The sequence below is a fragment of the Parasteatoda tepidariorum genome, chromosome 6, assembly GCF_982258835.1.
Source record: "Parasteatoda tepidariorum strain Cologne lab strain chromosome 6, Ptep-v5.0, whole genome shotgun sequence".
NCBI lineage: Eukaryota > Metazoa > Arthropoda > Arachnida > Araneae > Theridiidae > Parasteatoda > Parasteatoda tepidariorum.
Genome location: NC_141760.1, coordinates 24,894,889 through 25,000,638, shown reverse-complemented (window position 1 = coordinate 25,000,638; position 105,750 = coordinate 24,894,889). Strand labels below are relative to the sequence as shown.

General features: G+C 28.7%; 7 protein-coding genes across 9 annotated transcripts; 1 reads left to right on the top strand and 6 right to left on the bottom strand.

Annotated features, from left to right (window-relative positions):
* Window positions 1-4,567: 4,567 nt before the first annotated feature.
* LOC147807697 (uncharacterized) lies at window positions 4,568-15,355 on the bottom strand. The gene is made up of 4 exons (XM_087166610.1): window positions 15,242-15,355; window positions 12,966-13,261; window positions 6,256-6,354; window positions 4,568-4,792 (listed from the first exon to the last, which is right to left on the bottom strand). The coding sequence occupies exons 1-3, from the start codon at window positions 15,306-15,308 to the stop codon at window positions 6,259-6,261; spliced, it is 459 nt and encodes a 152-aa protein (XP_087022736.1). The 5' UTR covers window positions 15,309-15,355; the 3' UTR covers window positions 4,568-4,792; window positions 6,256-6,258.
* A 2,095-nt stretch (window positions 15,356-17,450) lies between these two features.
* LOC107449826 (uncharacterized) lies at window positions 17,451-24,558 on the bottom strand. The gene is made up of 4 exons (XM_021148772.4): window positions 24,423-24,558; window positions 20,956-21,257; window positions 19,148-19,232; window positions 17,451-17,665 (listed from the first exon to the last, which is right to left on the bottom strand). Exons 1-4 carry the CDS (start codon window positions 24,487-24,489, stop codon window positions 17,658-17,660), a joined length of 462 nt encoding a protein of 153 aa, XP_021004431.3. The 5' UTR covers window positions 24,490-24,558; the 3' UTR covers window positions 17,451-17,657.
* Window positions 24,559-30,269: 5,711 nt separating this feature from the next.
* Window positions 30,270-37,359, bottom strand: LOC107449828 (uncharacterized). Its single transcript, XM_087165567.1, has 3 exons — window positions 37,143-37,359; window positions 32,415-32,986; window positions 30,270-30,541 (listed from the first exon to the last, which is right to left on the bottom strand). Exons 1-3 carry the CDS (start codon window positions 37,342-37,344, stop codon window positions 30,392-30,394), a joined length of 924 nt encoding a protein of 307 aa, XP_087021693.1. The 5' UTR covers window positions 37,345-37,359; the 3' UTR covers window positions 30,270-30,391.
* A 6,018-nt stretch (window positions 37,360-43,377) lies between these two features.
* Window positions 43,378-60,429, bottom strand: LOC107449829 (protein-L-histidine N-pros-methyltransferase CARNMT1). 2 transcript variants are annotated; one of them, XM_016065488.5, is made up of 7 exons: window positions 60,233-60,429; window positions 54,815-55,013; window positions 51,856-52,019; window positions 50,085-50,225; window positions 48,367-48,545; window positions 46,547-46,764; window positions 43,378-43,600 (listed from the first exon to the last, which is right to left on the bottom strand). In XM_016065488.5, exons 1-7 carry the CDS (start codon window positions 60,409-60,411, stop codon window positions 43,472-43,474), a joined length of 1,209 nt encoding a protein of 402 aa, XP_015920974.1. In that variant the 5' UTR covers window positions 60,412-60,429; the 3' UTR covers window positions 43,378-43,471. The 2 variants fall into 2 exon arrangements, with proteins under 2 accessions (XP_015920974.1, XP_042897926.1); XM_043041992.3 differs by lacking the exon at window positions 50,085-50,225.
* A 207-nt stretch (window positions 60,430-60,636) lies between these two features.
* Window positions 60,637-80,509, top strand: LOC107449830 (mitochondrial glutathione transporter SLC25A40). The gene is made up of 10 exons (XM_016065489.5): window positions 60,637-60,969; window positions 72,917-73,080; window positions 73,781-73,848; window positions 74,026-74,156; window positions 75,535-75,609; window positions 75,693-75,791; window positions 75,865-75,962; window positions 78,818-78,899; window positions 79,870-79,944; window positions 80,045-80,509. The coding sequence occupies exons 1-10, from the start codon at window positions 60,879-60,881 to the stop codon at window positions 80,182-80,184; spliced, it is 1,023 nt and encodes a 340-aa protein (XP_015920975.2). The 5' UTR covers window positions 60,637-60,878; the 3' UTR covers window positions 80,185-80,509.
* Window positions 80,510-90,180: 9,671 nt separating this feature from the next.
* On the bottom strand, window positions 90,181-99,610 carry LOC107452097 (fas apoptotic inhibitory molecule 1). 2 transcript variants are annotated; one of them, XM_016068404.5, is made up of 5 exons: window positions 99,500-99,610; window positions 97,853-97,979; window positions 96,576-96,798; window positions 94,401-94,450; window positions 90,181-90,561 (listed from the first exon to the last, which is right to left on the bottom strand). In XM_016068404.5, exons 2-5 carry the CDS (start codon window positions 97,961-97,963, stop codon window positions 90,412-90,414), a joined length of 534 nt encoding a protein of 177 aa, XP_015923890.1. In that variant the 5' UTR covers window positions 97,964-97,979; window positions 99,500-99,610; the 3' UTR covers window positions 90,181-90,411. The 2 variants fall into 2 exon arrangements, with proteins under 2 accessions (XP_015923890.1, XP_042897927.1); XM_043041993.3 differs by having other exon boundaries at window positions 99,490-99,594.
* A 1,818-nt stretch (window positions 99,611-101,428) lies between these two features.
* On the bottom strand, window positions 101,429-105,042 carry LOC147807696 (E3 SUMO-protein ligase ZBED1-like). The gene is made up of 2 exons (XM_087166756.1): window positions 104,881-105,042; window positions 101,429-102,787 (listed from the first exon to the last, which is right to left on the bottom strand). The coding sequence occupies exons 1-2, from the start codon at window positions 105,040-105,042 to the stop codon at window positions 101,429-101,431; spliced, it is 1,521 nt and encodes a 506-aa protein (XP_087022882.1).
* Between the last annotated feature and the right edge of the window lie 708 nt (window positions 105,043-105,750).

Here is a 105,750-nt window from a genome sequence, read left to right as displayed (position 1 = left end):
AAAAAGACATGATTTCTTTGCCCCATTAAAGTGAAGCTCATTCCATGTCGAATAAAACAAAACAAAAATAATAATTAAAAAAAATTTGACCATACCATTGAAATCAAATCGGCAAGTAAAGAAATTCTTTCCAACTTGGATTCAATTTCAACAGGATGAAAAAAGCTTGGTTTGTAAGCTCTAACTAGGCCCACGACTGAAAATTATTTCTTTCTCATCTAAATTCAGAATCACATCAACTTTAACCATGCAGCAGTAACTGATGCATTTGCTTGGTAATCAGGCAGTTGACAAATAACGAAAAAAATGGCATCGAGCCGTAGAGTATACTGGTGAAGCAAAATGGCCAAATATTGAGAGTCTATACGAGATAACTACTCGAATATTTAATAAAAACACACAGTTGTGTTATTTTAATTTTAAGCAACACCTCGGTCTGAACTTGAGACGTTTAAGTTCAACCATGCAACTTTGTTTCTGCTAGTCATGAGGAGACACAAAAGATAAAGAATTTTAAGAAAACTCAAGAATTCTCAAGAAAACTACATTAAGCTGAAATCACAAAATAAATAAGCCGAAGAAGGTGCAGCTTGCACATAATTAAATAAAGCAGCTGACCAGCTGATGAAGCACAAAGGTAGTGTGCTAATAACCAGAAAAGTGCACCAACTAATATCGATGTCCCTTAAATATTTTTGAAAATAATTAGCATGATTGTCTAACTTAAACTGACATCCAGAGAACTTGAACGGCTTAAGAACTTCGGAAAACGGATGTCTCCAAGCAAGTGCGGGTTGTCTCTACGAGCAATTCTGGAGACAATTCGATAGTGATGCAACTATTGTGTCACGGCTTTTCGGATAACTGCTAAGTTCAGAATCTGGTGCCTATACGAGCTTGGTCCACCACAATACTGGAATATTGGAACGTTAGTCTGACGTTTTTCTAAAAATGACACAGTTTATAAGTGCGTAATGTTTAGGATAGAATCAGTGAATGAGAGAAGCAATGAACGAGATAGTTAATGAATGTGAGAGTTTAAAAAAAAAGGAAAGAATCAATAAATCTGCCAATTTCAGAATGATCGAATGGGTGAACAAATACTTTTACAAATCTTATCAAAAGCGAACTATTAAAGGAGAAAATAATTAAATTAACAAGCCAGTGAAGGAATGAGCCTATGAATAATCATGGCAATAAATCAATGAGCTATTAAAACAAAGAATCAACAGATCAGGGTATCACTAAATCAGAGAATCGATAAATCAAGGAATAAACTGATTAAGTTATCAATAAATCAATGAATTATCTCTAGTATTAGATTTCTTTGAATTTATGTTAATTATCTTTATTAGATTTGTTTCATTTGTAAAGGCATCTATCTGCTGCTGTCGTTTTAACTCTCATCTTCATCTTATCGGGTGAAAAGACCATGTGTGGGCGACTTCTTTCTCAAGTTGTCACACACACAACATTAAAACCCATAAGACTCAACCCTTAAAAATTTGAAAGCTGCTAAAAAAAACAGTAGCGAAATTGGTGCAACCGTTCTCGAGTTATTAGCGAACATACATCCAGACAGAGAGAGATATTCGTTTTCATATTTATACTGATCCGCCTTTACTTACAACTCGTGTAGTTTAAGTAAGAATGGGTTTAATTTTTGCCTCTCACCAGCTCATATGATATCATGGTGAATTTGTTATTAAAATGTTTAATACAACATATTCTAACTTTTAAAAAAATCAATTATGCTATTTATCTGACAGGCACTTTTGATAGATAATAAATAAGACTAGCAACTTCGTCGAAATCAAATTGCCCACTTATTTACTATTATAAATTAAGCGAGCCAATGAACTTCAAATGTAATTTTTTCCAAAACGCAAGGAATTTTAATTGCCGTAAACTTTAACAGGAATACACTAATTTTGTTACGTAACTTCATTACGTAACAAGAATACACTACAGTAAACAATACATTTTGAAGGGGAAAAAATGAAGTTTAAAAAATTACTTAGATTTAATGGCACTGTTGTAGAACTAAAAGACAGCATAAGTAAATAGATGAGTAGTTACGTTAAGATGTTAAAATCAGTTTTTACATTTATTTGTCACGTTTAATTGTTAATTAAAATAGACTTTAGTTTGCCAACCAGCTTTATTTAACTATTTTAAGCCTAAACAAATTCCATTATTGTGCATGTATGTGTATATATATATATATATATATATATATAAATTTCAATGCTCTTTCTCCCTCAATTCCCTTCTTTTATTATTAATCTATGATTATTGTAAAATTCTAATTTATTTGTATTTTAAAATACTTTAATTACCATTGTACTTTTAATTAAATATTTCAGCTATTGGGGAAATATTTATTGGCATTAAAAACTATTCCATTTTTTAATGTTAAGGCCCAGGAGTTGAAACTTGTTGATCTAAGTCTTAAATGTGAGATAATTTATGCACATTTCGCAATAAGAAACGGGCTGCTCTGAATAACTTGTGATCTAATAATCGGATCTTCATGTTCTCGATCTCACTGGTTCGAGGGGGTGACTTCAAATATGCTAATTAATTAATGCAGACGATATTTTAAGTTTCGAAATCAGACACAAAAACGTACTTTCTCTGAATAAACTTTTTTCATCGGATTCGGATTTCTGACCCCTAAAAATATATGGGTTAGCCACAATCTTGGAAATATGGCCCCAGTAGTTTGGTCAGGAGAGCACTCCACAGTTAATGTTAATCTTACTTTTTGCGCATTTTGCTATATCTCGAAAACTTTTCAAGCTAATTGAAAATTATTTTGTACAAAATACTAGATTTTGGTTATCCAATAATTCCATGGAAAAAAAAAACTTTTAGTAAGTATTTATTACTTTGCATTATTTTATTTAAGAATGACAAAAAAAAATTATTTGTAAGGTGTACAATTTTTTGAATCATCTTAAAGATTGTAATATTACATGGCAAAATAAAAAGTTTGAGCAAAATCGGTCAAATAGCTCCTAAGAAATCACATTTTAAGCATCTGACTTTTTTTGAAGTTCAATTTCTCACAAACTATATGACCGATTTTGCTCAAATTTCATATTTTCTCTCGTGAAATTACTTACTTTAAAATGATATAAAAAATTGTATACCGCACTATTCAGAATTTTGTCGACTATAATCAAATAAGCTAATTAAAAATAATAAATATTTATTAAAAGTTATTGTTTGTATGAAATTATCTTTGGAAAAACGAATTTTATTATTGTGTTCAAAAAGTTTCAATTTACTTAAAAAGTTCTTGAGATATGGAAAAACGGGCAAAAATTAAAATTATCATTAAGGGGTCCAAAGTTTGGAAAGCTCTCCTAACCAAACTATTGTAACCATACTTTTGATTTTGCCGCTACCCCCTATATTTTGGAGTCAGAAATCTAAATCCGTCTAAAAAAAAGTCTGTTTGTTCAGAGAAAGTGCGTTTTTTGTCTGATTTCGTAACTTAAAATATACTTATTAATTATTATATTTGAGGTTACCCCCATGAGCCATTATCGTCCTAGAATATAAAAATCTGATCATTAGATCAAAGGTCATTCAAGGAAAATCCGGGTTTTTTTCTGGCGTATTGTATATTTCTATCTGCTGTTTTCGCCCAAATTCTCATTTTCAACTTGTCCATGTGTTAACGAATGCTTTTTTCCAATTATCATCCACAGAAGCATTGACCCCCATGAATAATACGTTCAAATTTTAATATCGCGATGCATTGTAAATAATATATCACGATATTTTCTTAATCTGATGTTTGTATTGGTATCAATATTTTTGTCACCCCAATAAAATGTAGCAACACTCACAATAATGTTGCTTTCAATAACTATAGCCTTGTATATTATTTACAATTTTATGATTTTCGGTGCACCCATGTATATTATCAGTAGCCGGTGACCTTTGCAAATCATTAAAGTTTTATGATATTTTGATTTAAAAGATAATTATATAAAGTTTGAGACTCTAATTTTCTCTAAAGTTTGAGACTAAATTTCGTGATCAAGAAAGATGTGAACAATTAACTATTATTAATAATAGTTGGTGCTAAGATGCTTTAGTATTAGAATTTAATAAATTTAAATCAATGAAATTGAAATGCCATTAAGATGAATTAAGCGAAGCATATTTATGTTTAATATTACCGATGACGGTTCTATTTATTTCGATAGCTTTATACATGTTTTTCTCGCGTAAATATCTACTGATTAGCACATTAAATTCCTCGTTTACATTTATATTTTCACTTCCTTTTTCACAAGGATTCTTTAAATCTATATTAAGAGTGTTATTTTAGGACATCCCACATAAGCTCAAACCTATTCTTTAAAGATGGTTTTTCCAAATCATCTTTCGAATTATTTCAAAGTTTTCATATATCCCTAAAATGTTGCAAATAAATTTCGTGTTTAGCTCATTTTGTTCTTCTGTAATTGAATAGAAAATTTCTAAAAACTTGTTTCCAGCAAAAGTTACTTATATAATAATAATAATAATAATAATAATACGCTTTCCAAGACATAGCAAGTTTATTATAAATCAAAAATTATACAATAAATATTTCTAACATCTCTGATTTCATAATCATTAGAATTCACATTTAAAATATATGGCCTCGAGGAAAACAAATTCATGAGGATGATTATGATCTGCCGTGTTGCTGATATTCAAAAGCAAGTGCACTTCTGGTACATCATATTGCCATTCATTTTCTCATTCATATTTTTCCTCATTTATACTTCTAGTTAAATAAAATAAATTTATATGAATAAAATATAATAAATAGTAAAATAAAGAGATGAAAAGTGCTACACCAAATTATAAATTTAAAGTGAAATAGGAATAGCGCCAAAGCAGCTGTATGATGCGTAATTTATAATTATCGGAAATAAAATAAGAAAAATAGAAAATAAAAGTAAACACCATTACAAATACTGCTAGTTTTCGAAATTAAAATTACCACCAATGAGACGATTCTATTTGGAGAATGGGTTGATTGGTTGATACGCTGTGATGTATATTTTCTGCAATGTCAAGCGTGTACAGCAAAATAAAGAACTTACGATCATTTTTTTCTGAAATATCCAGTGACCTACAAATACGAGTAAATGGTCGGGACAAAACTCTTGATCGAGCTACGGTGACCTCTGGGGTGACCTAGGTACGAATCCCAGGGGTGGTTGGTTGATACAAACTCTGCACCAGGCTCACACTGACCACAGTAAAATATCCTCAATGGTAAACAGATCTTGGATTAGAATACCCTTGCCGTCGGGCTAACCGTGGGAGATTATCTAATTTTCCATTCAATACAACGCAAATGTGGGTTGGTTCAATCAAAAAGCTAGTTTGTTTCAATGTGTGATCCAGAGCCGTATCGCACATCGAATTAGTTAAAATATAATTCTTTCTCCTCTACTTCTTTTATTTAACTAAGATTTATTATTTGTTTACGTATTTTATCGTAATCGTGATATTTATTTTGATTTGTGTACCTGGCAACTTTGATGCATAGTTAGTTTGTTTATGTTCCACATGAATTTGTGCCTATCTTTGTGTTAAGTCTCTGTGTAGTGAAAAAAAATTTAATCTTCGAGAAAGAATCTTCGCGTAAGAATATAGAATGTGTCACTTAAGAGAGTTGTTACTTGACGGAATTGGCTTACTCAAAATGGAATAGAAGTAACAGTCAAATGTCAGGTTTCAACAATCAATCAGGATCGAGATACCCACATTACGTCACTTGCAGGTACCCCATTCTTAAATCAAACTTTTTGAAGCTAACATTAAACTGAATAACTTTGTTAATCAGACTTGGAAATATTTGATATGTTAAGTTAAGCTCATGGAACAAAACTTACCCGTATTAATTCTTAATTAAGATTTTTCTTGAATTAACATGAAAATTAATAATTATGTTAATTAAACTCAGAAACAATTTTGATACGTAGAATAAAGCCAGTTGGACAGACCATTCAAATATTTATTTACATTCTTTTAGCATTAAACTCAATAACTATGTTAAATGAACTCGGAAATATTTTATACGTTTCATGAACATAAAACATATAAAATATTTACAAAACAAAACTTGAAAACGTGAGTTCTTGTAAAGCATAGTGAACTACTACATACAAAATCAACAAACATTTAATTTGCTTACAAAATTTTAAAAAAAAAAATTTTTTTTTTTGAACTACTTACGCATTAGATATTAAATGGTGAGGGATCCCCATGGGGATCATGGGAATCATGGGTATGATGATGTTTGCAGTTACATACACATTTACATTTTTTGCATTTCTAAACAAGAAAATAAAAAAATCTATTAATGTTTTTAAAAAATGATATTTAAAGCTAATGAGAAATGTACTTGAAGTGACACTTGCAAGTCACGCTGATTTTTTGTACCGTTAGTTTTCTTTTTATTTTTTTATTTTTTTGGTGTTTTTTTTTTTTTTTAAATTTATTTATTTATTTTTTTTTTGGTTTAATAAACAATGTTGTCAGCTTCTTATTGGTTTTGAAGATACATATTATTGGTAAAGTAAGTTCGAGGTTAAACAAACCGTAGAGATTCACAGAAATTTTTCTAAAAGCGCGATAAATAATACAATTAGTAAAATCACATTTAAGATACTTACACAAAATTAATTTCAAACAATTTTCTGTTAGATTTCGAATTTAAGTAATACATTACTTATGCACAGGAGCACTTCTAAGATGCAGAATTAAGAGATATATCCGTATTGTGATTTGTTGCGCCAACTACTACCGCCGAAGCTCCAAACGAAATAAAAGCGTGTAATTTTTTTTAAATAAATAAAACATGTAGAGGTTTTATCCGGGTATGCCTACGAGTTATGCTTTTTATGTTAGTCTTCTGTGATGTTTTTTTTAATAGTTTTTTGCTAGCTATTCCCCAGAAGTTGCCAAGGCTTGGCGACTATTCTGCCGCGGAACATAATACAGAAATCTTCCCAAAACTTATCCAGGAATCGTATATATTACTCAAATCAAACGAATTTTTGATATACATTTGTTATTTCATCCATTAAATTTAGTCTTTTGAAATGCAATTATTAAAATTTCTGATAAAGGAAAAAAGTTTTCTATTAAAGTAACCTGATTAACAGACAATTATCATCGTCTTTTAAATTAAGTAAAATTGAAGAAATATTCAAGGTAAAACTAGAGTTTTTGATTATTCATAACTTAAAAACTGCTTCTAAGTAGACAAAATAAATCAATATGTGATTTCAATATGTGATTACAAAACTTAAAAACTATCTATGAATAAAAAATTAAGCCTGATTGGCCAGTAACGCTACGGATATTTTCTATGTAAATTAAATTATTCTATTAACATGTACAGTCGGCAAAAAAAAAAAGATATCACCCTGAATAACTTTTGTTCTAATGATCGGATTTTCACGATCTAAGCGTCGATCTTAATGGTTCCTGGGGGTGACCTCAAATATGCTAATTAATTAGTGCTAACTATTAATTAAGTTACGAAATCAGACACAAAAACGTACTTTCTCTGAATAAACATGCATTTTTTTTTACATATTTGGAATCCTGACCCTTAAAATAGGGGGGGTAGACAAAATTTCGAAAAAAATGGGTTGTAAATTAGGTCGCAATAAGGATTTATATATCTGGCGATGGTTTAAAAATATGCCAAATTACCTCGCCATAGAAGGGGAAATAATTTATAACAACCATAAAGAAACTGAATGAATGACAAGATGGGAAAAGATAGTGCTTCTCGTTGCTAAGCAACCAAAAGAATTTTTCGCGTTGCTTTCTGGGCTTTTTTTTTTTTTTTTAAATCTCCTTTAAAAAGGAAATTTAAATAAATTAATAAATTATTTTTGATTCTCCAAGATTATAGAATCTTTGACTTTTTATCTGACATTATTTATTTTTTTAAAGCTATTTTAATGTAATTTGTAGGACAGTTTTGAATTAAAACCAATTTTCATAAGTTATCATAAATTTATGAAGAGTTGTAGGGCTAAATGCTTTTGCCCCTCACTTCAAGTTTCTTAGGAAAGGAAAAAAAAGTGATCAAGCAAAGGTGGACCTGAAAAAAGATAGCTATTCTGATGCATAATCGCAAAATTTTATAGAAATCACGGTATTTATTTTCGATAAAATTGTAAAACTTAATAAAGTTTATATGGCATTTTAAAAGCATTTTGATATATATATATATATATATATATATATATATATATCAATATTATAATAAATAAAAACAAAAAAAAACACGAAGAAAATTACGAGTTGATGTTATTCACACACTCCTTTCGTTAGTTCTTTAAAAAACATGATTAAAAGAAAATTAGATTTATAATACCCTTAATTAAACAAGAGTAACAATTGTTACAGTTTTTACAATACTTTTTCAACTCTGACACTCTTTTCATGATATAACTTCTTTTGCCAACGATTTTGTCCCTTTTCTTTTGTTAATTGAAACCAGCTTACGCATTCTTGTAATTTTTACATTTTATCTTTGAAATTTCAATCTCGAAAGACATGCATGAAGTGACGCCTAGTCCAAAGAATCTAAGTTAAATAGTTGTAAGGCCGATTATTACGAAAACAATTAACTACTCTGGTTCAATGAAACAATTACAGTAAAACTTGTGTAAGTTGATCACTTCATGTGCATTGTTTTAGTGGCCAACGTAGACAAGTGGTCAACTTATAGAAGGGGTGGGACATTGTTTACTTTTTCGTTTCCTACATGTTGCTATACATTTAAATTTTTTTTTTACTTGACTTAAAAATTTGATTTAGCAAATGGCCAAATGAATATCTCAAGAAATGTGTTTAAACCTAAACGAACTTCAATTTGTTACACAGAAATAATTTTAATATTTAACTAACTTTTTAAAAAAAATTATTTTGTTAGTTATGCATGTGAAGTGTTTAATAAAAATAATTTCTTAAAATATCAGAACACGAAAACATTGAAAACTTTAACAAAACAAAATTATTTTAACACTTCAAAATTTATTCTGTTATTACTACACATATAAGCCTATTTGCTCACTATTGCAACTGGAAGAGCAACTTTTCAACTAACACACCTGTTTTCAATGAATGGTCAAAAGCTGAGTCCCTACAGTTTCCCCAGATGGTCAACTCACAAAAGGGTTTAGATTAGCTTTTTACACTATTTCACCAAACAAGTGAAATATTAACATACATTGCAAAATGACAGAAACTTTTCTGAATTTTTTTTTCTGGTCAACTTATGAGGGTTTTAGAATAGAATTTCATAATACTCCTAGACAAAATTAACTTATTTCAGTGGTCAACATACAAGATAGACAGGTGGTCAAGTTACAAAGGTTTTGCTTCTTTATTATGTAGGAAAATTTCCGTTCTTGATAATTGAGGTCAACTTATTCAGATGTAAAACTTACAAGTGTGGTCAACTTGGCAGGTTTCACTGTATAAATAAATCATTAATATTCTTGTTTTTTTATTACGAAATATTAGGAATTTGTTTACATAATTTCTTCAAAACGTGTGTTAAAACTATGATTATAAGTTATTTAAGAAGAAGAAAGTCAAATGGAGTAAAAGAACAATTTTTGAGATGATGATTCTAAAAATAGCACGTTTTTCTAATCTTTTTACAATTTTTTATTTTAGTAGTTGTTTAACAAAACAAGCCATATCAAACATTTTCCTGATATAGCAATATTTTTTTGAACTGTGCAAAAGTTGAGAAATCATACAAACAACTTTTAAAGCAAATATTTTCAACTTTTTAAGACAAAAGGGTTAGCGCACAAGATTTTCTTTGAATGTTGAATTAAAATTGCATGCCCATAGTTTTTTTGTTCATTTAAAAAACAAAACAATCTGTTAAATTTTTCCCCTGTGCGCACATACGCATTTACTTTTCATTACTCGAATAAATAAGAAGCAATAAAAAAAATAAAATTAATAATTTATCTTCATTTTTCGTAAACAATAGTATTTTTAGTAAATAGTCAGCTGTTCTGCTTCGAATGATATTGTGTGTGATCAGTAGAATATTTTTAATTTCTTAACAAGATTTAATTCTCAGATAGCTGGCAATAATTCTAAGTTTTCTTTCAATAAGAACTTAGCAATAATTTAAAAAGTAATTTTATTTTAAAGAAAAACATAAATTAAAGTACTTAAATGATTGATTATTATATTATTGGACAAAAATATACATAATAGAATTTAAAAAAAATTGCATTAAAATTCAATAAAAAAGTTAGAAAAATAATTCTGCGAAACACGCACAGATTTTACAAATTTACAAATTTATTTTAAGATTAAGGCGATATATAAGATGTAAAGAAGTTTTAAAAAACTCTACTCTAAACTCAGCTGCACGACAGCCCATGGAGGGCCAAGGCCTACTGTGCCCATCTCAGTTTTCTGGACCTAGGGCTCTGGGGTGCAGGAGCAGATGTTCCGTTCAGGTGGTCAGCCGAACGCGGAACCCCCAGTGTTTAGTTCCCAATCATGCTTGGTACTTATTTATCGACCCACTGAAGGGATGAAAGGCTGAGTCAGCCTTGCCCGGCCCGAGGAACGACAGCGCGAAGCGCTACCGCTCAGCCACCAGGCGAAGTTTTAAGATGATTAAAAATGTTGACTACGCATTCGTATTAATAATTATAAAATATATATTCAAGAAATTGATAAATATATTATTCCAAATCTATGCATACGTATGTATATTATTGAAATTGTATCAGTTATTGAAAAAGAAAATCAAAAATTGAAAAATAATCACATTAAGTAAGCACAATCTGGTGCATAATCATATTCTATCAGAAGCACGCCTTTATAAAACTAGACATTCGTTGAATAAAGTGTTTTTTATTCAAAATGCTTTATTTATAATTTCTTTACTAAATTACAAATAAATTATTAAATGACTAAAAAGAAACATCGTATTTTATAGTTTGAAAGAAATAAAAATAAAAGGATTAGCAAACGATTATTAGCGAAAAAAATATGAATGAAATTTTACACTACGCGCGAGAAGTCAAGTTCCTCGCAAGTTTATCACATTTTAATATTAATCGCCCCATTTAATCATTTTTTTATTGTCGCCAAATTATTTTTTCAAAAATAATTAATTTTAATTTTTTTCAGCTTCTAATAAATAAAAACAGTTGAAACTTTAGATTTTTGTATTGAAAAATATGTAGATTATTATGGTATAAAAAAATTCATACCTTATAATTCAAAATTTTTTCATCCTCAATTTAATTAAATAATAAAAAATAATTAATAATTACTAAAAATTATTTTTTTCATGAAATTATCTTTGGGTAAATGAGTTTTATGAGTGGGCGCAATTTTCTTCAAATTGCTTCATTAGTTTTGAAAATATGACTAAAAACGTAAAAAGTGAAATTAACATTAACGGGTACGAACTTTGGATCGCTCTCCTGACCAAACTATGGGGACCATATTTCCCAGATTGCGGCTACCCCCTATATTTTGAAGCTTAGAAATCCAAATATGTAAAGAAAAATACATGTTTATTCAGAGAAAGTACGTTTTTGTGTCTGATTTCGTAACTTAATTAATAGTTAGCACTAATTAATTAGCATATTTGAGGTCACCCCCGGGAACCATTAAGATCGACGCTTAGATCGTGAAAATCCGATCATTAGAACAAAAGTTATTCAGGGTGATATCTTTTTTTTTTTGCGGACTGTACATCCCAATAAATATTTATTTAAATAAAAAAAATGTAGAGGTTTGCCCTCTGGGGTGGCTACAAGCTTTACTTGCAGTTTTAAAATTTTTTATCGTTACTTACAGTTTATCTGTTAAAATAGTCTTTTTCTCGGTTATTTCATAATTATTTTACACTTACAATGATCCAAAATTCACACTACCCCTAATACCGAGATCACATGATGAATTTTAAACAGTATTTTATTACTTACATATGATTGTTACTTACAGATTTAGAGTTTTTATAGTTACTTACAATTTATTATACACTTAACTAAGTCTTTTTCTCTGTTATTTCTTAATTATTTTACAATTACAATGATCTAAAATTCCCACTATTCCTAATACCGAAATTGCATGATAAATATATAAAGCAGTATTTTATTCTTACACATGATAGTTACTTACAGATTTTATACTTATTTATATACTTATTTAAGTCTTTTTCTCTGTTATTTCTTAATTATTTTACAATTACAATGATCTAAAATTCCCACTATTCCTAATACCGAAATTGCATGATAAATATATAAAGCAGTATTTTATTCTTACACATGATAGTTACTTACAGATTTTATACTTATTTATATACTTATTTAAGTCTTTTTCTCTGTTATTTCTTAATTTTTATCACTATAGCATCATCAATGATTTACGCTTACAATGATGTTAAAATCACACTACCCCAAATATCGAGATCGCATGATAAATATAAAACAATATTTTACTGCTTACACGTGATAGTTACTTAAAGTTTTACAGGTTTTTATCATTACTTACACTTTTTTATGAACTTAACCAACTCTTTTTCTCTGTTTTTCCTGATTGTTTGCATAATAGCATAGCAATGGTTTAAACTTACAGTGATCTAACAGTAACTCTATCCTTATTACCGAGATCACATGATAAATACAAAACAGTATTTTATAACTTACACATAATCGTTACTTACAGTCTCACAGTTTTTATCGTTACTTACACTCTTTTTTTTTTTCTTGTCTTTTTCTCTGTTATTTATTAATTGTTGGCATTATGGCATTAGCACAATACTTTATACTTACTACAATGATCTATCAGTCACTCTGTACTTAATACCGAAATCTCATGATAAATATAAACCAGTATTTTATTACCTACTCATGATCGTTACTTACAGTTTTTCTGGGACATTTCTTGCATTTCTTGCATTCTTTGACCGGGGGGCAGGAAGGACACTTTGTAGGATAATAAGTAGGTTTCCATATTGGAAAAAACGTTCTTCTATCCCTTGGAACTCTTACATTTTCAAATGCAACAGTGTGATTTTCAGGATTCTTAAAAGGAATTATGTTTTCACTTCTTGGCAGGCAATTATCACATGATTGAGAAGATGGCACAAGGCATGAACTGCATGGTGTACAAGTTGGACACGAAGAACATTGTTTCTCTTCTCCAAGTAAAGAGCTTTCGGCTAAAAATTATACATTTTATGCTTTTAAAAGGCAAAAAAGGCAACAACTCTGAACTTTTTCAAAAAGATAGAAATTTCTTTTTCATATAAATAGACAGTACTCACTTTGATAAAAAATTTTTGAAAAGTATGAACTGATGCACAAGAAGTAATAACAAACATGCGACTTGAATAGATAAAATTCGGGAGATATCTTGCGATTTGAGACTCTAGAACTACTTAAATAGCTTTTAATTATCATATATTACATTCACTTTTAATATATATTTATTTTTTAAAGCACTTTCAGTAACTAATTTAGCAATTTAAATTTAAAACGTTGTTTTTATCAGAAAAGCGAAATTTCTGAAATACTGTTTAAACTGCAGCTGGTAAAAGAATGCATTAACTAGAAAAATTTCTTCATCACGTAATGTTTTGCTTTTATAAAGTCACTCTTTACCTAGTCATTGAAATAAATAACTCATTATACCATAAATTATCTAAAACCAGTCATATAAAGTTAAGTTTTAAAAATGCAACTGACTTATGGAACAAACCAGTGGCTCTTAAATTTTTCTACCGCAAGCATTTCCTTTTGAAAAATTTTCCTTGATCCTAAAATTTATAATATAAACAAATAATTTTTAAATTTTATTCATGCAAAATTTTTAATCAAAATTAAATTATAAAAACTAAATTATAAATCGATTTTCAAGCATTTATTTTAAATTTCTGTTTGTGTAGATGCAATTATTTTAGCATATTTTCATTCTGTAACGAGTTAAATCCCCAAACATCTGCTATAAATCCTTTTTATGTAATAAATTTCCAAATAAAGCATTTTTGAAAAAAAAATTCTTCAAATTTATCTTCCGTAAGAAAAAATTTTTAAATTCAACAAGATTGAAATGAAATATACACGGAGAAAAAAATTCTGCACAGTTTGGTAATGGCATTTTTGATTAAGAAAAAAATTCTTGCAATAAACCTAAAATATACGGCATTTAAACCATTCATTTAATAGTTTCACCACCCATATGGTAACAGTATACCGCAAACTGGTTTTCAAAATTATAATTCTCATTTCAGCACATTTAGCAAAAAATACAAAACTTGAGAATAAATTTAACCAAATAAATGGTTTTCAAACCTAAGGTTGTCACATAATAAAATTACCAAATTTTACAATATTTACATTTTATCAAATATTATAAAACCATATTTATTGTTAATTTTGTCAAAATCAATGCCAAAGTATGTCATTATCATTACCAAAGTTTCGTTAAAATCATTACAAAATCATTATCATTTAGTGTTCCCATAAAGCCACAAACACGGTGAATTTTACCATATTCTGGGAGTTTTAACCATATTTTTTTCTCAGTGTATAAATAGCGTAACGCAATCATTTGTTATGATATAAAATACTAAAAAAAACATCTTATTTTCTTGTTTTTCGGGTTTGTCAACTTGTGTTCTCTAACTGAAACTACTTTTTTTTCGTAAATTTTAAATAAGTTACTACGCTTTTCAATTGAGAAGAAAAAGTAAGTAGCATTTTTTTATTTCTTTTTTGTATATTGCTTATTAGTAAAAATATTTAAACACTATCCGAAAATAGTGTTTCCTTTATAAGGTAATACGAACCGCTGTTTGTTTGTTTTTTGTTTTTTCTGTCGAAGTACATTTAATAAGTTTGGAAAATATACTTTTAAACCTACTAAATATGAATAGATGAAAAAAAAATCAATTAATTTTAAAAAACAAATTTCTTAAACTAAAACAAGACCTGTTAAAAGTTAGAACTATCGATCTCTTTTCTTCAGAATAACCACATAACATTCCACATAACTTCCACATAAACATTTTGCTTTTCAGAATGCAATTTTTCAGAACAAATTTATACTTTCAAAATTTCAATTATATAGAAATAGAATAAAATAGACCAATCAAATTATATAGAATAAAATAGATCAAACCCATATTTAACTAGATTACCTTTATCTATGAATTCCAGAGAAGAAGCGCAGAAAATGAGGACCAAAATTCTGATTATAGCGGACATCTATGCTAGTGAAATTTCAGCAATTTTTTTGTTACAATACAAGAAAGTGGTAAAAGAAAAAAGCTCAAAAAAAGTACACCTTATTAAATAAAAACAAAATAAATGAAATTATTCCTAATATGAAGAGTATTTGAGAGATTTCCAAGAAAACCATGTTGAATCTCAAAAACTCCATTGTTTGAGTTACCATATATGAAACGCAAGTAACAAATTCTTAGAATGCTCAATTGTAGTATTGTTAAAAGTATAATTAAGTCAAAGTATTTCGAAGAATACTTTCATTCGGATTATTTAAGACACTTTTCAATTAAAAACATCTACTGAATTTAAGAGAATTTATTTTATCGATTAACAATTACAAAACTTCAGTCCATATTTATACTCGATGTTTACAGGTACGATAATATTCTACTACGTGTATGTTTTAAACTGAAATAATTCAGCCTGGTAATTTAAATTTCCTTTTCAGATAGCGTAATTAAAACCATCTGTTAAAATTCAATTTCTGACTTGTGTTAGCGGGTGATGGAGTGTCAAAAGATTTAAATAAAAAAACTTATACTGCGCAAAACATTTATTAGTGATAGTAATATCAAAAGATAAAAATTATTTCTTATGTCCTTTATAGGTTTTCAGTCATGATTGTTATTAAAAAGCTCGAGATAATCAATTATACAATTGAACTTCAGTTAAAAAGTGCAAATAAGAAATTATATCATCTTAGTTTGATTGTAAATATGCTGCACAGCGATGAAAATCCTCGTAAAAACTTATGTAGTAAACTACAGTATTCTCCGGATGCCCCCTAACGGTGGCCGTACGGAGTTAAGTTTTGATACCTACTATATTTTGGGGGTCCGAAATCCGAATCTGTTGAAAACATTGTATGTCTGTTCAAAGAAAGTACGTATTTGGTAACTTAAAATGTTATCTGCACTAATTAATTAGTATATTTGAAGTCACCCCCTCGAAACATTAAGGATGAGTCCTAGAATATGAAGATCTGATTATTAGACCAAAAGTTATTTGGTGTCACCCCCCTTGAACTATTAAGATTGAGTCCTAGAACGCGAAAATCTGATCATTAGATCAAAAGTTACGAGGGAAAGTCCTTTTTTTTACTTATTTCTTTATTATTATTATTATTATTGCGCTTTGTACGTCTCTACTCGCTGTTGCCGCCCGAACTCCCATCTTCAACTTGTTGGCGTTGCTTGTTGACGTGTTGGCGAAAGCTTTTTCGAGTTATCACCTTCGCAAGCATTGTCATCCATGATTAATGAGTACAATTTTTAATATCGTGATGCATTGTCGAATATCACGATATTTTTTTTATTGCATTGAATCAATACTGCATTGGTATCAATACTTTTGCTACCTAAATAAAATGTAGCAACACTATAATAATATTGTGTTCAATAATTATCGCGTTTTATAGCACTTACGATTTCCAATGCACCGATATATATTATCAGTAGCCGGTGACCGTAGCAAATCATTTGTTGACGAGCTTGCCTTCTTAGTACCAATAACCGATAAATTCTGATTTTTTTTTATTAACTTTTATGATATTTATATTTAATAAAAAATAATTATGTAAAGTTTGAGACTTTAAATTTTGTGATCTGGAAAGATATGAGCACTTAATTATTATAAATGTGTGTTAAAATGTTTTAGTATTAGAATTTTATAAAATTTGAAGTTGAAATGTCATTTGGACGAATAAAAAGAAGCATATTTATGTTTAATATTACTACTGACGGTGATATTTACATCGATAACTTATATTTCGATAACTTATATTTCGATAGCTATGTGTTTTCCTCGCATATATATCTACTAATTTGCCCATTAAATTCCTCGTTTACATTTATATTTTTACTTCATTTTTCACGAGCATTCTTTAAAACATTATTAAGACCGTAATATTTGGGCACCCTGAATAAGTTTAAATCTAATCCATAAAGATGGTTTTTCCGAATCATCTATCGAATTATTTCAAAGTTTTTATATATCCCTAAAATGTTGCAAATAAAGTTTGTGTTTAACTCATTTTGTTCTTCGGTAGATTAATAGAAAATTTCTAAAAACTTATAACTAGCAAAAATCACTTACATAATAATAATAATAATAATACGCTTTCCAAGAAAAAGCAAGTTTATTATAAATCAAAAATTATACAATAAACAACTCTGATTTCAAAATCATTCACATTTAAAATATATGGGCTCGAAGGAAAACAAATATTCATGAGATGATTATAATCTACCTTGTTGCTGATATTCAGAAGCAAGTGCACTTCAGATACATCAGATTGCCATGCATTTTCTCATTTAGATTTTTCCCTATTTATACTCCTAATAAAATAAAATAAATTTATATGAATAAGATAAAATAAATAGCAAAATAAAATGATGAAAAGTGCTACACAAATTTAAATTTAAAGTAAAATAATAATAGCGCCAAAGCAGCTACATGATGTGTAATTTAAAATTATCGGAAATAAAATTTTAAAAAAGGAGAAAATAAAAGTAAACACCTTCACAAGTACTGCTAGTTTTCAAAAGTAAAATCTACCATTATTGAGACGATTCTATTTCGAGAATGGGTTGATTGGCTGATACGCTGTGATGTATATTTTCTGCAATGTCAAGCGTGTACAGCAAAATAAAGAACTTACGATCTTTTTTTTTTCTGATATATCCAGTGACCTACAAATACGTGTGAATGATCGGGACGAAATTCTCGATTGAACTACGATGGCCTCTGGAGTGACCTAGGTACGAATCCCAGGGGTGACTGGTTCATACAAACTCTGCACCAGACTCACACTGACCACAATATTAAAGTTAAATATCCTCAATGGTAAACAGATCTTGGATTAGAATACACTTGCCATCGAGTTAATCGTGGTAGGTTATCTAATTTTCCTTTCAATACAACGCAAATGCGGGTTAGTTCAATCAAAAAGCTAGTTTGATCCAATGTGCGATCCAGAGCCGTATCGCACATCGAATTAGTTAAAATATAATTCTTTCTCCTCTACTTCTTTTATTTAACTAAGATTTATTATCTGTTTATGTATTTTATTGTAACCGTGATATTTATTTTGTTTTGTGTATCTGGCAATTTTGATGCATAATTAGTTTGTTTATGTTCCACGTGACTTTGTGCCTATCTCTGTGTTAAGTCTATGTGTAAATATATAAAGTGAGAAAATTTAAAACTTTGTAAAAGAATCTTTGTTTAAGAATATAGAATGTGTCACTTAAGAGGATTGATACTTGACGGGTTAGGCTTACTTGAAATAGAATGGAAGTGAAAGTTGCGAACGCAAACAAATGTCAGGTCTCAATAACCAATCAGGATCGAGATACCCACACTACGTCACTTGCAGTTATCCCATTCTAACATCAAAAATTTTAAAAACTAACATTAAACTGAATACCTTTGTTAATTTAACTTGGAAATATTTGTTATGTTAAGTCAAGCTCAAGCTCATGGAACAAAACTTTACAATATTAATTCTTACTTAAGTTTTTTTTTAAATTAACATCAAAATTAATAATTATGTTAGTTAAACTCAGAAACAATTTTGATACGTAGAATAAAGCCAGTTGGACAAAGCAATTCTAATATTTTTTAAAATTCTTTTAACATCAATCTGAATAACTATGTTAAGTAAACTGGGAAATATTTTATATGTTTCATGAACATAAAACATATAAAATATTTACGAAGCAAAACTTAAAAACATGAGTTCTTTAAAAACATGATGAACTACTACATACAAAATCATTTGCTTACAAAATTTTAAAAACAAAAAATTAACAACTTACGCATTAGATATGGTGAGGGATCCCCATGGATATGATGGTGATAACGGTGTTTGCATCTACATTTACATTTACATTTTTTGCATTTCTAAGCAAGAAAATAAAAAATACTATTAATGTTTTTATAAAAAAGCTCACAAGAAATATACCTGAAGTGCTACTTGCAAATCAAGCTGATTTTTTATACAGTTAGTTTTTTTTTTTTTTTTTTTTGGTGTTCGATAAATAATACAATTAGTAAAATCACATTTTAGATACTTATACAAAATTTATTTCAAACAATTTTCTGTTAGATTTCGAATTTAAGTAATACATTACTCATGCACAAGAGCACTTCTGAGATGCAGAATTAAGGGATATATGCGTATTGTGATCTGTTGCGCCAACTACAACCGCTAAAGCTCCTAAGGGAATTAAAACTTTTAGTTTTTTTTTAAGTAAATAAAACATGTGGAAATTTGCACAGGTATGGTTACGAGTTATTTTTTTTTTTTTAGTTAATCCTATTCTGTGATATTTTTTTTTCTTCTTCTTTAATAGTTTTTTGTGAGCTATTCCCCAGAAGTTACCAAGACTTGGCGATTATTCTGCCACAGAACGTAATACGGAAGTCTTCCCAATAATTATGCAGGAACTTTCGTGTTCATTACTCAAAAAAAAGAATTTTTGATATACATTTGTTATTTCATCCATTAAATTTAGTCTTTTAAAATGCAATTATTAAAATTTCTGATAAAGGAAAAAAGTTTTCTATTAAAGTAACCTTATTAACCGACAATTCTCTTCGTCTTTTAAATGAAGTAAAACTGAAGAAATATTCAAGGGAAAAATAGAGTTTTTGATTATTCAGAACTTAAAAACTGCTTCTAAATAGACAAAATAAATAAATATTCAATTTCAAAACTTAAAAACTATCTATGGATAAAAAATTAAGCCTGATTGGCCTACGAATATTTTCTATGTAAATTAAATTATTCAATTAACATGTACATCCCAATAAATATTTATTTAAATAAAAAAAATGTAGAGGTTTTTGCCCTCTATGGTGACTACAAGCTATACTCGCAGTTTTACAATTTTTTATTGTTACTTACAGCTTTTTATCTGTTAAAATAGTCTTTTTCTTGGTTATTTCTTAATTATTTTGCTCTTACAATGATCTAAAATTCACTCTACCCCTAATACCAAGATCACGTGATAAATTTTAAAAAGTATTTTATTACTTACATATGGTTGTTACTTACAGATTTACAGTTTTTATAGTTACTTACATTTTCTTATGTTCTTAAGTACGTCTTTTTCTCTGTTATTTCTTAATTATTTCACACTTACAATAATCTAAAATTCTCTCTATTCCTAATACCGAGATTGCACGATAAATATAAAGCAGTATTCTATTCTTACACATGATCGTTACTTGCAGATTCGCAATTTTTATAGCTACTTACAATTTTTTATGTACTTAACTAAGTCTTTTTTTCTGTTATTTCGTAATTTTTATCATCAATGATTTACATTTGCAATGATCTAAAAGTCGCTCTACCCTCTAATATCGAAATCGTATGATAAATATAAAACAGTATTTTATTCCTTACACATGATCGTTTACTTACAGTTTTACAGGTTTTCATCGTTACTTGCTCTTTTTTATGAACTTAACCAACTCTTTTTCTCTGTTATTTATTAAATGTTGGCATTATGGCATAAGCAAATCTTACTACAGCAATCTAATAATCACTCTATCCCTAATACCGAAATCTCATGATAAATATAAACCAGTGTTTTATTACTTACTCATGATCGTTACTTACTGTTTTTCTGGGACATTTCTTGCATTTCTTACATTCTTTGACCGGACAGGGAGAACATTTTTTAGGATAATTTGAATGAGAAGGTTTCCAAATTGGAAAAAGGAACCTTTTTCCTCTCCTTCGATCTCCTTCATTTTCAAATGCAACAGTGTGATGTTCAGGATTCATAAAAGGAATTATGTTTTCACTTCTTGGCTGGCAATTATCACATGATTGAGAAGATGGCACAGGGCATGAACTGCATGGTGTACAAGTTGGACACGAAGAACATTGTTTCTCTTCTCCAAGTAAAGAGCTTTCGGCTAAAAATTATACATTTTATACTTTTTAAAAGCAAGAACTCAGAACTTTTTTAAAATCATAGAAATTTCTTTTTCACATAAATAGACAGTGTTCACTCTGATAACTTTTTCCGATGTGTATAAACTGAAGCACAAGAAGTAATAACAAGCATGCGACTTGAATAGATAAAATTCGGGAGATATCTTGCAATTTGAGACTCTAGAACTACTTAAATAGCTTTTAATTATCATATATTACATTCACTTTTAATATATCATTTATTTTTTTAAAACGCTTTGAGCAACTAATTTAACAATTTAAATTTAAAACATTGTTTTTATCAGAAAAACGAAATTTCTGAAATACTGTTTAAACTGTAGCAGGTAAAAGAATGCATACACTAGAAAAATCTGTTTATCACTTAATGTTTTGTTTTTATGAAATCGATCTTTACCTAGTCGTTGGAATAAATTACTCTTTATACCATAAATTATCTAAAACCAGGCATATAAAGTTAAGTTTAAAACATGTAACTGACTTATGGAACAAACCAGTGGCTCTTAAATTTTTTTTACCGCAAGCGTTTTCTTTTGAAAACTATTCCACGATTCTAAAACTTAAAATATAAAAAAATAATTTTCAAAATTCATAGAACTTTTTAAAAAAAAATTAAATCGCAAAAACTAAATCATAAATCAATTTTTCGAGCAATTATTTTCAATTTCTGTTTGTGCAGATGCAATTATTTTAACATATTATTATTCCGTAACAAGTTAAATCCCCAAACGTCAGATATAAATCCATTTTCATGCAATAAATTTCCTAATAAAGCATTTTTGAAAAATACTCGTAAATCCTTCAAATTTAACTTCCGTAAATTTTTTTTAACTCAGCCAGATAAAAATGAAATATACATGGAGAAAATTCTGTAAAATATGGTAATGACATTTTTGATTAAGAAAGCAATTCTTGCAATAAACCTAAAATATACGGTATTTAAAACATTCATTTCATAGTTTTTCCGTTCATATGGTAACAGTATACGCAAACTAGTTTTCAAAATTATAATTCTCCTTACAGCACATTTAGCAAAAATTAGAAAACTTGAAAACAAATTTAACCAAATAAATAGTTTTCATACCATGCTCTAAGGTTATCGCTTAATTATCAAATTTTACAATATTTGCATTTTATCAAATATTATAAAACCATATTTGATGCTAATTTTGTCAAAATCATTACCAAAGTTCTCTTAGAGCTCCCATTTAGTGTTCCCAAAAAGCCACAAACACGGTGAATGTTACCATATCCTGGTAGTTTTAACCATACTTTTTTTCTCACAGTATAAATAGCGTAACGTAATCATTTGCTATGATATAAAATAGAGAAAATAAAACTTTTTTTTTCATGTCTTTCAGATTTGTCAACTGCAACTTGTATTAGTGTTCTCTAACTGAAACCATCTCTTTTTTTCATAAATTTTCAATAAGTTTTATTGTTTACTTCGCTTTTCAAATAAAATAAAGTAAGTAGCATTTTTTTATTTCGTTTTTGTGCATTGCTTATCAGTAAAAGTATTTAAATGCTATCCGAAAGCAGTGTTTCTTTTATAAGTTATTACGAATCGCTGTTTTTTTTATTTATAATAAGCTTTATAAATTTAAAAAGTATACTTAGAATACATTTAATAAGTTTAAAAAGTATACTTTTAGACCTACTAAATCTGATTGGACGAAAAAAATCAACTAATACTTTTAACGAACTTTTTAAACTAAAACAAGTACAACAGTTTTTAACAGTTTGTACAATCGATGTCCTTTTTTAACTTCCACGTAAACATTTTGCTTTTTAGAGTGCAATTTTTCCGAACAAATTTAAACTTTTAAAATTTCAGTTATGTTTGGAAATGAATTAAAAAGTTAGTCCATTCACAGTATTACTCTTATTTTTAAAATGTCAGTTATGTTTGGAATTGAATCAAAAAGTTAGTCCATTCACAGTATTATTTTAATTTTTAAAATATTAGTTATGTTTAGAAATGAATTAAAAAGTTATTCCATTCGCAGTATTACAAACTGAACGTAACTTAACATGCTTAGCTAACATGATAAGTTGAGTTATATGATACTTAACATGCTTGGTTTTAATAAAAGTTTCTAAATTTGATGATTTCTAAATTAGATTCTTATTGTAGTTTACCATGTAATGTTGTTTTCAGAAATTTAAGTAAATACTTAAAAACAAAATTAAATGTACTAAAAATTATAATTATGTCAAAAAAATATTAAAGAATGTAAAAATAAGTTAGTATAGTAGTAATTTCTTAATAATAAATCAATAAATCCTAAACTTTAGATAATTTGTAATTTTTCTTTCAGTTTTTTTTTTAAAAAATCTCTAGATTAAACCTTTATAAACGCGCCCATATTTCAAATCTTAGGGATTTTTTTTCAATTAAGTATCATTTTGAAAGTCATGCTTACATACATGTTGCTTACAAACGTAGCATATTTGTTGTGGAGAAGCATTAACAACAATTTTAAAATAAAAAAACATGAAAGAGAAAAAATATAAAACATGTAATATGCCGCTAATCTCCATTTTAAATTAATGTAACTAGTTACTTATTAAAGAAAAAGTATTAGACACACTGAGGAAAAAAAGTATGGTCAAAACTATTAGAATATGATTAAATTTACCTTGTTTTTAGCTCAATGGGAAAATCACAAAGCCTTGTAATTTTTACCGAAGTGCGTTGGTAATGATTTTGGTAAAATGGACAATGAAGTTTCATAATATGTGTTAAATTTTGGTAATTTTATCATGATACATGACATAAAAATCATTTATACGGTTACATTTACTTTTAAGTTTTGTGTTTTTTTATTAAATAACTTTGGAATTCATTTTGGAATTTAATATTAAGAACAATAATTTTGGAAACCCGAATTTCTGGTAAACTCTTACTATATGAATAAATCTTAGTACCGCCTATTTAAGTTTCAATACCAGAATTCTGATTCTTTTACCAAATGTGTCTTTACATTACGGTACAATAATTTTCTCAGATTTTTTTTTCTCCGATTTATGTTATGTTTAAAGCCTCAAAATCTAACTAGTTTTCAATTCAACACAATTGTGTTGAAATTTCTAACATAGATCAAATCCATATTTAACTGCATTACCTTTATCTATGAATTCCAGAGAAGAAACGCAGAAAATGAGGACCAAAACACAGATTATTGCGGACATCTATGCTAGTGAAATCTCCCCAATTTTTGTTTCAATACAAGAAAGTATTAAAAGAACAAAGTTCAAAAAAGTACACCTTATTAAATAAAAAAAAACAAAATAAATAAAATTATTCCTAATTTTAAATGTATTTGGGAGATTTCTAAGAAAACCATTCTGAATCTCAAAAACCCTATTGTTTGCGATGCCATAAATAATATAAAGTGTATTTAATAAATTCTTAGAATACTCAATTGTAGTATTGTTAAAATTATGATTAAGTCAAGGTATTTAGAAGAATATTTTGATTCGGATTATTTAAGACACTTTTCAATTTAAAACATCTACTAAATTTAAGGGAATTTATTTTATCGATTAACAATTACAAAACTTCAGTCCATCATTATACTCGATGTTTACAGGTACGATAATATTCTACTACGTGCATGTTTTAAACTGAAAAAATTAAGCCTGGTAATTTAAATTACCTCTTAAGATAGCGTAATTAAAACCATCTGTTAAAATTCAATTTCTGACTTGTGTTAGCGGGTGATGGAGAGTCAAAAGATTTAAATAAAAATACATATACTGCTCAAAACATTTATTAGTGATAGTAATATCAAAAGATAAAATGTATCTCTTATATTTTTTATAGGGTTTCAGCCATGTTTTTTATTGAAAAGCTCGAGATATTTAGTTAGAGTCAGTGAAAAAGTGTAAATAAAAAATTGTATCATCTTTATTTGATTGTAAATAAGCTGCACATTGATAAAAATCCTAGTAAAAGCTTAAGTAGTAAAAGCCCACAACCTCAAAAAGTGATTACTATCATGCAATGAAAATATCATGCACTTTGCTTTGTTATGAAGATAAAACCTGATAAATTTCTTATATATTTCTTGTTTAATAAGCAGATGTCAAAATAAGAAACTGAAAAAGCGATGATATCAAGGAATGTCAACCCCGGATAAAAATTCTTGATCTCTTGCTTTAAATGTACAAGGCGCATCCAGAAAGTAAGTTTCCCTATTTTTTTAAAAATAAGAACTCCCACTTTCAGGAACATATTTATTGGCAACAAGTACAGCAATGTTTCAGCTATTTTTCAACATATCCACCACCTGAATTGAGACACTTGTCGTATCGTGGGATCAACTTTTTTATCCCTCTGTCGTAGAACTCTGCCGCCTGTGAATGGAACCAGCGTGTTACAAACGTCTTCAGCTCTTCGTCCTTGCCAAAACGCTCACCGGAGGACAGGAATCTCTTGAGGTGTAAGAAAACGGGAAAATCGCTGGGAGCAGGATCATTGTCATGGAGGAGCACAACACCTGCAGTAAGCATTCCACGCCTCTTATTCGGAATGGCACGTCGCAATTTCCGTAGTGTTTCACAGTAACGGTCAGTGTTTACTGTTTCACCACGTGGATGGAAGTCAATGAGCAGAATGCCCTTACTGTCCCAGAACACCGTGCACATCACTTTCCGTACCGACAGCGTCCTAAGCGTTGAATTTTGTGTTCGGATGTCAGGTTTTTCGGCACGCGCTGGTTCCATTCACAGGCGGCAGAGTTCTACGACAGACGGATACAAAATTTGATCCCACGATACGGCAAGTGTCTCAATTCTGGTGATGGCTATGTTGAAAAATAGCTGAAACATTGCTGTACTTGTTGTCAATAAATATGTTCCTGAAAGTGTGAGTTCTTTTCTTAAAAAAAATAGGGAAACTTACTTTCTGGATGCCCCTTGTATGATATCTTGATTTGCTTTGTGTTTTTTTTAATTTAAGTTCCACTCTCAAAGCAAATGTCTTTCATGAAAGGATTTACATTCCATTCCTGAAATTCGACCATTCTATTCCACTAAATAATAAAATGAAAAGCTTTTCTTTGTGTGTGCCTCTCTCATACGAGTTTAGAACCATTTGTGCTATCTCTTAAAATTTGAACATGGAGCAATTTTAGCCTACATTATTAAAACTAAGCAGCAGTGGAGTTTTAATCATTACCAAATATTAATTAATAGTGTTAAAAAAGCAGTCTCAATTTCGATACTGAGGTAATAAGTATGTTACTGACTCTTGAAAGGGATATGTACAGGAGAAAATTACTTGATGTTGATAAATTTTGACTATCATTGAGTTAGCCGGGAGCAATATCATCACGGCAAGTAATGCTAAGTTCAGTTAATCTCTATTTTGATGGGATTAACTACAAAAAAACATGTTTTTCTTATTATGATAGCTTAAAGCCATTGAGAAGGCAACAAAAAATAATTGATTGATTAATTAATTAAATTGTTCTAGATTAATTGAGCTAAGAGAAAAACCAGATTAGTGATATTTTCAGAGAGGGTATAATCAGAGTAAGCAGGGGAAAAAATGATCTCCTAACAATTTTATTACCAATCTGTTAGAAGGTGGGAATAATAATTTTATCTACGACTGCTTAATTTGAAAAATAAAAATAATTCAACCACACTAAACACTAGTTTGAATTAGTTATGCTAAGATTAAACTGAAAGCAAAAACAATTCTGTTATGTTTAACGCACCCATATTGAGTCAACCACTTTCCTATTTTCACTGGGAGATTCATAAATATTCCTAAAAATGTAACTTACCTGGTTCTTCTACTAAGCTCTCTATTAATATCGGTATACGTATTTCAGATATGTTCATGATTTCGAAGTACCGATTAATCGATTTTTTGTAATTCACCCAGTACGAAAATCTGGTATTTAGCTAGTATAAAATAAGTATATCATTCTAAGTAGGCTTGGTATTAATGTCCGAAGGGAATTTTAATTCTAGACTATGACAACCTTCATCTATCAAAAGGTACCTCAAGATAGAATCAAGTTAACATATCTTATATACTAGTGAATTGGTATTCAATATTTATAGTGGTAGTTGCGCCGCGTGTTTTTTAAGTATCATCTTATTACTATCTTTGTAAATAAATTGCACATAGTTTTTATTTATTCCATTATTTCATCATTCCATTATTTCATCACCAGTGTAGCAAACTGGTTACCCCAGATGTTTTGAAAAGGTATTTCTTCGCTTTAAATGATGGTTATAGAAGGTGAAAATAAAAAAATTTCCTCTCCTATAGCCTGATTTTTCGAAGCTCTTTCTCCAAGGAAAATAAAAAAACGACAGTTTAACTGCCTTACACTTGAAGCAAAACAAGAATTTTAAACTATATATATCATTTTGCTGTGAAGAATTATTTAGGCTTTAAAGTCAAACGAATAACTTAAATACTTTAAAAATTATTAGACTCTTACAAAAATCGGGAATTCGGTGATATTTTTCTACTTAGAAAAAAATTACAGAAATCACTGCCTTATTCTCCGTTTTCACCTATTTTTATGAGCCCCAGATAATGCAGCATTGGTATACGCTTTTAAATATTAAAAAATTAGACCACAAACGCTTTTCATTTCCACAAGACTGTCGCTTTTCCTCAGATTGACGTTTGCGCCATTTTCAGAATAAGCCTAAACAGCGTTAACTTCAGATAGGTTAGGCATCTTATGCATACTCTTAATAGATTATTTTCGCGAAAACGATAAAATGTAATGAACCGTTCAACAAATGATAAAACTAAGTTTTGGTAGTATCATTAAAAATTTAGCCATAAATTTACAAAACGCATCAAATATAAATCTTTACAGGGAAACTCTTCGACCAAGCGTGTGCGGCAAAGAGCGCTGAAGGCCGTAATAACTGTCGCCTTGTTATTTATGAAAAGTCCTTAGGATTGAAATTACTTGTTTACTCAGGCACAGATTTAAATGTTATACCTCCTACTTTTTCGACACGCAAGAAACCTACAACATTTTTTTCGAATTTATTAGCTGTTAAAGGCTCAAAACTTCACGTATTTGGAAAACGACTATTGAATATAGGCTTACACCGTATTTTTCCATGGACGTTTACAATTGTTGATGTTTCTCGACCAATTTTGGATGCAAATTTTCTACATCATTACTATAAAGTGCATTATTAGAAAGCAAAGAGACTAGTAGACTGTTTAGCTAACGCAATGTTGCCATAGGCGACTAAAAATGAAAAAGTGGTTATTTTATTGAAAGATAATAAAATTAGCAATTTTTTCTATCATATTTCTTTTAGTTTACTATTGAAAGTGAATAATATACAGTTGAATACTATACAAAGAATGTTTTTCCTTTAAATATGAATAACTTGAAATTTAAATCATCATAATGGTAGCTACGATTGAATAATTAACGAGATAATAAATAAACAAAAATGAATTGAATTTCTACCACTTTTTGCATTTATAGTCGCCTGTCGCATCCCTGCTGCTATTGGTAAAATTTTTCAAAAATCATTGCCAAAAATTACTGGTCTCCCCCCATATTGGAATTTAACGAATTAGTTATGGATTAAAAATCTTTATTCGAAGATGTTCTTAAATTTTACAATTAAAAATGATGATTCTCCTACCGTTGCACACGTAATAGAAACTAATCTCCTGTTGCTGACGAAGCCAAACGATGATCTCCAGATTAAGGAATCTCCATTGCGCATGGTTAAGAAATCATATGGTTCATGGCGATTAAGCGACGACTATCGCGCCCTTAATGCCAAGTCGGTTCTTGATAATAACTCTATAACACATATACAAGACTTTTCAGCTTAATTAATTACAAATCGTTTCTACCTTAAATTTTAATTATGCTTTCCATCTATGCCTATCAATAAAGAAAGCATCTCTAAAACTGCAATTATAACGCCATTTGGTTTATCCAAATTCAGTTACATGTTACACGACTTTTTGTTTAAGGAATGCTGCGCAAACTATGCTAATTCTAGACAGAGTTTTGGAAAGTTTAGATTACTGCTTTATATATGTAGATAATATTTTGATCGTTTCCTCATCTATCGAAAAACATCTAATGCACCTTAGAGAAGTTAAGAGCACCTTAGGATTTTTAATTTTTTATTTAATTTTTAATATTTTTCATAATTTTTATCTTTCTTCTTCCCTCTACAGTATTTGTTTTCCGTTTTCTTTTCTTTCCTTATGATGTTTCGTTTAAAGAACTGCATTAGCTGTTTTATTAATTAAATTTTTAAATTATACTTTTATGGTGCTAAGTCGAAAGACAGTTTTTGTCAATTAATAAGTTGAAAACTATACAGTAAAAAACTAAGTACAAAAGAAACAGCATTAGGCTACATTTAAAGTGTCAAATATTTGAGCAAAGGGATAAAACTTAAAATGCACTCTGTTTTTTTTTCTTTTGCTATGCTCTTGAAAACGTGTCTCTTTTTTGAAAATTGCCATTTAAATTCAGTGTACTTGCCCCCTGTGAAAAGGTCTGCATCTTTTTTACTAACAGAAAGTGTGCCAAAATCGAACCCTTTATGCATTTTTGGAATGTTAGAATCCTTGCCAAAAAATGAAATACAATAAATATTTTAAGATATTTAAGCGAAAAAGACGCAAAAACGGTATCAAGATTTATTGAATTACTTGTGCTGTATTTATCAGATGTGCTTCAATGCAAAAAACACACTAAATTTTTCTCATTGATCTAATGCGTTTCGTATTAAAAGCCCTTAATACGTATTTTTGCAACGATTTTCTCAAATATGTATCAAATTATTTCAAAAATTAACAAATATGCTTTTGTTTAAATATTACTTGTAAATTTATATTCAACTTGTTACACTCTTTAGTTGATGATTAGAGAATTTTCAGAATTTTAAAAAAAAAATTTAAAAACTCGCCCTATTTGTATAACAACAATAGCCCAAATTCAAGAAAAAATCATCTTTATTATTAATCAAAAAGTATACAATGAATATCTTTTGTTATTTAATCACTCGAATTTCTATTGGAAATTCGAATTTCTATTGGCTTTGTAGAACAAAAAAAAAACGGTTATCCATGGTGATGATGCGGAGGATAAGGATGCGGATAATGCGGAGGATAAGGATGATGCTGAGCATAATGTCTTGGAGCAGGCGCACCAGGATGATGAGGTTTACATTTTTTGCTGCCAGGTTTGCATACACACTTACATTTACACTTCTAAAAGAAAAAACAAAGTAATAAATTAAACATGACTATATGTCTTACTACATGCATAGTAACTGATTATTATCAAAGATTAGTTGGGATAATTTAGACCCTTACATTATTTTAAACGAACTTATTATTATATAACTCATCAAAATCCAGCAAAATGTCTTGACCGTCTAGCAGGAAAGCTTAGGAAGATCACTGCTGTAAGCAAGCAGCGATCAATGCTGCTAGGATGGTGGATATATCGACTGTGTTGATAATGACCTAATAATTCCTGTGGTTGAAAACTGCAGAGAAGTCACCAAATGTAGAGTAGCCTGCAAAAAAACTTCTGAAGAAATCCAGGGCCCACCCAGGACTATCGAGACACTGAAGAAGAAAGGAAATTCCACCTTCTACTTTCAGCTCTCCCCAGCTCGCAGAACTCTTTAATAGTAATTGTTTTTATTTCGTTAAGTATAATTTTTTTCTGTCAGTTTTTTCTATTGCTTGTCATTTACTTTAATTTATAAAATTTTATCTTAATAACTTATTATTGACGAAAACTTTTAATTTTTTTGAAGAGGAATTAGATTTAAAGATGCTAAAAATTGATTTAAATTCTTAAGATTTTAAGACAGAACATATTCCAAAATTTGAGTTTGTTTAGCGAACAAACTAAGCACTGTTTGCAAAGTAAACCATGTAAGTTTGCATATCAATCTTTAGAGATTGAGGAGCTTCAGCAAGGGGTGGAGCCCACTAACAGGGGTGGAGCCCACTAATTTTTATTTAAACATCAAATTGAATGGTTGCAGTCGTGGATGGAAGAGCACATTTGTCAATGTCTCTCTTATCTAATGTGGCAAATGAGCTTTCGTGCGTCGCACAATTAGTAGTATCAGTGTATATACGAAGCTAAACCAAAATATATAAATATCCAATGAGTCGGCGAAGCGAATTCGAATTGCAATGCAATGAGGAAGTAACTGCGAAAACAACTCTCGTGGTTAGAGAGAGCTGCAAGCTGTAAGCTGTAGGTGTGAAAATAATTGGTTGAATTTATGTGAACTAGTTTCGATGAACCTTTTTAATTTGATGGTTATGGTTAAGTGGTTTCAAGTGTAATATCACATTTGGTTGAAGAACTCCTTGTAACCATCCAATACGAAAAAGAACGGAGTCTATAAATATAAATACTTATTTATATACATAAATACCAACTTTATGTGTAAATAATTATTTATAGTAGTGCGCCGATTATCTGAAAACCGATTTACCGGATTGCTCAATAATCCGGATTGTTGAAGGACCATGTCTTTTTTCCCACCTTCTAAAAATTGTTTTTTGCTGAAAAGCTTCTTTATTTCCAAAATAACTAAAATGGGTCGAAAAATGACTTGTTCTATCCTTTAGGGACCTTGAAAAGAGCATCACGTTCGCTCCGCCTAGTTCAATGTGGGTTTTAAATAGTTTCGAATAAGGGAACAAGTTTGAAATACAATTAGAAAGAAAAAATTAAAACTCTTCATTACGCCATTTGTAATATGCTACACTACTACAATTGCCAATCCTTACCCTAGAAAAAGTGTAAAGGGTAGTAACTTAAAAACTTTCATAGAACCTTTTTTGAAGATTTGTCAAAATATCCGTATTTTTTGTTATCCGGATCATTTTTGGTCCCAATCGATCCGGATTATCGGCGCTCTACTTTATATGTATAAATACATATACTGTATACGTATAAGTATACGTATAAATACATATACATTTTTTATTGATTTCTTAACTCAAATTTCCAATTCAATTAGAATCTTGAAAAGTACAGTCAACTTGTATAGCACTGGTTTTCAAATTTTAAAAAATAAATTTTTTTTAAATTGTAGTATATTTTACATACCTTTGGCTTGCATTTCTTTTTAGGGCATTTAGGGCAATGGTTCGGATCTGGATGTGTTTTGCATATGCACGGCTTACACTTTGGGCACTTATAATTGTCGAAACAATGGGAGCAATGGACTAACTTTGGTGGTGGACATATGGTACCAGGAGCTGGCTTTTCGGGAGTACAATCTCCAGAAGTCTCACATTCCCTTGAGTGAGAAGCGGAAGCTTCAGAATCGGAAACCTCAGAAGCGGAAGCTTCAGAATCGGAAACCTCAGAAGCGGAAGCTTCAGAATCGGATACCTCAGAAGCGGAAGCTTCAGAATCGGATACCTCAGAAGCGGAAGCTTCAGAATCGGAAACCTCAGAAGCAGATTGTTCAGAATCAGAAGTCTCAGAATCAGATTGTTCAGACTGTGCAGAAGATGCATCTGGGGGAGGTATTCTTTTCTGTCTATAGCAGTGAGATTCGCAAAAATTTACTTCAAGTGATCCATTTAAAAGGTCTTGTTGTTGAGTTGAACAAGCAGGACAAGATTGACAAGGAGTACATGTCTCACACGTGTCATTACCGGCGTCATTTTCAGCTGAAATATATATATTATGCATGCAAATTTAGAAATGAAACTAAAATGCACATTAGATACCTAAAAAATAAGTGAATCAGAAAATTCATTCACTTTACTTTTGATTTAACTATTTTGATTAAAGATTTTAATTATTTTTTCATGTATTACTAAGGTAGGTAACCCGATTCTCAATTTTTGTGAAGAGACATTATTTTTATGATGAATTAAGAATTGTCCTTCACTTGATAGATTTCGCACATTGCATACTTCTCCATTAGAAAAATAAGAGTATGTTTTTATACAAACATCCAGAAAAAAAATTCAACCCTACCAGGCCAGCGCCAACTGCTTTAGTGCCCTTCTTCTAGTAAGTAACAAATAGTTGCTCGGCCTAACGAGTCGAGATATGCCATGGAAAAGAGAAGCTTAAACATTGATATCTAGGCAAATGATGTGGTGTTTCCAATATAATTTTTCCTTAATTGGATTAATCCAATTACAAATAGATTAAAACGGATGGCTTAGATGCTGTAAAGATTTAAAATGCACAAAGTTTAATTTTTAAATTATGCATTTTTAAATGTCTGATATCGTTACCTAGTTGATATCTTGGGAAGGGAAACATTGTTTCCTGCACATTTTTTACGCATAATCGAAAAATATTGAAATCAAGTCGATAAGACTGAAATTATTATTATTAGAATTGTTTATATAAAAAGCTCAGTTTTTTACTTTTACCTATTGACTATTCTATATTTACTATTCTTCTATATTTACTATTCTCCTTTATTTACTGCTGACAGTGCTATCTGGGCAAGAGAGATATCATTACATACATATTTTTTTATTCTAAATCCGGGAGACCAAATCCAAGTTGCTAATCCAAGAAGACGAAATTAATACATTTGCCCATACTTTCATAACATTTGAACTAGTTTTATTTTTTAACACTATTTGGTTCAGCGTGATAAAAATATATTGGAAACAATACCTCGAGTGTCTAAATAATAATGTTTAAGTTTCTTCCCCTTTCAATCTCCTGCCTGTATCTTACACACGAGATCGTGCCATTTTTTATCCTACCCTTTTAACTTCTTCGTTACTGCAGTCAGGTTTGCTGAAATGACGCCAATGAACTGTGCACCATGCCACGAAATGTACAAATTGCTTGTTAAGATTTCTTGTTACATTTTTCTTAACTCCTAAATATTGGACACAGATGAAACTTGTTTCGATTTACAAAACATGTTAGGCGAATTTAAAATATACTTTTAGTGGTATCAATCTAAAATAGGAAAATGGAATATATTAGCCAGAGACAGTTTGATGCAGATTGAAGCGGTTAACAAGCTATATCACGCTGGCGCCGGATATACGTAGGCACTCATACATAACGAAAAAGTTAAACGCGTTTACTTTAAGGCCGGATACGCGTACAAGTTAGGCTGCAGATTAGGGCCCCGAGTACTGCAGGGGCTCTTTAAAATTAAATAATCTTCCTTTTTTTCATTTTTTAAAACTTTGATTGAAGCTGTTAAAAACTTGCAAGAGCCCTTGAAACTTCGAATACATTTTTTTTTTCGCATTACTTTGCGCTGGTCAAAATCTACAAATTAACAAAAAGGATTCCTATTCAATTTCCAGTAAATTATTTCTCTAATTGTTAAAAAAATATATTTTATTAGTATTAACCGGGTTCAAATTATCTGAACCTTAAAAAAAATGGCAATCAAGAATTCGCTTCGAATTGCTTTTTGGATCATGATTCAAATTGGATTTATGACTTAAAAATGAAATAAACTGGAAGATAATGACTGCCAGCCAGGTGCCTTCTTATTGGACAGATACATCATGGATCCTTCAAAACAAGCACAACGTAACAAAATCTTGGAAATTGTCTATATGGAGCAGCAAACACCAAAATGATGAGCTATTATTTTTTAACCACTTCAAATTGAAATTCTTCATATTTTTACGCCACAAAGATAAATAGATTTAAGTAAAAAATGTACTAATACACACAAAAAAGAAAAATTATATAGAAATATGCAAACCGATGTTTTAATTTGTTAAAAGATAAAATGCTTAAATCCCATGAGAGCTTAAAAAAATTTATATATAATACTTATAAATACGATAGTATTACATTGGTTATTAAATTTCAAACTTAATGTATTTACCTACAGTAAGAAATCGAAAACAAGTGCTGCCATAAAAACAGCTTGAATCAAGAGTGCTTGTTTGTGCAAAATAAAAACTTCATAACATTCTCAAAAAAAATCATTCTGTTGAATAAAATTCTTATATAAGAGATAGAGATGAATTTACGGAAAAAAGATCTGTAAAAAATTACAGAGGTCTTTTATTGTTGTTCTGTCTGGAGATTTTCCTTTTTAATTTAAGTTATAATCATCTTGAAGTTTCCGTCTGTTCAGTTTTTCTCTTCACTTTTTGTTTTAAAGGTTTGTGATAAAAAGGTTTTAATGATCAATATTTCCTCCTTTAAACATAAAAGACCGAGTAACGAGACTGCAAATTTTGACCTTTCGAATTCTAAGTAATTCTATGTATCTCACGCTTGGAATAAAATTCTTCGAATTCGGGCGAGTTCAGACCTCCGAAAGTGAGATTGAATCTTTAATGAAATAAAAAAAAATTATTATTCATGACACGAAAAAATTATCTATTTTTTTAATTGTAAGTTTAATTACACAAATATTGATTGAAAAATTGCAATCTTAGACGAGGCTGAGTCTCTACATTTATAAAATATAAGGGGAAAGAAGCTCCATCTGTCCAACACCGGTTCCACGATTCTTATTTACTGGTTAATTGTCACACAGTTTGAGCGAATTTCGAAACTACAGTAATATTACTTTGCACTAGTTAGGGGACAAAAGTGAGTAAAAATTATATTATACTATTAAAATATTTAAAATTATACTATTACAGCGTCCATTACAGAAATCCTAACGCTCCCTAGTCGGACGTGTACACTCTTTGCTATATGATTAGAGCATCCGAATGAAGACCCAAAAAATAACGAAACGAACATAACGAAACCTAACCTAACGAAAGTACTACGAATTTAACGAAAATCTGTCTCACACATTCCCCCACGTTGATAGCCACGGACCAAAATTCTTCGGCTGATTGCAGAACTACACTACTTCGGCCCGTTCCTTAGTGGAACAATCAAATCATCTTGGTCTCAAACGTCAAACCCTTACGGTACTGGAGTGGCAGCTCCCTAGGTCACGCAGCCACACATGATCACAATCACGTGAAACGCTTACAGCTGACGAGTCAAAATTTCTCGTTCACTGGAGGGTGGGTGAATGTGCAGCGTTCACCCACCCTCCAGTGAACGAGCTTCTTTATTTACCCTTGCATTACCCTCCATTTCCATGGAGGTTTGAGCATCCGGCTGCACAGCCAAAGGTCCCTGATTCAGTCCCAGCTAGTGTCAACGAACATTCCTCCCTCGCTTCTCCACACTATGAATACTCAATTCGCAAAATCGAGAAAAATGAGAAGTCTTTCTTAAATTTCTAAATCCCTCCCCACTTAATGGTACTTTAGCTGAACAGATCTTAACCTAGTGAAAGAATAAGTGTGGCCCATAGGCTACACTAACTGCGCCATGGTACTCCCTCAGACTCAGTGGCGCAGGTTTGGGAAGGGTTTAAGGGATAAAAAACCCTCCGAAATTATACATTACTAAATTAAAGAGATATTGTACGGTAAGGAGGATGTAGATACAAAAAGGTCTTCATTATTCGTTTTTAGTAACTTAAGTAGTTAGAATATATATATCAAAAGGAGATAACCGCCCTCGAACATTCATTAAAACTACGCCAGTGCACAGACTACTGCTATTCTAACAATTTTCTTAGTGTATAATTATTTCAACCATAACTCAAATGTAACTTATTTTTATGTAAACCATTTTTTAATATGGTTAATTTTAGAAGTACGCTTAAGATTATATAAGCTTAAAAGAGGCACTCATATAAATCATCACGTTGAGTTTAACATAAGGCGACGATATGGTTAATATGGTTAATTTTAGAAGTACGCTTAAGATTATATAAACTTAAAAGAGGTACTTATATAAATCATCACGTTGAATTTAACATAAAGAGACGACAGACTTAAAGAAAAGATAATTTACCTTCTGATGTAACGAGATAAAAAGAAACTAAGCAAAAGATGACAGCAACAATTCTTAATTGAGTTGACATAACTGAGCTGAAATGGACACTAAACCTCAAATGCGTCTCTGCACTCACCTCAAATGGTAAGAGCACTTGCAAGAGACAACTCCTGATGTATAAACTCCGTTCCTCACAACTAATCTCTCGATTCCAGAGCATATTTCATAACTCTACAAATATTACAACAAACTTTTTGTTTACACACCAAAGAACAATGCAAAATACTATCAATTCCAAGAATATGTTTTTCTAAATATTCTAAAATACAACAGCCAATAAGTGAATTCGAACAATTCGAAGTGAGCTTAGCGCTAAATATTCCTGGTTCAAAATTAAAGGAACAGAATAATAGTATTGATGAACAAACAAAAAACAATTTCTGACAATTCTGAAATAAAAAATATATATTTTGTCAAATTTTGCATTTTATAGAGGAGTTTCGAAATTTCCTCCTAAATCAAACTGTTTATTTTTTAAATGTTTTAAAAACAATATATATATATACAAAACTCGTTTTTAATATTTCTACTTTAAAATTTTACTTACTTTAATAATTACTTTAAAACTTTAGAAGTGTTTAAGTCATGCGATTTTTTTATACATATCAATAACGTTTAAAGTTTTTGGAGTTTTGAGAAACCAGCAATGAATTACGAAAGAAAAAGAATGTTTCTGAACAAAAAATACAGCAAGAAGCTTTTAACTCGTGTCAATTACGTTGATTATCATATCAAATAACAGCACATAATTTCATAAACCTAGCTTCAATATTCAGAGATATGGACAATTTATTAAAAGAGAACTCTTTTTTTTTTTCTTTTTTTTACTTACGTTTTTATACTATAACTGCAGAAATAGTCAATGAAATTACACAATATATTTAGAGTAATTCTTTATTAATAAAAAAAATATTTTAAAATTTCAAAAAAATCTTAAAAATTGCATAAGATATTAGTATATAAAGTAATCTTTTCATACTAGATATGAGCAGGAAAAAAAATTTTAAAAAAATCATTATCTTGTTTGGAATCGTAATTGGTAACTTATGAAAAAAGTTCGAATTGAATATCTTGAAAATTTAAAAAGTTTCAAAAAAATGTTTGAGTAGCTTTTGTACTTTTTTATTGTATGTTCAAAGTCATAAGGGGTTTAACACAAAATTAATTTTGTACTGTTAAACGAGATTTATTAAAAATGACTTCTTCATTATATAGGACCCTATTAAATTTTGTTACTCCTTATTGAATAATTCCTTATTAAATTATATTTGCTTTTTTCCTAATATCATCGCATTTTGTTGTCCGGACTACCATTTTAGGGTATTATCATTTGTTATGAAATTTTGTTGATGATACAAAATAAAATTTATCGAAAGTCCCTTATCATTTAGAGCTTTGTCCAAAGTTACCAAATACTAAACAAAATAAAGAAGAAAAAAAATTTTAAATTTTTTCCGCACATGCGCAGTATGAACGGGTTACTTTAAATACTCATATTGTGATCTATTTTTAAAAAAATTTTTTTCAACGTTTGGAATACGATTTTTATTATTAATTAAAATTTACTCCAAAAATTTTGGTTAACTTCATTGAATGTCTCTACAGTTATAGTGAGAAAACGTTAATTCAAAAAAAATTTGTTTTTTATAAAAATGTCCATATCTAAATGAATATTTAAGCTAGGTTTATCAAATTTTGTACAGTTATTTCATATAATCAACGTAGTTGACATGAGTTACAAGCTTATCACTGTATTTTTTTGTACATATAAGGTGTTCAAAAACATTCTTTGTTCGTAATTTATTGCCGGTCCCTCAAATCGCATGATTTAAACGCTTCTAAAGTTTTAAAACAATTCTTAATTCTCTGAGTATTTCTCGAGAAACGTGAAAAAATTAGTTATAGGTCAGAATAGAAGAGTTTCTATTATTTTGTCCAAGCTCTGTATGCATGTATATATTATATATACACACACAGTGAGAGGGAGAAAGAGAGAATATAGAATGTCTCATACTAGTCTTTCTACATTAAATCATATGCAATTAAAAGATTTTTTTCGGAAGTTAATGGGTCTTAGAAAAATACTTATTAAAAAAATCCCAAAAATTCCCTATCGTCTGAACAGCGTCATGTTTTGGAACATATCAAAATCGCCAAATTTTCCGATTTGTATGACGTTTTATTAAGTTAAGGATATTCTTGCAACCAATTCCCTGGTTAAATAGCAGGAGTCATCGAAAATGCGTGGCTTTTTCATATTTTATGAATCTGTGTGAAATCCCAACATTCCTGATATGAGTAACCATCATTATCTTCCATGGAAAAATCCAACGTAAGCTGTTATATATATACATAATATTTTCAAAGATTATAAAAATATATAAAGACCCTGTATATAACATAGAATAAACGGGCGAAACCAAAATAAATTATACCCAGCTGACTTTTATAATACATCATTAATCTTAAACATAAAATTAAAATCTAATTTTGTGTTGAAATTTTTTTTTAAAAAAATTACATTTGCATAAAAATTCGCCAGTTGTTATCAACGATGCGGTAGCTCCGTTTGCATTCTGACGTGGCATCACGAAGTTTAAACCCATTACAGAGTTCATCGTTCATAATAATTTCGGTTTTGTTATTTTGGAACGTAGCTGAATTAGAAAGTAACTTTAGGTGTTCTAAAAACACTAGTGGCAAAAGCATATCAAACAGTTATCGTTTATACATTTTTAAACTGTTACTTGATTTTACAAGAACGAATTGGACTGATTAGTTTTAAAGAATTGATTTTCATAGTATACTTTTTACGACATTTTCTGATAACAGATTTTATATAATTTCGTTACCGAAATTTTACTCAAACTGATCATATTTCCTTAATTAAAAAAATTTTTTTTTAATAGTCTAAAATTCTATAGGAAATAAATTAGTATAACAGTAAGAAGATAAAAGTAAAATCCAAGACCACTTGTATCAAATATTTCAAAATTAAACTAGAAAAACGGTAACTGTGGCTTAAAATTATATTTAATAAAAATTACAAGTGTTTTACAAAAAACTTCAGAAAATATAATGAGTTTAAAAAGATTTTTTTTAAAAGAAAAAGTGCCACAAATTTAAATCAAATGACTAAAAACTGATTTATTTTTTTTAATTTATAACAATAGTAATAGCTATTTATTAGAAACTAAATATTGTCATGAATAAATTCTAAAGAATATATACAACAGTGTCGTACATTATTTACCATAGCAGCAGTCATGGTAAACACTGTTTTTAAACAAATCAAAAAGTTTTAAAAAATGTGAAAATTTTAAAAATGTAACAATTAAAAAACTTTGTAAGTAATAATTTTTTGTGCTAATAAATGCTTTACGTGAGAAGTAGGCGCTACCATTGTTCAAATGTTATTATTTAAATAATACTAGAATATACCATTTTCTAGAATATATTTCAGACTCATTATTAACATTTAAATGGGATTTCTAATTTTACTGTTCGTTCTAATAGAATGACTCATTTTATGTTGTACGTTTTTCAATATCTTGTCCTTGTAACTTTTTTTTGTATTATTAAAGCATAAAACAATATTTTTCCAGATAACCAAAGTAGCACCTTCTCATTCAGTATTATGTCAATAATATCACAAAATCAGTAAATTAATATTATTTGTTAACAATCATTATTATTTAAATAATTTTATGCAGAGAGCATGGAAAAATATGTATCTTTGAAATTATATTTATTTGCAACAAAGTGTATTTCAATTTCTGGTGCATTGTGATGCTAATTAATGTCGCTTTTAATTCTTTTTATTTTTTTTAAGCTGTATACAGCTTAACACTATAGTGTATGTAATATCTGTGTCACTCAGAATTGAATGCAATGAATTTGAGGAATACAATAAGCAGAGATAACTGCAAAGTTAGAAGAGAGCAAAACTTTTTCCTTCGATTAAGCACAAATATTTCCAGCCATAGAAATTGGTTATGAAGAATTCTTAAGATCAGCTGCAGAGTAACAATAAGAAAAAAGTGTCCATACTGTTTTAATTTAAAAATTATACATTTGTATTAATTCAAAAATTATAATTTAACTCCCAATATCTTTTAAAACAAAATAAAACAATAATTTTATATAGCAATGGTTGCTTTTATATAGAAATAGATGATTTTGGTGAAATCTTTTTTCTCCTCTGATTGCTTAAATATTTTTACATTAATTTATTGCCTAAAACATAGCACCGAAAATTCTATGTAACTAACAATAAAGGCGCCCTAAGTACAGTTAACAAACTTTAGATGAAATAATATTTCAGAAGAAAGAATAATTCATAAACATATCTATATCAACTAGTTAACTTCATATAGTTGCTATCAATTACTATAATTTTGAAGAAAAAAAAGGTTTGATAAATCGATTAATGTAAAAGCAGTAAAAAAGTTTATAAAACGCCTGAAATATTAAATAAAATATTAAAAAATAAGAATAAATCAAAATATGAAGAAAGATCGTCTGAAAATGTAAATAGGAACATGTTTATAAATAGTATACAGCTAACCGTTTCAGATTGTTAGCCGTCGATAAACGTTTTGAAATGTCGTTCAATCCATTAAACTCAAAAGTTTAATTTTTTAACCCTTAACAGCTCAGGAACATAAATGAACTAAGTATGATAATACTAACCAAAAAGATCAGTATCAGGAAAATTAATATCTCTACATTTTTATGGTAATTCTAGTACATATTTGTATAAAAAATTAAGATATGCAATCAAAAAAATGTTCGCCATTCTTTAATTTTGCGCCTGACGCAAGGCAAAATCAACATTTTAAATTTATTGAGGGTTGAGAGCATTCACACTGAACAGGAGTGCCCTAGACACGAATGTAAATGTTCAAAACTACATGTAAGATGAGCAACTCGTGCATGCGTGAATCAAATGCCGTGAAAATGCTCCAAGTAAAACAATAAAAAAATTTGAAATAATATTACTTAAAAATGTTTGATAAGTTTATAAATGAAAAAAGTAATACATTAAAAACATTGAAACATTGAAATATAATTTGCCAGAAAGTGACTAAACTTTGATATAGTGGATGTCAAAAATAAGAACAACAATTTGAAAAATCATTAATGAAAGTAGATGTACAGTTTGCTGTGTTTATTTTAGAAAATCAAGTAATTATTTCTTCCAAATTTAAAAAACTACAAAGTTTATTAGCAGGTGGCATTGTTGCCTCGAAAACTATAAAATAATGTTTTCTGTTGCATGCTAAACAGTTTCAATAAAAATATTTCTATGAACGTCTGTTAGTTTTATTCTCAGACTGAAAAGTTGTTGAACCAAATGGTAGTTTTGAAAACTATGTTTTATAGTTCGTCTCAGTTAGCAACGTCACCCGTTGACTAAATTTATAACTAATTATGAAACTTGAGAAAAATAAACTTAGTAGCCAGAACTCAGTTTAGAATCGGTCAACTTGCTTTGCAGTCCGATTTCCTGTTTACTAAGTCAGTTGATAAACTGTCTGTTTTCTCACATGGTATTTACACATGTGAAAAAGAACATGTCTCACATTTTATTACAAGTTTATTTTCTCACATTAATTATTATTTACATATCACACTATATTGTGATTTGCTGGAGAGGTTTTGTACTAATTTTCCAAAGTAGCAATGCAATTAAAGAGTGGTGAAAATCAGTAATTGGGTGAAAATTGGAATATTGTGGTGATGGAATTAAATGTTAAAGCATATATTTTGCTTACACTTTAAATAACAAAAATTTCAACTAAAATTTGTAGAAGTCAACAGGTCTGCACCCAAAAAGCTCTGAAACCTTTTGCATCATTGGGTCTATAGGGCAATTTTTCATATAACTGGTTTTCACGCATCTTAAATGATTTTTCAAAAAATTTCATTCTTTGCAAAATTTTTTCTAACTCTGTATTTGATTCATCAATTATTCAGTAAAAAAAGCATTTAAAACAATTAAAAATTTTAATGTTCAAATGTTTTTAAGATATTGATATTTAAGAAATAATGTTTTGATTGGAACATAGCCCCTCCTAAACTGCATTTTTTTTTTCTTTCCAAAAACTATAATTTTAATTAAAACAATAAAAAAAAGATAACCAAGTCTAAAATTCTATTAAATATCTGTTTAATTAATTCACCAAATTAATTAAAATTATAAAAATGTTTTAATGAATAAAATTACAACATTTGACGATGAGGAATTTTGTATATTTTTTTCAAACTATTTACATATAAGGTAATCAAGAACATTCTTGCTTTCTACAAGCAGATTCAGGTTTCTGGCATACAAAGAAAACACTTTTATACTCATAGGACATCATTGATCGAGGGTTTTGAGAGTACGGGGTCACCAAATTCAGTTCTTCTTTCTGAAAAAGAAAAATTTTAAATAATAAGAAATAAAAAAAGATAGCAGTATGTTTATCAGACATAAAAAGACTTACATTAAGCTAATACCATGTTTGATCAATTAATTACTTTAACTAATATAAAAATCATAACTTAATGCTGTTGTAATCGTAATGCTAGGGTACAAGCAAACTATGCATTTATATTTTCTCAAAAATATAACAAAATTAACTTCAAGATTTTATTTCATCTATAAATTATTGCTACAGAACCTAAATACTTAAAACCTCATAGCAATACATTTTAAAAGTTTTTCTTTCTTGTCCCACGTCACAATAGAGTCCTCATTTAACTTTAATAGAAATTTTTCTGTTGATACAGTAAATTTTAAAAATAAACACTCTACAATTTAGTGACTCAGCCATTTTTCCTGGATAAATGTCTTATAAACTTAATTATGCTATATGATGGCAAAAAATATGAAGAGATAGAAGAAAAATCAGCATTAAAAGTTTACGGAAAAACGTTCATGTAAAGACTATAAGTAGTAACTTATCCATATTTATTCTTCGAATAGTTAAAAAAGTCAACCCCTTATATATGCATCATATTAAACATGAAAATTAATTCAATAAAAGTAGAAAGAAGTTAAAATAATTAAATCACAGGTTTTAAGCAACAAAAAAATTCTTTTTGTCTTCTTTAACACATATCTATTAAAGAAACATTCAATATAAACATAATAAAGTCTGGACCTATCTACTTGAAGTTAGGAGCATGCTATTTACAAATGAGAAATTTTCAAAAAATCAAAGGATCACTGCTGACATAAAATAACAGCAGTGGTAGATTTATTATGAGTTAGAATCCTTTTGCTATGGTGCTAACCAGGAGAGATTTTAATGATTTTCCTCTCCATGTAACACAAACACTGTTTAGTTCCATCAAAAAGTCCTCCTCAGAGGCTAATTTTTTATATTGCTTGATCCAGGAATTCCCCTGATTTCTGGAGTAAGTTAAAAATTTTAAGACTATGGAGGTGAATATTCATAGTCGTAAACTCAAAATTGGATCAGCTATTCAACACTGAATGTTATCCAATAAAATAATAAAAATATTTATACATTGAATTTAATAAATTTAACTAAAAATATTAAAAAAGCAAAATCCTTGGCCATATAGAATTTCAGTTTACTATCACAAAAAAGTGTTATATACATTAAAGCAGGAAGAGTTGAAATCTTCACATGGTAAGGAAAAAAGCTTGATGCTTTTTCAGATGTGTTAGTATTAGAGTAGCACTTTGTTGTATATAGAATCATGGTTTTTATCTAAGGGATAGCTTGGTATCAGTATATCTGATAGTTTGGACTCATTACTTAAATGGATTGGATCTAGTACTTCAAATGAGAAATAAATTTGAAGAAATATGTGAGTAGATTCAGTGTCAACAACAACAAATGAAATCCTTGCCTCTAAAGTACTCGGATACAAAGCTAATCTTTAAGCATTATGTACAAAGACGACAACAGCCTGTTTCATAATTTTTCATAAGTTTACCAAAGAACACTTTATATCACTGAACTTGGCAACTTTTTAAAGCTAAAAATGATTCATGTTGAAAATATTTAATTAAAATAACAAATTAACAAAATATTTAATAAAAATAGCACTTTCACTAAATAATTGTCAAATATTAATCAATATTCAATACTAACATTTATTCTGATTCATTAGAAGATGCACTTTTTATAGATTATCAAAATAAATTAAAAAGTCAGTAAGTAGAGTGAAAATTTAAATTACCATTACTATCCATGCAATATCCATCTTTTTCAAAAATAATAGAAATATAGAAACAAGATTCAATAATTCTAAGTTCAAAAAAGTACTAAAACTTAGATGGAAAAAAAATAGCTTATGATACTTTTGAAGAAAGAAAAGTTTCTTTCAAGAATCCATTTTCTATCCAATTACAACACCCACATATACAATGGTTTAATCAATAATAAAAATCATAATTCATGTATCATATGCAACAAGGCCTTTGTAGAAGAAAAGTTTTTATCAAATATTTACAAGTAAGGTCCTAAACTGTGATGAGACTTTCTGTAGTTTTAGAATATATAAATATTTTCAGTCTTTTTTAATGGAAAAATATATACATAAATGTAACTGAGAAAATAAAAAAATCAGAAATATAAAAAATGGTTACAACAAAAATAAATAGAATTATTCCTTGGAACTAAGAGTATCAAATTAGTTTTTTTTTCTATCTTATTTTTTAAACTGTAATTCAAATTTCAAGGATTATTATGTATTTTCCGATTAAATTCTCATTATTCTTATGCATAAAATCTGCATTTGTTGCTTCTTCTTTCAACAAAATTCTAAACATTATTAATGTGAACTATTCTATAAACAGGAAGTGTTAATCTAAAGAAGATATTTTTAAACCATTATTTATAATTACTTAAACTATATACACTCATCATATTGCAGTACTAGAAACAGCAGGAATAGCTGAGGAATAAGAGAAGTATTTTTGAAATCAGCGGATATTTTATCGGCAAAAAATATTTTGTTTTAATTTCTTCAACAAATATGAGGAAATATGAAAATATGCAGGTAAACAGGAGTAATATAAAAATAAAGGAGTTTTTGTTAAAAAACAGGAGACTTGGCAGGTATAAGATTGTTCTTTATTAGATCGTAGAGATATTTTTTATGAAGAAAAATTTAAGTTTAAAAAATATTTCTTCTAGAATAACAAAAAAGTCCTTAAATGTGGCAAAAACAGCAGTAAACAAATCAAGATGATTTATGAAAAAACTTTAACAAACGCTACAATTTAAAATTGCAATAATGAATACTTTACAGATTTCTGAAAAATGTTTAAAACAATTGGAGAAATAGAAAAGCTTTCAACTTTAAAAGAAATTATCAAATAGCAAAAAATTTCTTACCAATAAAACAAAACCAAATTTTAAAATTATATATCTTATTTCTTCATAACTTGGTTCAATCGAATCTTCATCTGGCATATCAGCATGATGATATAGAAGAGGTCCTAAATTTATCCAATAACCACCGGGTTTTAAAATGTTCCACGTTGTTTCAATATAGTCAATAATATTATTTGCTGTGTCAAGGAAAAAACATGTAGCTATGCAATCCCAGGCATCTAAAACATTAAAAAAAAATTATGAAACATAAAATGTTTTTTAAAGAAATCTGTATAACATTAAAATTTATAAATTTAGCAAATATGTAATGGCAATCAAGTAAATTATTTGTAAAGAGTGCCAAACAATAACTTGAAACTGGTTTCATAGTTGGCCAAAGAAAAAAGCAGGACAAAATTTTTCAAAAATTTCGGTACTTTTAAGCTACTTTTATAAAAGACAACTTTTAAAAAAATCTAATTTGTTCAATGCTAATGCGCAATAAAAGTGAATTTTATCACAAAAGAAAATAATATATACAATTTTCATTTCAGAGTTACTTTGCTAATTGAGTTTCTTTTCCATATAATAACTCAATTCCCAAAAAGGTTTAAGCGATAATTTCTGTGGATACCTGTAAAATGCATATAACTTGTAGAAAGATCCTAAATTTGAATTATTGAATTTTTGGAATTTCTATTAGCATTATTAATTATAATAAAAAGATGTTTCCACAAAATCCCAATTTTATGATTCCTTTTAATTCCAAAATCCAAAATTTCATCTTAGAAAAAGCCATATTCTGAACACACAAAAATCAGGACAACTAACTACAAAATATTTTTCATCAATAAAGGAAAATCAGGACAACTACGAACTCTGCTTGATACTAATATTTTAATGCTTATAAAACATAGCCAAATTTCCAATTAAAAATGAAAACATTACTACCAGTATATTTATGAAAAATTCCAAAGTGATCAACTTTGGAATAAATTTACAGCTGTAAACCCCTAAAAAAAATGATCTGTTATGGGCTCAAACTAACCTACTGGTATTTGATTCCATTCCTTGTATGAGGAATTTTTTAGGAATGCCAAAACATAGTAATATTTAGTACAAACGAATGTCTTTAAGAAGATCCAAATCATTGGATTCAAGTCTGGTGAATAAGATGGTCATTTTAAAAATGAAAGAAATATTTGCTTTAATCCATTTTTGAGTGTCTTGAACTATGGTTTCTAGAGCAAAATAATGGATATCACAACAAATTTTATACACATACTTGGATATTTACTTGAATCAATACTTAACATCAAAAATTTTAAACTCTGGTTGTAATTAAAAATATTTGGTTTTAAACTTTATTCAAGTTATTTGCCACATACAATTCACATTTACCTCAAAATGGTAGACAATTGTGAATGCCTAATAACTCAGTTATCAAAAGCTGGAATAAAATATTGAATCTGATATCCAGCTTGAAATAAGTAGAATTTTATACCATTCATTCAATTTTTAGTATCTCTTTGTTTAGTAATAAATTACGATTAACTGCCAAATACCTCAAATGTATTCACAATTACCCACATTGAGTATAGACAAATATGATTATTAAAATTCTAATGATATGTCCTTTGATTCAGTCACTTAAAGGTGCCCCATTAAGTTCTAAAATTTTGAATTCAAATACATACAACTTTAGAAGTATAAATTAACATCGCATACAATATTGTGTATATAGTATATGTACGGTATTTTTGTCACAATCATAATAATAAACTTTTTTTTATTTAAAGATTCTTTTTTCAGAAAATCAAAATTATAGTAAATTCAATTACCTGATTCTTTATAAATTTCTATGAAGCTACCAGCGGCCATTGAAAAATCTAACTTAGAAGGTATATCACATGGATTAACATCCGGAAAGCGTACCATTTGAACCTGATCATCAGATTTCAAATTGTTGAAATATTGATGTACCCAAGGATATATCTTATATAGATCTGTACCTTGACATCTAAATTTAATATTAAATATATTTAGAAAGCTGACAAAATATAGTTAACAAGAAAACAACATGAATCTCATTGATAACTAAAGTTTCTACAGTTGAGAAAAACTTAAAGTAATTATAACTTTAACCCTTTGTCGCAAAAGCTTTTTAAAATGCTATAGCACGGATATTTGATGCCTGCTCTAAAACTATCTTTTAGTTTTCTATTATTTAATTAGCCAATGGAATATCTCTCTTCCGCCTCATTCCTCTCTCATAAATCAATGAGTTAGTCATGCTTTTGCACCCAATAATAATAGACGCTATTCTTTTTTTCTTTATATTTATATTATTTCTTATGTTTTAATAAAGATAGTTAAATTTCTTTAAATGGATTATTATTCATGATCTTTCAAATAACCTCACAGCAGCATCTAACACCTTCTAAAGTGCTATTTAAACTAATGTAAGAACTAAATAATTTGAAACGCATAAAACAATATTCTTACATAATAACTAACTATCATAAAATAATGAAGTTATTAAATATTAAGATATAAAAATTTTAAATTTCAGAGTGGTGATTTATGATGTCCAGTCAGAATGAATAATGAACTGCAGCGGATTAAAATAGAACCTGTCGAACAATTTTTAACTCTAACAAAACTAAAATTTAATTGTTATTATAATAATTAATAATTTCAAAAACTATAAATTAATTTGAGTACTTACTGAAGAAAACAGTAACATAATTACTAAAATTATCTGATTTCCGATCTTTTGGATTTATGTAAATAAAAAATATTTATATTCCTGAAATACACTAACTTTAGATAACTAAAGTTTATTCAGACTTGCTTTCTGGCTAAGGCTTTAACTCATAAACTATAAATTAAAAACATGCTTAGTTTTAGATTTTTTATATTTTCTTCATTTATATCCTTGTTAGTAGCTAATGTTGTTTAAAGAAAATACTCTTAAATTTTTATTAAAATACATATAAATGATAAAATTAAATTATTGCAATGTTGAAAGATGTTAAAGTGTTATGGTAACATTACAATTGGTACAGTCTGCTTAACAAATATTCAGTTAACTAGAGTTAACATTCATCAAATTGCCTCATGTCATCAAATTGGAATTATTTTGGTATACCAAATATGAAAATAAATATCATGACCATTAAGGAAAAAATGTTTGAAGTTTTGGAGATATCTAAGAAAAAGTCTGTCTTCAAGACAAATATTTAATAATCCTAAATTTTATTTTAGTACAATGAATTATTTTTTATGAGAGATTGTGTGTTACAATACAAACGAAAATATTTATATTTTTTAAACTCATTATATATATATCAAAATGCAAAAATTGCTCTCAAAAAATAACAATTATTGAAATTATCACCTATAAATAAGTGAAAAACCAAATCAATGTTTTTTTTTAAATTCACAACTAGTAACAAAATATTGTTAAAATTAAAAATCATAATGTAACTAAAATTCATTTCTTTAAAATAATGATAAAAACGTAATGAAAAATAACTTTGTTTAAAATTTTACATACTTATTCAAAATGAAATTTGAGGCAAACAGCATAAAAAGACTAAATTCATTTCCTTGACAGGAATATCCTTTTCTGGCTATTTCATAAGGAAGTCTACCCAATCCAGCCCCAGGAACAAGAATTTGAAATTTGGATGCATCACTGTAAATTAAAAATTTAATCTTTTAAGCATAAAGTGTAGATTGATCCAGAATAGTTACCAATTAATAAGTAGTCAAATTAAGCAATAATTTATATCCCATAAATACTATAGTTTAATTTTCCAGTTCAAATGGAAATGTAATAATTTACATTTTAAAACAAATTAAACGTTAGAGATGCTAACAGATATTGTTTAGTTTTACATACATTCATATTAGAAATAGCATTTTACTAAATAAATATGCATTGAGCTACCTTAGTGACCTGGGAATCACTAGCATTGATGCATTGAGCTACCTTATATACGAGCTACCTTATATACGAGCTACCTTATATTGAGCTACCTTATACTACTTGAAATATGTATTGAGCTACCTTAGTGATTTAATGATTAACATTCAAGTGGACTATAATGGGGAAATACTGCTGAGTCCTATGTGAGCTACTTTTCCTTTTACTGCAAGAGCTTATGGAAAATTTTATAAGTTGCATTGTTGAAACATTTTTATTGTACCTTTTTAGAAATGACATTTTTATTAAATGCAAAATTATTATTTAACAAAATGAATGAAAAAACATAAAAGTTTTATACTTTCAATAACAGAAATTTTGATGCAGTTAATTTCCACCATAATTCACGGCATTAATTTTAGTCAACATAAACTTTACATTGGAAAAGATGACAACATTTCTAAAAGCTTCAAACCTGATCTTCAATGAAATATTTCAAAAATTAAAAGTTATGCAAAACCTTTGCAGTTAGAAGAAACAATGTTTGTATACATTCAACTGTTTCCAAATAGCTGACCATCCCCAGTAAAGTAAACCTTGACTTATTAAAAACAAGTAATTTTTAATTTTTTACTTTACAGTGACATTAAAAAGGAATTTTCTTAGCATTTTGTGGATAATAGTTCTTAAAAAATCAAAGTTTTAGTCAATTTGAAAAACAACAAAAAAATGATACAATTTATCAAGGTAATTTTGAAGAAAAAAGTAGATAGTGGAGATAATGAGACAGAAGGTGATATCAAAAAATAATAAAGATTGAAAGAACAAATTATACAGCATGAGCATTAGAAGTGCGTTTTCATATATGTTAATTTAGTGAATATATTGAAGAAAGAATTAAAATAAAACAAATTTTTGAATCAAATAATCAAAAATTGCTCAATTTTTTGCTTAATTGCTTAATTATTCCATGAATGATTACTTTAATCAAGTACTCAATTGTTTTAATTGTTTAATGTTCTCTTAGGATAAAATTAGCTTAGAAACTTTGTTATCGTGAAGAGCTTGCAGCAATATTATAATAAGCCATATTTTTAAATTATTCAAGAATTCACTTTCAAATTATTCAAAAGCCTTTATGGTGTAAAACACCTATATTTCCATGCAAACAATGTAATCATATTTATTATACTTCCATCTAGTTTGAATAATAAAAACTTATAAAGCACCTATTGGGAAACAAAACTAAGGAAAAATGATAATTTTAACCTTGGATGAAAAGTATCTTACCACTATATTGCACAAAGACCTTGCTAATAAACCAGTTTCATAAATTTTATAGCAAAAAAAGTGCTATAGCAAGTTATAAAATTCAATAGAAAATTTAGTGCAAACTTACACTAGGTTTTCACAAGGAAAAAGAGCGATTACTTCATCTATAATGGGTTTGAAAGATGCATCTCTTTCCTCTTTGGCTTCTACACTCCATTCTCTGTACAATTGCTTTAATATTGATTGAATTTTTTCCATGTCAAATGCTGTTACTTCAGAACTCACAACCTTCTAAAAATAATAAGCAAAGTAAAACAAGCATATTCCAGAAATAAGTGATAATTTTAATAATGATAGAATAACATTCCTAATCAACTTAAACATGTTAGGATAAACTAAAGCATAATTTATTTTTAAGTAATAGTTTTAATTTAGAAACATACATATATTTTTATCAAAATTGTTTTGTAATCTTTTGATGATCTTGAATGTAGAAAAATCAGATTTTAACTTACAAATAACTCTGCAAATAAAGCTGATTTATAACTAGGGTGATTTATAACAGTATGGCGACAAGTGTCACCAAGTGTTTCACAAGTATTTCTAAAATCAGACACAAAGGCAATAAATTTTTAGTTTTTAAATATGTTTAGAATTTACAAAATAATGAAAAAAAATTTTATTGTACCTATTTTTATGTTTAACGTGTGGTATGAAATTCAAATGTGTGGTATTCAAAAGGAATATTAGAGAGTGCCAGTACAAGAATTTTTAATTTAAACGGTGAAATCTCAAATTTACATGCTGTGTTGTATTTTGGATTCATCCTTGTGCTTTGGATTCATGTACTGACATTATAATTGTTCATCAATAAAATAATATTTTTTGCTCTTTTAGAATTGACTTTAAATTTTTATAATTTTAAGATAATTAATTTTTAATGTAATATTTTGTCTGTTCTTACTCTCTGTCTTCTTTATTTATTTGGTCTCAGCATTCTAATCTCTAAGTTGAATCTATTTATTAACATTATTTTAGCTTTTTAACACTAAATTTTAATAAATACTAATCTTCCAATTTTTATGGGTTAATAAACCTAATTAGCTTTAGAGTGTTATATATGATGATTAATAACTTTGTATACCATAACATAAATTACAAAAATTGTAAAGTTTTTTTTTCTTGCAAATTTGTCTAACACAAGTTTTTGGACCACTTGAATACATGAGTATTCATTAAGTGAATACCTGATGGCATAATGAATACCTAAGTAGTCCTAATGAACCACTAAATTTTCATTGCTAGTGTGAACCATATTTATATCTTCATATTCCATATTTATAGCATTCATTCAATTTTACCCATTGGCCAAGTAGCGAAAAACGCTTCTAACCAATTTTCAGGGGGGAAAAATATATAAATCCTCTTATTTTTTATGCTATTTTTAAATATGAGGAACTGAAATGGAACATAATTATTTCAACCCTTTTTAATGATGTTTATCCTACCAGGGACTACTAGTTTTAAAACTATTACAAACTACTAGAAATGTCAAAGTAATTGCTTCTAAACACTTTTTTTTCTTCAGAAACCAATATTCCTTGAGAAACATAAAGATATAAATATTGTTTTACTTAAAATGTACTATCTGCATTTGTAAACAGCTGCAATACTACCATTACAAAAACTTTTTACAGAGTTCACTAGAAATTGTTCACTCTTCTTATTAGGTAAAAGCACAACATAATGGAATTTCTTAGCATTGCAATTACTGAATCACTATTGTTAATTAAGATCAAACAAATGCTTGTCATGAACAATATCATGTTTCCATAAATCAACATTTCATCAACAACAACAAAAAAAAACTTTCTCTTGGCTTGGGTAATAGTTTACCTAATTCAGATCTAACAATTCATACCAATTAATTTAAAGAAATATAGATAATAATTTTAAATAGGAGATATTTCCTATTGAAAAATTAAATTACATTTCTGGTTAAAAAAAAAAGGAAAAAAACATTTTCTGAAAAGAAAATGGATTTTGATAAGGTGTACCGTAATACCAGAATGACAGCAGCCTACCTATTTTTATACATAATGAAATTATTTAATCATAAGACTTGGAGGTTTAACATCAAGTTTAGTAAAAACTATTATACTTACAGGGGTCTGTCTAGGTTTTTCTGAGAGGTACCTATTTTGTGAAAATTTAGATATAATTTGTGAAAAATTAAAAATTATATTTAAAAACCCAACACAAAAATATGGCAAGAATATGGATTTACCATGTCTTAAGGAATACAAAAATAAAATTTTAAGAAAAAGTATTTTGTGAAACTACCGTTTTTCCTAAAATTAAATTTGTGAAACTGCCGTTTTTACTAAAGTTGAATTTGTGAAGGTACCGCTAAACGGTAGTAAATTCGGTCTGGACAGACCCCTAAATTATAATATAAACTCCAAGAAATCTGGAACAAGTTTTAAGTGATAAAATAAAAATCTTATGTACAAATTTATAAAAACAACAAATACAATGTTAAAAATGCTTTACAACTGCAAGTCAAACTTTATAATAAACTTTTCAAGAAGATTTTAATAAAAACATACCATAAAAAATTTTACAAATTTAAATTAAGAAATTTTTACAGACATGATAACGAAACACATAAACTTCGCTACAAAACAATTATAATAATTTTAAAGTATAATACAAACAGCTGTAAATATTCTAATTTATTGAATGTAGAATTTAATGTCACAAGAGCCAGATTAAGCTATTACTGCAATGCAAACTAAAATAAAAACATATGACAATACATTAAAGATAATTATATCAAAAATATTAAAAAGTGCTAGAAATGTCTGATGACTAACCAACACTTAGGTCAAAAATCAAGAAAGGTCATTAGAGCACCTTTAAGGTCTGGGCACCTATAATAGGCTGAAAAGAAATTTATTTTCAGTTTATCTTAAACTTAAATTTATACAACACATTAATTGTTAATAAATTATATGTGTTTTAAAAATAAACTAAAAAAATAATTACATTCACACTATACTAACAATTGTGGAATATTTACTTACAATATCATCTGTATGGTCAGCATTTTGAAACAAATGTGCAACGTCCTTAATAATAACTTTTATAATTTCACTATTATGCTCAATAGCTAGTCGAACTTTATCAAGATGTGAGCGATAACCTTTTAATAAGTCTTGATGATGAGTTGACAGAGAACTTATATATTTTGTAGATCTATAAAGCCTTTTCATACTATGTATCCTAAGGTAAAAATAAATAATTAACTTAGTTATTCTAAACAAATAAATGTAGATAATATACAAGATGTCCCAGGATTATGAGGATAAACTTTAAGGGGACATCACAACAATTCAGATTTGCATAACAACCTATGGTCAGAAACTTGCTAAAAAATCAAAATATTCTTTTTCTTAATTTATTATTAAATATTTTTTTAAAAAAATTTATAATTGTAATATATTTGCACTTTCGTCCTTGTTTGTGTTGTAAAAAAATCCACACAGAAATTATAAAAAATTTTAAAATATTACATTATAGACTTATGAAAATGCTTCAATTCATTTCCCACTAAGTTACAAACGAAATTTGGATTATTAAAATTTATTAACACAACAATACATTTCAAACTTATGAAAATCAATAAAAAAATTTAAACAATCTTACATTAAAATGCTTTGAAAATTTTTAAATCTATGACTTCTTTTATATATATATATATATATATATATATATATATATATATATATATATATATATATATATATATATATATATATATATATATATATATATATATATATATATATATCAGGGTTGGGTTTTTGACGTCAAAAAGTGGTTTTTGACATGACAAGGGTATAATACTGGTTTAAACTGTCAAAAATGTCAAAAACTTAAGTTTGCCAAGAAAATATATAAACTTCAAAACTACCAACAGTTGCCATGCATTATTGTATTGAAATTTAATTATACTATAGGTAATCAGCAGGTTTTAAAATATTTTTTAATTAAAATTAAAGTAAAATAACAGATTTAAAATCTCAGAAATTTATGTTCAAATGCAAGTGCAGAAAAATTTTGCACAAAAATTGTTTAAATATTTATATTTTGAAAAAAAAAATTTTTTTTTTGATACTTAAGAAAATTGAAAGTTTATTACTATGCATTTTTGACATATAAGGAACATATAACTAATATTTATAAGGAACTTACAAGTTATGTTGTATAAATACAAACTTGATACAAGTATATAAAAAAAAAATTTTAATGTTATACCGAATATCTTTATTATCCAGTATGTTAATTTGAATTTAAAAGTAGTTATATTTGTGAATAATGATAAATATAATTATTATTGTTTATTATATTTATTTATAATTATTACACTTATCATTTTAAAACAATTTTTACCTCTTAATTTTTTTTTTCTCCACTTGTATTAAGAATACAAATAATGCATATCTTGAAAGCAAGAAGTAATTATTCAATAGCTGAATATTTAGATATTCAACAAAACTATATAGTATTCAGCAAAATGAAATTCACAAGTATTTGGATAAACTAAATTTTCAGCATAGTAAATGAATAGGCTGAATATACTGTAAATCGACACTAACTACTCTGTGTATTTAACAGAAAGCACTTAAATTTGTATTGTCTTATGTTAAAAAGATTATTAAGAAGATTTAAAAGAATATTAAAATGATTTTTCTTTAAAAGATGTCTAATGTACGAAACTGCTAATGTTTATCTTTAAAAATGTCTAATTTTTAGTATAATCTATACTATACACTAAATTTGGTTATAATATCACTGCAGATTTTCAATAACACATGAAAATGAATACATAATATTACAAAAGATGTGAGCTTTCAAAAGTACAAGATTTTGGTTACTATTCAAAACATAAGTGTTTTTTCAAAATTTTAAATTTATTTTTTCTAGAACATATTTAGAAACACTATCCTTTATAAAAAATATATAAATTTTATGTATTAATTAAATTTTACATATGAATATAGGTTTTTGACATTTTCGACATTTTTGACAGTGAGGTTTTTGACGTGACGGTTTAAACCATGGTTTAAACCGTCAAAAACTGTCACATGTCAAAAACCTGCCAACCCTGATATATATATATATATATATATATATATATATATATATATATATATATATATATATATATATACGTCACTGAACAGCCCACCCAATATTTGGGTTTACGACTACTAATGTTAAACTCCGTAGCCTCATAATTTCGAACCAGAACACAAGGAAACTCCTGGGTAGTATCCTCAGAGGCATTCATTTGTAATGGGAACATGGAGGACTGTGAAACTTGACAGATTTAATGAGCATCAGTCACCATTTACTACGTGCGGAGTCTTCGGCCAGACCACACGAACTCTTGGACATGGGCCCAGCACCCTACCGACCAGGCTATCCCGGTCTTAGTATAGTATGTCTTTCTTTTTAAAAAAAATCTATTGATTTACTTTAAACCACAATTTAATTATGGTTTAAATCAAGCTTATTTAAATTACTGAACCCCAACTTAAGGCCCAATTGACACTCTGCAAAAAAAAAAAGCTTCATGTTTTTGAATTAAATGATTTATTAAAAAAAATAGGTAAAGAATTTTTTTTTTCATTATATTTCAGGGGTCTGTCCATGCCAAACTTACTACCGTTTAGCGGTACCTTCACAAATTCAACTTCAGGAAAAACTGTAGTTTCACAAAATACTTTTTCTTAAAATTTTATTTTTGTATACCGTAAGAAACGTTAAATCCATATTTTTGTGTTGATTTTTTAATATAATTTCTAATCTTCAGAAATTATGTCTAAATTTTCACAAAATAGGTATCTCTCAGAAAAACCTAGACAGACCCCTGTATTCAAAACCTCACATTACCTTATTTTTTTTCATTATATTCAAAATATTTTAAAATTTTTCTCATAATTAAGCTTATCACAACTGAAATAATTAATAACATAAGCCAATAAACATCAAGCACTAAGAAAATATGCACTAATAAAACAATTGAAAATTATGAATTCAATACGTTTATAAAAATGGATATTTTAAAAATCAAGTAGTGAATTTCCATTTAAAATAAGCTTTTTCATATAGTTTACAAATTATGAAAATTATATTTTTTTGTGTGTGTGTGTGCGTTTTAGAGATCCTGTGACGAATTTTAAGATCTTGTGATGAATTTTGACCCAAGACCTGTGTTCAGCCATTAGGGTGACCTGGGGTAATTCCTGATCAAAAAATGCAAACATCTATTTTGTAAGAAAACTATTCAAGATAGAATTATAATATTTACTGGAAGTTTGAGCCTATATAAGATGAGTCCTAGGCTACTTTGTTTTGTTTGAAAATCTAATTAGAATTTAAAATATTTTAAATTTTTAGTGATCAGGAATTACCCCTTCTCCTGATCCTTTCTGGGGTAATTCTTGATCCTTTCTGAAGTAATTACTGATCACCAGTTTGAATCATAAAAGGGCTGTTTAAAAATAATTATACAGTGGTAATTAACAAATAAGACATCAAGATCAAACAAATAAACCAAAAATATATGTTTAAGCAGCTAATAAAATGATTTATTTAAAAAGCAAAAATAAAGGTGAACACTTTAAATTTTCCAAAAATCTTTGTATCGTGCCATACATTTTAGGCAAGCAGCCAACTCAATCTCATGTTCTGCTGGAATATAAGAAAGAGTTCCCACATGGGTTACTTTTGAAACTCAAAAATTATTCTAACAATGTACACACATAAAATTAAGATAGATGCAAGGTAAGACAAATCGGAACACATTTGTCTAGCATACGGTTAAAAACAAATTTTGTGATTAAATTGAGTTAAAATATATTTTATAGTCGTTCCACTTGATAAATATGAACTGTTACTTAAGAAAAGACAATTAACTATTTATTTGCTTATTTTCATACTATTTATGAAAAGAAATGACAATGATCAGGAATTACCCCAGTGATCAACAATTACCCCATCTGCAGGGGGCAACACTTGATATATAATGCTATAAACAATTATAATGTTTACAGTAGATGTGAAACAATTAAACAAGAGCTTACACTATTTTCATATCAAAGAAAAAGAAAGTAACTCAAAATATTTATTATTAAGAGAAGGAGGGAGATCTTTGAAAGAAAGGTGCACATTTTGAAATCCATCTTTGAAATGGAAAATACAGAAAGCAGTTAAAAAGATACTTATTTTGTTAGATTAAACAAAAAAATATTATTAAATAAATGTAGTTATACCTTAGTAAAGTGTACAAGCATTCTTGTCCATGTCTCAAATTTAGAAAAAAATTATTTTTTAAAATAAAACTTAGGTGATCATCATTTACTCCAAAAACAGAGTGATCATGAATTACCCTGGGTCACCCTATAATATTGAAATATGCCTTTTAGTAACCGAAGAAAAATACAAATGATTTGGCCTAATGTTATGTTCACAAAAATTTCCAAAATAATTCAGATTTTCAGCTTAGGTTTTCAAAAGTTTTAAGTGACAGGCTAAAAAATCCTTAGTCACCATAGCTCCTATGATTTTTAGATTACTATACATTAAATTTTTACATTACTATATAATACTAATTCCTCAATGCTAGCATAAATAAGTTTTATTTAAAACAATTTAATATATATATAAAAAAAATATTTATAGATTCTTATTATAAATATTGTTCTTTAAACATTATAAATATTTTTTGGTATTCCTACCTATTAAATGTATTTTATTGTACTTCATAAAAATATCAGTAAAAAACATAAGAAAAAAATTTTAAGAAACAAATAGTTTTGAATTATTTTTATTTCAAAGATGAATTTAGAACTTTCAATTCATCTTAGGTATCTCATTACTTGGATCTCAATACAAAAAAATTTTCTAGGTGTTTTTTAGTTAGTTGAAGGTGGTTTGTCTGAAATTATGCAAATTTAGAACTCTTAACTAAACTCATAATATACTGCTGTTTATAAGGTTTCGTGGAAATGAACTGCTGCAAGCTGTGAAGAAAATATAAACAGATCCATTTTATCATTAAAACCAACCCTGAATATCAACTGCTTTCTAAATATTAACTTCAACAAAACTCTTAATTTTAAACTGTGCTTTATCACTTTTACTAGGGAACAATTTTTACGTTCGGAAGCTGATTCAAAACAATCAGAAAGGAAAGTAATATCTCTGAGCCATAGTACAGGAAAAAAACACTTATAAATTATGCATATTAGAATGTTATTTCATAATTAACTTCATAATTAAAATGTCTATTTTTATATGTTCTTCAATTTTTCAATTCCCAATCATACTAGTGAAGTTCTTTTTAAATGAACTTTAATAGAAAAATTAACTATCAGTTTCTATATCTACTACTATACAGAGGTAAACAATAAAAAAAAAATCTATTTGCTAACTTATAGCTTCTAAATGCATTAACCACACGTTGAAAATGTTTACGTTCCAATTCATCATCATCATATTGGGATTCTTGTCTTTCAGAATCGTTTTGTTGGACGTCCATTATCTCATTTCCATCACAAGGCAAAGAATTGGTTATCATATTGACAGGAAAAGTTTTTCTACTGAGGTCCATTTGAATACATGACGTAATCTTCCAGATTATAATGTTTTGATTCCCACGCTTGTAGCTTTTTTAGTTCAACTAAGGAAATTGGAAGAGTTTCTTAATATCTTAAATTTTTTAGAGATTTCATGTGTTTTTAACTTAGATAAAAACTTTATTTCAAGAAAAATTCAAAATAATTGTTTTAACATTTTCAATGCCTAGTACTATTAGTTTTGGCAACACAAATCGGTTGCAACCAAAACAAAAAGGCTATAAATAGAAGTGAAATGAAGTTACATAAAACTCATGTATTACCTGCAAAAGCTACATGAAGGATGTGTGAGATGTTTATACCTTTTTTTAGCATGATGTTTTATATATCCTTCCGACCACCTTTATTACTTATTGTAAAAAGTAGTAATTATCATTAGGAATGACTCTAAATTTATTAAATTATTTGTTAAATAAACGTTAAAGTAAAATTTTTCCACACGATGGCAAACTCAAATCTTCTCCAAACTAATATTACTCCTCTTCAACAAATGATCTCATCATGCTCCGGTGCATTACTAACTTCAGTATTTGGTAAGTTATTCATAGCTTTAATGAGTATTATTTTAAGTTTTTATGATTGGAATCATTGATATAGTAACAAAGAGTAATAATGATTGAGCATGTGATCACTAATTTTATTGACATTTGATATTGTTAACAAATTGATTGCACGTGTAAATATTACTTAGAAAATGCTTTGTAATTGATTAACACGCACAAGTGGTATTTATTTTCTGACCACTAATTTCTAGAAAGTGAACAAAGTAATGGTGGGGCTAAAAGTGCAGTGTTGATATAATTTTACTATTTGAGATACTTTCCATGCTCTTGAAATTGAAGAGGGGTTCGTATCATGTTCTGCTGCATAAATTGCAGAGTCTTTGTAATTTTCCGGCAGCACCCTGCGAAAAGCTAAAGAAAAATATCAGGGAAGGGACCGAAGTTTCCAAATTAAAAATTCATTTGGTGCCTTTATGATTATAATTGGTGGAATCATGATAGGGAAATATCTCCAAACTAAGTGAAGATAGTTGTGACAGGGTACATTTCTGCCTCTTAGTATAATTTCAAATAGAAGTCAACAAATTCAATTGCAAAGTAAATAGCTTCAAATAATACTTTAGAGAGAGGTTTACTCTTGGTTAGCAAGTTTATGAAGTGTAAAATTTTTATTTTAATGTTATATTGAAAACACAAATCTTCAGTGACATTGTATATTCATTTTATTTTAATCATATAAAATTTATATAACAAAGTTATTTGCGGGTAAGCATGTACAACATTTTTGAGTGGGCCCGCTTGTGCAGCAGGGTTGTCTAAGTAAGGGCCGCATCAAGTCTTTAGTCATGTTGACTTCAGTGTTTTAGACATTAACTGTCTTTTATCATTCAACTGTGTAATAGATTTGCATGATAAAATTAAATTTGCAGTATTAAAACTCGTTCAAATCTTAAGATTCCTCATTTTATTAAGGTTTCATAAAATTATGGGGAAAGTTAAAGCATGAACCACTGAGAATACGATTAAAAAATCCTGCTGATTTACGATGGAATCTGCACATTTTGACCATGTTTATCAATGCGTAATTCAAAATTTCCAATTTTTAAAAAAAGAAGAAATAATTATGTTTTTCTTGGTTTGTTCAGGTGTTGCCATGCGCCGCCTCACTTCAACATTGAATTTTTAAAAAAAGGTTATAAAAAATTGACGGAAAATGAATAGTGATTATTGATAAAGTATAATGTCTTTTTAGGACTAAATAATGAGGACAGGGTTCCCACGGTCCTTGAGAGTCCTTGAAAGTCCTTGAATTTTTTTTGCTAAATTTAGGTCCTTGAAAGTGCTTGAAAAACGTCTTAGGTCCTTGAAAAACTTGATAGGTCCTTGAATTTGTCCAATACTGCCGGCGGCCCTTTTTATAAAACACCCGCTGATCTTTCTCGTTCTTTCTGTTTTGTTCCCGAGCTCTCTCACATGGTTTTTAACGCCACCGTTTCTAACCGGGCCTAGCGTCTTGGTGTCTGCCAAGCGCGCGGAGCACAGCAGACAATCAATGCATTTGGGGAGAGACTCCACTTCATCTTCTGTCGCATATGCTTAGAACTTCTTTTTTCTTATCAAAACTGGAATACTCTCGAATTTCGTAGCAATATGTACCTTCTAGTTTTCAATAAATTTGCCGTTTTACCATCCGCACTTGTCCTTACGTTTGCGTCATTTCAAAACTTTATTGTAAAGCGTATTCGCAAAGGCACGGCTTCGTATTTGTGTTATGTAGTTTAGACTAGTTATGCCTGGGAAGTGCTATTTTAATCCCTAATGGATGGATAATCAAGCTTATAAAGAATGGATTTTATCGATGCCCGAAAAGAAGTTCAGAGCCAAGTGCCGATTATGCATGAAGGAGATCGATATCGCAAAAATGTAAGAATCTGCTCTGATATCACACATGAAAGAAAGGTAAAACAAAAAAGCAGTCTCATGCCCTGAGTTCTCTTTTTCCAAAGACATCAACATCTAATTCATCTGGTGTAAATACTCCTTCAACATCGTGTGCCCCAAGTGAAACAGAAACTTTAGTGGCCGAGGTAACATTGTCTTCTAATCTGGTCAAAAGGAATGTGCTTGATGCTGAAATTCTCTGGAGTCTGAAGTGCATCACTAGTAATTATTCATGTAACTCCTGTGAAGGGATTAGTAAATTGTTCTCCAAAATGTTTGCTGATAGCTGTATAGCGAGACAATTTTTTGTAGTGCCACAAAGTGAGCCTCTTTGGGCTCCTTTGGATTGGCACTATACTTCAAAGGGATTCTTATAAATGAGCTGAAGAATGTTGATTGCTGCACTGTACTCTTTGATGAGACGTTAAATCAGTCTCTACAATCTAAGCAGATGGACATTATGGTAAGGAATTGATAAAGTTTGCACTAAGTATCTTACCTCCCAATTTATGGGTCATGGAACTGCAGAAAATATTTTGTCCTCTTTTTACAAATGCATGGATGATGGTTAAAAGCTCTCTAAAATACTTCAATTATCCATGGATGGACCCTATGTCAATTGGAAATTCTATTAGAAGCTTCAGTGTGAATTAAAAGAGAAATATTCCCACCAGGTCATATTCATTGGCTGTTATCGATTACATACAACGAATAATGCTTTTAAACATGGTGAAAATGGGATATGTTCCTTCTAATTTTTATCTTCAGAAAGAATTCTTGCTGCATAACATTTAGATAAGGTTGTGTAAATTATGGATAAATAATTTCAGAAACGATGTTTAATAGAGGAGAGGAGGGGGTTATGGAATAGTCATGGAATATGGAATACCTAAGATTTAGCTCTGCCTTTCATGCAGCCTTCACATGGAAATACACAGGATTAAAGGATTTCAGCATTAACACCTCATTACCATTAGTTATACATTGTGCTGAAAATGATTTCGTGAATTAATATGTAAAACCAGTAGGGTTGTTTTTAAAAAAATATAAATTTTAGTCCATAATACATATACTCTCTTCTCTCTATATAGGCAAAGCATTTAGGTATTATATTTGAAATTAATTATTGCCACAACAAGCATTGTTGCTTCTAGTAAAATAGAAAAGAATAATTTTTAAAATTGGTCTTAGATTAAGGTCCTTGAAAATTTTGTTGAGGTCCTTGAAAAGTCCTGGAAAGTCCTTGAATTTCAATCTCATTATAGAGTGGGAACTCTGGAGGAGAGTTTTATTAATGAGAGTTTCCGCTAATTGCCGATTTTTTTGTGATTATTACCCTCCTTTTTTTCTTTTTTTTTTAATCGAATCTCTATGTTTTTAAAAAATTTAATATTACAGAAACAAAATCCATCATTTTTCTACATCACTGAAAAATCGTGTTGTGTTTTCTCACGTCTTACGTGAAAAGTTTATAACCGCCAGGAACCCTGCACTCAGTGCAAAAATTTCACAAAAATTGGAGATTTGGGTGGATGTAGTCACGCCTGAAACTGGTCATTCAGTGATTATTCAAAAGCTCAATTCAGAATTCATAGATCGTTATAATTTCTAAATGAACGATCAGCAATTCCATGTGGATTCACTGTGGTATTGTCGCTAATTAAGTTGATCGGAAAATGATTACTACCTGAAATGCGTGTTTCGGAATTTGTAGTATGTTTTAATGACACAAGTTTAAGTATAGGGATTTTAAAAACCATGTGAGAATCCAACAAAAGCTGCAAAAATAGCACTCTCCATGCAGGTTTATTCACTGTTGATTGAGTGTGTTGTTCATTAAGGTCTATTTTTTATTGAATAAGAATATTTTGATGTTTGTTTACCTTAAAGACCTATTTTCTTGACTTGTCAAAGTCCTGATGGTTTCGGATATGGGACTTTCCACTGTATTTTAAAAGTTAAATTTTGATTTTCGGTTTCGATACATATCTAAATTTAGTATATGTCACATTTTTAATATTTTCATGTATAGTTTAATAGTACACTGTAACCTCAGATTGGGATACCATCTTTTTTTGGCTCGCAACAGGAAGGATTATTTAAATTAATTTTATATTAGAAGTAAGATGCAGTAATTTAAGTTTCTTAATAACATCGCATTATGAAATTGATTTTACAGATCTGAAAGTCCATAACAATAACTGCTGAATAAGTAACCAACTTACAATAAAATAAAATATATGACAACTCAATTTGATTGTTGTAATGCTATTGTACTTTTAAAGCACCAAGATTTTGAGAGGTCCACAGCAATTACTGTTGGAAAACTGAAACGAGGAATGTAAGGTGAAATCATAAATATTGTTCCTCAGAAATTCCTATAAATTCATTGTTTAAAATTCACATGTACTTGTACAATATACAGTACAAGTATGTACTTTATGTATAATGAATATTGGGATTTTAAAAAAAAAAAAAAAAAATGGAGATCCATAACAATTACTTTAAGATAAACGACGCAAATTTATGATGAAACTAAGCATGTCAATTAATGATTACTTGGATGTGTGGTTCAAAATTTGTGCAGATGTAGAGACGTGTCATAATAACTACAGAAAAAGTTGCTATTTCACTGCGGGTATGTAGTAAAATAGTGCCTTTTTCTTTTCACTTCTCTATTAACTTAAGTTTGCTTAAATTTCTAAAATCCAGACTTCACAAACCTTGGAGATGTTAGAGTTTTCGGAGGTTATAATATTAAAATAATCGTATAAATGTATATGAAATTATATAAATGATTAAAACTAATTGTTAGAAAATGTTGTTGGCAAGTTCTTATTTGCCATTACATTTAACAACTCCTAATATAAGATCCATTTATTTATTTTTTTGGTCTGATATTTTTTAATAGAAAAAATTATATATTCTGCATTTTTGAGCTATAAATTTTAGGTTTATTTTATTAACAAATTTTTTACTTGCAGAAAAAAGTAGATAAAATTTCATATACAGTAGAGCGCCGATTATCCGAACGTCCAATTATCCGAATTATGTCTGAATTTGTTTATTTTTATTTATTAATTTTTTTTAGAATACTTTTTAACTTATCAACAATTTTTCCAAATTTCTGAACCAGTAGATCTTTCGAATGAAAAGATGCCAGGTTATGTAGCAGAAGAAATAGAAAACAGGTGTCGAAGCACTGAAAATTTCAAATTTTGACCCAGGATTTCAAATTTTAAATGCTGAAAATTTGAATGAAAATCGGAACTCCGCTGACGAAGAGGAAGAAGCGGGTGATCAAGTTCAAGATAGTGGACATTCTCATATAGAAGCATGCAATTCATTAGATATTGCAATGAATTGGCTAGAAAGTCAAAAGGATGCTGATCCAGTTCAGTTGATTTATTTAAAAAGAATAAGGGATGTGGATGCTCAAAAAAAAAAGGATCTTCTTTGAAACAAATGGCTGGATTTCTTTTGCAATGGAAAATAGTAGTTGTTTTGCAGTGGTAAAATCAGTAATTGACAAAAAAAAAATTATAAAGAGCTGAAATATGATTTAAAAAAATTCAAAATGAAAAAAAAAGTGTAGAAAAAAAATTTTTAAAAATTGAGAGAAAAAACTTCAGAGTTATTTTAGATAGTACTGCTAGTCCTAAACCTGGAAAAAGTGTGAAGGGAAGTTAGAGCATAAATAATAATCATTTAAACTAGATTTTAAACAACTTTCCAACTATCCGAACTTTTCATTATCCGAACCACGTTCGGTCCCGAGCAGTTCGGATAATCGGCGCTCTACTGTACCAATTTTTTGCTGCTTTCCGTTATTTTGAAAATCCACATAATCAAGCTGTGAACACCAGTTTCTTATCGTGCATGTAAATAATTTCATCGTAATTCCAAATTATTTTTCAGTGTTTAATTCAGCACTATTCATTTCCAGGCATTGTTTAATATCCTTATACATTAATGAATTAATGCAGTATTATTGCAAATCTCGAAATTTGAGAAGGGGGGAAAGATGTGAATTTTTAATTGCTCACTGTTTTTAACTTTGTTTCTAATTTTTTTGTTACTTAAATTTTTTTATTAAAAAGAAAACATTTGCTATTTAGCATGCATGGAACCTCTAAAAGTTTGCTAAATATAAATAATTTAGAGTTGAAGTATATTTCTAATTGGATATTGAATCTTATTTTTAGGGCTCTTAAGTTGTTTTTAATTTCCTTTTTTAAAATAAGGAAAGAAAAAGGCCTTAATTATTGAAAAATCCATAAATTTCCTGAAATTTTTACAGAGGTTAGGAAAAATAAATATAATAGTACTGAAAACGGTGTAAAGAAATTTCAAGTTTAGAAATTTCGTTATATGCCGTGCAGCTAAGTATGTAACACCACGAATGCCTAAATCTTTATAGTACGTGGAGTATGTTATTAATTTACTTCCATTTTTGGCAGCAATCGACCTTGATTTGATGGTGACGTACCATATGGGAGCTTTGTTGTAAATACGAAAAACTTCTATCACTAAATCATATTTTTAATAGGAGAATCTCCGTATTTTTACTACTACTACTAAAAAAATTTCTGTCTTTAGACTCTGTACCCCCCCCCCCTTTTTTTTTTTTTTCTTTTTTTTTTCTTTTGTTCAAGTGCAGGTGCTACTAAAACTATAATCGCTCTCATTTGCGTTAGTATCCTTAAATTTAGAGGCATTTTAGTCCTTATTTTTATATTTTGGACTTCCAGTCCTTTTGATTTATGATGGCTTTGCTTTAATTTAAATCATTTTAAATGATAAACATTTTCTCTCATTTAAATTATTATTATTTAACTAATTTACTCATTATATTTTTTAATTTTGATATTTGCGCATTGGAGTTTTTAATATCAGAATTTATCTTAAAATGAATTTTTCTAATATGTGATGGAGGAAAAATTCATTATTTTTCCCCAATGTTTATATTTATTTTGAAAAATCTGTTTTTAATAAAGATATCTTTTTTTTTTAAAAAAAAAAAAAAAGAAAATAGAAAGGTTTTCTTTTTTAATTCAGTGTTAGAACGTTTATGAAAAATTTCATATTTGCCGTTAGCATATTTAAATACGTTTGTGGCACTTCCAGTGTAAACCTGTTGTGCAAATGGCCCTTCACTCAAAAAAATTGTGCACTCCTATTTTAATACTAATAAGACCTTAAACTTACAAGAAATAGAAGGGATTGTTTTAACGAACAATTTGAGAAGAAATGTGTACTTATAGAAAAGATTTAAACTTCTTTATAATTTTTTCAGTATTATTAATATTAAAAAGAACTATTTCACTTAATTCTTTCTGGTTTAAATTTTAAGCGTTAAATTTCAAAGTAGATTAAATAGTTCTTGTAAGTAAATAAAAAGTTCTTGAAATTTAAAAACAATTTAGGTTTTGTCATTTGACATAATTAGCATGATATAAAAAGTCTGTCAAATTTGCATCGTCGGATGTAATTTTTTTGTTCTTGATTTACTAACTAAGAGCCACCTGCTTTATTGCGTTTCTAATTCCCACTTCCATTGGAAAATTTTATCATATTACACGTTTAACGTAGTGTATCACACATACTCTGTTAATTTCAATGGATAAAATTGTGCTCGGCAGGTGTATCGTTATTGAATTTCCGTCCTCACATTATGGGGATCTTTTTCTTTAAGCATTTATATTATTTGTATCATTTTAATGCGTAATCTGTGTAGTACGATCAATTTTCTTTATAGAATCTGGTTAATTCCAGTTCCATCCGGTATTATTCAAGGTCTACCTTTGTTTGCATTTAAAAATTCTCGATTATACGTGTGAAGTCAAAGAGTGAAACCGAAACTGTTTTTCATTTTTCCTGGCACTTTGCCGAAAGGTAATACGATTAGTGCGAGTCGATTTTCTGTTAGAGAAACCTTTTTAGTGCTCTTTAAACGATTTTTCTTTGTTTGAAAAGTTTCGTTTTGTGTTACATATTCTTTTTGCTCAACTCGAATTTCATATGTAAATAATATATCTAGAGGTTATTCATTCTATTATAACTCTCTCTTTATTAATTTTCTTAATATTTAATTTATTAATTTTTATTCTTAATATTAAAATTGTAAATAGTTGTCAGTTATTTTTTGTAAAATTCTATTTTTTTCTACAAAAAAGTTTCCAGGGTGGGGAGGCACTTTTTTTCTTAAAAGAGGGCACGAACCTCAGCATTAAGTTTGCTGTCATTAAATTATCTTTTTGTGATAAGTATCATTCCAATAAGTGTGATAAATATTCGCTGTGTATGTAAATTTTTGTCCCTAATATTAAAATAAAATAGTCTAAACCCTTTTTTTTTAATATTGTTGTGAACTCATAATTTTTGCACGCTATACTATTTTAGATAATTTGTAAAAAAAAAAAAAAAAAAAAAAATGCATGCTTTATTGATGGCATGTTCTTTTTTAAAGACTAAAGATAAGATGAAAAACTTTCTTCGAGCAATTGATCCACTCTTCCAACTGATTTTATTTCGCCGATCTAATTTTAACAGAATTTGTTCGAAGAAGTTTTTTAATTTTTTTATATTGATATTAGCATATTAAATATTTAAGTCACTCGGAAACATTTAATTAATATTTAACCGCTGCCCATTAAATTTTCGATGTTTAAAAGTCAAACTTCGGTTTTTTTTTTTTTTATATTAATATACATAGAGTAATATAAAAAAATTTCCGTGATGATGCCGGATTTTCCTCGAACGGCGCTCATGCATATATATGCTTATCTGATTATTAAATGATATTGTAACAGTACCTTGTTTTATTTAATTTAAAATGAGAAAACGATTCAAGAACTTTTCTGATCGCTTTTTAAAATAGTTCGGGCTCTAAGTTGGTTTGAGCTGAAAGATGTATTTCTTTATTTAAAGCTATTTTTTCTTAATGAAATTTGTCACTATCAATTTTCTTTTCATTAGCTGATTTTAACATGTTTCTTTTTCTTGCCTATAATTTTAACAAATTTTTATATTCGGCAAGTGCATTTGCGTTTTGTTTAACATTCATTTGAAGATTAATTCAATTAAAATTAAGCTCGAACACAAATCTTTGCGTCCTTCATATGTCTTCTAAAACCTTATCTACGTCCCTATTTAATTTTCGTGTTACGTCAACATTGTTGCCAAAGTGATAAAACATGAAATCAGAATTCAACAAGATACTTTCTTCATCTGCTCTTGAAATGATAGGGATCGCTTCCGCATTTTGTGTATCTTTTATTTGACGTCATATCTAAGATTTGTTTTGTGTGTTAGAGCGTTTCGGAGGCTCATATGCGCGTCACTTATTATTCAATATCGCAATAATCCTCAGCTGTTCATATTGTTTTCGTTTTAACAGTGAAATTAATAAACAGTTGTGTTTATTATTTTCGCAAAACTGGGTTAATTTGGGTGTTTCTAGTAAATAATTTATAACTTATCCTCGAAACATGTACTGTGTGGGATCGTGCATGAATGATGCAACTCTTGGAGGGTGAAAAGTGTAACAATATTTGTTTAGATTTTTTTTTTAATTAAATCGCAGATGAAAATTTTTATATTATTTGTTTTTATATACCTTTAAAAAAACCATATTATTATGCTTTTGTCGTAATTGCTATATTTTCATACCATTACCAAGGGCAATATCGTTGCGCGGCAAAGTTTTTTTTTTAACCCCCACATTTGTTTTCTTTTCTCGCATTTAAAAAGTTGTTGTCATGATAGTTTCGTGCGCTCTTTAAATGTGTTTTTAGGTGTGCGAAATTCTCGTATCTGAGAATTTTTAAGTATGCAATCTCCTCCCGGAAATGCATCACGGTATATTGGAAAGTAAAAATAATAAAAACGGATTTTTTTCTCTCTCTCCACGTGGCTCTTTAAATCCCGATATTGATATAACTACGTTATTAGGACATGAGAATTTCGAATTTGAGTTATCACTTTTTAACTTGCTTGTTTCGCGTGTCTAAGATTATTATGCAGGTGCCTAAGGATTGTTGTTTGTTTTATCTAGCTCAATTTTATCTCCTTTCGAAGTTAAGAAATTTTAAGCTATTGCTGTCAAAAATTGTTTGAAGAGCAAGGCTTGGTGGAGAAGTTTACTGACTTTCGAAATTCAAGAAAATGTTCTTGTGAGGAAGAAAAAAAAATTTTTTTTTATCCTTATGCATAAACATTGAAGTAACATTACCGCGATCCAATTTTCTCACCTCGTATAAGGAATCTCCATCTTACAAAAAGAAAAGAAGATTTTATTTTTAGTTGTACGCATAAAGTATTCCCCTCTTCAAACATTCCTATAATCTTTTGGATTTTCTGAACGTTGCGAGATATTGATCAGATCATCTAATCTTTAGATCATGCCAGATTATTGTTTATTTATTTTCTAAGTGTTATGTGTGATAAAAGTTCGATTACCTCGAACTTTTAAATACTTAAATCGAAAGGTATCCTAGTTTTCTACGAATGTCTATTTACTGTTATTGCATATAATGGAAATATTGTACTCCATTAACAAATTAGAAAGTGCAAAATTTTAAAACAATATTTTAGCCTGAATATTTCATAACAGCGTAAACAAAAAGGAAAACAGTCACTTATTTTTACAATTAATATAATAAATAAAATAAAAAAAATTTAATTATAAAATAAATTTTTAAAAAATTTTAAATAAACTGCTTAATTACTAGAGAGAAAAAAAAATTTCCCTATACTGGTTATCTTTTTTAATACTTTTTCATAAGTTTTACAACTTTTTTAAAAGCTTCAATATTGAAAAATGTTAAAAAAAATATTTAAAACATTTTTTGTAAAAGATTGGAACTTTCTAATCATGGCATAATCATCTATATCAGGGGTTTCCAACTGGCGACCCGGGGGCCGCATCCGGCCCGCGAAGCCTTTTTTTGTGGCCCGCGAACTAAAATATATTAGTTGTCATTTTTTTGCAGACAATTTTCGTAAAATTTCGATATGGGTTAAAAATACTTTTCTCGTTAATAAAAGCCTAATTTCTTCGTTTCTGTGAAACTTAACATTCCAATGGTGCAAAGAAATTTCTTTTTCAGGTTTTGCACCCAAGAAAATAATAGAAAAATAATCATGTATTTTGCTCTTTTTTTTTTTTTTTTTTTTTTTTTTTTTTGGTGAATATAATTTAGCATGTGCATATCAAAAATTTTCTCGAAGAAATTCTATTTAACTTTTTGAAACCACTCATTTTGGACGAAAATATTTACACACACATTTGTAAATTTTAAATGTAAATATCGATTCTCTGGTGGTTGCAGCAGACAAACCTCAATTTTCTCATTGAATATTTTGTGTGCTTTTATGTAAGTTTTAATACCTTAACAATTAGATATCTGTTGCACATTAATTGTTTAATACATAGGTGCACATTAAAGTTATTGTAGCCCGAATTTTTATTATTTATTCATGTCTTTAAAATTATTATTAATAACAATTAAATATTTTTAAAAATCTACTTCTTATTTTAATTTGTAATTCAATACTTTTGTTTTGTACAACTTGGTAAAACTCTGACAGTAATATTTAATGTTTCTTCAAACAAAAAAAAGAGTCCTACAAAAAATTTTGATAAAGTTGCGGCCGACCATTTGATTTGTGTTTTTAATTGTGGCCCCCGGCCTTATGTAAGTTAGAAACCCCTGATCTATATTATACTACTATAAAATCTGGCTTTAAGCTACATGAAATTTTGAGGGAGTAAGCTCTTTCATAAGAAATAATAGTTTTGATGAATTATATAAAAATAGTATTTTAAGACATTGATGATTTTTCCTGGTGTCCCTTTCACGTGAATTCGACGTAAATACATGCGATTTTTATCGTCAACTTTTTCTCAGTTATATATTTAAAAAATTAATTCTGACAATTCCTTCTTCCAGTCTGTCTGAAGGCCTTTATGCAAAAAAAAAAAAATTTTAATGTGTTTCTATCAAATTGAATATATTTTGTTTTCATTTGACAGTTACTCCTTTGGATGTTGTAAAAACTCGTCTTCAAGCTCAACAAAAAACAAGCAAGAGATGTTTCCTGTATTGCAATGGCTTTGTAGAAGAATTCTGCTGTGGTGTTCATGCTGTTGGCCCATCATCATATTGGCAACGATCTGGTCAACTAACTGGAACTTTGGTGTGTAGTTTTTGCTTTCTTTGTTATCTAATTACATTGGAAATGCACATCCTTTTTTGAACAAAAATCATCAAGAGTTATATAAAATTATATTAACACCTTGTAGCAGCTTCTCTGTGTGATTTTTATTTCCTTTGAAAAAAAAATTTTTTTTAATAGTGGCAAATCTACATTTTCATAAAGTGATAGTGAATCTTTGTTATTAACTGCTTTGTTGTGGTATAATTCATGCAAACTAATTCTTAGAAAGAAAAAAAAAACTCTTATAATTATTAAGAAAACGCAATGTGCTGTTTATTTACGCTTTTTTCTTTTCTTTTTTAATTTAGTCTTGTTTTTTTATGGTATGGTATTAAATAAATGCATTTAAAGTTACATATAAAGTAATTTTTTTAAACTATTTTAGTTTAATGTCATAATCATTCTCTAGGGTTTTTTTTTTTTTTTCTCATTTGTCTATTTATTTCAAATATCACATTATGCATTATTTTTCTGCTAGTTTAATATGCTCCAGATAGTTTTTTTTTTTTTTTTTTTTTTTTTTTTTTTAATTATTTATTATCATGGATATTTTTTTTTATGAAAATAGATATGCATTTCTAAAATTGTGCTTGTGTCTAATTGAAATTTTCTTTAGAAAATGTGACTTTGAAATTAATATTCTTTCAAATTAATATCACATGTCAATTAATGTTCACAGGATGCCTTTGCTAAAATAACTAGAACTGAGGGCGTAAGATCCTTATGGAGTGGACTCCCACCAACACTGTAAGTAATGATTTTTATAATAGCATATATTGTATAATTTTCTTCAGTGTCTGTTTCCTTCATTGTCTGTTTGTACTCTATGATGCATTTATATAAACATTTTCTTCTAATTTCATTTTTAACTGCAATTGATGCATTTTTCCCAATAATTCATTGATTGATGTTTTTCTTTTATAGTGTAATGGCTGTGCCTGGTACTGTTGCTTATTATACAATGTATGATCAAATTCTTTACTCTATGAAGGCTCAATGTCAATGGTCTAAACAGCCTTTGTGGTTACCAGCTGTTGCTGGTGGATTTGCCAGAGGTAATGTTTCTTTCTCCTCTTTAATTCTGTTTTATGCATTATTAAGGTGTGCTGATTTTCCTGGGTGTAAGCAAAGCCCAAGTAGTGCTTTAAAATTTATTACTTTTCCTAAAGCTTTGTTTTTAACTGCTTTTCATTTATTGAGTGTTTGGTGCCTGTGTTTTTCAGATTTTATACTTTTTTTTTCCTATTGTCTAATAGAAAGTTGTTTGACTTGTTTATGAAACACTCAGGAGTCAAATATCCCCAGGCACCTAAAGAATCACTACTATTAATCGAAATTTTAGTATATTTTAAACTGATTTTAGTTCGAAATATTAGTTTATTTTTAAAATTTAGAATTAGATGATTTTTTTTAAATTTTTCTTTCATCATAGCCCATTCCTTATAACATTGGTTGTTTGTTTTAATTTATTTTTCATATAACTGGTTTCACTAAAAATAGAATATTCAAAAGTTTTTGTGCAAATTAAGTGCCCTTGAAAGATGTTTCAAAGTAGTATTGATATGATTATTGAGTGGATAACTGAACTTTTTTTTTTTTTGTTAATAATGATTGTCTTTGTGTGTTTTATAAAATTTATTCCTTGACATATTGACTCCAAAAAGTTTTATTAACTTAGTTTTGACTAATTTCATTATCTTTGGCATTGGTGGTTTAACCCTTTGACACAGAATTTTATTGAACATATTTTTCGTGCTTTTTTCCTTATTTTGTATTAATTTAGGTCAAAATGAGTAAAAAATATTATATTTTTGTATTTCAATAATTCATGAATACTACATAAAACACTCGTATTTTTTTTCTGCACTAAAGGTAGAATTAAATTCGCAGTTATTTAGATCTAAGAGAAACAGTTAATTATTCATCATTGAAATTTCTTTAATCTACAGAATCAATTATTGGTAAATTTTTTACTCAAACTTCTTTTTTTTTTTTTAGGTTTTGTATTTCAGTACAAATATATTTCCAGTAATCCAACAAATTTTTTTAGTAACTATTAGACTGCATTTTATAATTAAAAAATATCAGAAATCTTTTTGCTTGTAGTTAGAGCTTCAGTAAAAAAATAATAATAAAAGAGACATCGGTGCCTCATTTGCATCAAAAGGTTATGTGTATAGTTTAAATGTATTTCTTTAACTGCCTAGCCTACTATTTATCTATATCATACTTGTATTTTACTTATTATTATTGTAATTAAATATATTAAGGTGTGAATTGTTAAATTACAAAATTTTAATGGTCAAAAATTATCGTGTGGTTGGTTAAGGACATGTTAAAATCTAGGTCCTAGATTTATTTATTAAAGGCAATCAATTTTTTATGTTTGTTTATATTTCATTACCTCATTTTATGTGTCTCATTTTTTTCTAGTTTTTGCGGCAACTTTAGTCAGTCCTATAGAGTTGGTTAGAACTAAGATGCAGTCACAGAAAATTAGTTATAATGGTAATGTGCCAAAATAAATGTAAAATATACTTCTTTTTTCAATGTTAATGGCTTTGGTTGATTGTGTTATTTTTCTTATCTAGAAATTAGTGTAGCTATCAGGAATCAAATTTCTAATCAAGGGCTCCGTTCCATGTGGCAAGGTCTCGGACCAACAGTATTGAGAGATGTTCCATTTTCTTGTAAGTGTTCTCACTTTCTTTTCTTCCTGGAGTCAAGAAGTATTTTTGTTGAACTAAGAAGTTCTTTTTTTAGGTATATATTGGTTTCACTATGAACTCTTAAAAGAACATTTCAACCAACGAGACCCCACATTTTGGTTTAGTTTTACAGCTGGTGCAATTTCAGGAAGTGTAAGTTCATTTAAAAAGATTTTATTTGTTTTTCTACTGCATTGTTAAATTATTTTGTGGATTTTTTTTTTGTTTGTTTGTTTGTTTGAATTTTTAGTTAATTTAGCATTTCCATGACTTTTATTAATTACATTTTAAATGTTCCTGTTATTATTAATAGCAATATAATTTTATGCTACTACTAATAAGTTTTTTAAAATAAAAATGTGTTCAAAGAGCAATTTTTGTAAATTTGACTCTTTTTGTTTATTAATATCTAAAATAATGCTGGATTGTTTAAAATACGGTTTATTTATATTCATGTTCTATTGCAAGCTAAGGGATATCATGCAACAAAAGTATTGTGTTAGTTTGGTGTTTAATATAGTCCTGTTTATGTGTTGTATCTATTTTTCAAAAAGGTTGAACATAAAATTAAACTAAATACAGGGGTCGCATTCCCCCTAAAATTCATAAAATTCCTAAAACTATGTGCAAACCCTAAAATTACTAAAAATCTGATAAAATTTTGTTGGTGTTCCTAAAAAAATTAGAGTTGTCCACTGAATATAAATAAAAAACAATAATCTAAAATATAAGAATTTAACTTAATTCAAACTTTTAATTTTGCCACATGGGAATTCTGATTCTGAGAGAGGTTTTTTGATGAATAAAGCAATGCTTAATGTGAGTCACCATGAGAATACTATTATGTCTCTTAGACTAATCAAGGATACCATTCGAAATTATGGAGGAGTGTTGAAGATCACCACAACACTATTGAGGGCAGTAAAAGAATCTCACAAATCATATCAAGAATATATTAGAAAAATGATCATGATTAATTTATTTTTCTCTAACTTCTAATATAAATTGCTGATTTGAAATCTAATAATATCACACAATAGTTTTTCTTAATAAAGTAAGGTAAAGGGTAATAATAAAGTTTTGATTAAGAAGGTAAGAATTAAATAAAAATCCAAGTTGGTGTTAATTTATTTTTTCTCTTGATTTATTCTCACTTTTGCCTGTTCCTGAATTATGCACTTAATTTCTGATAGGTAATATGTAAAGTTGAAATTTCATTTTTACACTTTAGAGATTTCATTCTTGACTTAATAAATTTCAGAGCTTTATTTTATGGCTTGCAATTATTTATGATATGTGTGGATGAATTGTAATAATCTTCTGTTATGTAATAAACTACCGTGTGATCTGTTTTTATCCTAGCAAAATCATATATTACCCCTAAAATTTACCTAAAATTTTTTGAAAAAGTTCCTAAAATTGCCCTAAAATTTTAAAAAACTTTGCTGCTACCCCTGTAAATATTAACTAGTTGATCCACCCACATTAAGGAGTGGGAAGGAGGAACCAGCTTTCCTCTATTGCGATTGTTAATGAAGACAATAGCTTGCCTTCTTTTGGAAGTTATCAGTTAGCGTATGTAAGAATGTGATATCGTATTTTTAGTAATAAAAAAAAACTAAAGGTTGTTAACAAAAAGAATTATTAACAATTCATTCATAACGAGAATTATTAACAGATTCATTACTAGATTTATACTTAACAAAAATATGTTTAAAGATACCAGTGCAAATTTCAAATTAATCAATTTAATATTCTTAAATGCGGTCTTTTCGATTATTTTTCAATATAGTTTGTGTTTTCAATTTTTTATTGACTAATAATGCAACTGTAAAAATTTGGGAATTTGTAAATCAGTATGATTCTTGGTATAGTTTTGTTAGCATGATTAGTAATGATCATAATTGGCATTTTTTAGTCATGTGGTTTATGTGCACATTTGTTACACTTCTCCCGCCCTAATTTAGATTTTAAAATCTGCCTTAAATTCTGCATAAGATATTTCTTTTTTATGTTTTATCTAATAGCTTAACTGCACAAAATTTTCCTGGGCTGATATTGTTTCATTTATTTATGTGATCCTCTCTCTCTCTCTTTAGAAATCATAGCATTTAATGACAAGCTTACGTTTTCCTTATATCCTGTCCATTTCTTATAATATTTGCTCTGATTAAAGAATTTAATTTATTAAAAATTGCATTCCCAAAATCATTAAAGGATTTTTTTTTTTAATTAGAATAATTTTTTAAAGTGATAAAATTACAGTAGAGGATGGATTGTCAAAAATTAATAGACCATTCCAGATATCTAGTTTTTTCTGTTTTTAAGATCACTAAAGACCCGAACAATTAATCATCAAAAATACTGACTTTTTATTTCTGACATAATCTCATACTTCCAAGCAAAAAAATTCAAGTCATGAAACAAATTTCCTAAAGTTAATGATAGTGAAAAAAAAAGTATGTAATCTAAAAATGATGAATAAATCTAATGGCAATAACACGTGCATCAAAAATAACAAAATATCTAAGAGGGCATGGGATTTTGAACTATGATCCACTGTACCTATTTTATAATTATTTCAGCTCTATAAAAAAGCAATAAATAAGTACTTAAGTATTCTTTAATAGAATTAAATCTTTTCGCAAATTTTGTAAAAACAAATCTTTCTCAACAATGCATCTCGAGTTGGAAATTAAACTACTTAATGAATTTTATGATCTGGACTAAATATGCAAATGTTGCTTCCTATAGTACTGTTCACCTGTAAGTCTATAATCAAATCAGAAGGCACTTTCAAATGTGTTTTGCCTGGTGGTTTTAACAATAAAATCAATTTTGGAAATTTTCTGATTTGGTGAGAACTATGGATTGAGACATTTTCCATTATATTTCATTTGGGGCATAAGGCTTACCTTCATAAACTTCCGCCTCAACCTGTTTGTAATTTACAATTTCGCCTCATTCCATGGTTTTTCTAGTTTTCATTATTATTTATTTATTTTTAGATTGCCGCTTTAATGACTGTTCCATTTGATGTGATCAAAACGCATCGTCAAATTGAACTTGGAGAAGCTAGTACACATTCCAGTAAGTTAATGTCTCCTGGTGATTTTTTTTATTTACATGTTCTTGTGTAATATTATTTTTAATTTGCCAATTTTTAGAGTAAAGTAAATAAGAGTTCTTATTTAAAAATATGAGTTAGTAATTCTCAATGTAATTTTTTTCGAAAACAAAACTCCTTAATTTGTGCTACTGAAATTATTGATTTGAGATAACTTTTAAAGGTAGCTAGCTTTTAATATACATGGGTTAGTTTTTTCCAGTTTTTGATGGGTTGAACAAGACAAACAGTTCCTTTTAAGCAAAAGTTCTGCTTTTTGAATTCTCCCCCCAAAAAATACATTTTTCTACTTATGTAAATTATGGTTCAAAATTATAATTGTACAATTTTAAATCATGCATTGTGATTCATAATCATGTGTTTTAAAAATCTCCTATTAAGATTCAAATACCCAGGATTTTTTTTATAAATGTGTTACATCAATTCATCAATATTTTTTTATGAAAACGTTGATTAAATTTTATGGATACATGCTTCCTACGTACATTATTTTCTTGTCCAAATTTCAGATGTTTTTTTCAATGGCAGTGAGGAAAATCTAAGAGGATGAATAAAAATTTAAAGTAAAATTGGTTTTAAACGTGGATCCTCGAAATTCAAAATTTTATATTTTATTGTACTACCCAGAACTATTTATTCTATGTAATGAACCTTATTCTTCGCTAATATTTTTTTAGAAGTTTTGAACTTAACTTTAAAATTAAACCCTAGGTTCAAACTTTTTAACCTAAGTAGCTTAGTTTGGAGAATGTCATTATTTTTTTTAATCCTCAACATTATATATGTGTGATCTATTTTCAAAGACTTTTATAAAAATAAAAAAAATTTGAAACACAAATTCAACAATTAATATTTTAATTGTTATAGTATATATTATTCATACGAAATTTTATGATTTCTTTTTACTTATGGGTAAAACTTATTTATTTTTAGGATCTCATTCAACTTCTACTTATAATTTAATGAAGACTTTGTACCAATCTAATGGCTATAAATCTCTCTTTGCTGGTAAGTATCTTTGGAATTGTTTCAACTCCTTAATATTTCACTTCACATTTTGTATTTTTTTCTTTGAAGCCTTTCATTTGACTTGATTGTTTTGTTCTAGGTATTGTTCCCCGTCTAACTAAAGTTGCTCCTGGGTGTGCTATCATGATCAGCAGTTATGAATATGGCAAACAATTTTTTCACAACTACAATGCTACCAAATCAACTAATCTGTCTTTCAGTTGTCTGGAAAAACATTAAGTGCAATTTTGAATCATGCCTTTGCAAATAGTGCTTCCATAATCACATATCTTGATTATAAAACTTATTCTATTGGTAATAATTTGCATTTTTCTCATGTCAGACTGAGACATATTTTATTCAGCCAGAATATTGTCTCTTGCATTATATTCTATAAACTAGTTGCTGTTACATGGATTATAAAAAGTTTAAACCATAGATCTTTAAAATTCTTTGCAGTTTATGAAGCCCATTTTTGAATTTGTGTTCCGATAGTCATTTCTGTTTTATGAATTGTAAATATGTAAGATCTGACTCTTTATATAGTAAAGAAATTTTTATATTATTTTTATTGGTCTGATTTCTTTTAATAGTAATATTATATAAGGCTAATGCTTGGTTCTTATGTTTATTATTACACTATTTCAATCTTTTACCATTCATTCTTTTGAGGGTGTAAATAAGTTTGCATTTGGGCACTACTATACTTAAAGGAAAGATAAAATAATCTATTATAGTACTATAATTAAATGCCGTTATTTTATTTTCATTCTTATATATCATTTCCTATGTTCGAAATTAACTTTTTGAATTAAAAAAATATATATATGAAATATTTTATACGAAATTAAATAGTCAAAGTGACACATATTCAATTATAACTGCAATTCATTCTGGACAAATGCCATTCAGTTGTAACTGCAGTATGAAAATCTGATCATAATTTATCTTCTAAGTTTTATTCATAAAATATAATGTAACATGTGAGTTTTATTAAAAATTCATTTCAACACTTGCCTTACTTAATAAATTCGTAAAATAGAATAAAGCTGAATGCTTTCCTGCATACAAAAAAAAAAAAATCTGTTTTCTCCATATATTGAAAGGTAGAAGTATGTAGTGATTTTGCCTACAGACAAAATACTTAGGTACTTATAAAATATGGCAGAATATGCAAATGTGTTAAATGGTGATTCTTTCTGCAAGTCATTTATCATTATATTTACGTGCAAATTTTCTACGGTACCAAATCAGAGAACTAGTATTAATATAATTGTAAGTTAGATACGATATGACCACTAAATAATCTACAGTATAAAACTGTTTTTCTTGTCATAAATTTCTCCCTTAACTCACGGCTGATTGTGCTCCGGAAAAAATCTGGAATTTTCGCAAACAGTGATCTGGAAATTTCCGGAGATCGAAGGTCCAGACGTTTCAAAAAATCATTGATCACAGAAGTTTCCGGAAATCAAATTTTCAAAGGTGGAATTTAAAAACACAGTTTATTTTATTTGTTTGTAAGGGAGAGCCAGAGAGATACTTTATAAGCTCATATTCATGATTAATTTTCATTTTTTATGAGTAAATAGTTGTTATAATCATAAACTCAAGAAAGAAAGACATATTTGTAAATTTTAATTACTTCTCCAGGTATGTGCAAATGGTATAGGTATGTGTAAAATTTTAAATATTTTTAAGTGAACTAAGAAATATTAAGAAAAGCGAAGAAAAAAACCTTGTTTAAACTTTTTTCAATTAAACTGTTCTTCTTTTTTTTTAACTATGAATTTTCCAGAATTTTGACTTGCGCTCACAATCACCCCTGTTAACTTGAAGATACAACTCAACTTGTACCAGAATAAAAGAATTCATACATTATCTAATAGGAAAAATAATTCTTAGCATTATTAGATGGTAGTTATAGAATGACTATTTTACTATAAATTCTTTACTCCATTGTGTATTAAATGCAATATTTTAATCGATAACTACCATATCAGGGTTGCCACTCCACAGGGAATTTTGTCTTTTAAAAAATGGTGACCACTCAAAGTGTAATCTATGGAATATTTAACCATGATATTTCAGCTATACTAAATTATTTCATTTACTGTAGCATTATTTAAGTATGTTTAGCTCTTTTTCCAGCAATTAAAACTAATACAGGGTGTCCACTCTCCAGATCAAAAAAAATTCCCTGAGTTTTCCAGAGTAAATTTCTAAAATTCCAGATACCACAACGCAACATTAACGAGACTTCATAAATTTATTAGCTATACAACAATATACAGTAAATTTAAAAAAATATGTATATATATATACAGCTGTGTTGCTTTTAAAATGTGTTGTATGAATTTCTTTTACAAATGTAGATACACATTTACAAGATTTGATGACACATTAAAATGAAAAAAAAAGTGCAAATGTTCTCTGATAAAATAGGTGTAAAGAGTTAGGCATTTCTAGCACCAAAAAATATATATTAATGCACATATTTCTGCTAAAATTATAGATTATTGAAATAGCAGCCATAAAATTAACATATAAAAAAATAACTGCTGTATACTCAACTATATAAATAAACTTAAAAATTATAAAAATAAAAATCTACATTTCAAGGAATTTTAGAAACTTTATTTTGTACAAAATAAAAAGTTGTTATATAAATAGCTTATTACACAAATTGATCAACTCCATCAAACTAAAAATTTAGAATTGAGATCGAAATTACTTGTGAAATAAATTATCAATAAATGAAAAGCCAAAAATATTTAGTCATATAATGTTGTTCATTTATATTATCTGGGAAACTTATTTTAAATGTAAAAAATATACTACCTATATATATATATTAATATATTCTTTGACATTTAAGTTTGAGATGTTTTAAAAAGTGGAGTTAATCAAATTATACAGTATAAATAGCTCAACAAGTGAATAATTGAAAGCTTTTAAAAATTAATTTCTTATAGCTTTTAATTGTTCATCAATTTAAGGAAGTTTCTAAATAAAAATCAGCCGTAAATTTTTGTTTTTTAGCATGCAATTCTTTTTTTAATTTTTCATTTTGCCTCTTTTCTAACATAACTTTCTTTTTTTCTTCTGCTGCCTCCTTCCTTTTTTCTAATACTTCAATATAACGCGTGTGAGACTGTTTTCCGTAGCTTATCATGGATTTCGTCACAGTTATATTGTTAACATCACCAACATCCATAACACCATCATGAATTTGCCTTAGAGCAACTAAACTATCTTCATGTTCATTTTTTATTAAACAGTCTGAATTAATAGAAAAGCCACTTTCTATAAAAGCACTTCGTGTGACAATATGAGGAGAAGCTTAACAAAGGAACGTAAATTTTCTGGTGCATTGCAAACTTCAAATAGAGAGAAGAAAACATTATCCAGTCGTTTTTCCCTCTTCTCAAATTGCTCCATTTCTTTCTTAACTAGAGGATTCCGAATGAACGTTTTGTAACTATCTTTCACACAGTCAGTCTTGATACCTGATATCCAATTGCTAGATACCAACATTGAAAGGCAAGATGAAAGCCGTTTTTCAGCAATTGCTGTATTTAAAATTACACCAGGATCAAGACAAGATAGCCCCCTTGTTAACTGGAATTTAAAAGGTGATCTTTCTAAAATCTTTTCACAGAATTTTTTATAAGCAATTGCACATCCTTTCGTAAATGAAAATTCTTCAGAAGGTGAAGAATCTTTTATTTTCCTAATTTCATCCTTAACTGAAAAACTGAGAGCAACTTCGTTGATTGGAAGCATATTATCTGCCAATGAAAAATCTATTTTTCCTAATTTTGAAGAGTTCTCCACTAAAATATCGGGTTTTACAAATTTATCAAGAAGAGATCTTAAAATTTATGTTAAATTAGAGAAAAGTAATGGAGCATCGATCTGAAATTCTGTGAGAAATGTTTCAATAAAAGCAGCTAATGACTGGAAAAATGCCAATTTTGCAGCAAAGAAACTGTCTTTGATACACTCCGAGAGTACACTGAAATTTTTTGAGCCAACATAGATTTTTTCTCCTCCTTTGCTGCTTTCACAAATTCGAAAATATGAGGCAACATTTCTAATGCCCTCTCAGCAACTTCTACATTTTGAACCCATCGGATTACACAAAATTTCTTCGGAAATTTTTCACATCCAGTGAAATATATGAAATCAGCTCTATGTGATGGTACATCTTTAAAAATGTAGTATAGCGCCCGTAAAAAGTTTACTACATTCCACCCTGTAGACTTTATTGCATGTTTAAACCCACAATGGATTGTATGCAGTCCACAGCTACCTATATCTAACAGCAAAGGATCTTGCGGCATTTCCTCAAGTTCTTTTTTAAGATCATTAAGAAATTTATGGTTGACATTAGGTCCATCCATAGATATTTGAATTATTTTACTTTTATTGATGGAGAATTGGGTAAGGACTTCTTTGAAATTATCCAACAAATCCATTGCTGTTGAATGACCAAGAAATACTGATGTCAAATATCATGTCTGAACTTTATTTGTATCTTTATTCCAAAGTCGAACACTTACGTCCATTTGTTGTTTCTGAGCTATTTTATTTAGACTTTCATCAAAGCCCATAACTAAATAATCACAGCTAGCTATGGTTTTTTGTAATTGCTCCCTATAATCAGGCATGAAAGTGGACAAAAATAAAAAAAAGCTGAATTTTTACAACGCAGGTCACTGGGAGGAGGGGGGGGGGGAGAGCTGTATATGATACTAAAATTTATAAAAGCAACTTTTAATTATGCTGGGAGATTTTTATTCAATATTTAAAGTGGCAGAAGCATTTAGACAGTTAACTTTAAATTTTTCTTAAATATAATTTTAAAATTTTGACCACTAATATATTAAAAAAAATTAAGCAATTATAGGAAGGCACGACTATTAAATTACTTACTAATGAAAAATATATCACATATTATAGTAACTAATTCAAGAGAAAACTTACTTCTACTTCTTTCAAGAATCTCGATATTGGATTTTAAAATCGCATGAATATGAATCACGATTTTGGAATTCAAAATCGCCTGAATATGAATCGCGATTTTGGATTTCAAAATCGCGTGAATATGAATCGCGATTTTGGATTTTAAAATCGCGTGAATACAAATCACGATATTGGATTTTAAAATCGCGTGATTATGAATCGTGCGGTTGGATTTTAAAATCGCGTGAATATGAATCGTGCAGTTGGATTTTAAAAACACGAAAATACAAATCACGATATTGGATTTTAAAATCGCGTGAATACAAATCACGATATTAGATTTTAAAATCGCGTGAATATGAATCGTGATTTTGGATTTTAAAATCGCGTGAATATGAATCACGATATTGGATTTTAAAATCGCGTGAATATGAATCGCGATTTTGGATTTCAAAAACACGAAAATACAAATAACGATATTGGATTTTAAAATCGCGTAAATACAAATCACGATAATGGATTTTAAAATCGCGTGATTATGAATCGTGCGGTTGGATTTTAAAATCGCCTGAATATGAATCGTGCAGTTGGATTTTAAAAACACGAAAATACAAATCACGATATTGGATTTTAAAATCGCGTGAATACAAATCTCGATATCAGATTTTAAAATCGCGTGAATATGAATCGTGATTTTGGATTTTAAAATCGCGTGAATATGAATCACGATATTGGATTTTAAAATCGCGTGAATATGAATCGCGATTTTGGATTTCAAAAACACGAAAATACAAATAACGATATTGGATTTTAAAATCGCGTAAATACAAATCACGATATTGGATTTTAAAATCGCGTGAATATGAATCGTGCGGTTGGATTTTAAAATCGCGTGAATATGAATCGAGCTGTTGGATTTTAGAAACACGAAAATACAAATTGCGATATTGAATTTTTAAATCGCGTAAATAAGAATCACGATGTATAATTTTTAGATCACGTGAATACGAATCACAGTGAGTAATTTTTAAATAGCGTACAAATACGAAAAACGATATCTGATATTACAACTGCGTGATAACGAATCGCAAAATTGGATTTAAAAATGCGTGAATACGAATCGCGACGTTGGATTTTAAACTCACGAGAATACAAATCGCGATATTGGGTTTCAAAAACGCTTATTGGATTTCAAATCGCGATATTGGATTTTTAAATTGAGTGAATAGGAATTGCTAGTACGATTTTTAAATCGCGTAAAAAAAATTGCAACACGTAAGTTTTAAATCAGTTAAATACGAAAATCGATGATTGATATTAAAAATCGCGATTTTAGCAGATTCTGGTGCAGTTCCTAATATTTAAAATTCCAAAAATCAGTCAGACAAAAAAAAAATCAAAATCGGCGGTCGAAACGAAACGCTTAGACTCAGAGCCGGATTATACCTGTCGTAGGCCCTAGGCACAGCCGTTTTTGGGCCCTCCCCTCCTTTCAAAATATATGCTAAAATTTTCTTGCATATTTTTTTTTTTTACATTTTTATTAATATGGATTTTAATTTGAATACGACATTTTGCGTAGTTTGGAATTCGACAGCATAATACAAGATTTCGTTGAATCCAAAAATCGCAAAAAAGTAATATATTAGATCATAAGATTCTGCAAAATAATTTATTACCGAAAAATATTATATTTTTATTTGTATCTTCATAATTTTGTGCAAAATACACTTGTTGTTTTTAAAGCTAAATTACTTTTGTCAAAAAAAAAAATTTCTCCCAATTTTTTCGTAGGCCCCTGAATTTCGTAGGCCCTAGGCACGTGCCTAGTGTGCCTATAGGTTAATCCGGCCCTGCTTAGACTCCTTTCCACTCTATAGCGGAAGTCGCAGTAATCCGACTATCGTTCGGACGGCTTGGGTTTCTCCAATAGGACTTCCCAAAAATTTTAGTTTTTGGAACATGGTCGGAAATTTTCAAAATTGGGAGAAAAAAAAGCGGATTTCCGCTTTTTCGCGGGGACACGAAGCGTTCATTGGAGGATAATCAAGTGATGCTTGATCGCGATGAAGCAGATGCGTTTCGCTCCGAAAAACTAAACATAACGGAATGGGAAGAAAAGAGCGGCGATGCGGGACAAAATTATTTTCCAGAATCGACGTGAAATTCCCTGAGAATTCCCGGTTTCCAGAGTGAGTGGCCACCCTGTAATAAATATAGTTAGCCCAATGTAACTCACACAAGAGCACAGTAATTGTTGTTTCCTCTTAATGTTGTATAATATGCACAGAGAATTTTTTTCCAGATTTGAGTGGCAACCCTACATATTTTCGGGTATCTGAATTTGCAGTTTCAGTCTTTTCCAGTATCACTGTAATCTATGATAGAACTGTGTCACTAAATAATATTGGTATGATTTGGTAACAAATGAGGAAGATACCTAAAAGGAACTTTTTTTAATTTGATTTAACAATTGTACATGCAATACATAACAATAGTAAGACACAAGTATTTTATATTATCTCTGCTAATATGTGAAACAGGTAAATTTAGTGTTCTGATCAAGTTATAATACAAAATTTTGATATTTGTGTGATTAAAAAAGCAATGTCTTATATATAAAAAAGAATACAATTGATAATTAGGCATTTTCATTTACAAATAAAACTTAAAAGTATGACACAAACACGCTATTCAAATATATATTTTCCTGTTTACAAGATTGAACTATAAAAAAAGAGCAAACAAAACTTATGGATAAGTAGTATTTTAACAGAATAACTCGTAATAAATTATATAATCTTTGATACCATAAAATAATTTTCAATTGAGTAGAATGTCGTATAGATTTTAATAATTGCATAAGAAAATTTCATAGAAAAGATTAGTTATACCATCACTGGTTATCCCAAAGTAACTAAAAGAATTTCAATTAATTACTATAAAAAAATGTAGTAACGCAATCATGCAAGAATATTATGTGCTATATATTTTAAGTAGTGAATTTCATATTCAATACTCTCACTTCTTTAATAAAGGCAAAAGTTGTGAGTTTTTATCTTAAAAAACTGTGCACTTAAACCAACATCTCAATTTTGCACTACAGTATGCATTTATAACGTTTCTAATACTCTTATGCTTCAAAAAATATGAGTATTCTAATACTATTATACACCTTTAATATTATAAATCTAGTATTGCTATATTTGTTTTAATTTATAACTCTTCTTGATGCAACTAATTTATAACTATAAATGCATCAGTAAATTAACCATAATTAATAAGGTTCACTTTAATTCTACCTTGTTCAATAGCTGATTTAGTTATTTCTTAAACTGATAACTTAAAATATATATACCATACGTCACTGAACATATATATATATGTAATTAGTTTAATCATTATATTACTGTCAAAATATCACACATTAAATGGCCAATATACTAATTAAACTACAATCTAATTCTTAAAAAAATATGTTTCGTGCATATAATGCAAATATGCTACTTTTTAATTTGTTCATGTTCGGGCTTTTACGTAACACCTCATAAGAGTTGTACCATTAATGTACGTCAAAATAATTTTATGTACGAAGTTAAAAGATAACGCTTCATATTAATTTTGTTTTAAATACCATTATTACCATACAGGTGGTAACTTACAAAAAACCTTAAAACTGTTAGTTGTAGCATTAGTTGTAAATTTATATTTTGGATTTCAATACGAAGTATGAATATTATCAGTAGAATAGCACATTTTATCAGTTAATTTAAAGATACACTGTATACTATTTGCTTTAAATATTAATTATCAAAGAAATTATAATCTATATTTGGTTATTAAATTAAATGATATTAAGCAATTTTAAAATAATAGACCAACCAATAATTTGCAGTACAATAAATAAAGTAAATATCAAAAAATTTAAGTACACTGGTTCTTACCTAAAACTCATAATTTAACTAAAGATCTTAATCAAAACATAAAGTAATAAAAAAAACAATATCAGAGGCTGTTTTTCCTATTATTAATTATTTAAAAAATGTTTTATATTTCAAATTAACTTTATGCTTGGGTATTTGTTATTAAGATTCATCTTAATATAAAATATTTTTTTACGATTGTTAAAAGAAAACGAGAAATAATTTAAACAAATACAACTGTACTTCCTACAGTGTGAATTTTAAAAAAATGGGACAAATATATGAGTAGGTTTTTAACACAGTATATACCTATTTGTAATAAGATTGTTTGTAAAAATATAATCTATAATTAGATCACTGTACAACTAAAATAGCTAAAAAAGGAATTATATGCAAATGTCAAATAATGCATGTTTTGAGACTTTTTTTTTAAAGTAAATTGATCATATTAAAGTTAAAGGAAGCTACACTTAAAATCAAACATCATTTCCGCAAAACAATTAGGTAAATGACTTAAGAGTTTTTTAATGAATAAAATGACTAGAATTATTTTATCAATTGGTGAAGTATGATAAGTTTCACAGAGTTTTAGTTCTTAAAAACTGTATTTGTCTTTATTTGAAAAAGGATAATGTACATCAATGAAAACATACTTAGTTAAGACACCTCAAATTTTCATTATTATATTTCCCTTTCTAAATAAATATATTTCTTTTTTTTTTTATTTTTTAGAAAAACTAACATAATCTTAATTTATTATCTGATATTTTTTAAAATTATGATTTAATTAATTTCTAGAGCTAATAAAGTTCACAATTTAATACTTGAAATTAATACTATTTACTTTAATACTATTTAGTTTAAAAACTTGAATATGTAAAATGTGAGATTCACATAAACTAATATTAAAGAAGTAACTTCATATGCATATTGAAGTAAAAAAATGAAGCAAAACTTATTGAAAATATACAACTATAAGTTTTTTAGTTTTGCTCCAAACAAAAGAAAAGAAATGCAAAAATAAGTATATTTTCTTAATAAAAAAGCACCGTAAAATTACAGAATACTTTGTCTTTTTTATCATTCATTTTTGAAAAGTATTTTACAAATAAATAAAAAATTTATGGCTATTCATGTGTTAAAAATTAGATTATGTAGAAATTATAAGGTTTTTAAAATACACTAATTGTTATAATAAAATAAAATAAAAAATTTCTTAGTGATATTTAACAATATATAAAAATATATCACTTACATTAAATTTAAATAAATATCTATTAAAAATATACATTATAAAATTGCTGGAGTCTTAAAAACCCGATATATATTTGTAAACTAAACATAATTTTTCTAAAATAGTAAATAAAGAACAAAAATGCATTTTAGCATAATCGTTTCAAACAACAATTTTTGTTAACTGTGATAAATAATCCATCTTTAAGAAAATAACTCTCCTAGGCTGAGATGCTTAACATCTTAAAATTCAACAACAGTTGGTGCACAGGTAACAATCATTTCTGTGAAATTCATTTTTCAAAAAGTAGATGAAGCTATCTCATTTCTGAAAGATGCATTTTCAATCGCTAGCTTCTGGTATAATTGTATCTCCAACAATTAAGGAATGAATGATTCCTTCTCTTTTATTTCCACTGCTGACAGCTTTTATATATGCTTGATAAGATCCCAAGGCAAAATGAGTTTCTGTACCCTCATCTACAAACTCACCCTGAAATGAGAATACAATTAATTCATAAAACACTAAAGAAATTTAATTTCAACTTTTAAAAAATGTTAGTTGATTTCTTCCATGAAGTCATGAGATCATTTTAAGTACAGTAACCAAAGCAATTAAGAGTAGGTCAACTTCAGATAATTGAAATGATCATTAACTCTAAAATTTCATTAAAAAAAGAATTCTGAAGGGTTTCTTTTAATATGCTATATAGTATTTAATTTCAATATGACAATTGAATTTAATAAATGTTCTTTTATCAAATACTAGCTGTACCCTGCGTGCGTTGCAACGCTTTCAATTTGAATTTGAATTTTGTATTTAAGTGTGTAAATGACATTTGCGATTATGATTTGAAATGCAAATTTTATTTAATGGTGAAAAAAAGCAGTTAATTCTCTAGGATATCATTAGTGCATTTTCAAACAGACATGTATGGTGATGCACACGGAGCATGAAACATATTTTGAACAATGATCTGAAATAAGACTGGATCTATGGTGACATCAAGAATTTCTGCTGATATCTGATCAGTTTTAGAAGGTGGTTTTTTTTCAATAAGCCAAATTAGAATGTGTGCCTGAGGCAATCCTCGTTTTTGCCATTCAATAGAGTACACCCAACACCGTGTCTCTCTAAAAACATGACGCTTCACAATGAAATCAAGTAAAGATTATCATTTTTGTTTGAACACACGTGCTGTAATATCATGACGATCCGATGATGATTGTCCTGGTAACAAAATATCTCTAATTTCAACCCAAGCAGAATTGCACGTAAATGTAATAAATAAATCTAGGAGCCCATATGCGAGAACATATGTCATTGCATCCTGTGAGTATTCATACATGTGCCTTGGAGTCCAAGGCACATGTATGAATACTCAGACATGTATGAATACTACATTTGCAGGGAGTCCAAGTTTTTCTCCCTGCAAATGTAGTCGGCAATATAATCATTTTCCCCACATCATTAGGATTAACGTTACCATCATTAATTATTGCATCCCGTAAATGAATGCATTCTTCTGAACGTAATTTGGTTTGATTTAATTTAATATACAGTAGGCGTTCAGTTTCAATTTTCACATACATATCGACAATGTATTGATGAACTAATTGTCGACATTTTAAAGTATGATTATCAGCGTTTTGGCAATCATTAATCTATATGCATAAAAACTTATTGCACTTGCTTTCTTATTGGTTTTCTCGCCTGTTTGCGGACTTCTTAATTTTATGTTAAAATAATATCCCTCCTCTCCTCACCAAAATAAAATAGGATATTGCAATGCATCATATGATCGATACGTTTCTGAGAACTCTTTGAACGTCACGATTTCTGCGATGAAGAACTGTATCGCGGGAGGTAAATTCTTCGCCAACTATAACAATAGCCACTTCATCCAATGTTGGCGCATTGTATTTTTCTTTGTGGTGGCCTACAGGTGTTTTTTCAGCTCTAATAACAACTTTGTAAATATCGGATGACATTTAGTCTAGGGCAATTGTGAACAGCCTAATTAACTGATTATGTTGATCGAAAAATTTTTGTAATACGGTAACAATTTTTCGTTTAGTGCCATTGTTTACCTGACAACGTTGATTGACTTGATCATTTGTGTTATCCATGAAATAAATTTGTAGAAATTTATGATCTGCGTTAGGCATTGAAAGAAGTGATCCTTGCACGATGATAAATTTGGCCTTGCACTTTGAATGTTGGGATGTAATTCTCGTTCAGGATACGTGTAGCACCGAATAAAGTCATTTAGAAACACGAATTGTACCGGCGTATATGCGCCAAAAAATGTTTCGATTGGTTTGTTTGACCTGATACGAAGGTTGATAATGTCTCGGCAGGCGACGTAAAATCTTGTAGTTTCTGTATGCTTCTAGAACAGCAAATTTCAGCTGTTTCATTTTTAAATTTGAGAGCATTACAAAACATACATAATTGATATATTTCTCCGATGATGACACTTGGGGGAAGACTATAGTTTGTTGTCGGATCATAGTGAAATGCACTGAAATTCAAATCAGAGTATTGGCAGCGTCTGAATAGCGAAATGCGTTCTCGGTCGGTTTTCATTCCGACGAACGGGCTTGTGTAGTTCGTAGTTGATTTGTTGACAGTCTTCTTTCCTGTTGCTCAGACGTTTCTAAGGAACGGGCAAAAGCATTCTGTTCTCGATTAGTTTCAAGTCTTTTTCCCGTTGCTCCGATGTTTCTGAAACACGGGTAGTTCTCTTTTTGCGCGCTTGAGATGTCGACCGACTAAGAGCGATTTGCTTAGGCGGCATATTTTTGCAAATATTCTTTCTGACAACGAAAAAGAAATGTAAAAGTTGGCAGTGGTCGCAAATTTGCTAAATCGAAATATCACATACATATTTTAAATAATAAAAAGAGCAATAAAAATGAGATGAATAAGAAATATGAAAATTATAAGATTTAAAACAAAAATCAATTTTATAAATGAAAGAAATAAAATGGATGAATTCGAAAACTTTGCATAAATAAACAAACAAACTAATAGTTTTCAAATGACAACTGTCACAGCACTGAAATCTTCGAAAAGTATATTTAATTTTGCTAACCTAAAATTACGTACTAAATATAAATATTTCTGAAAACGTGCAATTTGAATGAAATTTGCTTTTGTCTTTATATTTATTAAACAGTTTTCACAGTACTGAATCCGTGATACGACCAACAATTAAGAAATCTATTCTCGTTGATTTTACTTGCTTGTGCTCACCTGACATAAAGAAAAGCGCGAATTAAAAATTAAAGTATATGCAATTTACTTTAATTTACTTTTCTAAATGAATAGAGTTATAAGATAGAAAATATCACTGTTGTTATCTTCAAGATATTTGAAAATTGAATCGTTTATAGCAAAATTTAAAACAATGGCTAGCTTTTAACCAATCAGAAAATTCCATTTCGACTTTCACTGATATCGCTGGAACGGTTTATCGCACGGGATAAAAAGTATCCTATGTCCTTCTCCTGGCTCTAAACTACCTCCCTGCCAATTTTCAGCTAAATCGGTTCAGCCGTTCTTGAGTTATAAGTGAAGTAACTAACACGACTTTCTTTTATATATATAGATGTATGATGATATTTTATTTTAAATTTTTCTTTTATAATAGGCTCATATAAGTACTCATTTTCTTGTCTTTCTTTTTTTATAAAGCATTTGTCTGCAAATTATTTCCATTTAATTACGAATTGAACGCTGATTTTATTGATTTATATTTCTTTACAAACTCAGTAACGCTTCTCTCATTCCATTAGCCAGGATTCCAGCCCAAGAATAATGTATTTTCCTTGCACAAATAAAAAAAAAGTTTTTTTTTAGTAGAAAAGAAAATAATTTAACTAAAACCCATTAGTATTAATGAAAAAATAAATGAAACTTAAAAAATTAGCAAAAACCAAAGCAACCAATTTTACAAAATTTTTGTTTCTAAATCACATACAATGATTAAATCTATGTAATCATGAAGTACAAATCATATAATCATGCAATTTTTTTAAAGGACACTTGCATAGCAGAATTATGAGATCACATAATTGAAATTGAGCAGAAAAAAAGCTAACTTTGCACGCAAAAGAAAAAAATACTCCCAAATGGAACTTCAGTATACAGAAGTTTTCCAATGAAAAATATTCCAACGATAAATTTTCTTGTGTATATTTGAAAATGTGAGGACTCAAAATCATATTCGAAAGTAGAATAAGAGAAAATGTATTTAAAAATTCAACAGTGCAACAAACTCAAAAGTAATAATTTTAAATGTAATCTTTAAATAAATATGTACGTACAGCAGTTTCCATTTTATCACCATTCACCCAAACATCAAGAGTATCTTTTTCTGAAAGTAAAAATTTAAATTTTTAATTATATAATGAATATCTAAAAATAGAATAACATCATAAATATTTATTTAATTATTGAAATAAAATGAAACTTAATAATTGATAACAATAAATATTGATAACATAATTCATAAGCACTATATTGTTTATTTGTATCTCGACCTGCCCATTTAAGGGCATACGAGAGTAGATACATAAAACATATATTAAACATACATAAAACACCAGAAATTATATCAATAACAATTATTTTAAAATCACAGATGTCAGTGGCAACAGCCCGACAGAAAAAGTACATCACAAGTAACAACACAAAAAAGGTATAACATCAATGACATCTGCTAAAATTGAGCCATTATAGAATTAAAAGTAAAAGGTATTTGGGCCAACAGGCCCTTATGACTTTATGGTTAAAAATAGGTCAATAGAAAAACCCTAATATTTAAAACAAACTGTGGCTCAAAAGTTATAATCAAAATGCACAAGATCATCCCCAAATTTGTCGACAATTGTGGTGTCTCTACAATACAAAGCATATGATTCATAATTTATAAGATGAGCTAAAGACTCAAACAAAATCAACATGGCTACGCAGGGCCAGTACTGTTTGTCTAAGATAGATACTGTGCCAGACATTCGTTTGGAGCTGTGGCGGTGACTATGGTAACTAGGTATGATTATTTCAAGTAGGGGTGCGGGGTCCCTCTTTAGGACTGGTTTCGGTGAGAGAAAGGGAGACCTCTTCATTAAAGCTACCCTCCCTAAAATGCCCTGTTCTTGTTTCCATTGCACCAGATTGCCGCAGACTTAATGGCGGTCACAGTACCTATCTTAGACAAACAGTAGAGATGGTCAATCAAAACATCACCATTAATACATCGTACACTTTACACAGATGATCCAGCAATTAAAATCAAAGCCCAATATGGGCCCTCACACAATTAAAAAAAATCAAAAGATTACAATGCATAAAAAATATAAAATCTCAAGAAGGAAAGATTAAAATAGTCCCAAAGTTTAAAAGTAACATTAGGACATCACACATTAAAACAATGGAATAAGTAGTTAAAATCATGACCCATAACCGGGCCAAGACATGATTAAAAAACCCAATATTTAAAAATTTAAAATCAGAAAAAGTTTAAAAGCCCAGGAACAACCAACCAGTAGTTGAACGCTGAGTCTAAATTTAGTAAATTTAAAATAGTAAAACATGATACGGTTGAGACACCCAAATTAGTGGTCGCGGATTCATAAACACTATATAAAAAAGATTTGATAAGTTAAACAACAGTAAAATTTTACATAAAATGATACAATGCATGTTCGAATTAAATTCTATATAAACAATTCATTTTGTAATTTAATAATATTAGTAAAAACACATTTTTTTTTCATTTTTACTAATTTCAATTGAATATAATAAAATGCAAAGAAATTTTTCAATGCAAATTACTTCCAATAAAGTACATCCTGATTTATTTCATAAAAAATTTTACTTTCTCAAATTTTTAATTTATAATATTTTGGAACATTAAAAAGTAAACAAATATACACAGTGAAAATCTTTAAATTTTAAAATAAATCCTATAAAAAATTTTATGTATTGTTTCATTATTTTGTGTCTGTTACATTTTTTTATGCAGAGAGTACAAAATTTTTTAAAAAATGTGCTTCCTTTTTTTATAATGGACTTAATTAAATTGATTAATTAAAGTATTTTATGAAACAAATATACAGTTAAAAGCTGCACATAAATTTTACAACATATATTACGTTAGAGCGAAAGTTTTCAGTCTTTTGACAGATTTCCATCTCTTAGTAAATTTTTAAAATAAAGTGAATTTTGAAACATGATAACAACTAGAAAATAATAAAAGTCTGTATAACTATCTATATTTCTTATTTTTCAACAGATTGGTTAAAAAAAATCATTTTTCTTTTTAAAGATACATAATTTTTTATTTTTGTAAAATCATGAGGCATGTCCCTTTTTATTTTAGCAATTTCAATCAAGAATTTTTGAATTCCTGTCTATAGTAAAAACCGTTACAAATATAATTTCATTTAATTTTAAAATATGATAAAAATTATTACTGAGTAAGAAAATTTAACACCAACCAAGAACAACTCTAGTAGGTTCGCTGTCCACATCAACAATCCAAGTTTTGAGAATCTTAGATTGATTCTCTTTAAACTTCTTGTATTGTTTCCCATTTACAATCAAAGAATATTCGAAAGACAAGCCTTTAGCAGGATATATCGCAATAGAGCAGTTATTATTTCCGATTTTAAAGTTTTCATGTCCAACAAGTTTAAACAGCCAATCTCTTTTCAATATTTCCTAAAAAACAAATGGAGAAAAAATATATTCATGATGATTAATGTATCATAGAACCATTAATGTTAAACCAATTATTAAAAACAAAATAGTAATTATGTAGTCAACTAATTGAGAAAGGTATCAATTATCTCATGAAATTGTGTTCATTTTAAAAAAGGTAGTCACAAAAATTAATTTTTATAGGTCCAAAATAAAATAAAATATGGTACCAATTATTATTCACATATGCCTTATATTATTCACTGACTCAAACAGGAATTCTTAATTCCAAGACAATATATTTGATTATGACCATTTTTGTGACACATACATTAAATGAAAGAAACTTAAATGGATTATTTCTAAGATTTTTTAGGAGCATGTTGTTATTATTTACTGTTATTACTCTCTGAAGGAAATTGGTAAATAAGGAGAGTTTATAAATAAAAAAGAAAAGGCATCCCCACAAAAGCCCAAAATGGGCTATTAATTTTGGCCATATTGGGTATATGGCCAAATTGGGTCATATTTTAATATTAGGTTAAAGCTCCATAATTTTATAACCAACACCATGATAGAGAAAATGTTATCAGCATTGTGCACAGGCTGTCTTTACTTCCTAAACAGGCTGGTACCCATTGATCTGAAGCTGGATAGGCTTTAAGACGCTACTGGGGATCGAATCCCGATTCTTCCCTAAAATAATAACACTGAATCCTCGAAGCCAGAATTTATAAATATTTGGAGTTAATCAAAAAGGTTGGCAAATCATTTTACTAGGAAAGAAAAATTTTGACAAATCATATTGATATCAGTTTATGCCTACAATCACTTATTTTTTTATTAAAATATTTTTTATTAAACCTTTTATAAGAAATATAAATTCAAACATTATTTTCCAACTTTATCAATATGAACCAAATAAATCAATGAAATTCACATTTAATAACTACCATTTAAAGTCAAGACAGAGAGCAAACATATTATATGTGAGTAAACATAATTAAAATGAAGCATATATATGAGATATATATATAAAGCATATAACACATGGAATGAGTAAAAATAATAAAACCTTTCCATCAACTCTGACAATTCGTTTCCCAGATGTTGTACCATGCTCAAACTCAATCATGTGTTTCTTCCCATTTAATGTTACCTCCCAAATGCCAACTATTTGAGACATGTTTAACTATTTTTATCTGAAAAGGAAAGAAAACAAATTGTAATAATATGTGCATACATTTAAAATGTCAGAAAAGTGTCAAACAATAATATGTAGGTTGTACTAGGATTTTAACGAAAACACCAGAAAAGATAGAGGGGAATCACGACAAAGTATATTCGCCCCAAAAAACGATACCTAAGCAACAGGAACCCTGTGAAATTTCAGACAGTTGTGTAGGCAATAACATGTCTATACAGAACTCACCAACCGAATATAATGATGAAATAACCAAAATAAGTGCAAAGGAATTAAATACAAATGACTTTCTTCTAGTTAAGTTTGCAGGAAAGCGAAAAGTGTTTCATTACATTGGTATCATTAATGAGATTAACAATGATGAATTGCTTGTGAACTACCTAACAGAAAAAAACTGACAGTTTAAAATTTACATATCCAGAGAAAGAAGATAAGCATTGGACTGATATTGCTGACCTTGTGTCAAAATTGCCACCGCCAAAAATTGACCAACAAACTATGCGATCATCTACAATTTTGAGTTTCGATTTTGATTTTTCTTTATATGACCTTAAATAATTATTCATAAATAAAAAAAATTTTAAAAGAGCATTGGTATTAATAATTTTTAATGAAATAGTTTCCATACATAATTTAATGTTTATTTTATTTAGTACAAAATTTGCTTATTTTTTATATTTGTCCCATTAGCCCTGCATCATGTCCCATTAGACCCCATACATGGGGACTAATGGGACAATGATATGACTTCAAAAATGGAAATTTTTTATGAAACTGATAAGTCCTTTTCAAACAGATAAAACATTTTTTATTAGGCACATATGCATGCTTTAATTTAGTAGAATTTTTAAAAAAATATCTACATATTTTACTGAAATACAGCTTAAATTAAAAAAGTGTCCCATTAGCCCCCGCTCTCCCCTATTATAATACCAAGTAATACAGGATGGGAGAACACTAATCAAATTTTACGTTTTTTAGATCAATTCTATTTATATGCGAATTAAGCTTATTTTAATGCTTTAACTTTAAAAAAAAATAATAAATTAATAATGATAATCTGCTTGCATCTCAACTGCAGTATTCAGATTCTTTATTACTTACTTTTCATGATCATTAACTACTAATAAAATTTACAAAACATAATTATACCTTATAGAACTGAAGTAAAAGATGAAGATTCTTTTTTGATGCAAATGAAACCTGTATAATGGCATGAAAACAAAATATATGCAATTTAAAAACAAAGCATAAGGGGGGATTATCATAAATACGTAATATAAGACAAAGATAATAACAGATAACTTTTTTTAATGAATTTATGCTTCATTCGCTAGTTTTTTTCTTTAACTTTAAATACATACGTGTATAACACACAGATTCTGACTGGTTGCCATGGTCACCACATTTTATACAAACATTTTAATTTTTTAAAGGATTATGAGTAAAATCGTTCCAAAAATGCATACAGATTAAAAGAATTCATATTTTTAAAACAAATTATGTACCTAAACGTACCTAATTAATTCTTAAACGCAAGATGAGAAATTTTATAGAGGAATTGATGCAATCCACGGAACCAAAACAAACCGCTACTTTTTAATTGCTTGTCAATTTGCTTCACTTCCGACTGCTTATTTCTGCTCAGATCAAAGCAAACAAATATTGCTAATATGCCAAAGAAATCTAATTTCATTTAGATGACATAATTTACTATTAAATAATTTATTATTACATGAAAGGAAAGCCGACCAACGTCTTTAGTTGTAGTCTATTATTTACGTTGCATTAGAGCTGTACAATGGGCTACTGGCGATAGTATGGGAAACATTCCAAGGATGATCCAAAGACATTTCATCACAAATTTGATCCTCTGCAGAGGGGATGGCAACCCCCCTTCGGTAGCCCGACGACCTGCGGGCAAAGTCGCGCACTTTCCGATATAAGCGTTTAACGAGAGCCAATATCGCACACCCTCGGTCCATTTGCAGACTGATCCAAGTGGTCACCCACCCGCACACTGACGGCAGCCAGTGATGCTTAACTTCGGTAATCTACTGGGAACCGTGTCTTAACGATCAGTCCACTGCCAACATCCTTAGAGAATTTAAGAACTGGTAGCAAAATTTCTATAAAAACATTCGAAATCTCACCTCCTCGAGAGATTTCTATTCTCGGAATATCAAACTGGGAAGATAAAGCTGTGAGTTTTTAAATATTAGTTTCGAAATTTTACAACCAGGTTTTATTTCTCTGAAAACTCGTTAATCAGGTTCTCGTAGCATCTCTAAATTCGTAGCCGCGATTTTTCCCACGTTGTGTCGTGAAAACTGTCCCTCGAGACAGGGAAAGAACTATGGCTAACACAATACAGTCGCTCGATTTAATAGCTGAGCTCCGGACCCCTTGTAAAAATTTTCACAAAACTGAAATTGATCCTCCCACAACTGGTTGGCTGAAATAAACAACCCACCATAAAATGCCACTCAAATTGGTGACTAGGGCTGGGCAATGTCAGAATTTCGATATTGTGGTATATTGTGTGCTTCATATCACGATATTATGATATACCGCGGTAATTAAATTGTTATGTATATTATAAATGCTAAGACTTTTTGCAATTAAAAATTAATGTGTTTAAAGAGCATCATTTAACAAAAAAGGGGTACTTATCCTATATTAGCTCGCAGCATAATTATCCCATAGAATCAACTAATTATAAAGCATCATTATTTTAAAACAGAAAAATTTTATTAATATAAACATCAATTACTAATATAAACATCAACACAATTAGAAACATCAACACAGTTATAATCATCAACACAATTATAAATATCAACACAATTATACACAACACAACACTATTTCTCAAAATTTTGCAACACAATTAAACATAATTGGAATTTTTACTTAGAAAGATCTGCATCTCAGCTTTGTCAGGCAATAAAGCACGATCTTTAGTAATAACATTGCCTGCTACACTGAATACACTTTCAGATGGTACACTTGTCCCTGGTATTACAAGGAAGCGCCTCGCAATTAACTGCAATTTCGGAAAAGAGGCATAATGTCTTTTCCACCACATTAATGGACATTCCGAAATGCTTATTTTCGAAATATTCAAATACTCATTCATCTCCCTCTCAGCTTTTGCTATTGGTGTACATTCCCTAGCATTTAAGTCCTCTTCTTCATCTGAGTCAAAAAACTTAGCAAGTCCTTTTCTTTCTGTTTGAGTACTGGATGAAGAAGGAACACTCATTTGTGGGTCATCCTGCATAGTATATGATTCAGTCATAAGTTCAATCGCTCTACTTTTAACTGCAGACACATTTTCTAGATATTTCACTTTGAATCTCGGATCACATAATGAACAAAGACCCAAAATCAATGCCATTGATGAATCTTTGTATTTGGCCTCCAGAGCCCCCAGAATTTCTTGTTTTATACTCCTACTAATTCAGAGTCACTGTCATTAACTTGAAGATTTTTTTTTACTTTATTCAACAGCGGCAGAACGCAGGAAGCTGTAATATAGTTGCTTCCACTTAAAGATTTTGTCATTTCTTCAAGAAAATTCGTGACACTTACAAAATCTTGAAGAACATTAATGTCAGATCCCTCAAGCATTAAGTGTTTTCTGGAGGGATAATCCAACAAAACTTTGCAGAGCGGAAGCTGGTTGGCCAAAAATCGCCTGCAAAGTTTTGTTGTGCTCCACCAACGTGTTGGGCATGCACTCGGCAAGCTTTCAACATTCATACTCAATTGCTCTTGAGCTCTCTGTAAGTCTCTTTTCATCTTCCATGAATGAGAAATCGTGTTCTGTAGCTTTTTCAAGTGAGAAATTGCTGTCTTCAAGAAAGACTGTTGTAAAGATTGGTTGACACCAATGTTTATATTGTGGGCAAAGCATGAAATCTGGTTTACCTTCAGATCTCTTATAGCTTTAACAATGTTAGAGCCATTATCAGATGTTATTGAGGGCAATGTTTTAACATCAATATTCCAATCTTTTAAAGTGTTACTTAACATTTCAATTAAATTTTCTGATGTATGGTCCTCTATGAAATGTTTGCAGTTCAAACACGCACTTAGAAGTTGCCATTCATTAGAAATAAAATGAGCAGTCACTGCTAGAAAAGGAGTATTGATTATCGATGTCCAACAGTCAGTAGTGATTGCGATATCACAACTCTGTATGGAAGATATTTCAGCCTTTATTTTCTCAACCGTATCATTATATAATTTCGAGATAGCTACAGATGAAAAGTGTTTTCTTCCAGGCAGCTTATATTTTGGGTTCAAAACCCTCACCATTTCGATGAACTTCGGATTTTCCACTGTGGCAAACGGCTGCATTGATGTTGCAATAAATTTTGCCACAGCTTCGGTGCAATTTTTAGACGATTTACTGTCCAGCGGTTGAAAATCTAACATAGTTTTTTGCCGCTTTTTCACACTTTCACTTGGGTTCTGTTCAGCATCAACTGGAGCTGAAGGATCATCAACATCAATGGCAGGTATAGTACTTCTTGTCAATTGTTTGCTTGAAGTGTTCAATTCCCTAAATTTTAAAGGATGATGATGTTTTAGATGACTTGTCAGGTTACTTGTACCCCCACTTTTTGATCCAACAGTTTTTGAGCATAATTTACATGCAACAATATTTTGGTTTAAAATCCGGCCTTTATCATCAGCTGGTAAACCGAAATAAATCCAGACATCGCTTTTAGTGTTGGGCTTTGATACTACCTGGCAATATCCTGGACAATCAGTAAGAGCATCCATAACAGAAATATTCTATAAAAGAATAATAATGAAATCAATATAAATTTTTTTTGACAAAAGTTTTCAGTCTTACTTTACAACTCAACAATTAACATAATCCATAATGTGACAAAATCTTTGCTATTATCATTATTTTTTTTTATTTTTTATTTAGTTTATAAAACATAATTTTGGGAAAAATAAACAGAAAGGAAAAAAAAAGTACATACAATCAAAAATCTTCCAACGTACTATTTTAAAATAAGACTACATATTTTTTATAAGAAATTTAATTCAAGAAAATTTATTCTTTGATTTTTTAAAATTCCACTAAACCGCAATAGAAACTAACAATCTTTCAAATTCCAAAAATTCAAGCATTTTCTAATGCAAGTGTTTTGTTAAAATTTAAATACAAAAATAATATAATTTTATTATAAAAAAAATTGCAGCCTTTACTAGAATATTTCGCCTTTACTAATAAATATTTCGCCTTTATTAAAATTGCAGCCTTTACTAATTATTATACATTAACTAGAAAATATCAACAAAAAAAATTTAAAAAAAGAATCAAATCCCTAGAAACAAAACAATTGTTTTCAAATGTGCTATTTAAAATACTAAAATATTACCTAAATATATTTTTAAAATGAATTTGAAGAATTCGATAAATTTCCACTATTTTCTAAAATTCAACAAAGCCTTAATAATAATTTTTTTAAAAAAATTTGCTAAAATTAAAGTAATTTTTTTATTTTAAGCCATTGTAAAAAAAAAAGTTAAAATATATTATAAAAATATTAAAATATTGTATTAAATGACAGCATTTTCTAGAATTCTTCATAACATAGATAAAAATGAATAAAGGATTTCAAATCGTTAAAATCAAAGCAATTTTTTCAAAAGACGCTATTTAATATTTAAATTCTTTCACCCCTAAATCAATCACGTGCCATACCAATACCTCCTAGATACCATACCATACCGCCACTTCCCACTTCCTCGCCGCCGGTCGACCGAAGATATTGGCTAGCGGTGAGTACCGAGAGGTGCAGGCATAGCGACGTTCAATAACTCGGTATTGCCGAAGAATATACTTCCGAATATCATTACCGCGGTATCAAAGAAATATCGGTAAATGACGGTATTACGGTATATTGCCCAGGCCTATTGGTGACCATAAGATGCCACTCAATTAAAATCATAAGATGACTCAAATGACCCACCTCAAACATTCTGAGGGTGTTGCGATAAAGCAAAAGTTTACAAAATGAGCAGTCCAAGGTCGTCAAAACAACACGACTAAAAAATTGAAAAATTTCTTTCTAACTCGAACGAGAATTTCTCTACTTAACGGACATGCCCTATTCTCAGGGACCGATCAAGGCAAATTCAGGCCCAAGGCCCACAAAATTTTCCGGGCCCCTAACGAAATACTTTGAAGTTAAATTTCTGAAGAGTAGTCCTAACAATAAAAAAATCTATTGAACTGTATGATTCAAGAGAAGCATTTTGAAAATTTTGAAAGCAGACAATAGAAGATTATTTTTCTAAGATAAAGTTTACGCATCTAAATATTAAAGCAAAATATAAAGCAACAAAACGATGCTGTATGAAAATAAAAATAGTTTGGTGACCACAAACAATTGAAATCAGTGATTTTTGCTAAAAGTCACTGATTAGCTGAATTATTTTAAAGATTGTAGCCTTCCATCTACAGCTTAACATATTTGTTACAAATCAGCTTTCAGTTCTTGTTGACAATAATCATTTATAAGAGACTTTGCGAATATGCATTCTCGTTGCATTTGCATTGCAAGCCGTTGGAGTAAAAATTGCACCGATTAAAATTCAGCTGTACTTTTGAATTTGATTAGTGCAATGTTTACACGAGTTTGGTTTATCACAATATAAAGAAAATTTGAAATAAAAAATGCCCTTTTTGAGATAAACTGTTTCTTTCAGTATTTTTTTTTAAAGTAATATTGTGGACTTTTGACTAATTTTTGAGGCCCTCCAGAAAATGTGGGCCCTAGGCCCGTGCCTATTGGGCCTAGGCGATAATCAGGCCCTGCCTATTCTCCTGTAACCATGTTTTGAGGCAAGTAAACTTGAATAGATTATACATGTCGTCCAAACAGATGTATCACGTCTCTGGCTCTTTGAAAAAATAGTCTGGCATTCATAAGTTGTTTGCGTCCTCCTCCTCCATTCTGAGGTGGATAAAGCTCATGTCGCGATAAAGCTAAGTCCTCAAAATGAGCATTCCTAGGTGAGCAAAACAACATGACTAAAATACTTTTAAAAAATGGGACAGGGTTCCATATGGAGCCCCATCCCATTTTTTAAGGGAAAAAAATCGGAAATTTTCTACAAATCGGAAATTTTCTCAAATCGGAAATTTTCTACAGTAGGAATATGTCCTATTCTCTTGTAACCACCTCTTGAGACAGATATCGTGAAACAAATGTCCACAAATTGATTTTGTCGGACTATATATATTTCGTCCAAACAGATACAACACGTCTCTGCCCTTGCGAAAATTTAAGGTACATATTTGAGGTTGTTTTGAGGCATCGAGGTTGTTTTGAGATACATTTGTGGTTGCTGAGAAAATAACCACAAAAATTATACCTCATTGAAGGTTGTTTTACATACACTTCAGATCACTTTGAGGTTGCTTGAAATTAACTTCTTATCAACTAGACTCATGAGGTAATTTCTAAGATATACCAGGTTGTGTTTCTAACACTTATAAGAAAAGAGGTATTTATAAGGTATAAAAAAATTTACCTTATTTCAACGAAAGAGAGGGAAGTATTTATTGGGGTGTATGCAGTCATTTTATTTATACCGACGCTTATTTTGAGGTTGCTTAAAGTATGTTTCATGTAAACTAGCTCACTTCCCATAGCTCCTTAAGAACCGATGAATGGGGTGTGTGTTGACAATCGAAAGTCTATGCAAAAGAAAGTTTTTGGATTTTGTTGGAATTT

Excerpts from the sequence above, each read along its gene's own strand:
- LOC147807697 (XM_087166610.1), bottom strand. The coding sequence starts at position 15,308 with ATGTCCGCTATAATCAGAATTTTGGTCCTCATTTTCTGCGCTTCTTCT. Across the intron at positions 13,262-15,241 it reads TCTGGAATTCATAGATAAAG|CCGAAAGCTCTTTACTTGGA; the intron begins GTAATCTAGTTA and ends TATAATTTTTAG. Across the intron at positions 6,355-12,965 it reads AGAAATGTCCCAGAAAAACT|AAATGCAAAAAATGTAAATG; the intron begins GTAAGTAACGAT and ends TTTCTTGTTTAG.
- LOC107449826 (XM_021148772.4), bottom strand. The coding sequence starts at position 24,489 with ATGTCCGCAATAATCTGTGTTTTGGTCCTCATTTTCTGCGTTTCTTCT. Across the intron at positions 21,258-24,422 it reads TCTGGAATTCATAGATAAAG|CCGAAAGCTCTTTACTTGGA; the intron begins GTAATGCAGTTA and ends TATAATTTTTAG. Across the intron at positions 19,233-20,955 it reads AGAAATGTCCCAGAAAAACA|AAATGCAAAAAATGTAAATG; the intron begins GTAAGTAACGAT and ends TTTCTTGCTTAG.
- LOC107449828 (XM_087165567.1), bottom strand. The coding sequence starts at position 37,344 with ATGCTCTGGAATCGAGAGATTAGTTGTGAGGAACGGAGTTTATACATC. Across the intron at positions 32,987-37,142 it reads TTATCTCGTTACATCAGAAG|CTGAAAATGACGCCGGTAAT; the intron begins GTAAATTATCTT and ends TATATATTTCAG. Across the intron at positions 30,542-32,414 it reads AAAAGAAATGCAAGCCAAAG|AAGTGTAAATGTAAGTGTGT; the intron begins GTATGTAAAATA and ends TTTTTCTTTTAG.
- LOC107449829 (XM_016065488.5), bottom strand. The coding sequence starts at position 60,411 with ATGGACCTCAGTAGAAAAACTTTTCCTGTCAATATGATAACCAATTCT. Across the intron at positions 52,020-54,814 it reads CTGACCATACAGATGATATT|AAGGTTGTGAGTTCTGAAGT; the intron begins GTAAGTAAATAT and ends TATTATTTTTAG. Across the intron at positions 48,546-50,084 it reads TCAAATTTCATTTTGAATAA|ATGTCAAGGTACAGATCTAT; the intron begins GTATGTAAAATT and ends TATTAAATTTAG.
- LOC107449830 (XM_016065489.5), top strand. The coding sequence starts at position 60,879 with ATGGCAAACTCAAATCTTCTCCAAACTAATATTACTCCTCTTCAACAA. Across the intron at positions 73,849-74,025 it reads AGTGGACTCCCACCAACACT|TGTAATGGCTGTGCCTGGTA; the intron begins GTAAGTAATGAT and ends TTTCTTTTATAG. Across the intron at positions 75,963-78,817 it reads CTGGTGCAATTTCAGGAAGT|ATTGCCGCTTTAATGACTGT; the intron begins GTAAGTTCATTT and ends ATTTATTTTTAG.
- LOC107452097 (XM_016068404.5), bottom strand. The coding sequence starts at position 97,963 with ATGTCTCAAATAGTTGGCATTTGGGAGGTAACATTAAATGGGAAGAAA. Across the intron at positions 96,799-97,852 it reads TTGTCAGAGTTGATGGAAAG|GAAATATTGAAAAGAGATTG; the intron begins GTTTTATTATTT and ends TTTGTTTTTTAG. Across the intron at positions 94,451-96,575 it reads ACCTACTAGAGTTGTTCTTG|AAAAAGATACTCTTGATGTT; the intron begins GTTGGTGTTAAA and ends TTTTACTTTCAG.
- LOC147807696 (XM_087166756.1), bottom strand. The coding sequence starts at position 105,042 with ATGTTGTTTTGCTCACCTAGGAATGCTCATTTTGAGGACTTAGCTTTA. Across the intron at positions 102,788-104,880 it reads TACATCTGTTTGGACGACAT|AATATTTCTGTTATGGATGC; the intron begins GTATAATCTATT and ends ATTCTTTTATAG.